The following is a 144,179-nucleotide window of genomic DNA, read 5'->3' on the forward strand; positions in this document are numbered from 1 at the left end:
ACATCCCATGGTGCTGTGAAAACCTAGTTGCACCCTTACATATTTCTTCTATTTGTCCTTTTTTTGTTACTCTGAAATGTTTAAGGTCAAAACAATTTTGCGTAAAGTCTATAATGTCTGCCCATGTACACCAGTCAGGAGTGTGAATTATTACCTACCAAATGTCCGATGGGCTTCAAATTTTCCCGTCGTTTAAAAAAATAACCAGTCAAATACGGAAAATATTTCATTAACGCAAGCTCTGGTCTGGAATGACAATCCCACAGGCTTAGAAATTCCAGAAAACTACCCTGAGTTTCCTTATTTGCAATCTGAGAAAACACGGAGTAATGGCGACCCTTGCCAGTGGCCAGTCCACCAAATGACTCCATTAAATGGTAAATGGACTGAACTTATATAGCACTTTTCCAGTCATTTTAACCACTCAAAGCGCTTTACACTAGAGTCACATTCACCCAGTCGCACTCACAAACACACACACATTTATACACCGATACGCAGATCGGTAGGCAATTTGACATTACTTCATCAATTACTCATGCAGAAGTTCACAAAGGAACACAGAGCTACCTAAAGCACTACAAGTCTCATTTGCCTCAATTAAGGTATCCATAGCAAAGTTCCAAGCAAAAAAACCTCTAGTGACCAAAAAAAGCCTATCAAACATCCCCAATAGAGGAGCAGCCCATTAGCCAAGACAAAAGCCTGGAACCAGCTGAACAACCCTGGCTCAGACCCCACCTCTATCAGGCCAAAAAAAACTAACAAAAAAAACAGCCAACTAGATCAGCCACAGGACAAAACAGCTCCAATCCTAACTTAATTTAGGGTGTGTAATTGACTTTACCAGACAGAGTGAAGACATTAGACCCCTAAATAATCTGCGATGGGAATTACTAAGGGAAATAGAACCAAGAGTAGGGTGTCAGATAAAATTGAAAAACACAGATTAATAATCCGGCCCAGAACAGACCAGGAATTTCAGACAGAGCAATATGGCTTCTTTGTTGAGGGCATGTCAGGACAAATTGCTCTGTTGTCCAGCTGTTACATTGTAGCACAAAGCCGACAACATGAAAGAAATGTTTTTGATCACAATGCTGGCAGAGCAGCTTGTCTTGTGAATACAATGACCACAGTGCTGTATATGAAAAAAGCATAAATCTGTCTCTTTATGAATAAAAAAAAGTGACAATAAAAAAGCTCTAGACAAAAAATGTCACTGAACAGAGGACAGAATATTCTTGAGCTCAAACTGCTACCAATACAACATCACTGTTGATAAGATAATTATGTGTTCGTGTCAGTGTAAGCTTTGGTTACTGTTGCCAGAATTTACAAGAACATTTTTAGAACATTTGAGAGTTTAGAAAGGTCGATTGACAGCACAGACCCGTATATGTATTACCCAGCTTCTACAAAGTGCTTTAATGTGAATGTTGATAATACTGAGGGCCAGGAGGAGATTCTCCTGCAATGGCACTCGCCTTTCAGAGTCTGACCCCTAACATACAAATTCAAATATTTACTAAATTAAAAAACTTGTTAACCTGACACATTTTGAACATGATTATGTAAACAATGTTTTGTTTTTTGTTTTTTAAACTTTTACATTCTAAATGAACTGAACCACAAGCTAATTTGAAAACATTAAAAGGTGGTCATAAAATTTACACAATTACAACACCATTCAAATGCACAAAAAAAACATGCAATAAGTCAGTTTTTTAACTGGATTAAGCTTTGTGAATATGCTTCAACAATATTCTAATTTATTGAGATACAACTATATTTTGAATTTTTAACTATACACTTCTTGGGTTAGTGTGAATGTCGAACTAGGCTGTGCTAACTGCTCAGCAGGTAAAAGACTAACATCTTGTGTGACCAAACTTGTTCTCCAGAGTGAACTAAAGTTCACCACAACTCATGGTTATTAAAAATAATTACTCAATATGTTTTAACATCTTACTACTTTTAATTCACCCAACGGCAGAGATTCTGTGAACTCTGATCTGCTTGCTTTATGGTTTAAAATGACATTCTGTGAAGAATAATGAGGATCCTTCTTGATTCATCTAAAATAAAACTGAGTCACAACTGATTTACTTTTTTCCCAGAAGCATAAGGAAAACAAGAGCTTTTAAAGTGAAACCAGGGTCTAATTATGTCTGTTAAGATGGGAGAACTCTTTGTTCAGCATAAGCCTGCCAACTTCTTAAACTTTCCCCAAAATAAGAACTTCGTGTAAATTTAGCCCAAACCAATGGTATTTGTTAATTAAGCCCTCGTATATGGATAACATCCAAAGAAGATTTTAATTATTAAAAAAATGTTCTTTCATAAATCCAAGTTCTTAAAATAAAATGTTTTTAATTTCCTTTTTCTGCTTTGAAAAGCCTGAGGAAAAACAACTATATTTTTAGGCCTTAGGCAAGATACCAAAATGTTGATGGTCTTGTTATAATCATCCAGCATACTTCACACGCTTGCTGTAAGAGGTGTGGAAAAATCCTGGGCCCTCTGGGATCTGTTATACCTTTATACCTTTCTAATCTAATCTAAATATGAAAGTTTTCATCCCTGCCAACAGGTTTCTTACAAATATGAAGAAGGTAAACTCAAATATTACTCTCTATTGACAGAGAGGAAAAGTCCCAAAAAGCCAATTCTCCAAATGTAGACAGCTATTTAGGATTTGATTTTAAGTCATTTTAAACAGTCATGTCATATATCTACTTATGTATGTTCACACTACCCAGAATATGAGATCAAATCGACATAAGACAGATGCACAAAGCCTGTGTTCATCCAAGATTCACAATTTCTTTCCATCTTTCTGTCTTCTTGTTTTTCCTTCAGCTCTTTCATTTCTCAAGTCTCTCACTTGAGAAAACAAAAAGACAAGAAATCAAGGTCAGGCACCAGACCATGTGAAGCTATATAAGAATAAATGTACCAATTCTTGTCCTTTTTGACCCATTGACAGTTTCGAGGAATGTAACCTACTGTATATGACCAAGTTATATATGAGTAGTGAAGATGTCCACTTCCTTTCCTCTGTCCGTTTCCTCCCTATCCTTATGCATGAAACACAAAACACCACAAAAAGTGATGGGTAGGTAGGTGCTTAATTTACGAGACACAACCCAGTCCACATTGTCGGTATTTGAGTGGAGGGGAATCTAATTAAAAGTGGCAAATGGAAAGAAGAGAGAGTGAGTAAGAGAGGCAGAAAGTGAGTGAATCAGCATAATTACAGCTTAATGCAAACAACTCCACATTGTCTTTATTCCAATGAGTTAATGAGGTTACAGACTGAAAAAAAACAATTCCATCACAGCTATTGTCTACTGCTGGCCACCAAGGAAAATGAGCTGTCACCCGATCTTAATGGCGACAGGGTTTTCACCCAAGCCAGAATTAATATCTGACTCCCAGGCGTAATGAGCAAAGGCCTGGCTAACAGACTGAACTTTTTGTACTGGAAGTTTGGGGGGAAAAAAGGCAGAACAAAAAAAAGAAAGAAAAGAAAACACAAAATAGAAATGGATGTTGCTTGGGAGTAAGCCTGGACTATGCTTCAGAGGTACTGTTTTAGTTCAAAGAGTCTTATTGGGAGTGGTGTGGTGACATATTCCAATAAAATGTGTCATATAGTTTTTACAAGTTATTTATTGTAACAGCTATGTTCTTATAGTTGTGGCTGAAAAAAAAGCTTTAGTCATAACCTGTAGGTTATGGTTAATTACATTGCTAATTTGTACCCTTATTTCATACATGTTGCATTTCCGGTATTCCTACTTCCATTTGCACACAAACCATTCCATGTGCTTCAACAATAGCATTTTATTTCCTTACTAATCTCTATACTTAAGTATTTTATTAGTAATGAATAAATATAAAAAAAACACTTCAGCCATGTGTATTTTAATTTATTTTAATTTACTGTGTATTGCACGTTATTTGCAGTTTTAATTATGATCTCTTATTTACCTGGAAGCATCGTACCCTCAAGCTTTGACTTTTTGTCCCTTACCTATAAGAAACCACTTTTCATGGCATGCCTGCCTTTTTTTCTTGACTTATTTACTGTTTTACATATAATCCATTCATCAACAGACTAAAATGAAGACGTAAAACCTCACCAAATGTACAGTACAGACCAAATGTTTGGACGCACCTTCTAATTCAATGGGTTTTCTTTATTTTCATGACTATTTATAAGGCAAGAAATCCCACTTATTAACCTGACAGGGCAGGTTGACCTATGAAGTGAAAACCATTTCAGGTGACTACCTCTTGAAGCTCATCAAGAAAATGCAGAGTGTGTGCAAAGCAGTAATCACAGCAAAATGTTGCTACTTTGAAGAAACTAGAATATAAGGGGTATTTTCAGTTGTTTTACACTTTTTTGTTTAGTGCATATTTCCACATGTGTTATTCATAGTTTTGATGCCTTCAGTGTGAATCCACAATGTCAGTAGTCATGAAAATAAAGGAAACTCATTGAATTAAAAGGTGCGTCCAAACTTTTGGTCTGTACTGTAATACAAAAATAACCAAAGTAAAAACAGAAATGCAAAATGCAATGGAGAAAATGAAAAGAAAAAACAATAGCAGGCAATTAGGTTCAGTCATGCACAACTGCATGACTGAATATTAGGAGGATCAAATACAAATAGAGAAGAAGAGAACCACAGGGTGATGTAAAAAAAAAAAGTTAGAAGCACACATCTGAACAAATCCTCAAATAAGATGTAACTCAACTAGAATGAGATTTATGATTACGTAGCAGATCTGTAAGACACCCAATTAGAGACAGAAAGCCAGCAGGAAATTTACATGCCTGGTTTTGTTTGCTTTGCTCATTTTTAATTTGGGTGCATTGCTCCTCAGTAAGACACAGTCCAAGAGGGTGCCTCTTTCATGTCGGTACCCAGGAAGCCATTATTATTCTATAAACAGTCCATAGCTCTTTGTCTGTCAGGATTTCTATTGCTATTGCTTTAGGAAAAAAAATACATGGTTTGATTATAACGGTTTAGTGAAACAAATATACCTACGTTACAATCATATTTTTTATGAAGTGACAATGATGCACCTGTATGTTTGTTTACTGAATATACAGAAAGATAAACAATTTCTTTGTCATGTTAGGAACTTTCTTGCCAACACATTTTTTTTTCTAATTTTGTCTTTTTGTCAGGCTGAGGCGGCAATTATAATAATAAAAAAAAAAACATCCAAAACAATCCATAAGAATACATTTTCCCTTCTCTGTTGAAAGTCAAATTGATTTTGATTATTAAATACTTTTGGGTTGGGGTTAATTAAAGTGTCCACACTCTAGTTAGTGGATAACCTCTTGAATATTAACTAAAGTAAAATTAATTAGAACCTGTCTAACCCAATGAAGTAGGCTAAAGAAAATGTAAATATTTATTTTTTCAAAACTATACGAGGGCAAATAGTATTTTACAGTATTGTATAACTCACATTCTAACAACTAATAAAACTATGCCTTGTTTTTTTTTTTTTTTTTTACATATTATAGAAAGGCTTATATTTTACAAAAACCTTTTGTGCTGCTAAACCAATAGGGATTCCCTCCCTGATTAGGATTTTGTTTTACTTTTTATACATATTTTCCCCTTTTAATTAATCAAAACATTTCTTTATCAGACTCCATCTGCTTCTGGTTTAGGCAAAAGCTAAAAAAGCAATATGGCCTAAAGTGACAAATGAAGCTATACTTATACTTATACTATACTTATGGGCCAACACCGGCCAAATGCAGCGGAGAACTTTACGAAAGCATATGCCAGCGCCATTTTTGAATATTTCTGTAATTCTGAACCTCATAGGAGACACGGGGGAAGATCATTCAAGAAGAAATATGGATATGCCACAGGATGAGTTAGTGTAGAAGGCCTCCAGGACCTTTGACATAATCACAAATTAAATTTCATGTTCAACTTGCTCATTCTGTAATATAAACTGAGTAAAATCCTTAGCTTTTATTCATAAACTGTGATTAATATTGAGCCAGTTGCAGTTCCTGTAGCAGCAGGATACAACTAACTTCCCCATTACCAAAGGAAGTCATTTATGCCCCTGCTCTCCTTTTGATCTGTCAGACTTATGATGAAAAGAATGGTAGAGCTCCAGCCTATAGGGATCCGTTGCCTTTGAGACTCAACAGCTTGACTCATTTCATTACTGTCATGAATTAAAGATCCTCAATCTTATTTTTTTTTTTACTTCACATGGCAATGATCTGCTGTTAGTTAATTTATAGTTGCTTATTGTGGAAGGTGTCCTTTTCACTTGCTCCCTCATGTCTTTGTGATATATAACAGCAAAATGAGAGGAGTATTTATAAGCTTGTTATTTAATGTTCTAGAGGAAGTAATCAGGTGTCATGCACCCATAAACTTCCTGGCCTTTGGAAGTATCTTAGCATATAATTATCCTTCTTATATATATTTAGGAGTGATTATTGTCCGAGAACGTCGCGTTGTAATAATGTAGAAGTAACAACGTTGCTTTGACTTAATTAGGATCCTTTTTGCATGCAAGGCTTATTCTTATTCTGTCGACAGCAGTTTCTGTTTGAAGAGTTGGTTATCACTTAATATGCCTCCAGAACTGGGTTACTCTGGTACTGTATTGTCTGTTGGTCTGTGCAAGACAAAGGTGTTAAAAAACGTGCTACTAATAATGTTAAGTAAGGAAAGTACACAGGTGTTTGATGTCTGTTTCTTTACACATGGTTTTATTTCCATCTCTTTACCTGAACTAAGCTGTCTCTGCTTCAAAAGCAAAGCTATACAACAACGTGACAGGATGACACTCATGCATGTGTTTACCCAGCCAGACGTATTTGGATAAAGTAGGAGAGACAAAGACAATCACGAAAGGTGACACCATTTTCTTTTGTGTGGGGTGACCTCGTTCTCAGCAGGTTGCCGTGGCGGCTTTGGCCCACGTCTCTACAGGCCATCTGGCTCTGCTCATCCCCACTGAGAGCAAATACCAGGCGAGCAGCTCGTTGACATATTCTGATGGTGTGATTCAACATTGGTGGTGGTTGTAAGCTTGGGATTAGCCTATTCCTGTTTCACTGGTCTAAACCGTCCACCTGACAGTGGCTTCCATTCACCTGCTCACTGTGGTAATCTTTCGGTTATTATCTGTCTCAAACTACAAAGTGTACTGTAATTATTGTAGGCATTAATATTGTGCCAGGCATACAGAGACTTAAAAACATTTTATAAGCCTTGATTGTTCCATGTTTTGCCATATTTCAACCACAAATTTTAATGTATAAATTGAGATTTTATCTGCTAGACCACCACAAATTTTCTCTCTTTTGATGGTCTCTCAAATCTATAAAAAAATTATAAAAAAATAAACAAGCACCAAAATAACATATCTTCTTATTCCAACTGATCAGTTTGATTCTTTTACATCGTGTGATGTCATCAGCTCAAATACATATAAAGCAGAGTAAAGTTTTCCTGCAGTGGAAATAAATACTTACCTGCTGTAGTTGTAGCTGGTCTACATTTGTTAATCATGATGGAAGTAATACACAGTGAGGTAGTATCCTTAAGGAAGTAAGACACAGTAAGTTACCAATGTGACGTCTAATATTAATCTACAGGAGTACCTTGGATATCACCAGAGATTCTCTGTTCCTCAGATAAAAAATAATGTTCTTTTAATGTTCGCCGGTAGGGGGCGTGTAACACCTAAAGATAACGTTCTTGTGTGGAGACCCCCAATTCTCATGGGTCTGAGCAAGGCTCGGCAGTACATGCAGACCCGATGAGCGCCGCTGAATTAGTGGTACTATCAGCAGTGACTATTTAACATCTAGTCACTTAGTAAATGTCATCACTAATATGTGCAAAATAAATGAAAGGTTCTGTGCATCTAACACGTCGTGCATATCAGGGAATTGTTTGAGTTGCCTATTATACACAAGTACTTTCGTAAAATAAAGTTTATTCTAACCAGACAGGATGAAAATCTTTTTTTTTTTTTTCCAGGTGGTGTATGAGAACTTGACGAAGACATAAAAGCAGGAGTTTCTCTGGAGAAAACTCGGGTCCCAGGATTAGGCTTGGCTCTGTGCCTCTATTTTAGAGCTTATTTTTCTATGCATGTTGTGCGCCTTGAGTCCGATACAAATAGATTCGCCGCACGTCATCGTCCTACACAGCCACACCACCAACCCTGAGCCCCTGCACATAAAACATTCATCAGAGCGCAGGCACGGCGCTACAAGAAATGGCATTAGGTCTGCGAGTCACTCTGTAAAATCTGGAAATTTCACCACTTTCTATTAATAGCTTTAATGCGGGTATCATAAAACGCTGGCAGGAAATAGCCTGGAGACATTTTTTTGCCATTATAAATATTCCAACTTTTCTTTTTGAATAAAAGGGGGGATATTTTTTTTGTACCCTGACACATAGCCATAAAAGATTCATCCTTTGAATTTTCTCTCCCCCTCTCTTTCTGTCTCTTTTTTCCGCCAGACGCACCTCGCCGCCCCGCCCTCATCTCCTCCCCGCCGGGTGAAAGCACACGGATGCGCACCAGTGCGGCCGTCGTCCACGCTCATGCCACACACTTTCCTCTCTGTGCACTTGGAAAATATACTGTGACAAACACGAACAGTTGATCGTTGATCGAACTGGATGTGTTCTGCGATTACAACCTTTGGATTCAGCGCTGGCTTCTTTTTTCTGTTATTATTTTGTTAATTTTCAACAACTGCAATAACACTTTGAGCTCTTTTTCTTTTATTGTTGTTATTCCAGAGCTGTCTGCTCGTCCCACATTTTTCGGGGAGGTGTCGAGTCTGCTGATCTAAATTTGGATATTTACTACTGACTTTTTCCTGAAATCCTCATCCACATGACTGAGCCAGGGTACGAGCGGAGACGTGGCTCCCCACCTGGGAAGACCTACGGCTAAAGTTTGAAGGGTGCAAAGCTGTTCGTTTCCCCCACCTTTACTTGCTGGGATTTGCATACACCCCACAAATTTCACTAAATAACGGATATCTCACCTATCTCTGCGCACGACCGGGAGTCGTTCGACTTGGATTTATAGCGCTCCAGGATTTCACCCCCATCTAAACCATGAGGACCGTCGTTTTTGATGGTAAGTAGAGAATAAGTTTTTATTATAATTATAATAATAATAATTAATTATTAGTATTATTATTATTAAATTGGATGATTTCGATGGGTTTGTGCACAGTGGTTAAATCCACGTCGGTGCGTTGTGACAGAACAGTGGGAGAAATAATCCAGCTGCTCTTATTGGAGTTTACTCCGCAGGCTCTAATGTGTTTTAGAGAAACTGATGCATAAGCCATGACGAATAATACGACAAAACGACCTTTAATTTGCATTGTGACAATATGTGTTTTATATTAGGCTATAGGACAATGGCCAACATTAGTTGGTAATGCAAACGACCTTGACTAATTGAGTTATAGTTCAGAATAATTATTAGATTCTCCGCTGTTTCTCTATATAAATGAGCCAGAGTATTCTGTTTATGGTGACCAATTTCGCAACTTAACCGAGGCATCCGCTCTGACTTTTTTTTTTTTTTTTTTTTTTTTTTGATGGAGTCTGCAGATGGTCCGCTTGGCGGCTCACTAACACCACATCCCTCTCCAGCTTCTTGGCTTATAATTAGTGTTTTTTTGTGGCATCGCCGCTCGCAGGGTGCCGCCGCCAAAGTGAGGGGAAACTGGGCCGCGTCGCTTTTGGACTGTGTCTGGAGGTGCAATAATGAGAGCGCGGACGCGATCCCATTCCCGCCAGAAATGGTTAAGAATTTAATTCCCTGGCGGGGGGGGAGAAGGGAAGAGCATGTTGTTGGCAAGCCAAGGGTATTTTTTGTGCGTGTGTGCGTGCGTGAGAGCGCGCACGTTTGCGCGCGGAGGGAGGAGAAATCTAAGAGGAAGGATGGAGAAGCACCTGGCATGCTTGTCTTCCTGCACCTGCATGTACCCGAGCCTACTTTTATGTGCAAAAAGCTTATGTTTAATGCAGTGCAGAGATAATAATATGGACACGGTGAGTGCTGCTTGACAAGCAGCACTATGAGATAACTCTCTCTCTGTGTCTATCTCCCTCTCTCTCTCTGCGTGTGTGTGCGTGCCCGTGCGCTATGTAGCCTCTTTAGAACCTTTCCAAGGACAATCACCTACCTTCTCTTGACTGATGGTCATAATGGGGATTAAAACCCAATCCTAATGTGTTGGAACATACGTTTGTGGTGTAGAGGTGGGGGTTAGGGTTAGGGCTACAGTAAATCTAGTCAGAGATGGTCACAGATACTACTGGACTGAATGGAAGGAAATATAGTGTCCCAATAGAGATAGAAATACAAACTTTTATATGTGTACTTGTTTAAGTTGCCCTTTCAAAAATAGTTACTGGTCACTACATCCTTCATCTCTTTCTGTTTTTTGGTTGTTTTGTATTGGCTTCTTCAGGTACAAAATGGAAGAGTCTAATAGGCTACAGGATGTTTTTTCAGCAAAGCTGCAAAGAGCATAACCACCACTTTAAAAGTTATTTTCTATAATCTTTGGGCAGTCTGCCAAGACAGTGTGGCCAAATGAATCCAATAAATAATATCTACAAACCAGAGGCCTCTTAGTCACTTGAGTCAGATCATATTTAGACATATTTTATAAGAGCCAGGAGACCTAAATGAGGACTAATACCAAAATAAGAGAACATAATGCAATACTAAATGTACAGACACTACATATTCAAATTACATTAACAAACATTTTTGTGTTACTTGAACTCCACAAATCTTGTAAGTACTCCACTGCAACAACAAAGTAATGTCATGCATTAGGTAAATGGATACAAAATAGTCTGTATGCAAGTTTGAAATGGAATAATGAAGGAATGAAAAGAATGCAAGTGGGTTATGGGTTGATGAAAGGGAAAACAGACCAAGAGCTGACAACTGACAATTTAAGTTGTTATTCTGTAAGGAAATGTGGTTATGTAATGCTCACATGTAATATTGCAATCAGGAGCTTATTCATAGTTATTTTGGTTTGATCACTGTTTTGTCACATTTCATAAGAGCCAGTTGGCAGAAATGAGAATAAGAACCAAAATAAAAAGAAGTATGATGTTATTTAAAGTCCACCCCCAAATAAAACATACATTTTGAACTTTTTTCTAGTATGTATATGTATAAGTCATATAGAAATAATTATTTAACAAAAAGCATAACCTCATATGCAATGATGTATGAAGATGAGAACAAAATGGCAGAGCAATAGTCTACAATAGTGTAAGATGCAAACTCGCCAAGAGCCTGCTTAGATATGTTCCTTTCAGGGACCAAAGTTATGATTTGTGTTAGCGCTAATCATGGAGTTATTCAAATAATTAGTAGTCAATACAATATCTTAAAAACAATCTAAATATAAATTAATTTGTAGATTTGTGCTTGCGCTTGTCTGTGTTCCTCTTTAGACCATTTTCTAGTAAAAACTTATGATGTTAAAGCCAGTAGATCTTATTTGGACTAAACTCTAGTTTAAATGTGGTGTACTATATTTTTCGGGATTAATGGCTTTAGTAAGGATATTAACTAAGTTTAGGCTAAGCTCAAGGTTATAGGGTTTAGTATGTACCAATAATGGTTAAGGTCCGGGATAGCGCCGAAGCTTATTTTTTGGACCCATTAAACCACAACATTCCACTCAGAGATAAACAGGATTTTACTAAATATAGTCCAATATGGGGAAATACCAGGCTTGTTTGCACATATTCTACTCAGAGCAGATGCAGAAGAAAGTAATCTAAAATGAAGGCTAAAGTTTTTCCATTTACAAAAAAAAAAAAATCATCAGATGGTATTTCTTATACACAAGTGTCCCCTGTTGTGTTTCTTCTTCGGTTGAGAAGATCCTACTTGTGGTTTTGTTTAACAGTTGTCTGTTTGAGGCAACCCTTTAAATTGGTTCCATTATTCTTACTGTTAGCATTCAGTCAGAGTGCTCACAAAGTCTTGGCTGCAGATACATGTCCATGGAAAGTTGTGACAAACCCCAGTGGGCAGATGCAAATTGTGAAATTCACCTCAGACTGTAGATCAGACTTGGAGGTTTGAATTCAGACCTAGGTCAGGGATAGAGTTAGTTAAGTGAATGGTACTCAATATAACATCTTGTTAAGAATAAAGTGTTTTTGTATTTACGTGTGTGTATCTGTACTGTCTAGTTTGTTACATTAGCATGTGCTATAATCCAGTTGCTACCCAAAGTCGTAAGAACACGCAGTTTCTCCCTCTCTCCAAACACACACATAAACACACAAACAGAGATATGTAGAGCTTATACAACATGCTGTACACACTTTATCTTCCTCACGATGTTCATTACTTGGCTAAAACTGGAGGATTATGGTAAGAAAGCCGCAGATTATTGTGGACCCACAAAATAACTCTGCATCTCACAACTAGGAAAATCAAAGAGGCACATCTGCTTGTGTATTCTCTTTGATATGTCACAGAATGATGCAAATTCAAGTGCACATTCCATCACTCTGCAAAGAATGGCTCTGGGTTCCTCAAACCCTCCAGGCACGTTTTCATCATCCAACTGGTGCTGTTGTGATTTAGCACCAGGCTACTGACACACACCTATGTCTGATTTCTTTTTTTTTTTTATTTCTGCTGCAATTATAATTGGTATCCATCTCTTGGGCTCCTGATTTGGCTGAGAAAATATGGCCTGTCGTGTCTCGTGTTTAAAGTGTCAGGGTGAGGAGGGACTTTAATTTACACTCTTTTTCACCCAGTCAGCATATGATCAAATGCCTCTGTGGGAAAGCTGTTGCTCGGGGGTGCCGTTGCTCCCTGTCTACTGCCAAGCAAAGCCAATAAAGTGCAAATGAATGGATAAAACCATTATGGTGGAACTGAAACCTTTTTCTTCAAGGGTCTTAAACCACAAAACAATGAGGGGTTTTTTTTATGTCAAATTAGTACATTCCCCCCCCCCATCCACAAAAACGTTCAGCTTTGTTAAAAGCGGGCCACAAGATGGATGCAGAGAACATTAAGCTTTTAATGGATAGAGTATTTCTTAAAAAAAGATGAGAACAAACACCAAGTCATAACTTCCCAATGAGACAAGACATCTCAAGCCTCTTAAAAGGGAATGTAAAATTGATCCATCTTACAGTAATGCTTGTATGGATGTTTACACAAGCCCAGGATGAGAGCTACCTGGATCGTGTGTGTGTGTGTGTGTGTGTGGGTGTGTGTGTGTGTGTGTGTGTGTGTGTGTGTGTAGTGTCCTGTGAGTTATGGGGAGGTCTGAAGAAGGTGCAGGTAGTAAAACGGAATAAAGACAGAAATATATTTTCCTGCTGAAGTGTCTATTATCAGGATGCTCCAGGATGCTGCAACAATGCGCTGGAAAGATTAGCTGCTACTTTGGGAATGCAGCTTACATTAATTTTTCACAATTGTTCATAATCAGCCAATATGACCAATGAGTGCACCATAGTTCAGCACAATGGGCTCTTTGCACGTCAGCTTCCGCGTTCGGGGAATAGCGGCTCGATCGTTTCCGATCTACTGAAAATGGCACTTTACACTGGGTGTTTGCAGGGCTTGTCCAAGGCAACAATTAATGATGTACATTGATCCGAAGCCCCAACAAGTAAGCTGGAGAAAGGTTTTAAGATGTACGCCTCGTTATACACAAATACAAAGGTGAGTTTTAATTTCTTTAAACTTTGTGGCTAACATTAGCTTTAGCTTATGCTAGTAGGCAATATTCTCTGACATTTGTCTTGTAAAAATGTGCTATTAAAGTATCTAAACATTTTTCATCCATTCTAACGGACAATGTTTTTACCTTATTTTCAAGTATATTACGTGCGTTTATTGTCGTTAGTGTCAGAGACCAAGTAATGGGGATTTTACGGTTCAGGCTTTTTGCTCATGAAGCCTGAGGAACAACAAGCCCATAGCTTAACAGTAGAGCAGCTCTGGTGTCAGAGGTCTAGTTCAGCTGATTGTTCATGTTCAAAGTTGTTGCTTTGAGTTGTTGCTCATGTTCCTTAAGGTCTCCGTGTTATTTTGTTTTATTAGTTTTGCATGCTTCTTGTGAAGCAGGACGGTGTTTACAGCAGTGTGTACAGGTAGATCAGTAGCTCAGCTGTCTGGCTCTGGTCTGCTCTCTCGTTCCCATACACTTGCTCTTTCAGTGTGAATACAGAAGTGATTCCATGGAAATAACACAGGAGGCTCCTTTACCTTCTTCTTTAGGTTGAAGAAGCTGATCCAGAGTGAAGTGAAGGCTGTAAACTTTGCTGTGCGGTGTTAGTTTTAACTGGTAGCGACAAATATTTACAAGCCACCGTCTTCTTAATTCAGGACCGCTTGGAAATCAATGAAAACTTAGAAGCCCATTATATTAGGAAGGCAACAAAGTGCATAGTATTGTTTTATTTGCGTCTGAAATACTACTTTGTCTTTTCTAGCTGTCATGGTAACTCAAAGCAGAAAAAAAGAGAGCCGCATTTGCGCATGCGGTTGTGACGTCAGCGCGGCAGGTGCAAAGAGCCCATAGGAGCAGTCTGCACCGGTCACTGAATTGTAATGTAACAGCACACACGACCAGAATTTGGGAAGAATAGTGACCAGTGCTGCAGACACAGTGATTGTTCCTGCTAAACTACAAGATTTCCAGCATTTATTCTCAACTCTCCAGCCTGATTGTCCCTTTCGGTTTTGTTGGATTTAAAAGTTATAGAGGGGGCGTGGGGCGGACTGTTGAAACAGCAGCAATACTGCACCTGTATTTGCAAGCTGTATTTGCAACTTGTTGAAAGATCAAGATTCTGAAACACCAGATGTGATGAAAGTTTTTGGCTGATGGACAACAGTGGACTCTCAAAAGTAAGCATTGAGTTCAAATCAGTTTAGTCAACAGTATTCATTTATTTATTTATTTATTCACAAAGAAAATTCGAACAACAGAAGTGTAAGATCGAAAAAATCTAATCCTATTTAGATAATTTACATCCAATTACTTACAAAAACTTGAAGTTTAATAATTTAAACCTTTAATCCATAATATAGAACCATTATATATGACTACTGTACATATTATGGTTATAGTAGTATATAACCATATATTACAACTATAATAATATTACAGTTGTAATATATTAGTTAAAGTCTGAGTTCATAAAGGTAATTGCAGCAGTAGCTCAGTCAATCACTCTGTGTAGAAAGTAAAGGCAGTTAAAGAGTAACAGGATGGCAAAAAGTACGTATAGTTAGTCACATCAATATCTTTCTCAATGGCTCTGTTCAATGAGATACAATTAAGACAGTTATCGGGGTAATTTTTCATGCTTTTTAATTAAAATAACGTTTCCAAGGTGAAATAGAATTTTAATGTGCAGGAAGTTTACGAACACAATCCACTGTACAAACAAGTACTTAAAAAATTATGTAATGCAGTATTTATAGCTCCCCCATTAAAAAAAGTCACTACCTCCTTCTTTTCTCACATGTAAACATCTATCCAAAGTGTAATTGCTTTGTAATTCTCATATAACGTCTCATAGAAGTGTTGACATTTTAAGTTTTAATATGTCTAATAAGAAAATAAGACACACAATTACAACAGGGGCATAACACGTCAGTCCTCAAGGATCGGTATCCTGTATGTTTTGATTCTCTCCCTGATGATGGTTACTACCTCCTCAATATAAAGATGTTTGAAAGAGATCTGCTAACAAGCCATCATTTATCCAAGTGCATTGAACCAGGGATAGAACCAAAATATACTGGATGCCAGCCCTTGAGGACCGTCTTTGGAAATCCTGAGTTAACAACTTTTGCTTTCATCCTGAATATGGACTTGGGAAGCCACATAAATGTGCAGAAATAAGCACTCTGTTGTTTGCCCATTTTTACAATACTTAAAAATAGATGCTCTTTTTATAGAACACCGGTTAATGGGATCAGCAACACATTTTAATTTACCTAAAATCTGTGCTGTTGTATAGCACAACCAGTACATGCAAGAAAGCTTTTTTGCAAACATTTATGTCAGATTGTATCCATCTTCCTATGGATTTCTCAGTGTTTACAGGATAAGGATGTCAATACTATATGCTGCAAAGCTAGGGGGTATTAATGCCTCAGTTCCAGTGACAGACTGCTGTGAGCTATCCAGGAGTGGATCAGCTATGTTCACTGCATCCTGATGAGCACACTGCTTTGGGAGCTTCTTTAATTGGCCGCACCCTTGAAGTAGCACTTATACCGCACAATCACACATACACATGTATATCCTCAGCAACACACACACACACACACGTAGATACACAGATGCATGCTGGCCCCAGATATCCTTGGAACCCACTACTCTAGGTTATCCAATTCTTCCAGCCCTACACCGCTAATCAGCAAGACAGAGGAACTAAGTGGATAAACGAGCGAAATTCCATTTGTTTATACACAGGAAGCTGAGGGGTGAAATGTAAAGCAGTCGAAACAGAATATGCTATTCCCCCAGATTGCCAGTCCTTAATCCTCTCTGTGGGTTATTATTGTGCTGTTAGAAAATTTGGAGAGACAACCTACTGAGAACATGTTGCACCCCCACCCCCACCAGAACACAAACACACACATACACCCTCAACTTGTTTCTTAATATGATAAAAGGAAAATAAATGTTAGCTCTCATCTTGAGTAGGCTGTTAAATAGGGCCAACTAGATGGGTTAGTGCAATGAATGCAATTTCAGGATGACGCAAGTGGACTCACTTGGGGGCATGTATTTTTATTTTCATAAAAATCCGCTGGATCATAATCCTTCAAAGCCTTTAGTGGCTTTACCCCCAAACAGTAAATATATTAAAAAATGGCCTGACAATACTGAGACATAAATTAAATAAACCACAAATTCAAAGATAAAAGCTGCCCATCTGAGTGAATGTGCTTCTGAAAAGGATTCTGTAATGGCAAAGACATTATGTGGTGTGAGTTCCTAATGTGCACAAAGAGAGATGGTTAATTTGTCAAACGCACTTCATCTAGTTCTGTAGTGGAGGGAACATCTTTCAGTTCAGTCTGTTCTTTCATGAAATTCTCTGACAATCCTTGAACCAGTGGCCTCTTTTCTATTTGTGCATCCTTAAAAGTTGAATGTCATTTCTAATCTTGTTGCAGATATGGAGGTGTGCAAATAGCTACTTGAACACCGGTGACGCTGATTATACCACAGTGGAAAGTGACTGATGGCCTAGTAAATTGTTAATTAGGCAGAGCAGAAGCTGCTCTTAAATTAGATGTGTGAATGGATACATTGTCAGCCTTATAAGTCAACCCGTCTTGGCTCTTCCTTATACAGGCTGCACTGCCATTCAGATGAAGTAGCTCACTGATCCAGGATGTGAGCAGCGTCAGAGTGAAGCCAGGATTATGGATAAATACCAAGAGATGGAAAAAAATGCCTTTTACATGAGAGTTTAAATTTTTAATAGCCATCAAAATTATACTACAGGTACATTTTAAAATGTATGTCTGTGGCTCAATACAAAGCTATAAATGGCTCCATCTAAATTTGCCTCTTTACTTATTTATGCTTCATTTCATACCTATGCGTCATAACTTTGGCCCATCCTTTGTACCTGTAAACAACCCATTTTGTTGCCTTGTTCTCAAACGATTGTGCATAAATTTGTATGTGGTTTTAAAGTACTTTCATAAATTCCGGAAAAAAAACAAACACACCTATTTTTTTTCAGGTTTCCATATTCGGGGAGATTTAAAAGAAGTCAATTTGTTTCAAAGGTATTTTATAAAAGTTAACTATAACTGTACTTTGGTAAAAGGATAAGTCACCATTGCAATTAATCAGCTACATACTACCTTGGTTTTATCCAAATATCCATCGCTGTTTTTTTTCTTTTCTTTTTAAAATCTTTTGGCACAGTGGTCTGTATTCTGTAATATTAATATGTTGAACATTTTTAGTCAATCGCATTTATTAAGGGGTTAATGTTGACGGCTGTATACTAGATTTTAAAATTTTCATCAGGTGATACCTTTTGTTCATACACCAATGAATGAGGTGAGTTGCAGGTGGGAGCAAAGGATTTGTAAAGCAGGAAAGACATAATCCTACAACAGCTAGAGGGAAGTAAGACACTAAACATTCTCGGAAGCATAACAGTGCAATCAGAGGAAATCCCACTTGTCTCATAGTAAGAACAGCCTATAACCTTCACTTTGCAAGAACACTTAGGTTTATCTACATGTAGCCTCCACAAAGCAAAACATTCCACAAAGGAAAAGAGCTCCTTTTAAGCTGGTAAGTCTTGTGTCCAGGTGAATCAGGTTTTGCTCACAGTCATCTAGGGGCTCAAAGTAGGCTATTCTTATTTAAATGCAAATCTGACAACCCTGCTTCATCTTTGCTCTCCTCTGTCCCTGTGGACTGTGTGCTAAATGCATATTCTTCCATATTCTGTATATTGCTCTCTTACTATTGCTTTCTCCAACTCAGCTTACGCTGTGTTGATCAATCTTCTTTTTATAATTCTATTACCGTTTCACCCTGGAACACCTTGTTGCTGTTTCTGTCATCACTCTCAGGTGTAAATGCTGATTATCTTGTGTAGATATCAGGCCATGGCAAATTAAATGTGACCACAACTAGCCTGCCAGGACGTCCATTATAATGATATCTGTAATCTGCTGGGCTCAGGGGAGGTAGTGAGGATGGTTGGAAAGATAGAGGGAGGGTAATGTGAGGGGATTTATTACGGATCTGGAGGCTGGCAGGAAAGAGGCAAGCATGGACTTCAGCCACTTAGCCCACAATGGGTTTCACATCGACCATATGTTATGCATGGCTTCAGAATTATGTGAACTAAAGTTCCTTCCAAGATTGTCACATCATCAGTAGATGAAATTAGAAAATTGTCTGTCATGAGTTAGTTTTCCCCTCCTTTGTCTGTTTTTGTTTGACTGTTTCAGACAGTCAAAAGGTTGGACTGTTTCAGACATGTTTCTTATTCATGTGTTCTGAATCATAATTGAAGGAATTCAGATATTTGCAAGTCATTCAGAACCCAATATAAACTTGAAAACACAGCACCTTTAAAGTGCTGTTATGTAAAATACTATATTTCATCAGTATTGCATGGTCTACAATAGTAATTTGATTGTGTTCCACTTACAGCAGTCATGTTATTCATAAGATTTCAGAACTTATTATCTGTCAGTTCTTTTTAAAACTGACAATCTGTCTTAACCAAACTTTTCACATTTTTGTCCATTTGCCATTTCAAAATCAGATGAAACTTTTGCTAGTTCTAGCTAGAGATTATGCCACTCAGTTTTCATTTTTTACTGTTATTTTTGGTTATTCATTTATCCCTCACCCCTTTTAAATTTTTTTCTACACCTGCACCCTCATAAAACCACAATGATTTCTCTGTTTCTGACATGCAACAAATCTCCCTCTGCTGATGAAATTTCTGTATAATCGTGACTGCTTTTTGAGTTAACCAAAAACCATAGCTCTTACACACTTAAACTCCATTACAACTGTTCTTCTGAACCTTGCTGAAAATCAATTCCATGCTGATACAATTTGTCATTTGGTTGGTTTTTCCTGGATTGCTGCATTTCCCCCTGAAAGCTAGATTTCCAATAACATTTTGAGATTGCAATACCCTGAAATTTTATAGTTTGTAAGTGGTTTAATTCCACATTTCCAGAGATACCAAAACAAGAGACTACAAAGTTTGAAAGTGAGTCAAAACCCAAAATAATGTGTAATATAAGGAAAAATAAGCTATGATGTTTAAAAACTGATTGTATGTCTTAAAAGTAACAAACAGTAGTTCTAAAGTCAATCTTAAGTGGATTGATGACAACAAGTGATATCTGATGAAGCTCAGAAGAATGACAGACTGATGTACATTGGTTTGACTTTGTCTTGACGCCCCCATATCTTGAGGTCTGTGGGAGCAAACATTTTTTTCCACTCCTGCAGATCTCACATGCTTGTTCTCATGCCTGTTCATGTTTTCAGCAAAGCCCATCATCACAGCAATTATCCCAGGGAGAGAAATGAGCCCAGCCACCTCTCCATTTCTGAGCTGTAAACAAATTATGCTGAGGGGGTCTCAATGATATCTGTATGAAAAACAAAGTAGTCTGAAGTCAATTCAGCCCCACTGTGCCATCTTAGGTCCTTGACCAGCAAATTCTTGTGAGAGTAAAAATTGCCAACAAGGAATGAAATTGGCTGTAATATCAATACTTTTTGATGTAGTCTGTATTTTTAGTCACTTTTTTGCTGTTTTTCCATTTTGCATCTGTCTTCTAAAGTGCACCCTCATCCATTTGTTTGGGTAATGAGTGTTGACAGATCAGCATTTCCTCTGTTAGCATAAATCAAAGCCAGAAATTTACACCTGGCACTTTAATTAAGCACTTGATGAAGTTACTACTGGCATATACCTCTTTAAACTTAATGCAATTCAACGTGATCCCAATAAGTCAGAAAAGGTTAATTTTTCTGACATTATTTGTAATTAACAGCACAACTTGCAGCATGAATTTAAGCTCATTTGTATTGTGGAGATTCCAGGTGGTTTAGCAATTGTATTCCGGGTAATTGACAGGTTATGTTTTCTTCTGTTCTGTAGCCACGCTAAAAGGCATTAGCATATTGAATTTGTGCCTAGCTGTTAAGTATTTCCTACCTGGCATTTAAAAGGCATTACAAGAACAAGTGTCTATTGAAACGGTGAAATATGAGTCAGAACAGTCTTCAGCCCCTTTTTGTCTGGACTCACACACATAATTTAGAAGTACCAACCTAACATTGAAGTAAATATATATGAAAGTAAAAGAAACGGGACTGCCTAAATCTGCTGTTGTTTGCTTGCTTACTTACACAAGGCTTAGCAGGTGAACAATATTTTTAGTAGTGGTAAAGGGTTCATGTTACTCCCCTACAATTTAGGAGAGTAACATGGTGAAACAGACCAGAAATTGCTTTGAATTCACCTCTAGGTTAATGACATTTGTGACTCCACAAAGCCCCCTGAATCCTATTTAGTGTTTCTGAATCATGTCAAATCAAAATGGAGAACTTAAATCTGATCTTCACTTGGAAGGGGCTACAATCACAACAAAACAGACTTTGAAATAAAAGAAACAGCACAATAGAAACACCTTTCACATCCTTTGATGCCCAGGTAAGAAGAAAATATATCTTAGAAATCTGTGTGACCCTTTGATCAGCATTGTCTCTGAATAAAGGTTGTGCCCATGTCCCCATAGTAACAAATTGCCATGTGACAATTTCAGGTTTTAGCTTACACATAAAAACCTCTTCCAATAAGTAAGTCACCCTTTCAGTAACAGTGGGAATCATTAACTGCATGTTATGGAGTGACAATGTCCATCAAAAGCTTCCTTGAATTTCACTACAGATTTGAAAAGTATCCATGGACAAATTGGAGAAGTATACATTTTACATCAAAAACAGATTTTTACACTTTGGCATTCTATGAAAGTCTTGATACATATGCCTTCCGAACTTTCCAGCTTTTATTCTGCCCATATCACCAAAGCGCCACTCATCTACAACCTGTGATTTATGGTCTGTGTTTCAAATACATGTTGTCTAGCTCAGATGATCTTCTGTGAAATTACTTGTGTATGTGAATCTACAAGATAGTTCTCACTTGTGATTTGTTAGATGTCAAATTGCACCAGTTGGAGAAAATGGTTGGGCAATGAGGGTAATTTCCATGTTCGCTTTTGCTCACTTGATAACTTGAACTGGTGTGTTTGAAAAACACGATCTTTATGAAAACATTTTGAATCACTCAACAGGAGTTCATACCAGGTTCCAGTTATTTTGTTCTATTATTGGTCAAGATTTTTTTTCTCAATTGTTCAGTAATGTCTTTGCTTTTGCTGTAATCTGCTAAAAGCTGTTAGAAGTAAAAGTAAATAATGCCGCAGATGTTAAAAATAAAATTTTTACAATATGTTAATATGTACTTCTGAACGAATAAAGCCCCAAATTATAGAACATTATTTCCTGTTAGAAATTTAATACCAAGATTGGTACATATGAGTTATTGTGTTTCTTACAGTAATGTTATTAAATAGATAGCGACACTATGGGGAAATTCAAGTGTCACAGCAGCAAACAACAAAATTGCTAAATATTGGCCATCTGTGTGTCATCTGTTTTCAGAAATGTATATATATATATATATATATATATATATATATGCTGTATATATATTGTTGTTGATTTTCAATATATTCGAAAGTAGATTAAAACACTAGGGAACTAATTCCTCTCTGTTCCATCCAAGTAATGATGTGAAAGATGTGAAGAAGAAGTGGATCTGGGTCAACCCCTTTGCCAATTTGTCCACAAGTTACTCTTTTGTCTCAATCTAGCTCCATTTTAAAATTTTAACCCCAATAAGTCAGTTGCTCTCTACTGCTGGTCAATAATTTTTGAAAAGAAAATGTTCACAGTACTTACGGAGCTTGTAGACTCTCGATCAAACTAAAATGAACACAGCACTGCTATTAGATATTATTAAATTTCCATTAGCAGATTAGACATGAATCTAATCTGATAAGATTACCTAAGGAAAACCCAATCTCCTGGGTTTTCCTAGATAGAAACATTTTAGACTAATTTGAATAATTATTCAAGCTTATTATACTGTTTGATAAATATAAATTAGAATTTATGTATGATTGAATTGAAACAAAAAATTCATACAATGCCTCAAGATGATATTTGTTGTAAATTGGTGTTATTCAAAAATAAAACATTATATAGCAAAGTGAATCTTGTAGCAACAATTAATAAAAGGCAACACTTTTAGCTAGACTTAACTGAAAATGTCTATCACACGCTAGGTTGAGCTGTTAATGGAAGCACTTTGGTGGGGAAGTATTTGGACTCATTTAGAGTTTCACTTCAATTCCCATCAGTTCTATCCATACTTTATTCTGTAATGGAGATAGGCTGAGTCAAAACCCTTAGCATCATGAATAAGAAAGTATAAACAACCATTAGGTATTTCTGTTATGGGAGCACTGTGCATCAGTGCTCTCTATATACAGCAATTGGCCGGAAACAGAAGGACAGGAGACTGGAAACTTTATTACAGATGGGAATAAGCGACGAGACATAGGCCTTCTCTACACCCATCTGGACATTTTACGAGATTTTCTACTTTTCTTCCACCTTACATTCACTTGCAAATAGAGTTTTGGTATCAAAGTCAATGATATTTTAACCATATTCACAATATCACTCTTATGTTTTTAAATTTTACAAAACACATCTGCTCCATTTTCACCTTCTGTCTTAAAAGTGTTTTTTAAAATGTCTGCCTGTGGTCTGTACATGTCGACTGGCTGTCCAGAGGGTATTGAAGGCAATGAAATTAAGGCTCACTTGGCACATGCCCACACAGGTTTTCTGGACTAGAAACCACAACGTTGGTAATGTTTTTTTACTATTATCAAACAGAGTCAGCACATTATCCTGACTCTGCTTTCCTTAAACGTCAAAAGTAAGATGAAAATGTTAAGGACTGAGAGGAAAAGGAAATAGCATGAAGGAAAACAAGAATTAGAGCTGGTTCTGAGTATCTCTAGCCATAACCAACTTATGTTGTCTTTTGGAAGCTGCATTTTCTGTATTTTTGTCAATAGTGCGAAAATATAGCATTGAAGTTGAAATTTTGATTTCAGTTTGCAATGTGGCTCCAAAGTATTATTAAGTATTAATATTTATGGACCTACTACCATGCCGTATGTCTTACAGCATTTTTTCTGAAATCCTAGACTGTAAAGATTTTTTTCTTTCAGAAGAGAACTTATCTGTCGTATGTCTATATATTGACATATCTATGGATATTACTCGCTCTTAAAAGTGTGTGTGTTTTTGTTTCCAGTTCCATACTTATTGGCAAACAGTCAGACACCTAGCAGTCAAAGCAGAAATTATTTCAATTTGTTTTATGTTTCTTGTTTTTTCTACTCATAACAGCAAAAAACAAACGTTTTCTACTTTAGTGGAATACAGCTCTTCTCTTTCAGTAATCTCAAGCATGTTTTCATTTATATTGACTAGAAGATGACTCCTTTTTTGTCTCCTGATAATGGGCCCTGCTGATACCTCATCTTCTCCGGTGGAAACTTTTTCCATATTATGTAACTGCCACTGAAACAGCCTTACTGTAACGATCCCTCTGTCAGTTAATCATCAAACTAATTATGTTTTTTTTTTTTTTCATATCAGCAGCGAGTGAGTGCTGCCTGTATGTAATTCCTTCTTTATCACAGAGTGGGTTTATCGGCTCTCCACTGTTGCTGTGAGAGCTATCCTCTTGTGTGCCACCTTCTCAATGAGATAGAGTTGGAGCCGAGCATATTGGGACCGTATTACAGTATCGACTCCTCATCCACTTAAATGGAGAATAAGCTCCTCTTACAACTAATTAGGGCCATTAAGAGAAGGAGGGGGGAGAAATGGTGCATACGCTAATGCAGTTTTGCACAGATAACAGAAACATTGGCTCATTTTAGCGGCAGGTCAAGACAGGAGTAATTAACTGCTTATTAAATTCGCAGTGTGACTTGTTCGTGACTCGTCAGGATGGTGGCCTGGGCATAGAGTGCTGATATGGGTGTCATCGAAACTGTGACTGATTGCTTCCCAGACTTCCCACTAGTTGGCTCAGACACTTTGCTAGAGATTCACCTTTTAAATAAAATCCATGGCAATATGAAAACAGAATAACTTCAGATGTTTTGCCTTCAATAGAATTTAATGAGTGGATGTGCTTTTAGCTTCACTAGTGAGTAAATGTTTGAGTCTATGTGATAGGTATCTATGCATTAAATTCATATGAAAAAAGAGAGTAATGTAGGGATGGAAGCAAATCTCTTATTAAATAAAAGATGAAATGTGATTTCTGTGTTAGTAAATGTGTTCTTCTACTGCTGATTTTAGAAGGAACATGTCTCTGCACATACAAGTGCCTTTGCTGAAAGTTGATTTGGAACAACAGTCTAATGTAACCGTTGGGAAATTACATGTTACATCACCAAAATTAACATACAAAATTGTCTATCCAGTTTTGACCTACAATGTTCCAAGTTGTTTGTACTTTTTCCCCATTACCATAATCTGCCACTCTAATGGAGGATTATGCAGGTTAAATGCATGAAGGACTTGCATAATAGCTACTATGGTAGAAAAATGTTATTTCGGAGGAGCCATTAACAGGCTGCAGGCTAAAAGCATAAAGTGTTTTGTTTGCACTTCTTTACGTAAACATATGCTTATCACACAAACCATAATATTAATTTATATTTCTGAATATCCATCGAGACAGGTGCAGCCTGTTTCTCTCTGCAGGGTAGGATGTACAGATAAGCAGAAATTACACATAAATAAATATTCATTGTCCAGATGTCGATTAAAAAGACAAAACAAAGCCTAGCTTCTGCCACAAGAAGCAAGATGAAACAAGATTGCTTTAAGAGTTCCTCCACCTTAGGTAAGCTGTTGTTAAGCTGAGTATGCGGTTATCTCTCATCTACTGTGCTGCATACAGGAAGACAGGAAAGGGAAGGGAAATAAGGCCAAGGCATTCTCCTGGCATATCGACTCCTTCTTCAAAGAGATTTTAACAGAGCACCAGTTTTTCTTTTATCTTCCTTTAATTCCAAGGATGCCATCCCAAATTAAAGTGTAATGTGACCAAAATAAACCCAAAACACAAAGAACTAAAAATAATAATAAAAAAAGGAGTGTGCACAAATAATTAAACTGAAATAATTCAGGTCATATTTTCCACTGCTCCATTCTAGCATTTCTTGGGTTCTATGATAATAAGCCAAAACAACTCTTAGGTTTATACAAAAAAAATCAGGTTGTAATAGATGAATCGTCATTCGTGGCACAAGAATGTCCAATAATAAAACATCATGATATCAAAATGAAGTCTGTTTCATTGCTGTTATCACATGGTTTTGTCAACACCACAGTAAGAAAAAAAAGAAGCTTTTGGCAGTTAAAAGCCAAGTCTCATCGCCTAGCCTACATGTAGTAGTTGTCTCGGACATTGCAGCAAAATAAATAACACATTGACAAAAGATAAAAGAAAAGCATATTAGTATGCCTCTTGGTCATTTTATCTCAAGGAACGTCCTGGTGAGGTTAAATGAATTAAAGTAAATAATCTCCTCAAAGTGTTTAGAACTATGAATCTTATTTTGATGTTTTCCATCTAAAAGTCAATATGTAGTCTGCAAGAACACAAAAATTGGTTTTCTCTTCATTTTGGCAAAGACATTTCATACAGTACAAAAGAACAAGTTCAGAATGCCTGGGGAATCTGTTAAGGTCTCTCCCACTGCAGAACACCCACTTCATTTATGTGGAGGAAAATAATTATGATTTTTTTAAAATTCAACACAAGTCAAAGAAAATTTGGAACATTTTTAGCTGTAACATTTTATTTTCCCACAATCTACATCACAGTGTGCCTAAATGGATCATGTGGGCAGCTGTTCACCTTTCAACTACTGCACTTTGTTCAGACAATAGGGACAATCATTGTTTCAACAAATTTTTCTCAGGTGGATTTAACACCTACACTTTGTTGACTCTTTTCCAAATACCTTTTTTATTTCCTCTGGTTAAATTTAAAATTCTTTCTACTTTTTCTATACTTTTTCATACTTGTTCAATACTTTTTTTAGTTTAAGTCTATAGGGGATATGAAATAGTTTATTCTGGATCAACTACACCAAACTGCAAAACATACAGTATGACTGCAAGACAAAAATCCTCCTTCTCTCTGCCACTCTGTGCATGTTTATGTATTTCAAAAAGCTGTCATTTCTTTGAAAGTTTTTTTTTGTTGAAAATTTCTTTTTGCCCCTCTTTGTATCTTAAAACAAATCCTATCTTTCAAACACATCCCCTTGGTGAAGTATACATCCCCTGCATTGCCATGCAGCAGGAAAGGATGGAGTGTCACCACAGTTTCATAAGTTTCTCAAAGAAACATTTCAGCTGCCTCTTCCCCGTACGACATTGCTGTCACCAACATGGCATGTTTTAGATAAAACAGGGGAAAAGAGACCTTGGAAAATGATCTAGCGGGATTGGTGATGGCGCTGAAGATCAGACAGCAGCGGAGAACCCAGGGAACTGAGAAAGGCAGTTTAAAAAAGGGAATAAAAGCATGCATACTAATGCCACTCTCTGCACTATGGTCTATCTTTTTTTCTTGCTACTTTGCATAGTGATCTTTTCTCAAGATTTAGATTTCACTTTCTGTACCTCCTTCTCAATTTTCCCACTGTTTCAAGCTGAGGTTAGCGCCTTTCAGTTGTGTCAATCGATCATCCTTATTTCTCATCCAGCTGCCTTTACCTTGGTGTCAACCTGATAAAGGCGACCAAACTGCACGGAATTAATTTTCCTGTGATATAATGTGTTTAATAACTTTTCCAGCATATTGATTTGGCTAATTGACTTAGAAATAACAGTACTAAGAAGATAAATGACTTGGTGCCTTTATTATATTTACGCCATTAGCTGTGTACTGTACCGGAGTGACTAGTGGAAGAGCTGCTCAGATGGGTTATCTATCTGAGAGGAGTTGATGAAAACAGATGAATGTGACTGACGCTGACTATCAGCTTTTAGAAAAAGGGTGAGATCATTTGTAACAAATGACTATGGGAGACCCATGTGGCTATACATCAGTGACGTGCGGTGAGGGGAGGCAGGTGAGGCATAGAAATTGTGACTCCACAACTGCAGAGTAAGAGACAGTAACAGCGAGCTAGCCATACACTAAAGTCAAGTGCAGTGATATATGTATAGTTTTCTCCTCTTACCACAGCAATCACTTATAAATAATCGCAAAATAAACATCAAGCATAAAACCATATTACTGCAACAGGCTGAATGTTCTGCTCTTTGTGTGGGAAATATTTGAGTGGGTTTTTTTGTGGCGTTGTTGTCAATTGGTATGGCAACTAATCTACGCGTAGCTGAACTGATACAGAGAGCGAGAAAGACTAGGTTTTTATTTGTACTTTTAACAGTTTTTCCCTGTGCTGTGGAGCACAGCACGAAATTAATAATATCTACATCTCAGAAGTTTGACTGAGTTAACGGAATTATTCTACGGCAGCAGCGCGGCTATGCATGATATGTAAAAGAATTATCTTTTTGCCCTCCAGCGTTGCACGCATGCGCAAAATTCCCTTATGTAAACAATAACATGCAGGGGGTCTATATTTGTAAATCTGATTATGATTAAGTCAGCCTCACCAGCTATGAACTTCACCGCACATCACTGATATACATAATGTTATGCTCTGCAGTTGTGCCTATTTATTATGTCTTAAAAACATATTCATTTTATTAAATCAGATATAGAATTGTCTAAAAAAACAAACAGTATCTAATTTTCCTTTTCCTTGCATTAGGTATTCTGCTTTATCAAGCATATTGGCAAAATAAAACACCTTAAGGATAGGCTTTTCTGAAAGTATTATGCATCTGGGTAACAGTCTTAAGCATAACTTAGATAACTAGATTATATAATCATAAAAGCTTATTTGTCTTTGGCCCACTTGTTTAGGGCTGTCATATGCCAGAAGTCAACAAATTGCTCCCTTTAAAATTCATTGGCTTTTTGAACTTGCAAAGTATACCTCTAAGCATTCAGGAGGTATTTTTAAAATAAGTGCAATGTGAAAAAGATTTGACTTGACTTGCGTTGGGGAAAAGAAACGAAAAGCAGTGTTGAACTGCAGGGTTGGAGGTTGGACAGAGAATGTCAAAACACAGCTCCATAAAAGAAAGCATGTCAGATGCTGGCATGTGTAAAAAGTCGGCATTCCCACCAGCAACAAAATGCTTCTGAACAAGGTCCATAATTCCCCAGAAGCAAATAAAAAAAAAAAAAAAAGGATTCAAAGAAGCTCCAGGATAGTAAATGGATGCAATAACATAACACCTGCTGCTTTGACTGCCCTATTCATAAGTTAGCCTGAGGAGCTGAATGTCTTCGCTGCACTTAATGGGCAAAAATGGTCTACTAGTTTTATTTTTTTATGAAAAATATTCACATATCATCTCTGTCTTAAAGTTATGAACAGTTGTTGCTTAAAGTAAAATTGGCTATCTGAAATATTTACCTTCTTGAAAACATTTTAAATTGTGCAGAATTTTCACTTGTGTTTGGATTCAAAATGTCGGAAATGTGTGGAAAAATAATTTACAGACTGATACACATCTGCAGAGAAGTAAACCTTTTCAGCTTCTGATTTAAATTGTAATTATCAGATGAAGTTGAGGAAAGGCTCTCTCATGGAATTAGGTTAAAGAGTATTCCACAACGTTACCTTACAACAAAGTTACTTAGCAACTTTGTTGCAATAATTAGTATTCAGACCTCAGTGATAGCTTGGCTCTTTTAATAAAATCGCTGTGAACAGCAAATTTAGTGACTTTTTGTGGAGCTTTTAGAGACTTTTGGAGACTCGTAAAAGAATGTGTTGTTTTACTTTATTCAATGTGCATCAGGTGCAAAACGACAGGTGGCCTTGTTGTTTTGCAGCACTCCCTCTGAGCTGCTTTTGAATTTTTTCCCTCTGTATCTAGACTGCAATTAAAAATGAGCATAACCAAATCCTCTATTACAAAGCACTTGATGTAAATGGTAAATGTTCTTTATTTAAGATAATTATTTGCTCTAAGATAAATCACAGAATTTCTATTGTCAAAAAGAAATTAACAATAATCCTGTATAAGTAAAAACCAAAAAGAAAACAAAACAGAAAATTTTAAAAAAGAGAAAAAAAGCAGATAATCATAAATAAATGAGTGAGTTATGTCTCTTTATGGATAATTGAGGGAGGAAAGTATGAAACTAACACATTACAAAAAATTTCAAACTTGGTGACTTTTAGGGCAGTTTGCTAGTACTCAGGATATTTCAGCAGGCCGCCATCATTGTTACCATATGGCATTTTACAACTGACATTATCCATCAGCTAACAGCTATCAAATATGTCCAGTCTCATGTTGCAATCAGTATTTAGTCTGTTACTGTTACATTTTATATTTTAATCAACATAAAAACTCAGAGTTAAAGCTAAAGGGGAAAAAAATGTAGCAAGAGTGACTTGCTGTGAATTGAAGAAAGCTAACTTTTTAATCTGATGTCTTTAGTCCTTTAGATTATGGTCATTCATCCCCTGTCATTCCTTGCTCACTTTGCATGGCCTGGAATAAAGTAGGATGGTCTTTAAATAGAAATATTCCTCATAAAATGTAGCTTAGTAATAAGCACTAGCTCGTGAATGTAAATTTATGCGATGAGCTTGTCTACTTCTTTTACTCAAAATCCTACATATACTGTAAGTGGTCAGCTTTGAATCAGTTCAGCATGTTCTTTAAAGTTCAGCCTCACTTATCAGTCCTTCTTTCCCAAACAACATGGTCACCAAAAGTAGGATAACAGAAAAAAAATGACAGTCCAAAAAAAAGGTCTTACCTGATTTTTTATTTGAAGTTTAATTTGTCAGGTGCAAACACAAGGACTTTTTCTCCATTACTTGCAATGCATCCTTCTTAAATGGTCCAACTGCAGAAATAAATGTACCTGTAAACACATAATTTTTCTTTTGTCAGTGAAGAATTCAACTGTAAATGCAATTTACACTAACATGCAAGTCAGGTATGAATTTATTCTTGACATCAGTGCAAAAGCTCATGAGCAACTTAAGAATACTTGACATAAGAGAAATGGTCTGTATTCTTTGCATTTGGTGTCTATTTAAAGCACAGTCCATCCATGATCCCTACTTTTTCTGAGCCACAGAACTGGAGTCCACATGATTGAGGTGATCTTGTCTCTCTGACTGACAGAATCTCCTGATGAGCAGATATTTTATCGACTTTGTTTGGGGGAGCGTGTCAAGTCGCAATGTTCCCAAGAACATCTACATTTCTTTAGGGAATAGACTCCAAATGGTGACCCCAAGTCTGATCTTTAAAATGTCAATTTAAATGTAAGCTCCCATCAGATAAGTTCTCCCACTAGGATATTAGTCCTGAGAATATGCCAGAAACCAACTGTTAATTTCTAAGTGGAGAGTCTTATTGACAGAAAAGCCTTTTGGATAAATGACATTTGTAAAGGTGACAATTATCCAGTGATATTTTGATTTTCTTTTCACTTTTGGGTTCATTCTGCTTGCAACATTTCAACTGGCCCACTATTAGTGAGCATCAAACGTGAAAGCTTCTCAAAAAAATATGTCCCTTGTGTAACCACACACATAGAACAGGGAAGTATTTTCAATGCAAACAGGCCTGATAGTACATTTAAGTATTCAAGCGGATTTCCTGCTGTGGCTCGCTTATCCCTTCTTTGTGCCTCATTTTAAGGGGGGGAAAAAAACATGAAAAACTAGTAATCCACGAGCCTGTTTCTCTTTCCAATAAGGTGAAGGCTTTGCATTTTTATTCACGCCTGCATCAGAAGGCAGTTGGTAGAGAGAAATTTGTGTTACCCAACTTAATGGGTCTCTCCAGTTCTAATGGGCAGTTGTTTATCTTGCCTGTGTAATATCCTTGTGGTCTCAAGACTATACTGCACTGTAGGTCATAACGCTCCTGTCCTGCTCTGTGTCAACCAGTTATCTCTGGTAGGGAACAAGCTCTTTAGTGAAAAACACAGCAGGCAACATTGTAAAAAGCTGCATAATGGAAAGCTTCACTTTGAAGCAAATATGTTTTACGGTTGTGTAAAAGTACCACGACTAAGACGAGCATTTTGTCCAGTTGAGGTAAGCAACACAAATCAAATAACACGTCATGAGGTTGCATATATTGATTGCCTATGCCATGTAAATCATAATAAACAGAAAAAAAACAAAAGACAAACATGAGAGGGCTGAGGTACAGTAAATATATTAGTCTTATGAAGTCGTTCTTCATGTCTTGCTTCAAAATAGTCAAATTTTCAGTGCTACAGGCTTCTATGATTTGATTAAAGACTCAATTTTTTAAAGACTGTTAAAGACTCAACAGTTGGTACTGTTGCCTTGCAGCAAGAAGGTCCTGAGTTTGAATCTTGATTTGGGCTCTTTCTGTCTGTAGTTTGCATGTTCTCCCCATGTATATGAGCATTTCACTTGGATATTCTAGTTCTAAATGAGTCAATGCACTCATGGTTGTTTTTTCCAATGTGTTTCTGTGATGCCCTGTAATGAACTGCTTGCCTGTCCAGGGTGTACCCCGCCTGTCGCCCAGTGACCATTGGACATAGGTACCAGCCCAACTCACTAGTTGACTCAGTGTTGTGTCAGGCAAAATTACTTTTGACTCCATGTTATCTTAGCTCCAAATCATTTTGCTCCTTTGTCAGTTTGTAGCCCCCACTTCTTCATTTCTAGTTTTCATATATATCTTAAGACTTTTGGTTTTAATAAACATAAGAAAAATGCGTATTATTGTTCTTTTAACATTTATTAGCTCTTAAGAGATATGAAAAGTTATGACTTATGTAATGACATAGGTATTGCCTTGTATTCACTTTGTATTGCCTTGTTGCTGAAAATGTGCTGTATAAATAAAATTACCTTTACCTTTTACCTTTATGATAAAAAGAAAATATTTATGAACCACCTCCTGCTGGTAGGTGTTAAGTGTTGAAGTCACATGACACTGTTATCATACAGTACACTATAATTAGATTTTGGAAAATAAAATCATTGGCTGTCAAAGCTAGCACAAAATGTCCCCAGTGCAAATGAACTTTATGAACGAAATGTGCAGTGCTAGATGATTGGGGTTATTTTGTACCAGAAAAACGTCAGGCACAAAACCACCAAAACTGCAAATAACAGTGGCAAATTGTTTTTCCACTAACAAAAGCAGTTGTCAAAGAGTTTTTACCAGAGAACTCAACTTGCATAGTTGACATTTAGCTAAAAGAAATTGTGCATCTGTTGGATGTTGTGTCAGCTCTTCTGTGCATTATTCAAAATATGCAATTCTCAAAGATTGTCTATTTGGTGTGGGTATTTTATTAAACTCAAAGACTACTGATTATGTCCAAATATTTGGGGGCTTGGATCACTGTTGACCTGTTCTGTGTTTGAATCTCTTCTCCCTTTGAGTGAATCCCATCTATATCAAGTTTGCAAACTCTCCCAGTGAATGTATGGGTTCTTTCTGAGTATTTGGACTATTGAAAAACATGCATTCTACATAGCTTTTGGTTGTGAGTTTGTACATGCTTGGCTCTCTGACCTGATCTGGGTGTGCTCTACCATACAATACCCACTGAAGATCATCAGCTGACCTACATTCCTGTGAGGAGGAAGGATGTTTGGTTGGATGTATCAGAATAACCAAAGCTATTTTTAAGACTTTGAAACTCTTGATTCCTTGAAAATAAGAAGATTAATAAAAAAAAAAAACAGTTACCATCCATCCAAAGGCTTTTTTACAGTAGCCATTACATAATAACAACTGATGAATGGAGATGGGCTTTTGTTACTTTACATGTTCAAGGCTGTGTGTTTTATCCTGTTAACATTTGATGCTGTAATCCTAATAGTTGTGTTCATGCTTCTAAAAGTCAGCTTTTTCAGACATGCAATTTATTCTGTCTATATAAATAAATGAAGAGTTTTAATTTGTGATCATTATTTTAAACTGTCCAGCTTAATTGCAAAATGTCTTGCAATTAAATGGAAGTGACATTGCACCCTCCATGACCAAGAGTAAAGTGTAAGGACAGAAATTACTTGTTACAAACTATGAGCTTTTAAAACACCTGCAAACGGCTGTACAAATGGAAAGAGCACTGCAGATATTTCTCTGCCCTCACTGGTCAAAGTTTATGATGACAGGATGATATACTGTGCTTATAATGCTGGTGTTTGTTCAATTAAACTTCAGGGTTTTTTAACGGGATTGTTGGCCCATTAAACTTCATCCCTCATGCAATTGGGTCACATTAATTTTGCACCATCTCTTTTCATTTTCATTGTCATTAAACAACTTTATGTTATTTCCATAGTCCAAAACAAGTTGAATGTGAAAGCGTTCTGTGTTTGTTTTGCTGTTCTCACCTTAGCCCTTCAATGTTAAATCTTCACACAATATTTAATCACACTGGCAGTACACAATGGAAGATTTTAAAAGCTGAGTTGAAGAAAGTCTTGTTTGTGGACTGTATTCTTTTTTCCATCTCTTTCAAAATATAAATCTCTATTATAGAACTGAATTTAGTCCTGATTCATTGAAATAAAAGTACACATACATTTGAAATGTATTCACATATAGTATCTATCTATCTATCTATCTATCTATCTATCTATCTATCTTTCTTAACCTGTTCTCACTTTCTCATAATTACTGGCATGCACTGTATTGTCTTGTTAGGAAAAAGGAATGAACACTAGGGGGCAAGCTTAACCCTGTCTCACATGTTCCATGGTGTCTTTTAGTGTTTTCTTTTTCCTCTTCTTAGCTCATAACACTTCTTTTTGTTTTGTTTGCACCCATCACCAGGCTATATGCTTGTTGCAGGGTGTGAATTCTCACGTTTTATGTGATGAGCCGACTTCATAAGTTTTATTCCTAAAAATTTATCAAAGTGTTTAAGAGTTTATAATGTTCTGTTTGGTGGGTTGTTTACATTTCTGGTGGTTTAGAATAAAAATGAATTTCATCTCCAGATCTTTTCCTCTGCTTGCAGATATTGTAATGTCTGTTTTTGCAGATCAACTCTTTAAATGCACCAGCCTTCCCTTGGCCATTTCCTTGTTAAATTCTTTCTACATCCTTCATCGTTCTCTTTCCCACTTGTGTTCTGCCTCACGCCATGGGTTACAGCTCTTCCAACCTCTCTAGATAGAGTGCCACTTCTTGCAGGTGTCTCCTTTGCAGTGTCTGACTCAATTTGCATCATTTATCTCTGTGCAGTCTCATCCCTGACCTCCTGATCAAATCCCAGCAGCTGATGAGAGCTTTCATCCCATATTTAGCTTACTCGTGTTTCATGCGGCAGCCGCCTTGCTTCCCACAATTCTTTGCTGGTGTAGGAATAGTGACCGCCTGTGTCTGCTGGTCTCTGTGTCTGCTGTGTCGGTGTGTTCGTTGTTTGTTAGTAGGGATTGAAGAACAGATGGTGTGCTGTGCTTCCCCCTGCAGAGGGTGAGTGATTCAAAGTGCAGCATCATACAGGATGGGCTTTGTACTGCAGAAATCGCTTCTGCTAATGCATCTACATGTGACTATATACCAATATAAGTGTTACTGTATTTTGCTCTGCAGAGTAATCCTCTGTGGACATTTTTTAGTGTTGTTTATCATACATGTACTTATAGATTTCTTAAACATATTTCATGTAAAATAAAAAAATCTAATTTTCTCACAGTAAAAACATCCAGATTTCTAAATTATTTCTGATTCACAGTCTTAAGAGGTATAGGGTTTGGTTTCAGTATTTTCATGAATGCGCAACAGAGTCCCCCATGATGGTCAGGAGGAAAGAGAACCTCAAGTTCAGTGTTGATCTAACTTTTGTATTTTGTGTCACGCAACAATACAACAACTGAAAATATTGTGTAGAGTATGCCGAGTTTACTCCTGTCCTTCTTTTCTTCCTGGGGCTGCTTCTTTTATCCTTGTATCCTCCATTCTATTCCCAGACCCCTTCCTGCTTTTATTCTCTCTGTCTGTGCAGAGTTTATATATAAAGCATGAAATATCTGCTAAGACATGACAAACTTTATCATTTTAAAATTCAGATTTGATGTATAAAATTGAGAACTCTGGGAAGTTAAGTCTGAAAAGGTCTGTCATTTACACATGAGATTTCTGTAGGAATGATTGTAAATATAGGGTTCATTTATACAGTACACATACAGTTTAGTAAATGTGCCAGTTAGTCTAAAGGCTATTTATCTAAAACAAATTTTAAACAATCTGTGCTATTCACTATAAATCTATAGAAGGTACAGTATTTCTGCCATAGTCTGAAACCTGTGAAAAAGAAGAAAGGAAGAAAAGAAAGAAAAATGGGACACGAATTGATGGATGGACAAACAGATGGATGCAAGGGTGGATGGAAATGGACAACATTTAAAGAGTTGAAATGGAAATATTTAGTTCTAGTCATATACTTTCCCAAACTGTGTGGAACTCTTCATATATTGAAAAATATATCCTGAACACTACTTTTACACATTAGTTCTGCATAATACTTTCTTTCCAGATTAAAATTGAACTCTTTCCAACACACAACTGACCAATTCTCAGGAGCTATCCTTAAAAATACCTCATATCTTATAAGATGTGATTTATTTTCAAAATTTTCAGTTCACTGTGGGCATTCCTGCTTTAATTAAAATTACATTTGTTGGCATCCTGGACCCACACAGACTTCCAGCCACGCCCAGCAGGATGGCCGGGGTTTCTGTGAAGGCTCCTTCTCTGGAGACACCTCTTGGCAAAATATTAACAAGGTGGATGGATTCATATTACTCTGATGACTTAATGCAATTTACTGCCCATGAATGTTGCCACTGATATAACCAAAACACACGAGTGCCACAGACTTGTTTGCTGAGTAATCTAACCAAAACACACGAGTGCCACAGACTTGTTTGCTGAGTAATCTAACCAAAACACACCAGTGCCACAGACTTGTTTGCTGAGTAATCTACCATTTATATCGCCCCTATTATGCAGTGCAGATTCATATCTCCTGCAGCAGGAGTGCATTTTTTAAGTGCTAATGGCCAGCTTGTGTTTTGGCCAATGTCAGCCATTCAAAAATCAAGATTAAAACTCTGCTCGAGATAATCATAACAAAAGCCATGGGATTAGTCATTGGAGATAGAGTCAAGGTCCTTGCCCACACAGCTAATTGAGCTCTTATCTCAGCCCAGGCAATAATGCTATTAATCATAAATGAAGGTCCATACTCATGAGGAAGCTGTGCAAGTGTGGAGTGTCGTGATTTTAAAGGTTCATTTACAGCTGTGTGGAGACTGTGAGGATTCTCAAAGGTATTCTGTGAGGTATTTTACAAAAAAAGGCTAATTAAAGCAAGATGCGATTTGTTATTTTTCTTCATGTGTTGGATTAGTTCCAGCATGAGATTCTTGTCTCATATTGGTGGCTAGTGAGGCTAATGATAATCTGTGGGAGGAAGATTTGTTGTTCAGAGCAGATGAAAAGCTTCACTTTTCTTGTTTACCCCTCTTTTCCGTAGGCGGTTTACCATAGATGCAGACAGCAAGAAATGGAAATGCAAACATAATCTATTGTTAAGCACTGGAGTCTTTCCACAGCTGCTATTTTTTGATGCCCTGTAGAAATGCACTTGCATACCTGTGAACTTTCAGCAGCTCTCTCTGCTGTCTGTTTTCTATGACTCTGAGCTATTTTCCTCGCTCAGAAGCATGTTTACAAACACGCCTTGTTCTCTTATGAACTTTTCTTCAGCAGATTTTCCTCACAATAGAGCAAACGTATTGTCTTTGGTGCAGCAGATTCAAATCATGCTAACTTTTATTTTACAGTTGATAATAGAGTCTGTCAGAGAGCTCTGAAATTTGTGTGCTCGCATTGGCGTGCACTCGTAAATTAGCATAGTAGAGGCAGTTGGCCGCGTTGGGAGTAAAGAGGAGAGGTGGTGCAGGAGACAGAGATACGAGCTCAGCACAATGATTGAAATCCCTGCCCTTAGGTGATGGCTGCTAAGGTGATCTGGCAGAAAGTGAGAGCCTCTCTAAGCAGAATCTGAACAGATGGAGAGAAGACTGTAAAGGTTTTCGTTTGAGAAAGGATCAGGAGGGATTTCATCCAGTGGCGTCTCTTTTTTGTCTTTCATCAGGGCTGTGAGTTACGTAGTGCACAAACATTTAGGCATAATGTGAAGAGGCATGTGTAAAAGCCAGTAGCTAATACAAATCCTTCACAAGAACATAAGAGCACCTCCTGCTGTATATGTAACAGAGTCATGGGAGGTTGTTTAGAAAAGCGGATTAAGTTAAAAGACTTAACGTTTTGTATGTCTATATGCCAAGCAGTATGTTAAAGGTGTCAGCTTACATCGACAAGGATATGAGAATAATTGTAATAACTTGTTTTCTCAGTTTCCATTTAAACTCATCTTAACATTTGTTTTATTTAACAATTAGCATCTAATGTCTTTAGATATTAAGTGTAGTGATTTGGGCTGATGTGAATATCTAATATTAATATTGCTCGGGATGAAATAGTATTTGCATTTCTGTTCTACAGAACAGGTATTAAAATAATCTGTGTCACACCATGAAGCATCAACTGCAGACAAGATGTTGCCAGTGTTCATTGCTATGTCATAGTAAATAAAAGGTGTATTTTTGACATGGATCTGATGGTCCATCTGTGTGCATTACCCTTTCAAGTTCTTAGAGTACTAGTACGGCTTTAGCTATGGCTAACTTTCTTGGCTCTTTTGGTCTTTTTGTTGTTACATTGAAATAAAATATTTTCCTGCAGGTATCTGTGTAATTTCAGTCCAAACTTCTTCCTATAAATACTCTTGTGTTGTTGCTAGACAGAAGTGGCAGGGATTTATTCTAATGACTAAGCTAAACAGCAATTTCTTCTTTTTTACAATTCATAGCACATCAGTTTTATAACCTGAAAAGCAGCAGACTACTGGTTGAGCTAATTTATATAGGATACTTTGTTGCCTTGTACAGAGCATTAAGTATAAATCAGTGAAGCATGGATGGCCAGAGAGTACCATTAAAAGCTTTGTAATGCATTTATATTATTCACACATATAAAGCACATTAGCATTAGGTGTAGAAATGGCTTTCATATTACAAGCCACCAAGAGCTTACAAGCTGGAGCTCCGGGGAGAAAAGAACAGCTGAAGGATGCAGTTTAAAAATACCAGATTGTTTTTCTCCAGGGCTGGAATGACTCATTACCCAGGCAGCAAAGCAGGAAGTCTTGTCAGTTGAGTCGTCCCACAGTACAGTGGCACTCAAATTGAGCCAGCGCATCATTTACAGTCCTGCAGTCATTTTGGGAATGATGACAACAGTAACACACACACACGGTTTTACACACACAAACACCTCAGTCAGAATTCAACGAAAAATTCTGTGCAAATTGTGTTTTTTGTTTTTTTTCTCTGAGGGAGAAAAACTGTCTCAGGTGGCTGCCATATGCTGGCCTGCGCCTCACATTACACTCATCTCCTGACTCACTTATTCACACGAGAGGGGTATTTCGAGATGGCCTAACCAACCCATCACTCAGACACGGTGACATTTCCACTAGCATATCTAGCGCAGCGCTTATTTGATGTCCACTCTGCCAAAAAGGTGTTGGCCTTGGTCAGGGATGGGCCTAAGCAGACATGAAAGATATGCTGAAGGGGTTATAGGGCATACAGAGGGCACACTGATATGACTCTAAGACTCGTATCATCCCTCACCTGAGAGATAAAGAGGAGGAACGATGACTTCCCTGTGGGAATTGAACATGGTGTCAGCATTTGACCTTTCAAATGAAAGAAAAAGTGACAGATCCAAACAGGTCATGGAAGTAAAGAGTCCCATATCTGGGCAAATTGACAGAAATATTAGCTGATAATATTGCAATTCCTAAAATGTTACTTATTTGCACTTGGCTGCTTTTTGTTATCTGATTCGCAACAGTTTTTTATCCTCTCTTGTCTCTACACTTCATATTTCTCACCAGACAAACTCATCTTTCTGCAGCAAGTTGCTTTGTCTGCTGATGATGTGACCATATTGAGACAGTGGTAAATAATTCACAAGTCTTTCTCTTTATTCTTCCAAAGAAGGAAGTGAATGCTTAAATGGTTCTCTCCTGGGTGCTAGAGTGGTTTGCCATAACTCTGGCACATCTTTAAAACAAAATGTAGAATTCAAAAGGAAGATGTGACTAATCTCACCTTTGCAAGAGTCCACAGTGATGATCCGGTTAGTTTGTACATGAACCGTGACAAAACTGGAAAGATGGCAGGCTAAAGTCCTATTAGCATGGAATAAAGATTATTTGGTGACCCCATGTAATAAATAAATTACTCCCTAACATTTTTTTTTTTTTATGTGATTAAGTGATATTTGCACGAAATAAACAAAGCCTGAGATTTTGCTAAAATTTAAGAACAGCTCCTGGATATGATGTGAACTCGCTGTTTTGCGTCAACATAACAAATGTCGTATGTTGGTATTAACACTAGTGCCAGCACTAGCCATGTGTACAACAGGAGGCTACAAACAGAAGAAAATGACTGTTGACTCATTTACAGTACAGACCAAAATAATGTCTGTACTCAACACAGACCAAAAGTTTGGACACACCTTCTCATTGAATTGAATGAGAAGGTGTGTCCAAACTTTTGCTTTGCCCCTGTGCCACCACAGCACCCCCAATGACTGTTGACTCTTACCGCACACTGCAACATATGATGTGAGCCAACATTTGCATCTGGTTTTCCTCCTGATCTTCAGCCTTTTCTTTTTGATGCTGGACTCAAAAGGTTTTCAATGCTAGAGTCAGAATGTTGCATAAACAACATGAAAGCATGCATTCATCCAACCTTTTATATTGGTTCAGGCTGCTGTTGTAGTGATATATAGTGATAGTTTGTTAAAGTTTTCTTGACCAATTTTGGACCTCTTAATTCCAAATGAGGACTAAAGGGCCAAAGCCTTTCTGAGTATTATTGCTAAAAATGTCCATGCCCACAGTGTATCCACATTGTGATGGCTACAGCCAGCTGAATAATGCATCATGACACAAAGCGTAAATCATCAGAAACTGGTTCTCAAACATGACAAAGAGTTCACTGTACTCCAGTGGCTTCCACAGTCACCTGATCTCAACCCAACTAGCCACATGTCAACCCTAGAGATGTGGTGGAATAGAAGATGTTCAGCATTGATGTGCATGAATTTACTGCAACTTTGTGATGTTGTCATGTCAATATGGAACACAATTTAAGAAATGCTTCTGACACCTTGTTGAGTCTATGTCACAAAGATTTGCAACCCAATACTAACAAGGTGAACCTCATAAAATGGGCAGTGAGTTTATGTTACATGGAAATGTTGTCATTGTCATTACATTTTTGTCTCAAACAAATAATTTTAATTTGAAAAGGATTATGTTTTTTTTCAGTTATTTTCATTTTTGGCAACATGTTTGTAATCTGTCAATAATATTATGTCTGTTCTCAGTGTCAGAGAATAATTAATCTAATTGATACTTAGACTTAGACTTAGGCTTAGACTGACTTTATTGTCATTTTGCATGCACAGGGTGTATACAGAACAAAATTTCGTTGCATACGGCTCAGGACAATGTTTTGAGCTTTCAATGTTGTGAGGTTACTCCAGAATAAAAATAAAATACAGTATAAAATATGAATATAAATATAAAATATAAAGTGCAGGACTGACAGTAAAAAGGAAGTTGCTTAGCTCTGTACATGTGCAAGGTATAAAGTGGAGACCAGATTTTAAGTGCAGAGAATTACCTGAGAGATTATTTGACACACACTCGTACATACAAAAACATATGACAGTCCTTATAATGTTTTCTCCTGTGTTCTTCATAACTGTTCTCACCGTTTCCACAACAGTATTTTACTAGTCATTGTCGTGGTTGTACTTCAAATGTGGAGCACTTTAGAACATAAGGAAGTGTGTGTTTAAATGCCTCTTTTCTTCACTTTCACTTTAATGTATACAGCTAACATCAACTCAACAGAAGCAGGCCATATTCAATTCACTTTGAAAGCTCTAATTTTTACAAGCTTTGGTTTAAGTAGAAGGTCTGGGATAAAGAATGAATCAGATGTTTGCGCGGAGGCAGGCAAGTATATGAGATCCTATACATCACCAATGTCAAAAATCCACCCACACATGTTCACAGAGTATTGCAGCCTTCGCAAATATTTGCTGGATTCTCAATAGTTTTCACCGTGCAACAAAATCCCAGTGCGTTACTTCAACAAACCCTATTTTGGAAAGACCTGTGAAAAAAAAAACCTAATGCAAAGCACTGCTGAGAACATAGCTCTTATTGTAGGGCAGAGCGGCATAAATAGGGCTCATGGTATTGGCCCCATCACATTTGTTTGCAGGAACTGATTCTGAAGATGAAAGGAAGGAGGAGGTTTGTCTTTTTCAGGTCAACATGCCTCCAGGGCTGCCTGAACATCTGAAATAGATGGATATACGAGAAAGCTGAGCAGAATTAGTGAACGCTTGTGCAATAATCCACTAAAATTATTTATTATTCCTTTAATTTTATGCACATAGCAAAAGCTTTTTCTTCCTCTGGCGTTTTCTTATACCGTACATGCTTGTATTACTTCCAATGTGGTCATGGTGAGTCATACACTGGCACTATGAGGAAATTTAAACAGCTGCTCAATGTGATAATGACAGCTGCTGTTCACATTATTTAGCCAAACACATATACACTTTAGGACAGGGGTGTCCAAACTTTTTGCAAAGAGGGCCAGATTTGATAAAGTGAAGATGCCCGGGGGCCAATAGTTTGTTCGGGCATTTTTTAACTACAAAAGTTTCATGCAAATACACACCGTTATAAAACAATTTTCATTGTCACAATTATCTTTATTTTTCAAATGACAAAATAACCAAATATAAGCCACTCAGGCAGACGAGAACAACTCTAAAAACCCAAATTCTGCCTTTCATTCATATCTGGAGATTCAGATAACATTGAACAAACTGTATGAAATACCTTAAATTTACATGAGTTTAAAAATATCTTTGCCTCAAGAACATTTTAAACAGGAGTTATAAGTAATGCAAAGTTGTCTATTATTATTAAATCTTAAAACAAGTGAATTTTGCTCTTGTCATTTACAATATCTTTCAGAAAGTATAGTTTGTCACATCTACAGGTTCATAACATCAACAGTAATAACCAAATCTTACTCAAGAGTTTAATAAAAATAAGTGCCATAAATGTTCGATTCGCTCTTCACTGCTGATAGTGACAGACGTTACCGTTCAAAATACTCAATTTCATGTCCTCAACTCTCAGTGCCACACTGTTACATGCCAGGCAAACATTCGCAAATTCTTGCTTCTTCTCAGGGCAAAATGTTCTCCACCATTTTCATAACACAGTCTTTGACAAATGTATCTTCAGTAAAAGGTTTGCCATGTTTAGCTATTAACATTAACATCGTAGCTTGCTTTGGTGGTATTTTCTTTTGACTCACAGGCCCGCGTGAAGAATCGCTGTTGTGATGCCAGTGCAGCTTGGAGCTGCTTTAGTTTTTCAGCACGGTCACTTCCTGTTAGCTTGTTGTATGTGTTAGCATGTTTACTCTGGTAGTGTCTCTTTACGTTGAAATCCTTAAACAAGGCAACCGTCTCATTACAAATTAGACAAGCACAATTGCCTTGATTTTCAGTGAAGAAGTATTATAATTCCCATCTCTCTTGAAAGCGGCGGCCCTCACTGTAAACTTGTTTTCTTTGCAGTAGCCATGGCAGAAATGAGTGGAGAGCGGTTCGCTGCACGGAGGCAGAGACCGATAGTATTAAAGTGGTGCTGCCACCATTTGGTGAAAGGAGGAATTACAGTTTCAAGTTTTATGATTTATTTATTCTGTTTGACAGTGCAGGCGGGCCATAAATAATACATTATAAGACCGAAGCTGCGGGCCGTATGAAATCTGACCGCGGGCCGTGATTGGCCCTCGGGCCGGACTTTGGACATGCCTGCTTTAGGAGATATGATTATTGAATCGGTTGAATAGGACATTTGAAAGACTGAACTAATATGTTTATTTGACAAAGTATGTACATTATCATTTTAAGGTATCGAAGACAGAAGTCACTCTGTTGTACATGCATAATTAAAAAATATAAAGCATTTTAAATGACATCAACTTTAGTCTAATTTGCATGTGTGACCACTGTCGGGTGAATTGGCAAACAGCAATTCGTATTCCTTCATCTACCAGTGGGACTGACATGCATTACTTCTTGCAGAAAAACCTTAAAATAAAGTTATTTTCTATTCCAATAGCAGAATCTAACTTAGAAACATTTTGTAAAGTCACACTTTAGTTGAATGAAGCGGATTTATTCTAAGTCTCCATAACCCCTACACTCAATGATCTGTAATGAGGTGGGCCTTTGAATTTGTTTTAACTTTTCTGTGGAGGATATTACTGGAGTTTAAGATAAGTATGACTTTGCCAGGGGTTCCGATCCCATGCATTTGGCAATTCGTGGTCATTTCTACCTTGAAGTTTTTACTGTTATGTTCGCATTGACATACAGCCCTAGATTTAATTGATAAAATAATCCTACATTATTTAGGAGTTTCTAATCATAAGCCATGTCTCTAAATATCTTGTAACTTTGATATCAGGCTTGTTTTGCCTGTAGTGTGCAATCTGATAAAATTTGAGGGGAACAAGCATTTTCTGTGGCTCCGTGCCCTGGTCTTTTATCCTAGTTTCCTGCTGTTGGATGGAAACTGTCCTGATGAGAGATATGAGCCTCAACAAAATGTAGTAAAATGCTTTATAGTGTTAAGAAAAACTGTGGAATTGGCTGATAGTACGTTAACAATGTGCACAGTTTAGAAATATTGATTTTTGTTCTTTCAAATAGCTAGCTGACTTGTGTGGTGACAGCCCATCTGTTCTACTTTCAGCATGTTAAGACAGCGGTGATGTTTTCCACTGTGATGAATAAAGAATCTCTGCATAGTGTTGTGGTTATGGGTATGGGATGAAATATGCTGTTTGCGTCTGATTCTTTTCGGCAGTATAAATGTGTTTGCATTGGCATGTTTAGTTGCATTCAGAGATTTATTCTGAGTTTAAAAAGAAAAAAAAAACTGGTTACAGCTTTTTTTTTGTTTTTTTTGCCAGTTCTCAGACAAGTTGAGGTGACTGCAGATGACACATCTGCAGCCAGTCTGCACAGTCAGCTGGACGATTTAACAGACTCCAATATTGGAAAACAGGAGAAGAGTGAAAAAGGCTGAGAAACCCATCACTGCATGAAAAGTGTCTCAATAATGGTTTGTCTTGTGGAATATTTTCAGGCTAATTTTTACCATCTTGCCTTCAGGCACTGAACAATATGTGTCATTTACTGCATTTTCACATGAGTGTAACTCAGTTTGCTTCTCTATGCTATGCATTACATCCGCCTTTGCATTTCCCTAAAGTGACAAACGGGACTTTTTTTATACTCAGAGTGAGCATATAACAGTAAGATTGAGTGTCTATGTCAAGAGGAAGGCAGAAAACGTTGAACTCATTTTTAAAATCACATCAACATCTAGTATTTTATTTTATTTCTATTCTTGGTAATAATTTTTCCATTTCTACAATGCTCTCCATAATACCTCTGGTAAAGTAAAAAAAAGACTTAAGCAAATTACTTTTTTCTTGCAGTAACAATGTCAGAGTGAAATGTTTAACCACATATCTAAGTGTGGCAGTGAGATTGGGGAAACCCTTCTTTAAGAACCAATTGTTTTATTGGAATTAACCTGTGACCCACTAAAAACTAGAAAACAAATGTTTTATTTGTGCTTTTTTATTTTGATAAGAGCCACTTTTAAATTCAAATGAGTAATTATAGAGTAGCACTTAGCCCTATTTACCTGGGATATAAAGATAATGTCACACAGAGGCCTATTTTCTAAGATTATCTTCAGAATGAGGAATAAGAAAGAACAGTAAAAGAGAAACTCTGTATTTTCCTGCATTAGACTGTATGTCCACTGCAGAAATGAGACTGAATGAACTGCAGCTGAGTAAAAGAAGTTGTGTGATTTGCTTCCATATTACTTAGATTAATGTATATGTGGCACAACATGACCAAATTTACAAACCATTGAAATGTGAAATGGGAAACATGTGCAGGCCCTGTTAAGACATTACTATGATTAATATTTTCCACCTAGATTTTCACATATCTACTGTGTTACTAAAGCTATAAAGAAAAAGTTTAAAATAACTCAAACTTTCAAGGCAAGGATGGACCCAAGTGTATTTTAATACAATAGAGAGTGAGGAGGATGGTGGGGAGGCTGAAAGAATAACCAAAGCTATAAGAAAACTAAGACAGGCATCTAGAAAGTATCAAACCAACAACGTATTTAAAGTTTTATATGGCAATTCAAATATTCATCATAAGTAAAAGACAAAGAAAGGTTCAAAAAGTAAGGAAATAGTTGGATGGAAGGTAATAGCAAAGAATATTTTATAAATTATCAGCATTTTTTCCAACCCTGTTCCTCAAGGCGCACACCCCTGCATGCACATCTGACTTTAATTGATGTTAATGGAGGAAAACACCTAAAACATGCAGGACAGTGTGCCTTGAAGGCCAGGGTTGGGAACCACTCTCGTACACAATGACCATGATGCATTAGGAACAGCTGAATAACAGAATTTGATGTAAAATCAGAAATTCCAAGCAGCTCAGTCCTTCACAAACAAAGACGTGGAGTGCCTTCAACACAAACCGAGAAAATACCATTCCCTGCCATGTCCAAGATGGCTATCTTCTGATGGATAATTCTATCAGCATAATGCACCATGTCACAAAAATCAAAGCACCTCCAATTATTCCTTATAAAGCCTTATGTGGAACTTCAGTTTTTAGTTGTTGCATAGGATGAAGGGCAGAGAAAGAAGGGGAAAATGTGCAGTAAATGGCTTGGGGACAGGAATCGAATCAGGGACAACTGTATTTTGGAGCCTCTACTGCCTGCTCTACCACTGAGCCATGTGAGACCCTGAACTACTTCCTTTAATACGATATGAGTTAACTGTATTTCAGTGACCACCACAGTCATCCACTCTCAATCCAATAAAGTACCTTTGGGATGTGGTGAAACCGGAAAGTCACATTATAGCTATAACTAACAAACCAGCTACTCTGTTAGGATTTCATACCCATATGGAGCAAAATCTCTGGGGAATGTTTCTGGCAAGTTGTTGAATTTATCCCAATAAAGAATCTGGGCATCTCTAAAGGGCCAACCCAGAAGTAACAGAATGCACCTATAGGGAGGCCAAAGAGTGCAGTGCAAGGCATATTTAAATGTTAACTTTTAAGTCACCAGAATTTTTTAGGTATAAAAAAAGTAATCTCTTCAGAATAGGCCCAAAGCAGAACACTGACATCGAGTCTGATGTGGAAATCAACTCTTGCAGTTGATTTGCAGAGGTTCTAGCTCTATAAAAAACGCATAAAAAAATTAAAACACTCCAACACTTCCTATTGGATCAAATTTTTAGTACATAAATAACAGAAATTTGCACAGACCTAGTCAGTCTTTCAGGAAACAGTAGTGAAACCTCTTTACTTCTTCATACTGAGCAACTCAGCAACTGAACAACTCAATCAATTCCTCATGGAACAACTTTGGTTTACTCTAGACTAGTCAGATTCAATATGACATACTGTTTGTTTTATACAACTTTTTCACTTACTTCTTGCACAAACAGCAATTCATCTACAGCCAATATTTCTTCAATAAGCAACAGTGCAAATTCTAAGAGGGTTGTTCCCGAACATAGGACTTTTAGAGTAATGAAACTGTCAGAAAAAAAAAAAAATCAACTTAAGTCGCACATGTTTGTACCCACTCTACTTTGAGGGCTGCAAGTGTAACAAAGTGAATTATTCTTAGGGAGTTTAAGTATGCCAAGAAACACAGACGAATTGAAATGAATTGAAAATGACATCAAGATCTTTGACATCTGTATTCAGTCATTTCAGCATGCCTTGTGGCCAGGGCATTTCTGTGTGCTTTCTCATCTTCAGATGTGCAAACATGCAGGGCATCCTGCGGGTGCTGTCACTCCTCACTAGCTCTGTGAGCTCACTCTAAACATGAGGAGGTGTTAACATTATTCGAAGCTGTCATCCAATATTTACTAAGGCCATTATCGTTTTCAAATACTACGCCAATGATTCATTTGGCCTTATTCACTCACATTTCAGTGAAGTAAATAAACTGAGGGCCTCACAGCCTACCCAGTTTCTCTCAAATCATTTTTTTGAGAACTTGACATGTAATCTTGCAAAAACATAATTCAAGGATTAAAATAACATTTTGACTCTAAAATATTGTATTTTTTTTATTTCAAAACAAAAAGTGTTGATGTACACATCGGTACATGTAAGAGAAACCATTCAGTAGCCTAGCTGAGATATTTTGAGCATGTTAGAACCCCAAAAAGGGGTGAATACAAATGTTGTTACTTGAATGAAAACCTTTTTCTATATCCACTCTGCAGTCTTTCAAAGATCTTAATCAAGAAGAAGACTATCATTCATTACTCACTTTTTATTACAACTTTCTCTTGTGGTTACCAAAACGGAATTTAAAAAAAAATTGGTGCCTTTTAACTTGAGTTCTGTAGCAGACATGGTGACTTAAATTTTGGTTTTAAGTCACTTAATAGTACTCTTAACGGTCTTTACTTATACTCTTGGTCTTAGACTGTAGAATTTTTATCTCATATATTCAGAATATAAATATATAAGCAACATAAAAGCTAAGACCACAACTCTGACAGATGCTGTTGAACATGTTTTCCTATTAAAGTGCGTGGTACATGTATTAGCCAGTTAAGTTTGTGGAGTGTTAGTGCACAGTTTTCAGCTGAGTCCCCAGATCTACTCCTCGAGAGCCACTCTCTTTCAACTTTTAGATGCATCCTTGTTTCTTCATACTTGAACTTTGTACCACACTGGAGAGTCAGCAATTGTATTTGAATGTGGTGGTGCATTTACGTATCTTCAGTTTGTAGGTCAGGAGCTGCAAAACTTCAGCCGGGCCTAGTTGAGTGCTAGATGTCTTTAGCACCATATAGGAATTCCATACTTGTTTTCTCAGAGCATTTGGCCAACTATAAAATAATTTCACAAGCAATCCAGGCAATAAAAAAGTCTCATGAGGATTAGCCTGAGGACTTCAGGCAAGTCTTAACATTTTGTTGTGAAGAACTATTGGCAGAATTTTGTTGGAGCACACAGGATATTTAGAATACTATGTAGAAGTTCAAATCTAAACTGACATAATTTCTTTCCCACCTGGTTTTTTGGATATGGATTTCTGCTTAAATCCATCCAATATCCACTTTTCCATGTAGGGCCCAAGGGAGTTGGTGTCTATTTCCAGCGGTTATCGGCAAGAGGCAGGACACACCCTAGATAACTCTGATCAAATCCTAGAAAGTAATTTGTGTTTAAGTGAAAACAAGAATGTTGTAACACAAGTGGTAGTCTGCCTAAGAGACAGCACCAAGATGGCAAAGACATATACTTTAACAGACACCTTCATTTATTTTCTTTCTAGCCTTGTGTAGATAAGATAATGCCTTTTGCCCTCTTTTAAGCAAAAATCTTTTGGCTGCACTAAGAACAGCGCAAAATTTATAATAGGGCATTGTGAATTGTTTGCCTTCTTTCACTCGAGGAGAGCATTTCAACACCCCCGCACGCTTATGCTTGGGAGATGCTTACATTATTTTCTGCTTATATTACTTATCTTCTGAATTTTACATGGCTTCACATGAGAAAATTGCCCATGACTGTGACACTCGGGGGCGGGCATGAAGCTGGATTTCATCCATTCTGCATAACCTCTCGGGCAGACTTGATTCCCGATGCCCTCCATGGAACATTTCATAGTGAGCTGTAGCAGAAATGTGGGAAACCACTTTGGTTTCCTGCCAGCACTATAATAGAGTTGTAAGTAAAACACCATTTTTTTCTTCCTAATCCAGTGGAACTTTGCCACATCACATTAATTAATCCACTTTTGTGGTACTTAAGTAGACCTGACTCTATTTTAGCCATGACTAGTGTATGAGAAGAAAAAAACACTTTTTTTACCTTTGCTGATTAAAATTTCACAAAGTGTGAGACAGATAATTGTTGATGTGAATAGTATCTTTGATCTGCTTTGCTCTTTTATACAATACTCAGTCATTATACAATCACTGTTTAATTCAGGTGGTGTTCTGTTTTCAGTAATACCGACTCAGTGTAGGGGGTCATTAGGTCAAAGAAATTGTAATAATATATTTTCGTATCATTTCATAGCAGTAAAACAAGGCATTTGTCTGATACACATTGTGACAATTATATTAGTGGTGCATTCTTACAACTAGAGACCTAAATTTCAAAGTTTACAAGTCAGCTAAGTAGGTTAAATAGGCAGTGCATTGAATGAGCAGGGGGTTTGCGGGGCTCTAATCACTAGTATAGTAATACGATTTTGGTCATTAAGGAATGGATGTCATCTTAAACTAGTGTGACTTTTCTTCAGCATGAACGGGACATGTTTATGAATGTTTTCTCTTTTTCTGCAAACTAGTGCAAACCAGTCAATCAGGAGTTTCTGAAACACTCAGACCATCTAGCACCAATGCCCATGCCTCATTCAAAATCTCTTAAACCTTCTTTTTAGCCTCTTTTTGATTCACTTTGAACTTTAGCGCATCATCCTATTCTGTCAACCCTAAATGTATTGAGTTGCTGCAGTGTGACTGATTCGCTACTATGTCAGGAGTCACTTGAACAGATGAACTTAAAGTGGGAGAGTACATAATTATGCAAAATCCATACCAAATCCAAGTGAACCAATGTATGAGATAGCAAAGAGCTCCTTAAAAAAGTGCAGTTAATGCTTGACTGCATTTATTTATGGGCTTAGTTTTCAGCACACTATATACTGTTGGCAGTTTGCAAATGTTGAGCACAACACAGTGCTGACTGATATCCTGCTGAGTAGTGATGAGCATCTGGGAGGTCAGTGCATCATTGAAGGGTCGATGGTAATTTGATGGCTGTTGTTGAAAGGGAGAACTCCTCACCTCCACTCTCCCTTCCAATTGCTTGCCAGTTGAGAAGGGATTCGATCTGACACCCCTCTGATTGCAAGCTCATTTTATCACTGTCAGGATATTGCCAGTCAACTGCCTATTGTTACTGCTGTCACTTCCCAGTAGTTTGACATCACCATCTCTCTGCGGAGCTAGAAAAAAATGCTGTGTATTGATTTCATCTTTCAGAAAAGGAGGATTCCATGTATGTGGAGGCTGATAATGTACATCTATTCTGACTGTTTTTAACATAGGAGTCTGTTGCTGGGCTGGGCTTTCCTTCTGCCTGCAGACCTCCGGTTCCTTCGGTTATTCATGAGCCATCTGCTTGGGCAAGAGCTGCGTCAGATGTGTGTCAAACAGGACCTCGTCTGTCCCTCCCGTTCATCTTCTAATTGTGTCATAGTGTGCAATCTGAGGCTGACACTAATGCCCCTGCAAGACACCCTGATTAGCTAAGGGACTACTGCCTAAGTCTCTGGTCTGTCATGTCCTAAATAACCTGTTTCATCTGATGACTGCATCTATATTTAAGATCACAGCATCTGGTTCATTAATGTTGTAAGAACAAGACCTTTTAATTGTACAATTGTCAGTTTTTTTTATCATCTGGAGAGACAAAAAGGGATATAGTTTAAAATGTTTCAGTCAATACTGAAGCAAAGAAACATTGCCAACTATCTAGAGAAACAATAAAAAAAAATCATATAAATAAACCTATATTTAGGTAAGTATTACCAGGTGCAATAAGGCAGATATGAAGAGTCCAATCACATCACTTGGTTTAAAATCTGTCTTAAGCAACAAAAATAGCTATTTTGGACTTGAAGTTGAAATCAGTGCATAAAATGTCTGGGCTAAAAATTATGATAGGAGAGAAAACAAAAGTCAATTCCATTAGATTTTTATAGCAAAGGCATTGCAATTTTCATCCATACATTGTGAGCAATTTGATAATTTAGTGAAGAATCGTACAAATGTGCATAATTTCACACTGCAACTGATAAAACTCTTCTCAAGCACATCGCATAGAGCTCTGTGTGAGAGGGTATGGCATATCTTGACTTCAGTGTACCATAGCTATGCACATTTGTAGTGTTCCCAAAGTGCTTGATCTTCATTTTACAAACCTTTCACATAAGTGCATGTCAATTCCAGTCTTCCCTGGCACTCATTGAAAACCAAAATGAGCCCAAATGTTTCCCTACAACGTAGAAGGGGTTGGTAGACTATCTCTTTCCTCAATTTCTCTAGTTTTCTCGTTGTCTTGGAGCTTCCTGCACATGCATATGTTTCAGGACTAACTGCATGATAATGGCAGGACATCCCACATATTTACAAAATGGAATATTTACAAAAGCCGACACCCAGCTAATTTTTTTTGGGTGGGGATATTTTATATTAATTCTGAATCATAATAAAAGACAAAAATCATAATTGGGGATTTGCATGTCTTTTTTGCAACTTGACTCATAACTTCAGTGGAAAGACTTAAGACTTGCACTTTGACTTGCAAGATACTGACTTATACCCTCCCCTGCATTCAGGCAACTTTTACATTACAAAGTGCTAAACTCAGTGATTTTTAACTCTAGAAATAACATTTACTTCACAAAAAGAAATATGAAGAAGGAAAAGTAAGGTATTTGAAAACTTTACTTCCAGTAACAGATGCAATAAAAAGGTCAGCGTAGTCCTTTTCAACTCAGCCTTATTCATATGAATATGCCCTACCAACCAATTCCTTTGCTACTCAGTGGTCCTCTTGAAAATGAAGACCATTTTCCCCATATAATAAAACTTTTCACAGGCTTATGAAGGGAAAAGAGGTTCAAAGCAAACTTTAATAGAATATTCTCCTGGTTTGCTGTGACCGTGTGACTGTAGGCTACTCTGTAATTCTCACATTTTTCCCCAAAGAAGCAAGAAACTCCACATGGGCAAAAGTAGAAGCACATGATTAGAATGTGCTTCAAAAGTTTGAAGCAGAACAAAAAGCACTGATTTACTGTAAGAAAACTACTTCTTAACTTTTAAAAGTTTTAAGTGGTAAAAATAACTATATGCATTTTTAATTATTTACAACTGCAGTGGTACAGTTAAAGAAGACTTGATTTCTCAGATTTTCATCTAATACAGTTATGATGAGAAGTTTACATATACCCATGAGCGTTAAAGTAGGTTTACTGGTTTTACTGACCTGCCTATTTGTCCATAAAGAAATATTTGTATGTCTTTAATATTTTTACAACAGAAGTGACTTAATGAATGTTACTTTAACTTCAACTATCAAAGGCAATAAATTCTAGTTAGATATTATGCGTGACTGAAGTTGATCAATCCCAGCATTAAAAAATGTTAGTTTGACAGCACTAATTGGATCAGTAGAGGATCAGGAAATTTGAATTAGATATAAATTGAATTGTGAATTTACACAAGCAGTGTAAATGTCAAATTTTAAATAAAGTAGAGGAGAGTGTTTTTAACCAGATTTTCATAAGTTAAGTTATTGTGCTTCAAATTTGTACTCATAAAAAACAATGTAAAAATAAGTATTCAAAACCTATTAAAATCAGTAATCAACACAAAGTGTAACTTTTTATAAAGTTAATCTCTTTTCTTCAGTTCTTTAATTCTACCTTTTTATTGGTGAAATTCTTGATAGCTTTTAGCTTGTGATAGTGTTTTACCCTTTCCAATCTTGTCTTCATCTTATCTGCATCAATTTTCCTTGACTGGTTTTCATACAGCTATCATTACATCTGCATTTCCTCCAAGTTTCCCATTTGGGCATGATATAAAAACAATGCATGTATGAATGGACTTGCATATGATATATAACACAGCTGAAAGAAATTATAAGTATATTAAATGACAGCCTGCCTTGCAGCAACACAATAATGTATAATTTCAGATAGAGGCCAGGAGGTCCCTCTGGAGAATGATGTGATTCATCTCTGACAGAGACATCACTTCCACTCTAAGCAAAGGGATAAGACATGTTAGCTGTCGCTTCTCGTTCCCTGTCCCTTCAAAGTAAAGCTACCGTGATGAATCAGAGGCCGGCTGAATGTGCTGTTCCAGCATGCCCTCTGTCTACTTTGTGCATTTTGGTGCATGGAAAAATGTCGGAACGAATGTTGCATTTTAACTGTAAGACAAAGGAGCAGTGAGCATTTGTGTAAAGCTGCAAACATGCCAGGGACATATGCAAATGAGTGAGGAATCTGGATATGTGATGCCCCGATGAGTAAACAAAGCTGTCTGCACCCACTCATTCCACTCATGTTGACATCTTTATGCTTTTTCCAACAGAATGTGATGTACTCTGGCTTCTGCTGGGGCACTGGCAAAACAACATTTAAACTGAAGCCACGGTTTATTGATTTTATTTATCCACTCCACTGGCTTTTAGCTTTTTGGCATCTGAAACCAAATTTGTGAAACTGGGAAAACATGTCAAAGGCCATCAAAGTACACAAAAGTTTCTGTAAAACATACACTTTTCCTTGGTTGTACTTAAGTCTGACCTTTAATTTGTAATGCTATTTGAGCATAGGCCTGATTTTGGCCTAATCCCCCTTTAAACAAACACCTCAACACTTTCCTCCTCGTCATTATATTTAGTGCTAGCTAAGTCCTATCTCACCATTGTATCCAAAAGCACGAAGCCACGAACTCTTACAAATCTGAAGAATGTACAAATCTCTGAATGATTATTAATCTACTGTAAGTTGAGAACAGAATAAAACAAATCTGGAGAATGTGCTCCCAGATGTAGTGACTTTCCACTAATTCAGAGTTGATAGCAGCATTGATTGGTTATCTTAAGTAACTGAAGACCTTTGCTAGAAAGAACCCAGGTGGCTTCTAAATTAAATTGTGTAGAATCTATACTACTTGACACAATTTGACTCTCTTCTTGTTTTTTTATGTTTTTTGCTTTTAGATACCAGGATATTCCTCATGCTTAATCAAACAATACAGAGCCATTTTTACTACAAATAACAATCTAAAAATGGTTCAGACCACTGATTGGTAAAAACAACCATCATCTGTGGTTTCCTAAATGAGCCTTGAAGTCCTAAACATACCAACACTTTACAATATTCTTTGAGAAAAGAAAATGTAAATCTGGGCTCTAAGTCTTTGTTTCTCTGCTGATACATAAAAGATAAATAACCCAAAAACAAAGATTTGATACGAGTCATTTCACCACTTAATTACAATTAGGTCTGATTTAGTTCTTAATTTGTTACAATTTTATTCATAGCAACATGATGCAGTAAATTGGGAAAAGGCAATAATGTGACGATTTGCTGCTGAATGAGAATAAGTATTAAATTGTTTTAAAAAATTATTTGATTATTTAGCTTCACATCATGATTGCTACTGAATGAGCCTAAAATATGTGATGCTACAAAATATATGTATCACTCATTCAGTACTGAATAGCAATAAAAGAATTTTTACAGTTGAGCCCTGCTTATTCATCATTGTGGATTCACCTATTCACAGATTTTTCTTTGAAGCATAACTCCAAGTCTTTCGTAGAAAATGTGCCTATTCACAAATGTTTTTGTGAAGCATACCTAAAATATTTGAAAGAAAATGCAGCCTGGGAAGCTGAAATACCGTAGTGCAAGATTATGTCACACATTAGAGCCCCAATGATTTTTCTTGTGGCTGATTGACTGTACACCCAATGGCACTAGTTAGCTTCTCAACTAGTGCCATGACGGTTTCCACTTTGCGTATTAATGTAAACTGAGTTATATCTGGTTACAGGTGTTTCAATAGGAGGTCTCAAGTATGGTAGATTTCTGCCAGTTGTGTGTGGTGGTGTCCGTATCCCCTGCAATTACCAGGAGTCAACTGTATTCCATTGTTTAAAGAATAGGTGTACCTTTGAAATATATCAACAGAGTGCCGATTAGAGCACCATATATTAAAGCTGCAGAGTATTTTTTGTCTAAATTGAGTCTTTGAAAGTACTATCTAGTTGCTGTCGGTATGTGTCTTTGTTTGAAGTTAATACATTATTTGAAGTCCCATATTATTCTCCTGGCAGGAAGTAGTCTTGATTTGCTTGATTTTGTTGATAAAACCGGTTAACCCTCTTATTACGATCCTGATTGCTGCGACTGGGTTTGATATTATATAGTTACGGACATAAAGACTGTCTGACAACACAAAAGCAATAAGGAAGTCCCCTGCCAACTTCTAAATCATTTGGGTACTTAGAAAAATAAATGGTAAGACAATGAAAGACTAAATCACAATGTGTATTTCTGTGACTGTTAATTGTTGTAGTATTTGTGCCTTTTCAATGTGCCTTTAATTTCTCAATCAGGGGCAAATAAAACTTTATTGCAATAACTGGAATAAAACTGAAAACTGTGAGAAGAGTGAAAGCTACTGCAACTAGCTTACAGTTAATTGCTAATAAGACCAAAGTCTACATTTGGTTTGGAGCTTCCTACTAGTTCCCATGAAAAGGGCCATTTCACAGTTTTTCATAGTTAGTAGTTCAAATCCCCAACTGCTTAGAGTGATTAGTAAAAAATAAAGTATGCTTATAAGGATTATATAAAATAAAATGTGATATTTCTGAAACCTTGAATCTATTTGTGAAGATATAAAAAGCAATATACTCTGTGCATTTTTGGCATTAGAACCATCTCTTAATGTAGACGAAAAAATACATTAAGAGATACAATATACAATACAATATATAATATATAATATTGCCCAAATCATGTTAGTCTTGTAAGATGGATGTATTGTTACATCCCTCTCTAAGAAAAATGGCTTACGCAGTGCTTTTTTTCTGCATATTAAAAGTTAGCTTCCTTGTGCGTAATTGTTTTACTCAATGTGAACACATAAGATATGTGAGTACTTAGAAATCAACTAAGATACACATGTAGTACCAGCAACTAATCTATAGACACACAAGAAAGTGTTGTCTTTATTAAGTTGTTACCAAAGCTTGAATCTGTGCAGCAGTAATAAGTAGTTTATCCAACTCTAAAGTGAAACTATCTCAAATGGAAAATGAAGCAAAGAATAGCCAAGATCAAACCATTTCATGCAATAGAAAATTTTCAAGAGTATTTCCATCATACAATTTGTTTAACATACTTAAAGGAATGAAACATATAATACTTAATGCTTGAGTCGGTTGCAGGGCTGTATAAATCTGTATTTAATGTGAAATATTGTATTAAAACGTTGTAAACTTGTTGGTATTGTCCTTCACATGAAGTCCTCCCCTGTTCTCATGCAAATAGAAACCCGTCAAGTAATTGCAATGCTGCTCTCTGTCACTACGGTGGGCTAATCTGAATGAAGCTGTGAGGCACAATAGGCCGCCAGCAACAGGATGCAGTGATTTCAGCAGTGATTAACAACACCTTGTAAGATGCAACATGATTTACTTGAAGATGAAAAGATTAGAATTGTGACTTAGTAAGAAAAAAATATATTTTTCTGCTTCTAATCAAAGTGACATTGCTGTAATACAATTGTGTGTCTTGAAGAAAAGAGGCTGATGGTAGAGTGGGAAGGATCTACTTTCAGCTGTACTTTGACAAAAGAGAAGATTTGAAAGCAGTCAGCAGCAATCAATTCTGCTAATGTTAAAATAAATATATTTATTTTCCGCATAATGTAAGTTGAGACAAGGAAACTTAATAGTGATGAAATCAATCAGTACCATATTGCTAATTAGTAGCCTAAGCAGTTTACCTGCACCATTGTGAAGCTATGTTGAACTTTGTGAAAATATCACACTGTTAACACAAAGAAGCTACTTTTCATCATTAAAAGCAGAAAATGTCAACTATTCCATGCCAAAAAACACATACAGCAATGTTATGTATAACAAATAACTATGTTTTTATTTGATACATTGACACATGACCTGAGACTTGGAACCCCATTTTGTTTGTTGATAGTGTTAACACTCACTCAGTCACAAGTCAAGATAATTTAATGTACACATGTCAGTTTCTTTCAACTAAACATATTCCTAAAAATCCAGAATTTCATTCTGTTTCAAAAATACAAGGAAATAATGTCTAGGTTTAGCAGACAGAGCACTGACACAGGTGAGGGAGAGTCAGCCCAGAGAAACTCTATACAGCCAGACAACACATGGGTCACTCAGAGACTTTTGCTAGCATTGAATTAGAAGAACTTAAGACTCAATAAATGATTAAAAAACATTATAGTTGTTTTAGAACTAGAAACTTTTTAAATCCTTGGTGTACCTTAATCCTGGTAACTGGGCTATGCCTACTTTATGTACTCCTAAATCTGTCATCTTATGAGTACCACCACAGTAAAAAGTTGTCTCCAAATATCACCACATTGATATTGTATTTTCAAACAGCTTCATGGCAGCGACCTATTTAATTCCTTCAGATTTTCTTTTAAATAAAATCAAACATGTTGCATGTTTGGTGGAAGAACGTTGTTCAGTAATGAATTTCAGTTTTACATGCCACTCGAAGTCAGAATTACATGTGAGAAAATTGGATGTGTTTCACATGAACCATTACCACCAAATCCAATATCGATGCCAAGCAACAAAAAGTTGTCTATAATTGGAACCAAAAAAAGCTTCCTTTGTTGAATATGTTACAGCAAAATAGTATAAGAATTAACATGGACAATACATTTTTCACGCTATAGATTATGATCTGTCTTTGTGTTAAAACATACTTTGTTTTGTTGTTTTGTGTGTGTCTATAACCACTGGATCACTTTGTTCATATTTGCCATCAAAATATCATAGATACAAACATCTCTTCAGATTACCACAGAAGGCAGCCCCAAAACCACCTGTGCAACAGTTTGAAAACCATTACTGCAGATTGAACCATACAGGATCTAATCTTAATATTATATAAAGGCTTCTGTTTGGATAATAGAATTTTATTCAAAAAATACCGCAATATCATCAGTAGAATTATTGGGGGTTTGACGACAGTTAGGGATTATTTCTTTCATTTGACAGTTTCTAACAAAAACAAGACATATTTTGCTTCGTTCTGTGGAATCCATGCAATGACAGGTGAAATAAACTGCTAATGAACAGGCAGAAAAGAGAGAGGAGAAAAAAGTGAAGACGACAGAGGAGATACACGAAGCGTGCTGTGAGGTAAAATAGCGCTATTGTTAGTCAGTGCTGAGGGAAAAGTGCTGCGGTGCAGAAAGAGTGGAAAGTCTTGACAGCTTTCTGGTGGCAGTCTGACGGCTGAGCAGGGAGGCTGGAAGGAAAGTGCAGCAGAGGGTTGCTGTCAGGCCACACCAGAGCCCCGTTTAACAAGGTCCAGAGATAAGCTGCACCACAACACTTTGCAGGCGAATGAGAGGGGGGTGAGTAGTGCGATGTAAGGAGGGATGAGTAGAGCTCATGCATTTTTCCCCACTCTCACCACCTGTCATGCCTGCCATCCCTCGAATTCCTTACATGTGTATTGGAGCGAAGATTGGAAATTTTGAGGAAGGACCGGAGTTGAACGGGATTCAGAGAATTGGAGGAGTATCTCCCGTTGTATGATTATCACAGTTTGTGACATGTTGACATCTTCATCTGTACATGAAGGATGCGTAAATGGTTGTAGATAATGTTCATTTTTTACTGAGCTGGACAGCAGTGTAATATCAGAGCGGATCGTTGTATGCTGTTTAATAGCGAAGTCTGATCATTTATATTGTGCTCAGAAAGGAAAACTGATGAGTCGCATTTTTATGAAGATAAAAGTTGGAACAATTTAGTATAAAGGAGCAGTGGATTTGATAAATTGCAAAAACAGTCTATTACATCTTTATTGTGAGAAAATGAACATCTATGATCTGCTTATATTTCTAATGTCACAGATTAAACATTATTGATGTCTTTATATACCCCCATAAGAGGTGATCTGCACAGTATATCAAGAGTGTAAGTTTAAGCCACCTTAGTGGAACTTTTTTTTTTTTTTACAACAGAGCTACTTCCATCTTCCACATAATCTGCTGAGGATAAACTAAGTTACATTGACTTCTAGCATGACCTTTCTAAACCTATTTGATATTCTGTTTAAAAAATTTCAAGATACTCCCTTTATGTGGTAAGAATTTATGGTCATTCCTGAATATAAACCCTAACACTGAGACTTTATGTAATAAATAAAGGGTAATGGTGGCATAATTTAGCTCCCTCCAAAATAATTTATTGGTTCTGGCTACCTGGTACCACTATCAAATTTTCATTTTTTTTTCTGCTTGGCATGGTGATTTTTCTCCCACAATCAGGCACAATGTCAGCGTCAGGAACACTAAAACACCATTAGTTATGTCTGCCTTATTAGATCAAGCTAATTCCATACAGCAGCCACCCACCCAATTCAAAATGAGTCAACAGTTGAGAGGACTCCTGCTGCTTTCAATCCAAACAACATCAAAGCTAAAACATCCAGTGAATCAATTTTTAAACTGGATTAACTGTTCTGTTTTTTCGTGTTAAACATCAAGCTCATTTCAAAAGAATATTTGGAATTTTGTTTGATTTTTATTACATTTCAGCTGACACTTATTCAAAAGAGACAAATAGCACATTTATTGTCTAGGGAGCACTGAAAGGTTGCCTGTTTTATTATTTTGTGTGTGCACTTGCCAAGATTCTCTTTTTTCTACAGATTTCCAGGTTATATTTATTTAATATTTACTGATCCACTTGTGTCTTTTCTTAATGTCTCCACAGGGGGGCGACTCCTTTTCCTGGTGATGTGGCTGAACCTATTGCCTCAAACTGACAGCTGCCCTGCCAAGTGTGTGTGCTACAGTGAGCCCAGGCCCACTGTGGCTTGCCAACAACAAGGACTGTTTTCGATTCCTACAGTGATTCCTGTACGGAGCCAACGGATATTCCTCCAGAGTAACAAGCTGACAGTGGTGAGGTCCACTAGCTTCAGTTCTTGCCACAATCTTACTGTTCTCTGGCTCTACTCAAACAACATAACCTACATCGAGGCTGGAGCCTTTTTTGGTCTGGAAAAACTGGAGGAACTGGATATTGGAGATAACAGCAACCTCCGCACCATTAACCCAACGGCCTTTCGGGGTTTAACTAAGCTGCACACCCTCCACCTTCACAGGTGTGGCCTGTCAGAGCTCCCTGTTGGGGTTTTCAGAGGAATGTTCTCTCTCCAGTATCTTTACTTGCAGGATAATAACATCAGCACTCTGCATGATGACACCTTTGTGGACCTTGCCAATCTCACTTATCTCTACCTGCATAATAACAAGATCAAGATAGTAACAGACAACATGTTTCGTGGCGTAATAAATCTGGACAGGCTACTGCTACACCAGAACCAGGTAATTTTTGTACAACCCAGGGCTTTTAGTGATCTCGGAAAACTAAAATCCTTGTTCCTGTTCTTCAACAACATTACTGTCTTGACTGGGGAGACAATGGATCCTCTGGTTTCCCTTCAGTATTTGCGCTTAAATGGGAATCAGTGGATTTGTGACTGCCGTGCGAGGACCTTGTGGGATTGGTTCAAACGTTTCAAAGGCTCCAGTTCAGAATTGGAGTGCTATGTCCCAGAGTTCCTGGCAGGAAAGGATCTGAAACAACTGAAAAGTGAAGAATTGGAGGGATGTGTTGAGACATCACAAATCCAGACAACTCTCTTTAACTCCAAGGCACAGTCTGGGAAATTTTCCTCAACTGAAAGCCCTTTAGGCGACAACATTCCCAAGTGTTGTCTTGGAGATAATGACAAATCCTCCATCCTTTCTGGAAAGAGTCGCCAGATCACTAATAATCCCCCTAAGGAAAAGGAGAACATGTCCAAGACCAAATACAAGCAGCAAGAAAGAACAAAAAATGAGACCCAGAATAAGCAAAATGATGGGCCACTGGGGACCTTATCCAACAACCTGGACAAGACGTTGGAAAACCTAAACCCTGAATTCATAGAGAATCCAGAATCATCTACAGCATCAAACAAAAAGAAAAAGAAGTGTTCCAGAAAAACAAAATTGGATTCCCACTGCAGTAAAAGCCAAAGCTCTACTTTGCAAGTGCTGCATTTTCTCATCATTCCCATGATTTGGATATCTCTAGCCATGTCTTAGGACTCCTGATAACACTCTGCACAAAGGACTCAAGAATGTTTATGCTAATGACAATGATACAGAAGATCCAGTGACGCCTACAACAGACAGTGACTGAGAAGCAAGGAGTCATGTTGATCCAACGTTGCTGGAGACAAACAATAATGAAAAGAGTACAATAAAAGAAACGGATGCCTTTACAGAACACTACAGATCTAATGTAAATATTGATTTGGTGCCCAAAATTGTTTGTTCTCTATGTACTCAACTGTACTGTGTCTAAGATACACTTCGGAGAATCCTCCTTTTTCCCCCTTAAAAGCTTTTACTGCTTAGACAGACCACAGGAAGACAAAATGAAGGACAAAAAAAGGTGGGGAAAAAAGCTTCATACAGGAAATCAGAGACAGAATGCACACAAAGAATGTTTGGTCTGTTTAAAGAAGAAAAAAAAACAATCCCCTCTCATTATTTATTCAAAGTCATACATTTGTTGTAATGTTCTTTTTTATGTTTATAAAAACAAATGTTTTGCCTCCCCTGAATTTTAGTTCTATATTTTCATGACAGAAAGGATATATGGGGAGCATTTATGAAATGAATGATGTCCTTTTATTCACTGGGGATTGCAATGGAATCATAGATATGCATTTTATTTTACTTGTGTACAAGTATGAATATATTATGAATAAAAGTTCTTATTTCATAGATGTTTATTTGTGTGGTATTTTTCTGAAATACCAAAAACACTTGATATATGTTGTTCTGTTTTCTGTGATTTTTTTCAGCCATTGGCCTAGTAAACCATTCGATGGCCCTTTGGCCATTTTTGTCAGTACAGCCATTTTTATATGTATGACTTGCAAAACTGTATCATTGGAGATGCATTTTACTTTGTTAATCGTACTCCTCTGAGTTTTTCCTCTAACAATTTAAATATTTTTACCTTCTGCAAAAATGTTGATAGTGAAAGGCAGACTTCTTCAGTCTACCTCTGTCTGTCACATGTGACATGCTGCATGAACTTTGTTCAGATATCCCCTGCCATCCTGGGAGAGCTGTTGGAACATTATTCACTACATTCGTTGACCTGTAAAACAGAGCATCATGGTTAGGAAGCAGGATAGGAATATTCTTTAAGCTTTGTCTAAAGAAAATTATTGGCACTATAATTAGACCTGAAAAAAATAACACCTTGAAAAATCTAATATTTAATCACATAGTAGTATGATAATTCATTTATTTCTAGGAAAAACTGATGCATACACTCTTTCTCTGAGACCATCATTGGCAAGGGTGAGTTCAGCTTTGTTAGAGCAACAAAATAATGTGCAAAATACTGTATATATTACAGTTTTCCAAGCCATGCACACAAACATAGGTTTGAATATATATTTTTTTCTATTTTCTTGCTCATTACTTGCAATGCTAATATACAAATCATTGACAGTACTAACACCTGCTTGGATGTCAGTGGATTAGTGAAATGTTCTATATTTTACTGATACAGTAAGGACATTTTGAGGAGGTCGTCTAAAAGTTATCTTGGTTTGATCAGGGGTCAATATGTCAAATTATACAAGAGTCAACTGGCAAAAAGGGAATGAGAAACGGAATTTTAAAAAAAATGTATACAACAATGTTTTTTCCAAAAACTAATTACATAAAATTATATATGAGCAAAGGTATGACTATATTTTGATAATTCATGGAAGTACCTATGAAAATAATATTGGTTATTGTACTGTGGTGAGAAACAACTTGCTTGTGAGTTCATAGTGCCAGTTCAAATTTATGAAGCAGTAGGACAAATAGGTGGAAGGGTAAAATAATTTATTGTTTGAAATAAAAAGGTTTGGGAGCAGATTAACACATTGTAACTTTGTTTTTAGATTTCTGGAGTCATATTTTCCAAATTACTGTATTATGGGAAAAAAAGCTGGTCTTGTTAGAATTAGAGTAACAGTCCTCTCTGATCCCTCTCATCTCTAGGTTGTGTTCTTGCTCTCTTGATATTGATGTTGCTATAAACTGCAGAAAAAAAAATACTATAATCACTGATGTTTCAAAAAAGTTCAATGTCAGCAACGACCCAGCCACTATGTTTACTAGTTTTAAATAGGTGCTGCACATGAAATGTGATGACACAGAATGATTTGCCCCAGGAAGTTTAAATAAAATTCAGAATATGATTAGAGGTTTATACATTGCAAATGCAGTGCATCCTATGTAAGTGTGCATGAAAATTACATAGAAATATTTTTAAAATGACATCTTACATCAAAACATTGACTATCGGAGCAGCAGAGACCCTCAAGGCATTGCATAAAAAACAAGTATGAGATATTAGAACATAATGCTTCATATGAAACATCCCTTCCGGGACAAATCGCCTGAAACACATCCATGCTGGGCTGTCCACTGGCTGAGACAATGTAGTTACAGTGTGCTTTAATCTATGCTGAGAACTTGTCAACAATGCTCAGTTTATCTCGCTGTATGAGAAATCTTTAGAAGACTGGGTCCACACAAAGAACTGAAGCTTTTTTTGATGTTGTCAATTAGGGGTATAAAGTAATAGAACCTGCGAAAATTGATTTTGGGGAGAAAACAACAGGGAAAAATAACACAGTCCCAACCCCCAGCAAAAATAGCTTCATTGGGGTTTGTATCCATATATGAGCTGCATCCTTCAAAGATACCAGTAGTTGCACATGACTCATTCAAGCATCTTCTGTATATCTACATAGAGTTTCATAAAAAAAAATAGGGGCTGGGAAGATCCTTAGCCAAGTCCCGCAGCAACCATATGTTAAAATGGCTACATGAACAATACAGCCTGCAACTCAGCTAGACTTAACTTCATCTATCCAGCTGTTTTAAGCAGTAGTCGTTTTATACAGACTGAAAGCAAACTTAAATAAGTAATAGATTTTTATTTCATATATATTTAAAAAAATACAATGAAATAAAATTGTTTCTATTGTTGAGAGTATATCAATGAAGTAGAGTTTTCCATCAGATCTAGGAAATCAAGTGACACTTTGGAAGGGAACAACATTTGAAATCTTTCAGTAACCAATAGGCGTGGAGGGAGCACCCAAAGAAATCACTGCAACTTCTCAGTCAGAATAATATTCATCTACTAGTCAACCAGCTGTTAGTCTCCAAAACTCCCATTACTGCACTGCATTTTTTTTTTTTGTTATTCTGATAAAACCAAGCCTGGCTTTAAGACTTTGAAGAGGAGACTCATACTAAGAATAATACTAATAATAACAAAACAATAAACCACAAAACAACTCAAGATCCTAACTTATTTTCACTTAGAACCAAGATAGTTAGGAAATACTTTTTCCTTAATACATTACATGATATTACTTTAGAATATGAATGTCTTGTTTGGTATGTGGTATGGGTAATGATCTGTAAGACCTGAAAAAATCAAAAACTGAAGAAATACATAAGAAGGTAAACAGGACTGTACCTAAAAAGGGCTTTTATACTGGTTACCATGCTAGCTATCTTGTGACATCAGTATTTAAAAAGTTTGATAAATACAAACATGACATAGCAGTATAGATAAAGTTATACATTAAAAAGACAATTAAATTCATACATTCTTTGTCAAAACATACTTATTCAATTGGCCTGGAATCAAAGGACAATTTAAATGAGTTAATTAAGGATCTTATTTATTATAGACCTTATATTTTTGATAACATCAAATATTTTACAAATATTTACATCTGTTTTTTTTGTTGTTTTTTTGCTGTCACTCATCACATGAGTGAAAGACCACAATTTCACCTTATATGTAATATATTTATTCTTTTGTCCTTAATTTATACAGCTACCCTTTGGCCACGTTGATTGGTTCCTAAAACATAATTTAGATAATCATGGAAAAAAGCATTAGTAAACATGCAACATGTACAACTGCAAATGTTCAATGGTAATTTGTATTGTTGCTAATGGGAAAAAGATTTGCAGAGCACAATAAAAAAAAACACATGCATAACATAACACCTATATTATATAGGATTTATCAGTTTGATAAATCAACATCAAGTACAGTAAATACATATTTGTAAATTATCAGATCATAAACAGAGACTTTTATTATGTTTTACATTTATTATTTCCTTTTCAAACAAAATTCAATAAATAGGCTGTTTATACAATACCTCTGGGAAATTACAAAGGGGTTAGCTAAATACATAAAAACAAACAAGATGAAAATCACTTATTGTGATTTATCAACAGCCTTACAAACAATTCTTACCCTGATAGAATATGAATATTTCCTTCTCTCAACCTCTCAGCATTATATCACCTTGGTGGTGCCACTACCAAAGTTACATGTAAAAAAGGTTACACAGTGAAACTTTGTGCTTTGTCATGTCAGAAAGGAGACCTTTCCCACTTTCAGAACCTTTCCCACTGCCAATGTATAAGATTCAATATGCATTTCAATATAAAAACAATGTATAAAGGAAGAATAAAATAAACTGTTTGTATGTGTCCCAACATGTCAACTAATACTTGAAAGCACCTCTTAATTCAAGTTGAACATTTAGTATTCTTCAATAGGAAGATGTTAATTTTTCGGAAAACTTCTCCAAATCTGTCAGATTGTGATTTCTTGTGCACTGCTGTTTTCCTGTGATCCCACATACTTTCTATTTATTTTAGCTCTGGACTATGGTTGGGTGACTCCAAAACTTTATTTTTGCTGCTATTAAAGCCCACTCCACACATCAGCTCACTGCCAGATTGCTAAAGGCGCCTCAATGAATGTTTTGTTCAGAAATCATTAGAATCTGGATTTGAGAACTTACTTCTCCTCTACAAATCCCTCCTGACTTTTGGCAGCTCACACACTTTTAATCTCCGCTGGATTGACTAAAGCAAATTGCTTCATCTACTGTCTTCCACATCTGCAAAGCATAAACTCGTATATAGACTCACCTGCTTGCCCACTTCTCGCTGTTCCTTCATGTTACAGGTCCCAAGTGTCAGGACTGTGATGTACACAATCTGAAGAATAGTAAAACAATATTCAGCAATTATGAAAAAAGCATTGCCTTTAGCGTCCAGATATACTAATTTACTTGTTAGCCAACAAACCTTTTATAGTATACAATATCAATATTTTACATTACCTATTTTTTTTATAAACCTTGTTTACTGTTTACCCATTTTCACATCATCATCCTTCACTTAGACGAAGAACCAAAGTATAGTGTATTAAACAGGATAAATCAACTATTTATAAAGTTTTACTGCACTAAGCTGCTGATTAACTGGTCAAACTTATTTAATACTGATCAAAACATAATTACAAGACTTACAAACATTATATACAGAATTTAACATGGCATTATTTCAACTTTAACCTCTGAATTCCCACGCTTCATGAACAAAGAATAGTTTCTCTAAATTTAAAGTCAGCTAGACTCAGTTTACTCTCAGACTCTTAGCTACTTTATAAGACACCAAGCACCATTCATTGAATATTATTCTAACACAAGCAAAATAAAACTCTTAAAACCCGGAGTTAGTAAGATATCGCGGTCTTTCAATCATTTCACCCCGTGAGACTTCCCCGGTGCAGATTGGCTTCCTGTCAATCTAAACCTCGGCTGATAAAAACCTACAACCATTAGCAACTATTATCACAGTGCTATCAAATGATCAAATGAAAGGCAAACATCTTAAAGAGCAGTTTTTGTGAGAGGACCTGAAGAATAGTAAAACGGGATTCAGCGAAGACCACGGAAACTCTGCCTTCAGATTGTGCCTGAGGTAAACAGGAAGTCCGCCACAAAACCAACCCGGAAGCAACGATCCCTATATAAAGGTTCCGCTTCGCCGCTACTGCCCACATCTCAACCCCAGTAAAGCAATGCAAATACAGGCAGAATAATAACATTACAAAAAATTCTAACAAAATATAATTTATTCATTTTTTGAAAAAATTAAATAAATAGTATATGAAAATATTTCAAAATTATATAACAACCAAAAATAATGTGGGGGCATTTTTAGGTGCACCACATTCCTCTGAATTACCTTGATTCAACTGGACCTTTGCAATATCTCACCACACTATCTAAAAAGAAATGGTTCATAAATCTTATTATTAAACTTCTGCAAATTTCATGGGAACTTTCCTCGTACTGACTCTTCTCACTTCCCCAGAATTATGCTGGAGTATCTAGCAAAAATGTTTTCACTTCCAAACCTTTAAAAAGTCAGTATAATGTATTTTCCATGTATGTAGAGCCATTTTATAACACAATTGATAAGCCAACTTCAGTTTTGAAAATGCTCTATATATCATACATGATTTAAAAGAAATTTGAAATTGGGCCTCTGTCTCTTTAAGAATCTCCTACTCTTTCTGACACACCACAACAATGCTTCTTATTATGTTGTCAACTGTTCTCAGGAGAACTGGACTGAGAAGCAGTCTGTATGATACGGCCAGCAGATGCATAGTTCACCAGGAAGGAGACCGCAGCTCAAAGGAGGAGTTTTGTGAAAACAGGAGGCAAATGGCTGTCACGGGAGATTCAAGGATTCCTCAAGCATGCATAAAAGGATCAAAGCAACACTCCAAGTATGTTTTCAATGAGGGAATAACATTTTAAAATGATATAAGGCTCAAAAAGTTGCTTTTAAATATTACATTTTCTTCAAAAAATATTTAATCCTACTACTTGCAAATTTCTTGGTAAGCACTTTGAGTGTGCTTCAGCACCCAATGTGACATTGTGACATCTCCATCCCTTTATGACAACAGTGTACCCATTTTTAGATAGCAACTCCCACAATGTCACAAAGCTCAAATCATCTCAAACTGGTTCCTTGAAGTGAACAATGAGTTCACTGTACTGTAGTGACTTTCACAGTCACCACATTGCAATCCAATAGAGCACCCATGGGATCAGTCCAAATGGGATATTTTTTTTATGATTGTACAAGCAACTAATATGTAGCATGTGAGATACTATCATGTCACTATGGACCAAACTGTCAGAGGGATGTTTTGATACCCTTTTGAACTTTGAGCCATTGAGAATTGAGGCAGTTCTAAAGGGAAAAAGTGTACCTTATAAAACTGTTGGTTCATATGTTTTCATGGAGAGACTGAATGACAAATAGCGGATGGGTGTGAAGATAAGCCATTAGGGAAGAGCAAAAAAAACAACATCTACAGTATTTATACTGCTTGAGCTAAAAAGTTTTTTTTTCCTTTTAACTTGGTAATCCTCATTAACTGGGTAAAACAAGATTTTTCACATTTAGATTTTTCATCCACAACATTTTCCCATTTAACTCTTCTTAAAAGTAAAATATCTTAAAATGCAGCAAGAACAACATGATCATGCCTGTTTCTCAATGGCTATTTGTTCACTGAAAATGACCTGCCTTCAACTTTAATGCAAATTCTGGCAGACGCACGATGTCTCTTCCAGAAAACAGCCACCTTTGATCATGAGTAATAAGACATTTTTTTTTAGCTTCAGTGAATGTGACTGAAATATTTGATATTATGGCTAAAGGCGAAGGCTTATAAGTGAAAGTTTAGACTGCTCACTGCTGAGTACTTCGACAGAGGGTCTAAAAAAGTTTGCTTGCTGGTCTGCATACTAAATTCTCAAAGTGTATCAGTCTTTGTTTCAATCAAATCTCTCCACAATTCTCCATCTGTTGCTATTTTGCATTCTATTTCTGTTACTATCATCAAATGTTTGCCTGTTAGAGTTTATGATTGTAATATCACCGATATATATCTAAAGCTTTAGAAGTAAAAATGACTGATGTGTTTAGGTCTTTTCAAAATAGATGGGTTTATCAACACAGCTTTAAAATGAGCAAAAGATCATAAGACCTTAGAAATGCTCATTATCTTCTTTATGCAAATTTAGATGCCTCAGGTAAAACACAAGGCAGACCAAAATGGATATACTTATATAAATATGTATATCAATGTAATACAACATTATGAAGAAGCTCTGACAGTTCTTATATACACTTTTGATATTAAAAATCTTTTAAGAAAAATAAATAGAGTGTTGTTATGTCAAGGATGTAGTATTTTGTTTTTTTCATATCCCTCTTACCAAAATAGACGCAAATTTTATAAATGGAACAGGACTTGATGCTTCACAAAATACTCTATATTTTCACAATTATAAACCACATAACATGTGATACTAGATACAAGACAATGGTTATAGCAGCTAAAAAATATCCCCAAAGAAAAACATGCTATATTGTTTTTCTATTTAAAATTAAAACCAGATGTTCTGCATAAAAAAGACAGAACTCTTTTTTTCTCACTGAACTCTGCTTAGTAAAGTTCAGACTGATTCAAAAAATTTTATTTAAATGTCCTAAGGCAAAATGTCTCCAGAATGTTATAGGATGTATAATATTGTTTTTACACATCTTAGCTGTACTCAGAAATATACAGTCTGACCAACAGCTGTATATTTAGCATTGCTTTATGGAGCATAAGTGCTTACATAAGTATTATGAAGTATTATGGCTTTTCACAAAGATGTTGCGTTATTTTGCACTACCTTAACAGTGAAACGTTAAAAGCCGAACATCATTAGGGAATTGAATCTTGTAATTCAACCACACTAGATCTGCTTAAGTGGTCTCATGAGTCGACTTCACAACTGTCACCATACTGGCATCAACCCCCAGAGCGCACTCAAAAGGTCATATCAGCAGGACCTCCTTCCTGATCCTCTTTTAAATGATGGGGATCATGCTTCTATTTTTGTCAGGACTGGACTGCATTTCACGCGACAAAATGCAGCTGAGAAATAATCTTTGAGCATTTCAGACTGACATGGCCTTAAAGTAAGGCATTCATCCTCTGAGAAAGGTTAGATTCATTTCAAACTAACAGGACATAGACTGCAAAGGTAAAAAAAAACAAAAAACAAAAAAAAAAACAGCTAAGTGTTACAATGTTCATTTTTATTATGGAGATAATTTTAATGGTATAACCACTGGACTATATAAAGACATTTTCTAAATTTCCAATAGTACAAATTTGATCATTTTGAAACCATGTGAGCTTTTTCTGAAGAAAGAGATTAGCTGTATTGTTCACGCTGAAAATCTAACCATTTGTGTGTTTATGATTTTTCAGTAACCATTAGGACATAGAATGGTTTTATTGCTAATTTTAATACAGAAAAATAAATGTTAGATGTTCACATCCTGGCGTCAGCGGAGGGAGATACACTCTCCAACAAAGCTGCAGCTACCCACTGTGGAGCTTTTGCAGTAGATTAGGCTGATATCCAATAGGATTTGGTCCTACACACCTCATGAAAAGCACTGTGTAAATGGGTCTATCTAATGATCCAACTTAATATGATTAAAAAGAATAAAGCTCTCCACATACACATCCTCACCACCCCTCATACACACAGACACAAATACACACTCTTTTTCCCATTAGCCATTTTATGCCAGTTCATGTGGAGATCTGTGCTGATGTGGGGTTATCATCTGAAGACTAGCATACTGTCCAGTAATCTGCTCCAAACCAAATGTCCCCGTCTGTCAACAGAACTCACACAAGGGCCACTAAATAAAACACTCACCAGCATTCTGAGTGGTTAATCCACTATGGACTAAAATAGAGTCCAAACTAAAAATAACAAGTATAATAATCCACAAATGCTTATGTGAATCTTTATCAATTCAGTGTTCTTTTAAGGATTCCCCAAAGCTTATCTTAGGCAATATAAAAAAAAAATGTGTTTGACATGGAAAAAGAAACCATTATGCTGAGGAGTTAAATCAGTGCTGGTGTACACTTTCATGTAATTAGTGACATACTGACTAATTGGCTCAGGCTCTAAATTGAAAACAACTTTCTTATAATAAAAACAGTGGATTGGTCCCTCCTGGTTGGGGGTCCATTTATCATTTACCTCCTAACAATAGCAAATATTTTTGCTGCTGACTATAGCCACTTTTAATACATTTTCTTAAACATTTTGCCCTTCAAAAACCCACAGACCTGCAAAACTATTTTTTGAAGCATTGCTATGTGCTGAGGACCATTGTGGGGCCAAAATCCCACCTTTTACAACCTGCATTCAGATTTTGCAGCTCTGAAAAATGTGACTATGCACATTAAAGAATCACACTTTTATTATGAAACTATCAGTCTTATAAACAAGACTACAACTACTAGCAGTTTGTCATTAAATTGGCTCTACAGTTCAGCAATGGCTTCATGCATAAAATAATCAATGAACAGACAACCCTTCATTGTCATAGAGCATTTATTTTTAGGTGAAAACCTCAAAATTACACAAATGTTTTTTCATTGCAACATTCCAACATCCTGTCCCATTGATTACAGAATAAAATGCAGAACTGCAGGACAGGACAGAGTTACATCTTGCATTAATGCACTCTCTACTGCTAAGCCATCTTCACAGTCAGAACATGCTCTTAACAGGAAGAGCCGGGCAAACCAACATTTCTTGATGTACCTCTGGGGCTTAGGGGGGACTGATGTACAATTCTTTACCCTTGCATGGCTCCAATTTTCACTCTCTAATGGAGTGAAACATGCTTCTGTACTGAGGAGTTGAAAAAAATGTATCTTGTGCACCACACTGCAGGCTAGAGAATAATAAAACATTAGAAAATGTGATTAGATTTATTATATTTTCTATAATAAAACATTAGAAAATGTGATTAGATTGATTTCCTTGTTGAGCAAATTTGATTTTGTGATTTAAGTACAATCTGATTTTAATGGCCTACAACCAATGTATTATTTTTGATTTGGTCACAGCTAAATCTTTCACCCCTTTCATAATATTTCACAGAAAGGGGCCTTTGGTTTGGCCTTGCTACATTTGTATTTTAATACAAAGTGAATTAGTTTATTGTTATACAATCTTGTCATCTCTGTCTGTCCTCACATTTATTCCACAAACCTTTTGAATTATGTTTGATAGCAAAGAAAACAAGACACAAAATGAAAACACATGAAAAACGATGGAGCAAGACAGTGAAGGAGCAACCAGTGTTGCTGATTATTGCTGAATAACTCCAGCTCATCCCATCTCATTAGTCTGCTCGTGATTAAGAACTACTCTCAAGATGATGCCATTAACCTGCCCACACAACCATACGCTCTCAATGGGGCTCTACAAACTAGGCAAAAGAAAATTGCTGGCACTTTCTTTTTGACTTTATTGGGCATTGTATAGATGGTGAAAAATAAATGTCTGTCTGTCCGTCCGTCAGTCCAGACGTTTACAGTCTGATACTAAATTAGACTAAATATATGAAAAGCTAACAGTGAGTAGGCAAGACTTTCATTGGCTTATTATTAATTTCTTCAAAGTTAGGAGTTTGTACACATTTTCTCCATATTTTATATTTGGTCGTATTGCCTTTGCCAAGTATTGCCTTTATGACCTGGGTAAAAATGTTTGTCGTATCCTTCCACATGTTCCTCACAATAGCTTACTAAAATTTTGGCCCATTTTCTTGGACAGAATTGGTGTAACTGAACATGTTCAATACTGACATCGCTGTCAGTACTGTCACATATACCACATCTATATATATACACGACTGACAGTGATGTCCGAGATATATGTGGTGGTATTTCTGCTAAAGTTGATGTTTAGGGAGCCGTATCTGATCTGATCATAGTGAAAGAGGGGTTCTGCAATATATCCGCTCTTACAGTGGAATATATAGCCTTTTCCTTACTTTCGCTGTTCATAATCCCTGCCTATGTGTCCTTATCTGATTGTGACCCCAGCTATGAGCTTCTCGGTGTGAGATTACAAACATCTGGCGGGTCATCTAGTCTCAAGCTGTTATGTTAAACCCAGCAAACAGAGAGGGCTTCTGGACAGCCATGGGGAATTTTAGTGATGGAATATCCAATCCAATTCAAGTCCTAATGTAATGCTTTGTCATTGCAAAGTGATCCACCACATAATGCCCTGCTGGTGTGGGTATGTGATTAAAAAGCGTAATCTGAGTGCTCTGTATAGACTGATATGCAGTATATCACTTCACAGCCCAAGTTTCTCCTCTTAGCTCCATTTTGCTCTTGTTCTCTATTCAATTCGGAGGAATGTGTAAAACAGAGTATTAGTGAAAACAATGAAAGTGAGGGAGAAAAATAAAAATATTTGAGGAAGGTAAGGCTAACAGGAAAGAGTTATTTTTGAATTAATCATTTTTTTCCATGCTTTCATCTGAAGTGTAATGGTGTTGTGTTTAATTAGCAAAACTATCCCATGGTTTAGCTTGGTTGTGATTTTTTGAAGGTATTTCCATTATTAAGCAGATTTTATCCCCTAAACAGAGAATTACAATGACACAAGTACAGTATATCACCCCCCTCAGCCATCCCAACACAAACATTCTCAATCACACTGCAGAGAAAAACTGCTTTAGGTGACATTTGCCTTCCAACTTAAAATACATCTTCCATATTTCTGGGAAGTGCTTCAGAAAGAAGTGCCTAAACTTTGGAGTGGCTAAACTAGAATCCAAACTTTGATCCTGTCAAGAATCTGCTAAGGGATGTACAGCCCAGAGTGATGGCGTTGGAGCTTTTTGATGAGGCTTTTCCAACATCAAAGACCTGGAGATGGACACTTGCAGAACGTGTGCAAAAATCCCAATGGGTTACACAATGAGAAGTCTTACAACCAAAGGGGAAATAAAAGCTTTGACATAATTTGACATAATTACGTAGAATATTGAAAGCTACTTCCAGGAATAGAATATGTACTGGAGAAAGCAATGTCAGTATTATTCACTGTTATTTATTGATTTTAAGTTTTACGAAGAAAAATACATTTAAAAGAAATGTTTTTTAAATTCAGGTATTTTGAAGAAAACGTTTTAGATATATAAGAAGATAATTTTATGAGCTGGATTTTTGAGAGGAAGAAATGTTGGACAATCAGAAACACCTTCATGTAAAAACATGCATAATGATTAGCTTCAATATACAACCAACAAAAAATGCAGCAACGTAGGAACAAGAAGATTATTGTTCCTAATCTTTATTCAGAAAGATTTTGTTCTTTTCGAATAGAGAACAAAATCTTTATTTCAAGCATGTGAGCAGTACATGCTTAATGAACATCAAAATACGTTTTAAGTAAAACTATTGATGTGGCAAGAAAATCAAAATATATACACTGAAATTTCATAAAAATTACCTTAAAATTTCACCATTTCCTGTTTGTAAAGGAGTAGGAGGAGAGAAAAGATCGAATCCTGTCCTCTGTTACTAGAGTTAGCAAGTACATTTAGTGTTAAAACAAAAGTATTTTTCTTAGAATATTTTACAGAAATATTCATATATTTTGTCTTACTATCATGAGTCACCTAGAAATTGTGATAATTTAACAACTGGAAAATGAGACAAAAGAAAAATAAGATATGCAACATTTTCACAACCATCCCCAAGTCTAAGAGAAGTGGTTTTGCATACCTAATCATCTATCATCTTAATTAGAGACAACAACAAGTAAGCAGATGTTCAAACAGCAACTGTGTTTTTCTCAGCAATTGATGCACAATCTGACTCTTCCAATTACATTTTCAATCCACTCTCATTCAAGTTGAAAAATGTCAGCTGGACCATAAACTGATGTTTTGCATTTTCAGCAAAGCTGTGGATCCTATCAAGTGACTGTACTTCAAAAAACACAAGTTGCACATTATGCAGTATCCTCCTGCACAATACGTCCTCCCTTTACTTAACCCATCCATCCATCCATCCATTGTCTGTTCACCCTTGTCCCTAATGGGGTCGGGAGGGTTGCTGGTGCCTATCTCCAGCTACGTTCCAGGCGGGAGGCGGGGTACGCCCTGGACAGGTCGCCAGTCTGTCGCAGGGCAACACAAAGACATACAGGACAAACAACCATACACACACACACACACCTAGGGAGAATTTAGAGAGACCAAGTAACCTAACAGTCATGTTTTTGGACTGTGGGAGGAAGCCGGAGTACCCGGAGAGAACCCACGCATGCACAGGGAGAACATGCAAACTCCATGCAGAAAGACCCCGGCCGGGAATCGAACCCAGGACCTTCTTGCTGCAAGGCAACAGTGCTACCAACTGCGCCACTGTGCAGCCCTTAACTTAACCCATGTTCTAGAATTTGAAGTTCAGTAAAATGAGGTATAATTCCTGAGTGAAGTTTGACTTGACCAAAAATAAGTACCATTGAATTGTAGGCAGTAAAAATAAAAAGTTGTGTGATGTAAATATCTTTCAGAAGAAGAGAAATAAAGAAGATGGAGTAAGACACTAGGAAAGAATAAAAATGAACTATTAAACAAATTGTGAATGCTCCACGTTGCTATCATCCAGCCGCTTTTCCGCTGCTATTCACACAAAGAACTAACAGCTGGTGGCAGAAAAAGGGAGAGTTTGTTTTCATGTTTGTGGAGAGTTGAGGCAATTTATTGGACTGGGATTTGGCAAATCAGAATTCATTGCTGAAACTTTCTGATCCTGGAGGTTCAAGGGCTCTGAATAAACAAGACTGATTGTTTCAGAGGCATGCATATATTACGTCTGTTTGAGCCAGCACTATTACGCACAGACAACTATGGGAGTTTAAGCCAGACGTATTGAGGAGATTTTGAAGAAAAACATAGCAAAATCAGTTAATATAGTTTTCTGTGCAAGGCAAAAATAAAAAAACAGAGAATTTTTTAACAAAGTGCTCAAGTCTTAAGATGTGAAACATCTGATTTAGAATGTACTGAAACCTGCACAAATAATATGGATTATAAGGTTTGTCAGGAGCAAAATAAAAAGATCTGTTTAGTTCCGTTTTTATTGTAAGCATAACAACCAGCAGAGGAAATGTGGAAAAGAATAAACTTAAAATGTCAGAGTCCAAATGTTCAATTTAAGATGAAGAACAAAAACCACATTGACCAGAAAGTAATCATGGGCTCAATTCCTAATGTAAACCAGAAAATGTACTTCATACATAACACATAATACACATAATGGAGTTGCTTTTCTATATTTCTGCTCAGCCTTTTCTCAATTTTAGCGTTTGCCATTATTTTACTGCGGTTATTTAGTTTGAAAGCTTTGTCACGTATTACAGTTTGTAGAACTCTACAAAGCAGAACTTTTATAGTCTCATTGCAGCAATTGTTATTTTATATTTTAAATGTAGAGCACTTCTGGATAGATGCAAACTACATCTCGTTGCTTGTACTTGTGACAGTGCAATGACAATAAAGTTGAATTCTATTCTATTCTAAATTCAAGAAAGTGGTATTAAAGAGTGACTAATCAATACAAATGACTCAACAATTGTCCAGGTTGTTATTTTCAAGAGTTCAAAGTTAACCCCTGGGAGAATTTTCAACGATCTTTATGGCTTTTATCTAATTTGCTACAAGCCTTAGAACTTTTGTGTAGGTCAGTTATCTGATTACTATCTGAGTGTACAGCTCAAGATCCTTACAATTGCCTTTACTTTCTTATAAAAGCATGGGGATCACTGGACATTTTACTTCCAATCAAGACATTAAGATAACAATATTTTGTTATCATTCTGTAGAGAGTGAGAAATACTGAAAATAATAGTCAAGTTTTTACAAACTTAAATATTTAAGGCATAAACTGAAAAATGCTTAAAACCTAGCTTTCTTTTAAATCACTGAACTAATTGATTTCCTAACCACAGTTGCTAAGAACTGCAACACTGATGCTTTAGTTCAGTGTTGCCTATGACTCATTACTGGGATCTGTAAGTTGGATTATTGTACAACATTTCACAAGTCTTACCACTTCTCTGTTTCATCACAACTTTAACTTTCATCAATCCAGCATTTAGTGGTGAAAACTAGAGGGATATGTTAAGTTACCACCAAAGGCATCACTGTATTTAGCAGCTTAAAAATAGTAATCCATATTTAAAAGGTGTTGATACTTTTTTCTTTCATGTAGAGCCATACAATTTCAAGTTTAACAAATGTTTAACTTTCACAAAAGAAGAGAGACAAAATGTCAAAGCCAAAAAGGCCTGCCTTTTCAGAGGACCAGAGCTGATGAGGAGAAATGTTAATTTTATCCAAGATACAGTTATTATACAGGCTTATATAAAAGTTTCAATGTGTTAATGTGAGCCTCACACAATAAAGCTTTTGAACTGTTCAACCTACTTGTATTCTACTGAATGTGGAAGTATATTGTGCAGCATAAGCATTTTTTCATCTCTTTTCAGCAAAGTACATATAGTTTTTGCTACACTGCTAATTAATGGGTTGGGAGCAGAATGCCACTGTTAATAGCACCAGAAAGATTTCAGCCAAGGGAATAAGGATTAAAGTGAAAGTTTCACCACTCTATGCCAAGCTCCATCTGCCTTCTCCTTACACTCATAAAAAACAAACCATATGGATGTATGCCCCACCTCTGGCATCAGACATTCAGACATGCTCTGTTCGTCTGGCCAAATTTTCTCTGAGAGCAACTGACTGTGGTATGCTCCTACCGAGCATTTCAAAATTCAGTTAAATTCAAGGGCTATTTATTAATCTGGAAGGAAAATTAAAATGTACTTGTAACTCATATTTTACAAGTTATTGTCTATAGTGATGGCATAGAACAGGAAGTGTTGTCCTGTAGTGGTCAGTATCACAGTGGATCTGAAGAGTCCCTCATTCACAGTCCAAATATGTTTATCTGTATTATAGCTAGCATGGGCTACATTGTTATAATACCCTTGCAGAAAGTTAACTTTTTACACATAGTCTGATTTTACACTTACATAGACTTCAGCTCTAAGGTTTCTGCAACTTATGAGCTAAAGCTTAGCTACAGAAAATGCTGTAAGTACCCAGCATTTTCTGGTGTCTCATGCACCAGAAAATGGTGCATGAGACACTCATTATTATTATTATTAAATGGCTGTTTCATTTAAAAGGCTATAATAATAATAATATAATTTATATATTACTTATGCCAGGGGTGTCCAAACTTTTTGCAAAGAGGGCCAGATTTGATAAAGTGAAGATGCCCGGGGGCCAATAGTTTGTTCGGGCATTTTTTAACTACAAAAGTTTCATGCAAATACACACCGTTATAAAACAATTTTTATTGTCACAATTATCTTTATTTTTCAAATGACAAAATAACCAAATATAAGCCACTCAGGCAGACGAGAACAACTCTAAAAACCCAAATTCTGCCTTTCATTCATATCTGGAAACTCAGATAACATTGAACAAACTGTATGAAATACCTTAAATTTACATGAGTTTAAAAATATCTTTGCCTCAAGAACATTTTAAACAGGAGTTATAAGTAATGCAAAGTTGTCTATTATTATTAAATCTTAAAACAAGTGAATTTTGCTCTTGTCATTTACAATATCTTTCAGAAAGTATAGTTTGTCACATCTACAGGTTCATAACATCAACAGTAATAACCAAATCTTACTCAAGAGTTTAATAAAAATAAGTGCCATAAATGTTCGATTCGCTCTTCACTGCTGATAGTGACAGACGTTACCGTTCAAAATACTCAATTTCATGTCCTCAACTCTCAGTGCCACACTGTTACATGCCAGGCAAACATTCGCAAATTCTTGCTTCTTCTCAGGGCAAAATGTTCTCCACCATTTTCATAACACAGTCTTTGACAAATGTATCTTCAGTAAAAGGTTTGCCATGTTTAGCTATTAACATTAACATCGTAGCTTGCTTTGGTGGTATTTTCTTTTGACTCACAGGCCCGCGTGAAGAATCGCTGTTGTGATGCCAGTGCAGCTTGGAGCTGCTTTAGTTTTTCAGCACGGTCACTTCCTGTTAGCTTGTTGTATGTGTTAGCATGTTTACTCTGGTAGTGTCTCTTTACGTTGAAATCCTTAAACAAGGCAACCGTCTCATTACAAATTAGACAAGCACAATTGCCTTGATTTTCAGTGAAGAAGTATTATAATTCCCATCTCTCTTGAAAGCGGCGGCCCTCACTGTAAACTTGTTTTCTTTGCAGTGGCCATGGCAGAAATGAGTGGAGAGCGGTTCGCTGCACGGAGGCAGAGACCGATAGTATTAAAGTGGTGCTGCCACCATTTGGTGAAAGGAGGAATTACAGTTTCAAGTTTTATGATTTATTTATTCTGTTTGACAGTGCAGGCGGGCCATAAATAATACATTATAAGACCGAAGCTGCGGGCCGTATGAAATCTGACCGCGGGCCGTGATTGGCCCTCGGGCCGGACTTTGGACATGCCTGACTTATGCATTTATATTGTATAAAGTCCCCAGCCTACTCCCTCAATAAGCCACAGCTTCCTCCTCTCTTCCCCAGTTAAATTCCTCTGGAGCCGGGTCTTCAATAAGGTATGTTACCATGATCTGTCTGATGTGCCTCCAGCGATTTCTGTTGTTGGCACAGCTAAGAATGAACTGACTACACTTTCTCTAGAGTCCCAATTGAGTTCCATCATACGCTGATTTATTCAGGTGAAATTTCTTTTAGCACCGGCTGCATCTCCACTGTTTTTTAAATTGTCCATTTTACCAACGAGTTGTTAATGGTTTCCATTTTTGCAGGTGTTCCGCATATTTTATTTATTCCTATCATTTTTTCATGAATGAAAAGCCACATTTTTTTGTATCTAAATGGCTGCATTGTTGTGCCAGATGAAGACTCTCTTTGAAAACCAATAGGTAGAAGAGTAGTGATGTCAGACTAACACTCAGTGAAGAAAAAAACTGATGTGGTAAGAAGCTGCTAAAACAGAATCATAGGTGGAAACAGCATTTACTGTTTAGAAAATATAACTAGACACTGTTATTAATTCATAATGATTTGACAACATTTCTTTGGTGTTGTCCCCTTCAATATGATGACCATTTCATACTTAATTCAATGTGTTACACTGGCCTCTAACAGTCCCTGATGATTAAGTTTAAAAAGCTTCTTTACATTGTACATCCTCAGAAAATTAGAAGATTATTGGTCCTTAAAAGCAAACTTAGTGTGAAGAAATTGACTTAATTTCCATATTCTTTGTGTGCTGTCTTGCAAGACTGCACAGCACATTGCTGGAAATGTAAGCGAGCAATACATTATTATGGCTAAAAGCTGCCAGGTGCTGTCTTACTGAACCTTTGAATAAGGAAATGTCTCTAACCTGGATTTATCTTCTTCAACATGCTGGTTCTCATGTCCTCCTACACCTCCCTGCATGTTCTGGATAATTTGAGCATTAAATGAAATGCCAGACGTAAAGTGTTCTCCCTCATGACAGACTTGTGTGAAACAGATAAATATGCAATCAAAAACAGAACATTAGTACTATGTTATTAAAGTCACAACAAAATAAACTTAAAGCGTCACAGTCACATTAACCAGTTCATTGGAGAAACCCAGAAAACAAGCTGAAAAACAACTTTAGAAATCCTAAAGTTTCCTGAAAATGTTGCAACTCTAACTTCCTCAATGAGAAAGGAAAAATGAATGATGGTTTAAATAAAAATGGAATTGTCTTAATACTAGTTTGATGAAAGTGAGTAAAAGTAATTGTGGTGGGATTAAAAAAATGAGAGGAATTTACTAAACCTGTCAAGTATAAAAAATATCATGCAATATCTGATGCGCTGTGCAGCACCAGGAGGGTTAAATCCTTTCTATCAGCTTCTAAAAATCAAGGCACTAAATTATTGGAGCACAGTGGCCCTGCATACTTCTGCTGAGCAAAACATGGAATTTGGTTATATCATTACAGTTATACTCCAAATTTTACACATTTGAAAAGATTCACTGTAAAGATAAATATAACCAGTTTAGGAAGAGCATTTTTTTTGTATCAATCTCTATCTCTGTGTCGCCCTGGTAGAAGAAAAGTGATTAAAAATGGTTTTGTATCTCTGTCGTGATGTTTTACTTTTTATTTTTATTCTTTTACCCACCAGTTAAATGACCATATGGCAGGATTTATTTCCTAACAAAATCAAAACAACAACAAAAACAGTTCCAAAGTTCAGAATTATGTCAAGACCATGTCTTAAAAATAAGTAAATCTCAGTGTGAGAGTTTGATATTTGCTTAATACTCATTTTTTGTACAGTTTTTAAAATTTACACTGCCCTATTTATAGTTTTTCAACACATTTGCCCTCTGACATCTGTTCACTTCTTTAAATATTTGTCCTCTCCTTTCTTTTTTCTAAAAATATGTTTAATTTATACTCAATCTTCTGCTATTGTAGAATTTTAAACCTTGTCGTTTAATAAATCTTTCATGGTTGGATCATTTCAATATGAAACAGTTAAAATTCTTACAGCTTTCTTTTGTAGCACACAAATTGGTTTAGTGTTGGTTTTATCTGTACCCCTTTCTTTCTCACAGAGTCATTAGGGAGCAGTAAAGCATGTATAGACTTTTATGCTCTAGAATGTCTTTGGTTTTATATGATATTGCAGAGGTTTTAGACATTTACTTTATTACATCATTTATATGAAGCTTGCAGCACAATTTATGATCAGTTATCATCCCAGAAATCTGCTTTCATACACTCTTTCAACTGGAACATTGGTCATCATGAGATGGACCTTCTTTTTATTTGCCTGTGGCTAAATTTTACAAATTTTGTTTAGTGAAATTTAAGTATTACTTTATGTTCAAGTGCTTATGTTGTGCTCCTCTGTGCACTAGATACCTTTATCTCCTATGTGTCTTCACAGATTACTGCCTACAACTATGCACTCATCCAAAACAGCACTCATTAGAGGAATCCTCTGCTGTGTTTCTCGTCACGCAGCCATCCACCTCCACCTCATCTATCTATAGGTCCTCGATCAGCCACAATCAGCAGCCTCATACTCGACCATTCTTTAGTCATCTCACTCACTTTCCAACTCTCTGGGTTTTGCAATACTCCTCCGCACCTCCAATCATTCACCAATCAAGCAGGATTGTGTACATTATTACCATGATTTATGTGAATATAGTTTACCAACAAACTTCTAACTCACATCTCTTCTCTGGCAGAACTCCCAGCAAACATTTGCCATTCATTGCAACTAATATTTCATAATGTAATACTTAATACTAAACACATAGTACTGGAATATAAACACAGTACAAGTCAAAAGATCTGCGTACACTGAAAACAAATGTCCCTGTAATTTAAGTTTTGGTACAGTGTGTACAACACTTCATAAATATTTTAAACCCAAATAAAAAGCTCATATAAACATTCGATTAATGCTCCCGAAACAAACAATATTTGTTTCACACAGCACAACCTAGTGCATATCTTAAAGTCCAGAAGTATAAACACAACATTATAAGCTGCAAGCCACATGATAAAGTCTATTTTCATAAATATATGTGTAAACCCAAATAAAATAATAAAGAATTCAAAGTCAAGCTTTGGGACAGTCTTTGATTTGACACTATGCTTTAACTAGCAATAAAGACAAAAAGTCATCTCTATGGATCAGCTGCAAGTTGCTCAAGACAAATCCCATTTAAATTCAAAGATTTAAATGGGATCTTTGTGGTCCCCCTGCCAACAGCTGTAATTGATATGCAATATTAGAATAACACTATTATCTTTAGGTGGATGAACACACCATGCATTGATTTATTCAAAGTGAGTTTCATTTTTCATACTACTATTTACCTGGCTGGTTGTAATGACTCAAACATTTTTCAGTAGTTCAGGACTTATAATTTATCACAATCATTTTCCATGCTTTGGATGCTGCATGTTTAAATCTCTAAATCATTTCCCAGTGGCACCAGAGAAAGCTTCTCCTTGTAAATTCATACTTTTACTAATACAGAATACTAATATGAAACCAAGGGTTAGAGTACAATACATAGTTTGTACAATAGAAATAAAGGTGAAATTTAACAGAAGATTAGGATTATGTAGGTTTGTGCAAAAAAATGTGTTGGATAAGACAGAGAGCGTAACGATGGTAGTTAATCCCCATCGTGAGACTGCAGGTTAACCTGCAGTCTCTACTATCACCTTTTTTCCAGTCAACACCAGTAAATATTCATTAAACATATTTTCCCAAGTCCAAGCAGTAAAACATGTCAAGTTATTAATTACAGCCTAAAAAACAGGTATGTTGTTGAGGCCAAGAGAATGTTTACAACAAGACTTTAAGATGGACATGCATGGAAAATGATCAAATGAAACACTTTCAAGAGGAATATTTATGTATTGTTGCCAGTTTCATTTCTGGGATGATCAATGTGGTTAAGGTCGTTTGCTTGGATTGTAAGGGTTATATTGTGATTTAGACATATAAAGTGGAGTTTCTTGCAGCTGAAGATGTGAGTCCTTATTACAATTTGGTGAAAGTCAGTCATCCATATTTACTTACCAAAAGAAATCCCCTTGAAACCTCCATGTTTTAATACTCATCATTCCGTATTATTCTCAAAATCTAGCGTCAGTTCTTACAACCTTTTCTTTTTATGAAATCCGGTTTTTGAAGTTCATACTTTTTTATTCTGCCTTTCATGATAATTGGTATAGTGCTGAAAAGGAAACATACCTCTTGGCTTCTTGGTTTAAAAGGTAGCACATAAAACAATACCACATGAAAGATCATGAAAAATACAGACAATCACAGCTCCCCCGCAATTAGTTGACTGTTGGTGAACTTTACAAAGAGTCAGTCAACTACAGATTTATATTGGATCCTTCAACAGTAATAAAGTTTGTACACATAGCTTCACTATATATTCAACCCTTCATTTGAAACCAGCCAAAGTGGCAAATTAATTCTACTAATGCCTTTGAATGAATGTTTTACACACACCAATGATTGGATTTGAAAGTCTTTGCTGCCTTCAAGTGGTCAGAGTTTTTTTTTTTTATTATTATTATTATTATTATTATTATTTACCCAACCATCCTCCCATCATCATGTTGCTCAGGATGTCTTGTTGCTCAAACACCACCCTTGACAATAGCCCTTAACAAAGTTGATCAAAATTATTAAAATCCTTCAGCCACATTGCCCTCATCCTCACCTGGATCCCCACTCTTATTCACCCGTGTTTCCCCTTTTCATAGCATCTATTCTTGTAGCCACATTCATTACTACATATTTTGATTCATGTTCACTATTCTTAAATAGAGCTCTGATTCAGACTCTCTTTTTCTTCAAAGGGAAATAGAATGATGTTAATATGTTGATGTTGATATTTAACAAAAGGAAATTTGTAAAATTGCAAAACAAAAAAAATCTGAATGGCATACCTAGAAAACATCCATTTATCTAACCACATATCAAGAACATTTTTTGTTATCATCGTGATACCATAATGGTTCACTGTTGCTTCAAAGCAACAAGCAAAATGTTGCATAATTGTTGAATTTTAACTAGTTAATTAAGAAGTCCATTATTTAATTAGCAAATAAATAGCATTACATTATCAGAAATTAAGGTTTACTCACATGTTACAGTGATTTATTTTTTTGCCAGGTAGAAAAGGAACAGGAAGTGACTGTTTGTGCAGCAAGTAGCAAAGCTATAATTTCCTTTTACAAAGTCTACAAAGTTTGGGTTTAGAAATCACTTTCTAAAAGTCACTTATGACTTTCTAAAAGTCGTAAGTTAAAGCACTTTAATTGTTTCTTTATGGCCTTCTCGCTATTTAAAAGTATTGAATCATTTACAAGGACGCATTGCAGAGATGTGACAGGGCAAAAATGTTTGTTTTTTTTGCCAAAGGGTAACATTATTTCATGAAGGATTCATTCTCCCCTGCTATTTTTTCTCATCTCTTGTTTTAGAACGCATGAATGCAGTATTTTCTCAAATCTTCTAGCTTAAAGTGCCTTTTTTCTGTTATCTTTCAGATGGAGCAGATTTGTCCAGCTTTTATCAGTTTCTTTAACCTCAAAAATAGTTCCCATGACCCCTACCTTTGTCAGCCGTATTCCCTTTATCTTTTCTACCAGCAAGTCTGCCAAGAGAAGCACTGATAAAACATGTTGCCCTCGCTTGTGAAAATGACTGTGCAGCATGATTTTAACCAGAGTAACTGTGATAATCAGCGGACAGTGAGGCGAGAACGCTGCAGTTTCCAGAAAAGGTCACCCCTCTAATGAGGAACATTAACCTAGTCTTTAGTCACGAAGAACCATTTTGTGACACACGAGCCAGAGGGGACTGGCAGCCAGGGAGCATTTAGGAGATTTTGAGGAGATGCCTTTCTGTGGGTTAAACACAGCCTAAACTGACCTCAGGAAAAGAACCCAGATGAGAAATGAAGGCTTTTTAAAGTTGTCTCCATGATCTGTTAGGCAACAGGCACTACAACAGGACAATAATACTGTCTGATTACTGTCTTTGTATAGTCTATCAGAAAATTTGACAAAAAACTGATTATTCCAAAATGAAACTTTTGCAAAAAAAAAAAAAGAAAAAGAAAAAAAACATTCAAGAGTTTGAATTTGCTAGTTCAGTTTACAACTACAAAAAAATATTGACTGAAGAGCATGTTTATCTTGAAAGCATCAATAACTCTCAGATCGCCTGTATATTGTTTATTCTCTGTCATATCATAGACAATGTGTGGGATGCTGTCTGTTATGGTACATTAACAGACAGCATCAGATAACAGGATGTAAATCTTTCACTCATCACTGTGATTTATATTCTCAGGTGAGTTGGACATCATTACCAATTTGTAGACTGGGTACATTTTTGTCTATAAAACTATCCTTGGATTGTTCCCATCCTACTTGTCCTCATGCCTTTCACTTAGACAGTCTCATGACTTGGTCTCCTTGAGTTTTCCATTAGTATAGTCAGAACGTTTTGGTTTGTTTTATCAATGTAGGTCTCTCTTGTAAATAAGATCTTGGATCTCAATATGCACTGAGATCCAAGATCCATGTCTTGTATTAATAAAGATCAAATAAATATCAAATATCAAATATATCAAACAGGCTCAAAGAGGAGTGGATAGCAATGATAAATTAAAGAGCATTACAGAATGCAAAGTACTAATTTCTCTTTTTAATCCCAAATCTTAATACTTCACAAAAATCCAATCAGAAACAGGTCTTACAGTTAATTGTAGAGAAGTTGCTGATAACCAGTTTAAAACTCATTGTCAGGTCATTGGTGTTTAGGGCCCAATGTCAAAGTAAATCACAAATTACATTAGTCACTGAGTAATTTATCTTGATTTAACACATTCTTTGTTGTTGTTAATGAAAATAAATGACCGTGTAGTCTTTGTCTTTTTGATTGTTATTAAATATTTCTCAATAGATCTCAACGGTGTTTACCTGATTAAATAAAGGAATATGAAAATATTTCTATATTATTGTCATGTTCTGAGGAGGTTTTTTAATCCACTTGCGGAATAGATCATGCAACGTAGGTTTCAAATAATAAGGAAATTTGCTTAATATAAGTACAACAAAGTCTGAAGGGGAGATTGAATTTAGACTTGAGCAGATCAAGAGGTTAGACTTCCTTGTACTTAAATAGAGAGACGTTTTACTGGTTTAGAGGCAGAGTTAATGGTTTTGGGGGAAGCAAGACCATGAAGGTGGTGTGCCTGGGAAGATTGTTTAAATAGATCCAGAATACATCCTGTGGTCAGATTTGTGAGTCATGGGGTGACACAAACCTTTTGATTGACAGCAGGCACTAAGGTGAGTACTGAGAGTCAGAGCTGCATTGAGCAACTGAGATAAATCCAGATCTTTGCAGCCAAGAGGAGGGTAGTGGTAATTTTAATCAGCTGGGAAGAAACAGCCAACTTGTTGTTTTGAGAAATGTATTTACATTGGGTTCAGTTAAACACATTGCTCTTTCTCAGTTGCTAGATTATTTAACACATTTAACATACGTTTTACAGTGTCATCAAATTACAACATTTTTTTTAAGCAAATAAAATCTAACTTTCTTGATGCAGACAAACTATGATATGATGTGAATAATCAGATTTTCAAGGGTCCTGTTGAAGGATTTACTCTTACTAGTGCATTGAATCATCCAATCTTCTGCTCCCAAAACTCACCTCTCGCCCTAAATCAATAGCAGTCTGATTCAACAAGTTAAGGCTCCTGTTGAAGGATTTAGTAGGTAATGGGAACACTAACTCCTGACAGATTCTCCTTTGTGCTGCTCTTCAGTATAATGAATCCAGGGAATAGAGCAGAAGGGCAAGGTATTTACCCCGGCTGCAAAGCAACTGCTGTCCATCGTCCAAACAGCTTCGCTGCCACACTGAGGCCCCAGTAATGAGCTGACAGGTGCAATGTTTACACTCCGATTGCCACTCACATTTGAGGGGCTGATTCTTGGTTTAGTCTATTTTGACATTAATGATGCCATCCAAAGTGCCTCACTTTTCTGTCATATCTATGAAAGATATTGTATAGCCTTGAAAAGAATAAATAAAAATATGCCTTAGTCATTTACAAACTTTTTTCTACTTTTGGAGCCCCTTTTTGTGTATTTTTGATGTGCTTAATGTCCATGTCAGAGCCAAATGAAACATAATTTAAAAATACATCTTAATCACAACAGTGACAGATGTTGCTAGGTTATATTGTTGCTTTTCCTACCTTGAAATTTGGAATCTGGCAAATAACACATGATGGATAACTCTTAAAAACCAAATATTAATTTGTCACTGCTGCTATGTTTCCACATATAAGGGAAAAAACTATTTTTATTGTGGGACTTTTTAGTTATTTAGTTGATAGTGGTGGTGATATATTGAACATTTTGCCCTAAACGTTATGTTGGAAGTAGAAAAAATGTGAATTAGTATGGATTTGTGTGGGTTTCAAAAAGACCAAAATCTAATGAAAAAGGATGACTCGGTAAAATAATCTACAATAATTGAACATTGTGGTTGTTGCCTCATTTATTTGGGGAATGTATGACACTACAAAGGTTGGTAGGAAGAGAAGCTCTAGGAAGCAGTGTAATACTCTTGAAGATGATCTGCTGGGAAACCATGGGTCCTGTCAGAGATGTGGATATTACTTTGCCAACAACCACCCACCTAATGTTGCAGATCAAGGACAAAATACCATTCACACGTTTTAATGGAAATATATTCCCTGATGGCAACGGAAGAGTGTGCCCTGACAAAAAGCAAAATTGCTTCAGGAAAGATTTAGGTAGCACGACAAGTTTGAAGTGTTGATCCAGACTGCAAACATCTCCACTCTCAGTTCAGTCAAGCATCTGTGGGATGTGCTGAACAAATAGGTTCAACACTGCAGTGTTTTTGCAGTGTTGCAAAACACTAACTAAACACTAACTCTTACTAAGTATTCCTGGTCTAATTTCTAGTTCAAATGTATCAGTACACTTGAAATAAGACAAAACTAACTCATAGTTAACTTTTCAGCAAGATGTAAGAGCTTGTTTTTTTTAATATTGATAGAAAAGTAACGGTTCCATCGGCAGATAATTTTAATGATAAAACATTTTTCCCATGTTATCAGTGAAATTATCTGCCAAGGGAACTAGTTCTTTTTCATCAAACTTAATGAGTTATTTACTTAAAACAATCCCCTACATCTTCCGGGGAAGTTACTTGCAAGTTAGTTTTGTCCTATTTCAAGTGCACTAAGATATTTGCACTAGAAACTACACCAAAATTACTTGATAAAATTTTGTATTTTTGCAATTAATCCACTCAGGCCTCACCTACAAACTGTTTAGACCCATAGAATGAGTGTCTTGCTCCAGTTCTCAAGGGCCAGAGTCCTGTCAGTTTTTGAATCTCTTCCAGGAGAGATGATTCAATTAGTCCAACTACCTCCTCGGTATGCCATGAAGTGCTGCAGAGGTCTGCAAATGAACCATCATTTGATTCAGGTATGTTTAACCAGATAATATGCACGACAGTAGGTCTTGAGACCTGACTTTGGACACTGCTCATCTGCTGCTAACATCTCATTGCCAGATACCACAGCACACCTGCAGGGCTCTACAAGGGGGACAGTATGATGGTGCTTCAGACAGTCAGAGATGCTTAGGCAGGAAAAGACGGATACAAATTTTGATAGAAACATGGTCAAGATGTTATGCCTGTTATGTGTTAAAGCCAGTTCAGAATCATTGGCAAATGCACAGCTTTGTAATACAGGAGAGAATAACACCCTCAGGATTACAATATACATTTCTTAATGTTAAAAACCATAACTACTGTTGCACAGATGTTACAAAAATAACTAAATCCTTTGTTCGTGCACTTGAACAAAATGTTTTGATGTAGTTTGCTCATGTATGTGTGAAAAGTGCAGCAAACATAACCAAACTAAAATTGCTGTTGTGTACTAAATAGAATTTGTATATTTATAGTTTTCAAATAATAAAAGTAATCAAACAAAAAGTTGTGCAATTTTTTGTATTAATGACAAAGGGACTTTAGTTACAAAGGTCATATGATAAGTCTCTTTTTCATATGAATTCATATTTACATAAACATTATGCAATTTCCTTTTTTCTTCAGTGTGGGAGAGATGTTCAGTGGGTGTATTTTGCCCCCCTAGAGGCATCTCTTTAAATCACTTACAAGCAATTTTCCATTCTAGTGTATGAGTCTCCCCAGGGAAAACGAAAACCCTTTGTCTACCTGTGATTGATGATTACACATCCTGACTTGAGGGAAATGTGACCAAATATTCAGTAATTGAACTAAATGATGGTTTTGTATACTTTAAATTGATCATATCTACCCATGTAATGTCAGCAGTGTTTTCCACAATAAGGTGTGCTTATGTTCATGCAAGAAAAGCTAATCTCTGCTTCAGACTAAGAGAGTAACTGTCTATGTCCAGTTAATGAAGACTCAGATGCTATTTTAGCATAATTTACTGACACGTTAATTGACTTAAGGCAAATCTTAACAAGTGTTGAAAAACAGCCATAAAAATTCAGGTTTTAACTCAGCGTAGCACATTTAATCACATTTATTTTTCACAGGGATAATTTACGCGTGTACAATCAAAGAACGTCTGGAAGACTGCCCTTAAAAGGCTCAATTCTGATTAAGAAATGATAGATACCACAGCAGAAATGGTCTTTTTGCTACAGCTTATTAGTTGACCATCTTAGAGCACACCAACGCTGCCAAGACGTGACTTTGAATCCATCACTCTTGCCCTTCCAAATGACTACCTCTTTGCACCTCTAGTCTTTCTCCGTGTAAATGCACAACGAAGCATGTGGTAAGCAAAAGCTCATGGGATACTTTCAAAAACAGCCCATTCACGTCCTTTTCAATGGAACAAACATTTTATGCTATCTCTGACAGGCATATCAGGTGCTTTTAGGGGAAGGATATCACATTCCTGCCATACACCAAAGGACGCACTGTTCTCTGACAAGGAACTGCATCAAAATGATAATCACGCTTCACCTCTTGTGACATTAAGAAAACACAGTTAAAGCCAGAAGGAAAAAAAGATTTAAATTCATTGATGTTGTAATAATTAAGTACATTTTAGTACATGGTCACGTATCACTTACTCTGCAAATTATATCCTTTATCACAGCTGGATACTGAGACATGTGGAGTTTAGAGGTGGGAAACGGCCTTTGTTTTGGAGAACAAAAGCAGCAGCAGTGTTGGGAGCACAGACATGCACTGATCAGTGAAACTATGAAATTTATTTTCTTAGAAGATCACCCAGAAGCAGCTACCAGTTGTACGGCAAATGTAGTACTGAATCTTAATGGCTAATCATGCCTTTGGGTTGGCTAAAGTGTCCCAGATTTGCAGAGACTCGAGCTGACAGATCAATTTGACATTTTATTAGAGAAGGACTCACAGGACTCGGAAAGTAGCCTTTAATCCAATGTGTTACATGGATGGAAATTGCATTGAGACTTGCAGCAAAAAGGTTTCACACCAAGGGGACAAGAGGCTAGCCAATAATTCAAGTTTGTCTTTTAAAAAGACGTAAGAAAGAAAGTGCTTTTTTTCATATCCAGGTGTGTGGCAAAGGTTGTTTATTTTCTTTCAAATGTCATGCCATTCCTTATATGTATGTTTCAAAAACCAAAACCAAATTTAACACTTAAAAATATCTATGGTTTTGTAGTTTATATCTATGCAAATGTTAATTTGTCCACAATATGCATTTTTGGAGTTTGTCAAAATTTTATATGCACATCTTAAACATTGTAAAACAGTAGATTGTATGAATTGCAATAAGGCTGTAATTGCAATTTATGTTTAATGTTTTCATGTTTTTTATGATGTGAACCCCAGGAAGAGTAGCCATTGCCAAGGCAACAGGTAATGGAGACCCAGATAAAACTAAATAAAATATAAATTCTTTAAAGGATACTGTTAAAACCCAACATACCAGATTCTGAAATTGCACCAATTATTTACATAATTTGTTTCCTAAATGAGGGTACTGTATATAACAAACAATACTGATACCATAGAGACACATGATCTTTCTAATTAGAGCCATAAAAATCATGTTTTTAGAGAAACCAAAAGACATGGAAAGAAAATAAACCACATATTAGCTTTAATATCATAACATTTTAATGTCAAATAGGATACAAGATTTTCACATGAATTCAAATCTGCAATCTCAGAACCTCTAACTTTATGGAACAAATAAAGAGTGGTTGAGAATGTCACCTGCAACTTTCTGACAATCTGGGTACCTTTGTATCTGTTTGGAAGAGCTCCAAGGTTGGCTAGCCCACAGTTTTTCACAACTGCACAGAAAATAAAATTATCATGGTACTCTTCATTGAAATGTTTATGGCTGTTTATGCAACAAGTCTAGTCCTATGTTCAATTTATAAAAGTATGGCTGAAAAAGAAAAAAAATATTGCTTGTCTGCAGCTTTGACCTCTGTTAACAAGAAAATATATCAAAAACATTTATGTAAAACAGCTGAGCAAGAAATTCCAGAATAGCATTTTTAATATGTTTTATTCTATTTACAATAACAAAATGGGATATATTTTGAGGTCAAGGGCTCTGGTGTGATTCTGGGGAAGAGAGGAGAATCAATACCATGTGAAGCAAATGTTTCAGGAAAAGTTCATAAGAGAACCTAAAAGGAGACTTGTTGATCTGGGTCTTTGGAGGTTCCTGCAGAGGTCCAGGAGGTCCAGAGGAGTGGAGCCATAAGGATGGAGGAGAGTGTGTAAGCAGGTTGGTCTGGGTGGGAAAATATCCTACAGCAGGTGCAAGCCAATAAAGTCATATGTATTCCAGTTCATATTGTTAACGGGGCCTGCGGATGGATTGTAAAGGTGCAGGATAATAACCACTCCAGGAGGGAATAATGTTAATCCTTCTTTAATGAAGATAACCGAACAGGAGTACAGCTGGGTGGTTTAGGTGCTCTAACGCCGATGCAGACGAACTTTATACGTCCACACCAGAGTCAGCGAGCATCCAACAGCAAAACAGTCCCACCACCAAAAACATTCCCCTGGAACACACACCCGTTAACCCAGAGTTCCGTTAACGAGATAAATGCACAGTAACGGACCTAAACTCAGATCGACTTAGCAAGCATGGAAAATAGTGCTGGCATAAGCAGAAACATACAAGTACTACAATATGTAGGATGAGGTGGAGCGTGGGCTGCAAAATTCCTGGAGGGAACTGCAGAATAGAATAATAGGTAAATTATCAAACTATGTTTTGTTGAGAATAAATAATTATGTGTGTAGCCCCTGGTTGAAAACCATGCACTTAAGGCCCTTTAATATTTACAAAATATTTACAAGGATGGTTTTATGTAAAAAAAGAAAAAAAAAGGATGAGTGAGAAATGTGTATTATTGCTTTTGTACATTTTTAATCCGAGTGATTATATAAATGATGGGAAAAACAGAAATCCAAAACTTCTCTGGAGGTGACTTGTGTACTTACATAAGTGTATTCTTGTTTGATCAATTATTTGTTTTAAAAACTGTATTGAATTTCCTATCTATGTAAGGTAGTTTAGGTTAACGAGGGACAAGTGAACTCAACAGAGAGAAAAAAACGGGACAATGGAATGATGGGAAGAAGAAGAAGCTAGAAGAAAGCGGGAGAGAGGACAAGGAGGAAGCTAATCGAGACCGCTGCTAATGTTTGCAGAGGTTGAGGTGTGAGAAGAAACTGGATTTTTCGGGCGTGTTCTGCACAAGTAACCCTGCACACGGTGTGTGGGATATCTGCGCAAGTCAAAAGCACCGAGGAAAAACTGCGGCCGATCCGAGGTGGCGAGAGGAACACGTCAACATGGCGACACTGATTTCAGCGCGACGGAGGAGTAGTCCTGCAACTCCCGTGGTGGCGTTTTAAGAAATTGGACTCGCGAAGCCTCCTTGACGGAGAGGACGTCGGCTGAGCGAGCAGGTTTGATTTGGTTCATTGTTTAAACGGGGAGAAGAGGATTGTTGTAGCGACATCTTAGCTTCATCAGGCCTGCAACGAAAACCAGAACCGGTACCGGACAGTGTGTGTGTGTGAGAGTATGGGCCCATGTGTGATATTGTGTTTAGAACAGTAAATTCTCGGTAAATGTATGGAGTTCTGTTAGTGACAAAATTTGAATTCTGGTTATAGTAAAACCAACAGTTAAACGAAAGGGTTTTTCTTAAAAAACACAAGTTAAAGTTAAAATGGAAAATTGTTCTGGGTGCCATTTTGTCTTGCTAGCTCTTAAAGGTGGCATGTGAAATGGACCAGTTGTATTTTGGTATTAATAAATGGAATTCATGAATTCAACTCACTGGCTCTTCTGTAACCTCATACATCAAGAACTCCGCATGGAGAACGGATGATTATCCACAGTTTTCAAAGAAGATTCATGTACTTAATGAGCCTAATGTTCACCAAGGCCAACAGCCAGGTGTTGAGCTGATCTCTGAAGAGATCATGGGACCATATGGGGCCCTCACAAAAAATGCAACAACTCTGATCTCTGTGTAATTTTGTCTACCTTAGGTAGTGCCAGAGGGAAGAAAAGGACATAAAATCACATTTATGCTAATATGTGCTCATTGAGGTGCAGTAATGCAAGGGAATTCCCAAGAAGAAATAATTAAAGAAGATGTATTTTGAAGATTTAGACAGCAGTGAAAATAAATATGAATAAACCTATTTTGGTGGATGGATGGATGGATGGAAGTATTGGAGCAAAACAATGTTTTGAGATACATATTTACTTTTTCTTCATGCATATATGTATATGTGTAAAGCTCTATAAATAGTTGTTTGCTGTGCTTGCTGCATGTTTGTTATATACGCTGCAAACTTTAATCATTGGAAATTTGGAAGCAACTTTAATGAAAGCTATAATAAAGATGAATGGTGCAAATGATTTTCTGTAACCTTGTGATGCTTCCCTTTTCTTTTGATGTTTTTTATTTGAATATTTCCCAAGTGCAGTGGGACACACTGTTTTGTGGCATTCCTTTAGAAGGTTAAAAAATACTTTTGACAATCTGGGTCTTTACAATATGCTGCAAGGGATTATGAAGTCATGCTGTCACTTTTCTAGCTCTCTCTGTAAAGTATGACAATCGTGACACCCCAGCGCTATTCCCCAAACACTCCAGAGATGTGACAAAAGTATTCTGAAAGTGCTCTGTTTAATAAGTTTATTTACTTCAACTCAGACATGTTTGAGACTTATTTTGAAAGTTTTGTCTGAATTTTCAAACTAAGGAGGTGAGCAGGTGATGCCTAATAGCTCTACTCAAAGAGCCATTAGGCAAAATGATTTGATAAGGTGCCTTCTTTGTTCAAGTAAAATAAGATAAGTAAATTAGGTTGGTTCGCTGTGTGATCAATGTGACTTTATTGAGTCAAAAGAGAACATATTTAAGGTTCTGAACATTTTCTACTGGTTTAATATTGAGAATGTATAAACAATGCTATTCTAGTAGGTCTAAAAATAGAATTGAATGAATTGGTTGTGTTCTAAGTTAGTATGTGTATCAGTGTTCTGGTTATGCTAATACTGCATTAACACAACAAAACAAAAAATACAATTCAAATGTATAGCACAGTCTGTCTACTTCAATTTAAAATTGAAAGAGAATTGGAATATTATACCATGTGGTCATTCTGCTTGTCAATATTAGGACTTGGAGAACAACTAGTTGAAAAGTTGGTTAGGCTGTCTGCTTGGGAGCAATTTATCTGCAGACTGATTAAAAGAGTGCCACTTTAAAGACAGCCTCTTAAAAAAGACAGCCATTCTTATTGCCGAATGTAAATTTCAAAGTGTCAAGCTGTAATTTTACTATTTGTTGTAGCTTGCTATATATGTGGGTATAAGCATAAAAAATATATATATATGTACATTTTATGAAATTCAGCATTTATGTTTTGGTCCATCTATCAACTGTTTCACAAATCATGACATCGATTTTCCTAATATTTTCTATTGAATAAAGTACTGATCATTGAAACATCACATAAAACCTATGAAAGGTCAACTCATAAATGAGAACGCAAATGCAACCAAGACTGTTCTGCGTGCTTATTTTCAGCTTGTAGTTTAATCAGTCTGAAATATATTCCAAAAATGTCATATGCTGACTTACTTTGAAAAGATGGTGATAAGGAAAACAATCTTGAGTGTATGTGAGACCAAACATCAATACATGTCCTTCCTAACAACCACCCAATAAAAACCCCACTCACTGCAATTAGATAGTGACTATATATCAACACTTGCAGACAAGATCAATAAAAATGACGTCCACGTATATTTATAGTTAAGCCTGAGAGATAGCATCACCTCTTTACTTTTTAAGCTACTAATGAGGTATTTTCCAAAGTATCTACTTATTAATGGTTACAAAGGTGATGTTTGTTCAGACATAGAGGATGATTTCCCACATCCAGACTCCCTGCTGTGAGAGCGATTTAACACATCTGAATAAACCAGATGGTAAAAAGAAACTGCTTCTGCACTGAACTATTTAATTCCACGTTTATGTCAAAAGAGGGAAATACATAGTGTAGACTCTGTGGCCGAATCTTAAGAGAAAATTGAAAAGGAGTTTTTCACAGACATTAAAATTACTGTGTGAAATTGGAAAGGCATCACATACAGAGCTATGAACCTTAACTTCTTTTATTAATCTTAAAAAGGATAAAGCTTCTAACATGCCAGTGTGTTCATTTGACAATGACTGTAAAAAATTATGCTAGAAAGCCCGTTATGCATGATTAACTGTGGAAATTGAATTGCATGTAATAGTTACCATTTTCTTTCATTTGAACAAGACACAGAAGGTGAGGCAACCATCACTGTATGCAAGACAAGGTACAGAAAAAGAGACAAGATGAAGAGACTGTAACCGCCTGGCATTCATCAACAGAAACAGAGACAAGCTGCCCGACACTACTGACATTCAATCCATAGAGCACCTGATGGGGCGAAAACATCGAACAGAATGCTCTGAACCTTAACTGTATTGAACATGGAACAAAGTTTGGGTATTAGAGAAGAGAAGACAAAGAGGTACAATTGATTGTATATCTACAGAGATGAGGTAGAGGCCACGCTTCCTAAATGCCAAGAAACCACAAAGCTGCACAGGGGTTAGTGCATCGGTGGATTTGAGTGCTGCTCAGTTGATTGAGGAAAATGGCATGTCAATGAATAGAGTTGTGACTGTAGCCCTGCAGTTAATGGCAAGGGAAGTTGTGCATTGCAGAAATTCTGAGGTAACCAGCTATTAGAATGGATGCAGTTTGACCACCTAATTTGGAGAAAATACTGTATCTCTCTTTGAATTCAAGCAAAAGAAGTGTATGTTTTTTGAAAATTATACCAAGTTATTTTTAATCAGATCATGGCCAAACTGACCTCACATCTAACAGTTTCTGTAAGAGAAAAACAAAACAAAAGGAGGAGCAAGGCATGAAGTCAATGCCATGATTTATCTTTGGCATTAAAAGACAAATAACCTATGCAGTTGTATATGACAGCCCAGCACCTGCTCACAGTGTGCAACAGCATTGCAACTTCCTTTTTGGCATCATGCATATTGTATGTTATTTCATTCTCTTCCATTCTTGCACAGATGGGAGGACATTCAGTGTTTTTTTGTACTGACGCGACTGAATCCTTAATATTTTATGCATGCTTTAAGTTGCTCAAACAAACTTTGTACAGATCCTACATCACGTTTTTTATTGTCAGCTCTACTTGGAAATAGATAGAAAAGTTGTACATTAAGATTTTCTATAATATTTTATCATTATGGGAGCATTAATAATTACATTTTTGTATCCCTAGAGTTCAGCAGGTCTTGTATTTGCATTGGGATTGCTGTACATTGAGAAATAATGAGGTTCAATATTTTTTCATCAATTCATTAAACCTCCAAGCAACTTTGTTAATCGTTAAATATGCATTTACAGTGAAATGTAGCCTAATTAGGTACTGCAAAATCTATACATAAAAATGAGCAGTGTGATTTATGGATAAAGTTTAAACATTTTTCTCCCCGGATCGACGAGTTTATGATGTAAGTTTGTGAAATTCCTGTTTACTATAACAGAGTTTTCTGTTTCAAGAAGAATTCATGACTGTATTGATCACAAAGAGCTCAGACAACAGGGCCCAAAGATCCTGACAGGGTTGACACAGGAGCGGCAAAATGTTTGATCTTGAAGATTTGCAAAATGTTTGAGAATTGCAGTAACTATTGCAGAATACCTAGTGTCATATTTATATTCAACAGAACTTGCTTTGGATTGTCAGTTGCCGGAGAGCTGACAGGGGACTGTTTTGTAATTTCTGTTGCCAATTCCTTTATGTGACAGGAACAATGGTTATAGATAGTGGACCAAACAATTATCAAGCAGGATTTTGGAAGGATTATGGAGAGATATTACAGGTCATTGCTGACACAGAAATAATTGTACATTTTGACAAATGTCAAATAACCTACTTTGCTTTTTGTTCTTGTGCAGAATAGCAATTCTTACTTTTTCATTATTTGCTTCCATAAAGGTAAATAAAATGTGTTACATCATTCATCCAACTGGGCTACTTTTCCTTCTGGTAAAATGCTGCAGCTATTGACACTGATGACAAGCTCAATCTAAACATCCCTGGTTATCAGTTTTATTCCAGGTGCTGGCTGGACCCACATACAACCTGGGTAATTGTTCTCTGGCACACAAAGTTGAAACCACATGCTTTTATCAATCAATCAATCAATCAATCAATCAAATTTTATTTGTATAGCACATTTCAGCAGCAAGACATTTCAAAGTGCTTTACATCATTACAAACACAGAATCACAATGCAACATAGAATCAATCATTAAGTCAAGTTACATCAATAAATTTGTAATTGATTACATTTCAAATACAATTCTAAACAGGTGGGTTTTTAGTTGAGATTTAAAAGAAGTCAGTGTTTCAGCTGTTTTACAGTTTTCTGAAAGTTTGTTCCAAATTTGTGGTGCATAGATGCTGAAAGCTGATTCTCCTCGTTTGGTTCTGGTTCTGGGGATGCAGAGCAGACCAGAACCGGAAGACCTGAAAGGTCTGGAAGGTTGATACAATAAAAGCAGATCTTTAATGTATTGTGGTGCTAAGCCGTTCAGTGATTTATAAACTAACAACAGTATTTTAAAGTCTATTCTTTGAGCTACAGGGAGCCATGTGCTCTATCTTCCTGGTTTTAGTGAGAACGCGAGCAGCAGCATTCTGGATCAGCTGCAGCTGTTTGATTGATTTGTTGGACAGACCTGTGAAGACGCTGTTGCAATAATCAATACGACTGAAGATGAACGCATGGATGAGTTTCTCTAGATCTGGCTGGGACATTAGTCCTTTAATCCTGGAAATGTTCTTCAGGTGAAATAAGGCCGACTTTGTAACTGTCTTTATGTGGCTCTGGAGGTTCAGGTCAGAGTCCATCACTACTCCCAGGTTTCGGGCCTGATCGCTGGTTTTCAGTTGTAATAACTGAAGCTGTGCATTGACTCTAGATCGTTCCTCTTTAGGTCCAAAAATAATAACTTCAGTTTTGTTTCTGTTCAGCTGGAGAAGGTTTTGGCACATCCACACATTTATCTGTTCAAAGCATCTGTTCAGTGATTGGATTTATGCATGTAATCATTTCTCATTTTCTAAGTTTAATCTAGACCTGACTTCTCTGGTTTTAAGTCATTTGCAATAGTTTGTTTGTTGTCATTAAGCCACTAGCCTAACACTTAAAGTCACTGCATCCAAGTTCTAGTTTCGTGTCTGGTGTCATGAGATGTTGCTTATGTTTATTCACTCACAATGCATTTAGTTTTGTTGTTTTCATTGCAGTAGTGAGATTTTCTACCAGCTTCAGCCGGCATTTTCACAAGGTCTTTTGATTTTATTGTGGTGCCAGCAGCTTTGACTTTTTTCCTCTAACATCAACTGAGAATTTCCTTGCCTGTATGTTTGCTATTTTTTGGTGTTTTATCTTTTTGAAAAATCCCCTAACTTTATATCCCTGGATTCATATCAAAAATGTTTTGGTACATTTCTACATTCATTCAACCTTCCTTCAGTTTTAGGAAGTGTACCAGTACCATTTGCTGAAATAATCCCCACACTACTGTGATCTTAGGTCATATTTTAATTGTTTGTACAAGTTTTTCAAACATATTGTCCAATGACATTAAAAGAGTTGGATTTGGTCTCATCTGACCAGACTATGCTCTCCAAGTTTTTCTTCAGAGGAAAACCTATGGTGGTAAAACATATTGATAAAGTGATTATGCTTAGCTTTACTGAAAAATGTTGAAGCTAAAAGAATTGCATTAATTTTCCTAACTTTCAAAAAAGAAATCCCAACCTTCACATGTTTTCTGTCAATATATGACATTATAAACCATACCAAACCACAAAGAAATTCCGTGTATATTTTGGTTTTATTTAAAAAAATAGACAAATTGCTCATATAAAAGAAAATTCCTCAAAAATATTGTTCAATTGTCCTTTACATGCAACATTATACAGGTTGTATTTAGCAGTTGTGACAGTTTATCTTCCATCTTTCTTGTTGACTATTTAATCTTTATTTTGTCAAGAAATATGCTTACAATAGTGAACAGTGACTGAATATTTTTTTTTTTCTCATCACCACCTTTAAATTCACCTGCCACAAGTTGACCATATGTGCAACATATTACAGAGATTGGTGAACAAAAAAGAGGACTGGTGCAAACCAGCACTGTTATCATCAAAACAGAAGCATTAGAGTTATAGCCAACTCACGTAGAGAGCCTATGGAATGATCCGCTATAATCCAACCAGTCAATACAGAGGATAAGGGATTCTGTTTGGCCTTTTGACGGCACTTGATTGATTAGCCCAGTCTTGCCATTTGCCAAAGTGGATGATGAGCAAAAAGAGCTTCAGTCAAGGGTATCAGTTTCCTTTGAGAAGCTGACCTTCAAGGCCGTGAGACTGCCAGAGGCCAGACAGTTTTGACTCTAGAGGATCTCTATGGCATTTTACGGTAAGCAGTGCACATTTGCTTTTAATTTAGTATACTTTGTTGCCATATGTTTGCCAACTTTTTTATGAAATCAACACATTTACTCAAATTAATCAAAGGTTTAGCTTTCAAATTGCTAAACCAAAGACTGAAATAATGTATAGCTTCTCTCCGATTTATACTACAGAGTAGTGATAATTAAAATATCCCCCTAAGGAATTGAGAGACTCTGTATTTTCTGGTTTTATGTCTTGCTGAAACAAACAAGATATTCTCATCTAAATCTTCTGTTGAATTCCTTTATTTTGAACCAAGCAATTCTAATATCAAATGCTTCAGTGTGCGGTGAACAAAAACATCCAATGTTTTATTTTCTGAGGATGTTTGATGATACTGTAAAGCAGGATATTAGGCCCTTGTTGAATTGAAAATTTCTTTCTATGTCCTCTAATGAAGCAAGGCTGGGTATAATGTTAGAGACTTTTGAGTACCCAAAGAAAAGCTTTGGGTACTCAATTTTAAGAAACTTGAAGAAGTGTTTAGCTTGAATGTCAAAATTTTTGCTTCAAATGATCAAAACTCATCATAATGCAAAAAAATCTGAAACTTTGCATATACCACCATGTTTTAAAACACATATCTTTTCTTTCTGGTTCAAATGTCATATTGCCCCAAATGGCAGAAAATTAGGCTAAAGTTAACACCTGGCACACAGAATTTGCTACATGTGGACAGTCCACCATCAGTTACAAGACTAATTTTCTGCTTAGTTTGAGATCCCATTTTTCTGCTTCATTTGTAGACTGAGGAGTCAAACATAAAGAATTATTCCTGTTTTGAAACCAGACAACTGCACATTTGGCAATAGCCACTCTCTCAGGTGTAAGGGGCTTTGAGGTTTTGAACATCTTCTGCAATGCATCCATTAAGATATGCTAGCAGCTGCACGATATAAGTCCTTTTTGTGCAAGCAGTAGCAGAGTAAGAAGTGAAAAGATCAATTCCAGGCTTCTCTCTCTCTCTGGTGTATACATTTAGAAGCTTGGCGCAACACAAACATGTCCACAAAGAAGAAGAGTCGATCCTAAAGTAGACAGTTTTCAGACAAAATGAGAATAAAATGTCTCTGTTCTGAAATTTAGAAGCGAATTAATGCTTAAAGTTGTTGTTTGTTTCTGTTTACTTTAAGACACCATCCCCATGGAATCTGGACAAAACTTTAGACATAGTTTGATATTCATTATTTTCAGGAATACAAAAGTCAAGCTTTTTTTGCTCTTCTCTTTTTTCTTTTGCGATCCATTGGATATCTTTTTCTAAAAGGGTGCACCAGTGACTTTGAGTTTAATGGTGAGTGTCGGCTCAATACTCCAGTAACGTAATCCCAGATTGACCACATTTTTAGTGGGTGGGAGACATCTTAATGGATTCCCCAGCAATTAAACACAGCACTTGTTTCATTATTGAGCCATTAATTACAACAGAATCCAACATTAATGGTGACTTACAAAGGTTGAAGAAGCAACACTTTTTCTTTTATTACTAAAGAAGTACTGGATTAGTTTGCACTCAGTGTCAAATGTGCAGGTCTCTGATCATTTCAAAGCATCTCTGGGATTCTAATGAATTATCTCTGTCACATGTAAACGACAATTAATCTAGCAGTGATGCCTGCAGGCTAGACTTATGGTAGCTAAGATACCATTTTAATTCTACCAAATAGTTAAATTATTTCTTTCTTGTTTTCTTTTTCTGGTCATTAGAGCTCTTAAAAAGCTCTAATGCCAATGCTCTAAATCTAATGCTTTTTAAATTTCCATTCAACAAAACTCAACTGTTTGATTTCATTGCTGCCATTTAAGCAATGTCGATTTTCTTTCCAAGTGTGCAACACCAAGGTATTTTTTTCAGAATTTTAAAATTAAGGTTCTAATCAAAATCATACACAGTAAATATCTTACCTGCAGAAGTTATTCTATCTGCACTAAAGGCTTTCACTCTGTGCTTATATTTAGGAATAACTCCAAAGGGGTTGGTGCTAGAAGGAGAAGATAACGCGTATCCCAAGATGCCTATGCTACCTGTAAAGGTTGTACTATTTTAAAACAACTCTGACCCCAAAAACTTAATTGCAAAGATTATTTCATGAACCTTTAAACAATTGTGAGGTTTGCATTGTCTGGTTATTAATGCAGTGATATAAAAATGATATACTGATGGAAATGAAGAAAGGAGGCTGTGCACCTCAAGTTGTCTTCCTGTTTGAAAAATGTACAGAGAATGAAGCACTTACAAATAGAGTAACTGACATAAAAGCTACATGGCACAAAAATTAGTGTTGTAATTTAAGTTAAAACTTTTGCATTTAATTTTACACTGGCTAATACCAGATTTATGTTTGATGTGACAGAGGCTACTCTGCAACATGCTGTTGTTTCAGTTAGTGTGGACATGACTTAATTTGAATAAATATGTAATTTGACTTTTATATGTGTCCTGTCCAGCAGTGTAGCATTCAGAATTGCTGCCTGAGCATCAGGGAGATGCTCCGAAATTTTGTTTCACAACTGTCCAAAGAAATGCGATAATATCTTAACCACTGCAATCTTTTTAAGATTGTGGTTACTTTAAAACGGTGAAAGCCTATTTTTGTCTTGGCCTCAGTCAGGAGTAAGCTTCAGCCTCTAGGACTAACCAATGGGAATACATACTAAATGAAGATTCTAGGAGAGACACCTACCTTTGGTAAGAAATTAACTACTTGCAATATTTCTCAGAATTTTTTGTTTTTGTTAAAATATGCAACTGTTCAATTAGTTGAACGTTAGCATTAGGTCATACTCAGAGGTATGCACCTCCACTGCAGCTGCTCTTTTCCTACACAAGTGCAGTTTTGTGATTATGTGATCAGACAGAAGGGGTCCAATCTTTGCAGCATGCTTTGGTGGATGTCTCTGCTCGTTCATCCTTTGGGATTAGTGTTTTAAGCATGGCCTTTGACTCAGGGCTGATGAGGACACTCTTTCAATCTCCTCCTGGTCCGAACAGCAATCCTCAGCTTGGATGGAAAAAATGTCCATCCTCTTGACTTCTTCGCTCTATCCCCTCCATCTCAAATGAATTTTGAGATTTTTTTTTTTTATCTCAGACATCTAAAGCCATGCAACAGTCCAAAGCCAAGATGCACCAATAATCTTAATCTGAGAGGGGATATATATATATATATATATATATATATATATATATATATATAGTACAGACCAAATGTTTGGACACATCTTTTAATTCAATGAGTTTCCTTTATTTTCATGACTATTAACATTGTAGATTCACACTGAAGGCATCAAAATTATGAATAACACATGTGGAAATATGCACTAAACAAAAAAGTGTAAAACAACTGAAAATACCCCTTATATTCTAGTTTCTTCAAAGTAGCAACCTTTTGCTGTGATTACTGCTTTGCACACACTCTGCATTTTCTTGATGAGCTTCAAGAGGTCGTCACCTGAAATGGTTTTCACTTCATAGGTGTGTCCTGTCAGGTCAATAAGTGGGATTTTTTGCCTTATAAATAGTGATGAAAATAAAGAAAACCCATTGAATTAGAGGGTGTGTCCAAACTGTTGGTCTGTACTGTATATATACTGTATATAATATCAATACAGGGCTATAATATTAGTGACAATGAGCACAGCACAGTGACAATTTAAATTTACTTTACACAGAGAAGCTTTGGCTTTCACCACTCAGCCCTTTGGTTTTACACTCAGATATACTCAGAAATTAGCATAACAAGCCTCGGTCTTGTTATGGGGAGAAGCCCTGCCCTCCTGTCAGCGGCAGCTAAGCGGGTTACAACTCACTTCACATTCTCTGTGCTTTTCCCTTCATCTTCTTTCTCTGCATAACTCTGCTTCTGTCTGTTACTGCAGAGGTGTGTCATTAAAATAGGTAATTATGGCATCTGTATTATTTTCAGCAGCAAGATTATTCATGAGATTCACATCCTCCTTTGTTTAGGGGTAAGTTAAAGTGGCATAGAAAAGAAAGATCTTAAATTTCTCTTTGAAATTAATTAAAGAGCTCTTGATCAGATAGAGTAAAAAGAGGGTTGTAATGGGGAGGCATGAATCTTATAATGTAGGAGAAAGATCAATGGTTTGGACCAATCTAAAACATGAGTCTGCAGTGCAAAATCCCTGCATTAATCCTCCAAGGAACTTTTTGCAAAAAATAAATAAATACAAATATGAAAATATTTGTATTTATTTGGCATGAAATTGTGGCTTTTATAAGCCATCCTGTCCAGTATAATTCTTTCTATGTACTGCCTCAGTGATGTGATATGAACATGAGCATAACTTGGGAAAAATCATTTAACCAAACATGCAGGCAACTACATTTAGTATCATAAAGTAAAAAGGGAAATACATTTTTAAGTAACTCTTTAAATAAGAAATGAATGCCCCAAAAATACAGTATCCTCTGGTATTGGCGACACTGGTGAAACTTTAAAATAAATACCTTACCAAGTAATTTTGTTATAATTTTTTTTTATCTACTTTTGTTTGCCATAGTTTCAAATGTCAGATCTGTACCTCCTGGTTGTCACTAAAATGTTCCTGTTTTTTGTCTATCATGAGATTCCAAGTCTTTTTTTGTCAACAGCCTAATGTCTTTGTGCAACAAGCTAACTTCCAAGACTGATGCCTTTTTTGTAGGTAAAACCAGGTATTAAAGACATAAATCTTTTAACTACAAGTGCTATTCCGAGAATTTAAAATCTTTTATCTACATTTTACATCAACAGTTGGATAAAACTGACTTATTTCTATTTTTTGTAATTTCTTTACAAAAAAAGAAGTTACAGCACTTCTTTGGAGGTGCTGAAATGTGTTAGGATGCTCTCATCCTAAAACACATTTTAATTATTTAAGCTGCTGACATATTGTTCATTATCTTGTCACATACAGTACCTTTCCCAACAAATGCCTAATGAAGCCAATGAAAGCTATTTGTTTATTTGACTTTTGGCTATTTATAAAACTAGTGAGCGATATCATTTTCCCTCCTTGAATCTAGAGCCCTGTCTTTGCTGATGTCCCTTGTTTAACCTTTGCTGGAAGACTTGGTCAGCCCAGCTGGTCGGGGTTCAGAGGCAGACACAGCTGTGCTGGAGTGGACCTAGAAGGCACTTGTTCAGAGGCCTGAATGCTATTAGCCCATCAGCTTGCACTCCATGTATCAAGGCTATCATCCAAGACCCCATGCGATAGGGTGTTAAGACTGTAGAGCTTTCTGTGTAAGCTGCAGGTTTTTTCGCCCAGAGCAGTGGAGAGAATAAAACCCTGTACCAATAAGAAACAAGGAGGATGTGCTTCAGAAAGCAATGAGTATCACTTTTATATCTGTTTCTCTGCTTGTGTTTAAAATTATAAAAAGTTTAGTCTGTGGAAGTTTCATAACATGCTTTTCTTAAGGGTCCAGTAATAATACACCAAGTGACTGGGAAGAGGGAAGTCTTGCCCTCTCTGCTTAGGCTGCTGACCTCTCGGCCTAACCCTGGATGAGCAGAAGATAATGGACGGATGAATGAAATATGCTAAGATAAATAGACTAATAGTGAAAAACCCATTAAGACTCCAAAAGCTGGAGTCCAATAAAATAAAACTGTATGAATGTATATAAAACAAAAAAGTTCATTGAGGTTGTAGAGCTAGATTCAGCCCATCTTTTTTGTGGCATGACTATGCCTTTTTTAACAAAGTGGTACAATGACTAGATGGAGAGATAGAAAGACAGATCACTCTTTCAAAGGAATGCACAAAACTCTATGAATGTCTTATAGCACTCCTTTGAAACGAGTCTCACTGTCATCTCAGCAAGATTTCAAAAAACCTTTAATTGAGTGCTATCAAAAGAGCTGTCAGTACTGGTCACTGTATATTCTGCTAAGTGGGAGAAAAAAAGTTCCATGTCCAGAAACCCTGAAAAAAGTGTATTTCTTTCATTTTATCCACAATGAAGTGAACACAAGGGAGATGAGGAGAGGGAAAGAGGGAAGGTGGGCAGCAAACCAGAGGATGAAAAAGAAAGCAAAGATTCTCTCCTAATGAGTATATAGAAGGTGTTATCCTAGAATCGTGACTTGTATGTTCTACCATTTGTTCAGCTTTGCTATCTCTGCATCCCTTTTGAAGAAAAAAACCCACAGTAAAAAAAAAAGAAAAACATGTCGCTACAGAGTTTGGTTTGTCATGGCCTACTGTCAGAGATGGCTAATTGGATCCAGTTGGACTTACCCCGGATTCTTTTCCATCTCGACTGTGACCAAACCCTTCTAAGTTGCCCCCTTTGACATTTTTTTAAAACATTTGGTCTTTATGATTTAAAACATGACTTGCTAAGATTTCAGATACCGTTTCTGATTTATTCTCTGACGGGAGAGAAAGTAAGGAATGCCATGATCAAAATACTTTCCTTTGTACATTTAAACAGTTACCTTCTTTCCATAAGAGCCATGCAGTTCATATTTTATTCTATTTTCCGTACTTTAGGCTTATTATTTTTCCTCTTTCTGCTTTCCCTTACTGTCCATTAAAATTAACTCTTTGAACTTCAAGAGAAATCTGTCTGACCCATTTTCACTCTCAATTATCTGCTCCACTAATAAAAGGGCTGAATTTAGGTATCTAAGAAACCGGAAAAAAGGCAAGAGAACTTGGTGTGAGCAAACAGCATCATCTCACCTAATTAGCAGGCAGCAGATAAAAGACTGTCATTCATAATTGAAGCTAGCGGAGGAACCCTGTCATCCCTGGATTTGCAAGTGAGAATGTAGAAGCTGCATGATTTCTGCCCTGCTTTCATCTAACCAACTGCTCAGAAAAGAAAATCTAAAAGGGTGATATGAGAGTTTTTCGGGGACCGCATAAAATGGAAATATAATCATTGTGCTTTATTTAAAATAAATCGTGACTCACCCCCACACACACAAACACACGCCGGCCTGCTTCTGTTCCTCCCTCTAACACTGCTGTACATTTTTTATTGCATTGTTTTGTTGCTGTGGGCCAGCAAACATTCAGAGTCTCCAATGATTCCATTTGGTGCATAGCAGGTGAGATGGTTCTGTGGAGTTATGCAGTGTGTCAACACTTTGAGAGAAAGATGATCAATAACTGTTCAAGAAGGGCTGGCTTCACGCTACCCACCACCCAGTTGTGGGAAGCAGATTTCCAACTTCTTTTTTTTTTTTTTGGTCTGAGTCACGATCAGACTTTAGTGATTCTCAATCTGCAGCAAAATTATTAAACTGCAGAGGCACACAACAGTGAACATTACTGAGTGAATGGAACATGAAAAAGGTTAACCTGTTCATCACCCTCTTTTTTATGTTAATTCCAGGAATACAATTTCTCAATTCAGTTCTAGAACTGCACCGTTAATAGTGGCAAATCACAGAGGAGTTGAAATGGAGGCTTCATGGCTGTGGAGTGGGATCAAAGAGCAGAGAGAGAAGGACGAAGTTCAAACCAAAACCTGCAGCTTTTCAACCAATCAGAACACCAGAATTTGACAAACATTCTGCCAGCCAAGCAGTTTCTCAATTATTGCTTCATTCATTCAGAAAAAGCTAACATTGTTCCCCACATTGTATATAATGCTTTATGTGTGTCCTTTATCTGACTGCTTAATCTTTGCAACTATCTTTGGCACTTTTTAACCTCTCTGAAAATCATGGTTTTAGCACAAGGTAGCAAAGATTTTACCAGGCAGTAGCTTTGTTTTTGGTAAATCAAATTCACTAAAACAGTTTTCAGGAGTGTACCAAGTAAGACTGTGAATGTGGGTATTGAAACAAATGGAGCTTTCATTTATTTATATATTTATTTATTGTCATTGTTTGTGTTTACTCTCTTATGAGATTTTTGCTTTGTGTTTCAGCTGAATATAATAAATGTCAAATATGTGGAACGAGTTTTTCCCAAGTATTCTCCAATTGCCTTTCGGAGAATACTGTGCTTGGGGATTTGTCAGGTCTGGCAGGACTTGTCTTCCAGTGTGCCAAGAAACATTTGTAAAATGCAGCAGATGTTGCAATGGATTAATATGAATCCAACAGATCTCCTGACCTACAATTATGAATATAACTAACAGCGAACCCTGCTGCTTCATAAAGGACACATTTTTATCTGTTAGCAGAAGTGATTGATTTCACAACAATGTCATCAAACTCAAATTCCTCTGCACATAATTTATGTACATAAACAAGAAAAAAAAAACTTTAACATATCATTTCTTAACTGTTTGTCAGATTTTTCTCTAACAGAAATTAATAATGAACAACAGCAAATCTTTGACTTTCCTGTCTCTTTGTGATGGTAAAAGCTGTAGAAAAAATGCCATGGAGTGGCAAACATCATCCAGGAGGAGTTTTTATGAACAGTAATCTTTGTACATGAATTCAGACGGTTCCTAATGAAACATTGCAATGCAATTGTTGCAGTCGATAACAGTTGAAGCAATGACTTGTGCTCCCACACCACTGAAAAATCTACAATTTTCTACAACCTCAGATTTGTGAGATTCAGATTGATCTTCCATCGTATTCCAGCCATAGTAGGTGAATCCATATGAAAACCACTGTAGTAAACGTTATTAGCACACATCCATTACTTTTTATCATCTTATTCATTTTACAATAAAATTTATGAAACCAAAGGACAGTTATGCAGGTGCTTTGCTTGTTGATAGTGGAAAATTACATAAAATACATTCTAACCATATTACAATTTGAATGATATTATTGAATTGTAATTATGCTTCTCTAAAATCTTTAAAAAGGTAACTCACTGTTAATGCACATTGAAAATTCTGAAATATGAGTGAGAGTTGCCAGAGATTTCTCTAATTAAAAGAACTATTTTAAAATCTCATTGTTCTTATCCATTGCTGGTTAATTTCAGAAAAGTCACGTTACATCATATGGACTAGCTTTAATGAAGAGCACACTGGAAATAATTCCCAAAAGCTGTTTAAAGTTAAATAAATGCCTGAAAGGAAGGACATGTAATTTTTAAAAAAAATATCTGAACTTTCAAACCTACTTTCTTTTGATCATAGTAGCCATTTGTAGCTACATATTCATACATATGATTCCATTTTGATGGATTATTAAATTTTTTAAATGATTCTCTTTCAGATGTTGAGCTATTGCTCCTATTACTGATCTTTGAGCCACATTTAGTTTCAGCTTCTCTTTTTAGCATCCATCAACACTGTTTCAATTTTCGTCACTTTCCCTGATGTCTAATGGTGCAGGATCTAAGAAAGGGTTTAATAACATACATCTATGGCCGATTCCATCTCTCTGTCAGTCTGTGACCACAGAGAGCCTTGTGCTGTTAATGATAGGTTCAGAAATGAAAAAAATGCTACGTCTTGGGACTAAAAGGCATTTTATGTATGGTGGAGGAGGCCGGGGGCGGCTAGAACTTAAGCAGGCTTTGGTGTTTGCTTCTTCTGAGAAAATATAAACAGGCACAGAAAGAGGGTGGAGAAAAAGCCTTCTTTTGATGCTCAGGTAATGATGTCAACAGTTTTATATAACCTTTGGAATTGAGTGCTCATCAAGTCCACATAAATTAACAGCAACAATTAAATTATTTCTACGTTCAGCAGAGATGATACAGCATAATTTCCAAAAATGTGAGGAAGCAAAGAGGTAAAGCATCGATCAAAATCTTTCTCTTGTTCAGTCATTAAAGATTAATGTGGAACTGAGTACTGGGGTCTAGGAAGTTAAGGTTTTTTTCTCTCAAGGCAAAGAAAGCTGCACTATGTCGTCAGGTTAGTCTGTGCTACTATAAAACTGACTTTGAAAATAAATCACAAATGAATCTAATTGTATTTGAGCAATATTCCGTAGCTATGTTTGACGAAAATTGATAAAAGTGATTGAGGTAAAAAGCATTTAATATAAATCAACTGAAAAAGTACAAGGAATGAACCAGGAAGAAATCAGCAATAAACAATGACAGGGTGGATGATGACGTTGGACAGAAGTGAGATGATCAGAGGGATTTGGAACAGCTGCGGAGAAGAGCAATACAGAGAGACGTAGCAAAAATGAAAAATGAACACAGAGAGAATAAGCTAGACACAGAGGAAATTACTAATCAGGGAGGTAGGGAATACTAACACTGATCTAACTTAAAATACACAGAGAATAGAACACCAGAAATAAGCAAACCTAGAGGAACACCTTTTTAACAATAACAAATACAGAGGAATGAATGAATGATCGAAACACAAAATCAAAACCAAAATCCTGAGATTCTTTATAAAATGAACTTGAAAATATATATGCTGCAAGATACATCAGAAAATTGTAACCTAATATGTATGGTAATTGTAAATATACAAATAGGTATAGCAAAAATCAAATTGTGCAGAACCAAAACTTTATCTTTTGCATCCTGTACAACTCATGACTAAGCACATTAAAATCTTTGTAATTCCATATTTGACACTCTAAGATGAAAAACACAGAGTTGTCCACATAGAAGTTTAGATCCCAAAATAGATAGCATGTGTAATGGCCTATACTGAGGCAAAAGTTCACATGAAGAAAAAAGCAAAAAGAGAGCGTATAACTCATCACCTCTGATTTGGTATGGTTTTAGAAATGTCAAATCTCTATGCCATTTTCTTTAAAAAATCTTCTCCCTAACTTGTTATGGAGATGTCTGCACAGGGTTCTTAAGAAAGAATGTAATTGCTTTTTGCATTTTTCTGGAGAAGGTTATTACTGTTTTTCATCAGACTTTTTTTTTCCATTCTAAAAGGATCAACTCTGAATACTATAAACTATTATCCGCCCATCCGTTTTTCTCTACCTGCTTTAATCTTGGCAGTGCTGCAGCCTTGCTGATGCTTCTCTCCAATGGCTAATGGATTAGAGAAGGGATATGCCTTGGTCAGGCTACTGGGGTATAACAGGTGCACACCTACAACCTACCTGATGCATAAGTTTCACTCGCTTTATTATTAGAGTGTGATTAAAGTTCTTCACAGGACACTGCACTGAAAACAACAAACTCCTAAACTTCTAGTTTTGATTTCCTGAAAGCTCTTGACCACTGATGACCTATTGAAACGTTCATGAGATATTTAATAAATATCTTCAAAACAAAGCAGCACAAACAAACAAAAAATTAGCAGCACAAACTGCTGCTAAACAGCACACATTTGTGCTGTTACAGCTCAAATGTAAAAGAGTTGATTGGTATCAATTTTGTTTGATTTGAAGAAGGAAGCTGTGTGGCTGGGGGCAACTTCACTCAGGTCATAAACTGTTATAAATTAGTCAGATGTAAACACATTATAGTGCTATTTGTGTGCTAATTTGTGGTACTGTAACACAACCCTTTCGAACCATTAATTTATACCTTTACTGTCCTGTGCAGAATAGAGCCAGAATGCCCCTTTTTTGGTATTTCTCTAGATTAACTGTGATTAGAGCATTTATAAACTAAGCAATCCACTTTCACCCACTGAAAAAGAAAAGTTTTATGGTTTCACTTACATGAGGGGTATTGTTAAAAGCTTTTCAGAAAGCCCTTTGGTGCAGGAACAGCACTGCTCTGTGTGACATTTTCACATAAACCCGACAAATGGAGCTCCATCACTAGACTTTGTTCCCAACCCAAGCCAGTCCATTTCCAGCTAAGTGGTTATCTGCAGTCTGTTTGCTCTGATTGCCTTTGAATGGTTCCCATGGTCAGCTGTGGTGTAACGGCCACCTCCCAGTGGGACAAACAGCCTCTCAGGAATGTAGGGAGGACAATTACTAATCAATGTACACAGGTCCCAAAGCACCTAAAGAGGTGTTGAAATGCTTAAAAATTTCAGTCAAACTCCTACAGAAGGAATTGGTCCTCTTTGACAAGTGGAGAGATTTTTTACAGATTTCTGTACTGTTGCTGTTCTGCAATGGGACATTTGACATGTTTAGTGTTAAAATAAAAACAGTGCAATGTAGTTATGTCATGATCTGTGTCTTTCTGTGTTTATTTAGAGTTTTCTGTCCCCTTAAGTCTCTTCGTTGTCCTGTCCTCCCCTTGATTGTTCCCAGGTGTGTCTCGTTTCTATGATTACCCCCAGTGTATTTAGTGTCACCTGTGTGTCTGTTCTTTGTCGGGTCCTTGTCGTTACTTGCCGCCCTTGGCGTTTGTCGTGCCGTTCCTGTGTGCCCTGTCTACCTTTCGTCCCTCGTTAACCGTTTGCTACCGGCGTCGAGCCCTGGCTTTAGCTCGGCCGTGCTGCCCGGCTTTGGGACTGTTTTTGGACTGTGTGTTGCCTTATTAAATTCCTTATTCATCATACCTGGGTCTACAGCGTCTGCCTCACCACCATCCACACCACTTTCATGACAGAAGGACCCGACCAAAAGTACGGTGAGGCACGCTAATTACATCATGGACCCAGGGGGCTTGCGAAAAACCATAAAGGACTATGTCGAAGAGGTGGCAAGGCCATACTCTGCCCGTCACCGCCTGAATATAGCCACACGCTTGGTGATTATGCTGGACGAATGGATCCCGCGACTTCCGCATCTGGGGCTGGCGGAGTTGCAACAGGAGGCAGAGAGGGAGTGCCTGACGGCGGCTGCCGTGCTGAGAGGTAACCCTCTGCCTCCCAATCCGCACAGTTTCTCCGCCAGCCCAGATCCAGCTCCAGCTCCGGGACCAGCACCCGCAGCCGGCGCACCCGAGGCCGTTTCAGCCGGCGTTCCAGCCGGCGCACCCGAGGCCGTTTCAGCCGGCGTTCCAGCCGGCGCACCCGAGGCCGTTTCAGCCGGCGTTCCAGCCGGCGCACCGGAGGCCGAATCAGCCGGCGTTCCTGCCGGCGCACCGGAGGCCGAATCAGCCGGCGTTCCTGCCGGCGCACCGGAGGCCGAATCAGCCGGCGTTCCTGCCGGCGCACCGGAGGCCGAATCAGCCGGCGTTCCTGCCGGCGCACCGGAGACCGAATCAGCCGGCGTTCCTGCCGGCGCACCGGAGGCCGAATCAGCCGGCGTTCCTGCCGGCGCACCGGAGGCCGAATCAGCCGGCGTTCCTGCCGGCGCACCGGAGGCCGAATCAGCCGGCGTTCCTGCCGGCGCACCGGAGGCCGAATCAGCCGGCGTTCCTGCCGGCGCACCGGAGGCCGAATCAGCCGGCGTTCCTGCCGGCGCACCGGAGGCCGAATCAGCCGGCGTTCCGGCCGGCGCACCGGAGGCCGAATCAGCCGGCGTTCCGGCCGGCGCACCGGAGGCCGAATCAGCCGGCGTTCCGGCCGGCGCACCGGAGGCCGAATCAGCCGGCGTTCCGGCCGGCGCACCGGAGGCCGAATCAGCCGGCGTTCCGGCCGGCGCACCGGAGGCCGAATCAGCCGGCGTTCCGGCCGGCGCACCGGAGGCCGAATCAGCCGGCGTTCCGGCCGGCGCACCGGAGGCCGAATCAGCCGGCGTTCCGGCCGGCGCACCCGCCGGCGCACCGGAGGCCGTTCCAGCCGGCGCACCCGCCGGCGCACCGGAGGCCGTTCCAGCCGGCGTTCCTGCCGGCGCACCGGAGGCCGTTCCAGCCGGCGTTCCACCCGAGACCCTGACCTCCAGCGTTCCACCCGAGACCCTGACCTCCAGCGTTCCACCCGAGACCCTGACCTCCAGCGTTCCACCCGAGACCCTGACCTCCAGCAATCCACCCGAGACCCTGACCTCCAGCGTTCCACCCGAGACCGAGACCCTCAGCGTTCCTCCCGAGACCCCGACTCCCGAGACCCTCTGCGTTCCTCCAGAGACCCAGACCCCCTACGATCCTCCTGAGACCCCGACCTTCTGTGTTCCCACTGAGACCCCCTGTGCTCCACCAGAGACCCTGCCTCGGGGGGCTCGTCGTCGCCGTCTGTGGGCGGCCCCCGGGACTCCCCGTTGCCACCTCCGGCGCCGCGGACGGCCGCTAGACCACCTCCGGGGTTCCCGCCTCCAGCGCCGCGGGCGACCGCCGGACCGCCTCCGTGGTTCCCGTCTCCAGCGCCACGGACGGCCGCCGGACCGCCTCCGTGGTTCCCGTCTCCAGCGCCACGGACGGCCGCTGGACCGCCTCCGTGGTTCCCGCCTCCAGCGCCGCGGACGACCGCCGGACCACCTCCGTAGTTCCCGCTGCCGCGGACGACCGCCAGACCACCTCAGTGGTTCCCGCCTCCTTTGCCTCCGCCCACCCTGTGGGTAGTTTTTTTTTTTTTGTTGTTTATGGACTCTTGGCCCTTCTTGTTTTTCCGCCCACGACTGTGGGTTGTTTTTTTTTGTTCGTTTGGACTCTGGCCCGCCGTCCGGCACCCCTCCACCCACCCTTGTTGGGTTTTTTGGGTTTTTTTTTTTTTTTTTTTTTTCTTGGGCGTCTGGTAGCCGCCCTTGAGGGGGGGGTACTGTCATGATCTGTGTCTTTCTGTGTTTATTTAGAGTTTTCTGTCCCCTTAAGTCTCTTCGTTGTCCTGTCCTCCCCTTGATTGTTCCCAGGTGTGTCTCGTTTCTATGATTACCCCCAGTGTATTTAGTGTCACCTGTGTGTCTGTTCTTTGTCGGGTCCTTGTCGTTACTTGCCGCCCTTGGCGTTTGTCGTGCCGTTCCTGTGTGCCCTGTCTACCTTTCGTCCCTCGTTAACCGTTTGCTACCGGCGTCGAGCCCTGGCTTTAGCTCGGCCGTGCTGCCCGGCTTTGGGACTGTTTTTGGACTGTGTGTTGCCTTATTAAATTCCTTATTCATCATACCTGGGTCTACAGCGTCTGCCTCACCACCATCCACACCACTTTCATGACAAGTTAGTTGTGCTACCCACCTTCAGCCACCTGTCTTTAAGCAGGGTGCTTGTGCAGCACTGAAAAGTCTGGAATTTTGTTTTGCCATATTCCAATGTAGAAAAGCATGAGAAGAAAATTGCATTTTGACTTTTTTTTCCTGTCTTCAATTTTTGTAGGATTGAAAAAGGTCTTAACTCTTAATTATATTTATAGATAAGAAATAATACTCAGAGACGAGTCCTTTTGCTGCAGGCCACGGCGGGTGGAGATTTATTACACTGTTCCACAGATCATCTTACAGCTTCGTCAGTACAAAGTCAAATCTCCCCAAAATCTCTTCAAATTCCTAGAATCTAATTTTCACTGGTGTATGTTGGTAAGTTTTGACCAATAGCATTACTGCCCGTGTTTGACTTGTGTCCTTACGTAAGAATTCCATCAGCTTTTAAATGAGTGTGTATTGGAGTTTCTTTGGGAATATTCAGACCTATTGACCCCCAACATCTGCTCCGTTTCAAAAGTGCTATTCAAGCCAATTATTATTCTTATCTATCCAAACAGTTTATTTCCCAGACATTCTTTCAGTCCCACTTCGGCTTCGCACGCCAGGGAAAGTTGGGAGACTAAGTCAAATTGACGTTTTGGCGCCAGATTTCTTCAGTAAAAAACAACTCCATAAGAAGTATCTCTGCTCTTACATTTTCTAGAGAGAAAAAAATATATCAATGCTTAATAAATACAATGCTTTTAACATTCAGTACAGTGCAGAGTGTGCTCTGCATAGATATGATATTGTTTATCTTTTTATGCGACATAAGTTTTATTATTCTACCCATCAGTAGTTCAAAGTAAGTTTCAGCATTGTGTTGGGTTATGATTTCTTGAACCTACAGACAAGACTGCTACAGAAGCAGTTTACTTTTGTACTTAAATAAATGTCTGAAAAGTGCTGAAAACTGATCTAGAAATGCAAGTCTAGAAAAAGAATGAAAATTTGAAAAAATATGTGCATGCAAGCTAATGTGTAGGGACCTTCATAAATAATGGAACATGTGAACTGACTTGGTATCCATCTTCTTAACACAGACTTGTCATTTTATTATTACTATTTGTGACTGGCAATTACAATTTGTTGAAATGTGTCATTTCAATCAGAAAGCTTGGATTGCAGCATTATTTACATTGCAACGTTTGTCTATCGATGCGAGAAAATTAGATAGACGTGCATGTAGTTGCTTTCTGATGATAATTTCAAAGGTTTCAAAATGTATGAGCCAAACATTGGCATGTAATATTATTTTTATTTGAAAAACAAAAAGCCTTTAGGAAAGAAACCATTGAAGAAATAACTAAATACAATTATTAATGACGTAACACAAAAGCAAGTAGTACATTTGTGGTGTCTTTAAAATAAAAATATTTTTAACAGACCGTCTTTTCTTGTGAGGTACCAGAATGCAAGAAACCAGTGGAGAAAAGAAAACTCGCTCACTGCACCTGGCAGCTCCTGTCAGCTACAGGCTGCTGGACACCAGGCAGCCAGGGAAGCCTGTTGCCAAGTCAGACTGTGCTGCTACACCAGGGCAACATAAACACTTCCTGGGCAACACTATTCTCAGCAGCAGGCTGAAACACTGTTGTTCTCTTCATGGGCTGTGGCCACTGACTCATATGAATTTGAGAACATTTTATTGTTGATTTCCCTTGTGTGAGCTTTGTAGATATATATATATAAAATAAATAAAATTTCTGTGGCAGTGGGCAAACAGGCTGCTTTCACTGCCTAACAAACAATGGCAAGCATACAAACAAAAATAGAGCAAGGCTTACACAGGTTCAGATCAAACAATGTTAAACTAAAATTTCACTCTTAGGAGGTTCTATTAGTTTTTACCCTGAAAATTGTTGTTTTTCTTAACAATAGCCTGTCAGTGTAGCTCTCCCCATTGTCCTCAGTAAGAATGGCTTAATAATAAAGTGCAATCCTTTCACTTAATTAGTTTTAAATGGCCATTTTGTCAGTGGAATAATATGGATTGAAAACTGGTATCCTGTGGATGCAGACAAACAATGAAAGTTTGCTTTTTTATTCTTAATTCAAACTACTGCTCTTTGAAGCTGAAATCACCAGAAAAGAATTGCCATAAACGGTGGTATGCTAATTTAACCTCCAACAATATTAAATATAGTCACCAATATTTTAAATTTATTGAGCTGAATACCAATAAATTGTGTCTTGTAAATGCACTTGGTTGCTAGGCACCATCTGTACATTCTTTATAGCTTGAGGTTAACGTTTAAACACAAATGTAAAGCAATACAGCACTTAATGAGGCATTAATATCGGACTTTATGACTTTAGGGTACTCATATCAATAGATTGTAAGTCTGTGAGTTGGAGGCCACATGTCTGTTCCTAACCATTTCTCCTCTTTCTTTCAGTGAGAATAATGGAAGACTAATTCTATGCCACTTTTCAGCAGATGGCAGCTCCACGTGGGGCTTAACTAATCATAAACATGTAAATAATGCAAGGCACCCTGGCTTAGAGCGGTTGTTGAAGTGAGGTAGACAGAAAGAGACCGAAAGGAGACACAATCGACGTAGAGGCTATTCTCATATGGTATCAATCAAGACTTGTATTTGCTTTTGCTGTCATAAATGCTGACTAATGGATCTAGATAATGAGTAAAAGCATAAAGTCATGACAGATCAGTGCAGAGTGATCCTGGACAAATGAGGCATATGATCACGGCTTAATAGTTACTTCATTCTTTTATCAGTTGGGGTGTGTGTGTGCGTGCGAGTTGGGGTGTATACTCCACAGAAAGACTTCTCCACACACATAGCTCAGGTTGAGTAGCCCTCCTACTAACAAAAAAAATGGTGACAGTAGTGATGCTCAGAACATTATCTGAGACATTTGGTGAGGTATTTTTGTTTTATCAGCCAATATTATGGCAAACAAGATAGAATAAACTAGGATAGATGTTTCATATGAGACAGAAAAGGAACTTTGAGGAGAGTCTTTTCATTTGTTTTATCTTCAATATTACTTTGGCTACGTGATGAGTTTCTGGTCTCTGGTGACTGTTAATATTCATTTTTATTTGTCAACTATCATGGCACAATATTAACACTTGACAGTGTTTAAACATTTTTTCTGATTGCTTTTCACCAAATCTCTATGATCACTGCACATTTGTGATGATAAACTCCAACAACTTTGTCCAAGATAAAGTGGGTTCAGTTTCTCCAGATAAGGGTGTGTGACTTCCAAACAAATTGAGTCTGCTTATCAGCCAGTTACTGACAAACCCATTGGACAGATTGACAAGTAGAGTCATGTCATCTGGAAGAGGGGATCCCTTGTGTTTTGCACAGTGTAGGCACTGTGCGTAAAGATGGCCAAACTATGGCTAGTGGTTAAAAATACTAAAGTTGATATCTCATTCTCAACTTTTGATTCAGAGCTAAATGAGTTGACTTTCAGAGTGATTCCGTGTGAGTCCCGTAGCATTAGAAACGGCTCTGTAACGCTTTACAAACTAATAGAACTAAAAATTTTTCTCATCTGTTGCAGAATTGAGTTGAATCTAATTGATTTTATTGATCTGGCAGTAAACACGCCTCGGTGTGGCAGAGAAAGTTTAACTCAGCTTTCCAAAAATGTGATATCTCACACCTAATTCTTTATTTAACAAGAAGGGCATTTTACTTTTTCTCACAGAGCCAAGTGTGAAAAAAGGAAATGGATAATCTGTAAAAGGAAAAACATTGTTTCCCCGCACTGTGTGTAGCCAGAAGAAAACTACCAGTCCCTGAATAAATAACCAAACCATGCAGCAGGGTTGACAGCTTCGCTGGCCCATCGTAATTAAATTTAGACTCATGTGGAACTTTTAAATGAGCCTAAAGCCTCATTTAAAACACAAACAATACAATAAAACACTTAATATACCATTTTATATGTCCAATTACTTTATTCAATGACATTAATAAAAGGAAGTGAGCATATTTAATCTATTTTTATATACATGATGAAGACCTAAATTACATTCCTCTCCACACAAATTGCTTCAAATTTGTCACATTGGTAGAGCAATCCCTTAAATTAATTCAAGGCAGCTTTTGAAACAAGGGCACAGGTCAAATATAATCTGTCTACAGTTATGAGGAAAAAGTGTCAGAATATCTCACATTTTGCTCTGTTATGCTTTAAAGAAGCTACAATTGAGTCACCTCCAGTTTTATCTCTAGGCTTCCAGTAGATCTGAAACTTTAACTACTTTGTTTCTTTTTCAGGCCAGTTCTTGTACCAAGCCACTTTTTTAGCTTCTTTACGCTGATCTATGAATTATTCAAGGATAATACATTTCAGAGAACTTATTAAAGCACTTATGACAAAAACAGAATGATGACAGCAGCTTTTGGATGTGTTCAGTCTTAATATAGGGTTGGATGACAAATGAATAGAAAACTCAAACCCCCACAGTGGAGGGATTTGGTTACTCCTTTATGCAGTGCTGGACGTTTCACTCTTTCATTGTGCATTGGATGAAAAGTGATATATTTTTTAAGATGTAAAATCACATTGCAAAACAGAATATGACAGCATCCTTTCATCTTAATCAATTACCTATCAGAGCACCAGATGAAGTGTCTTGTCTAGACTTTTTCAGTGCCGAGGGACTCTGGCCAGGAAATAGAGCATGAATGTTTGATGAGACACAGCTAGATGGTGATGGTATTATGTGGTTGCAAGGACATGCACTTCAAACTAGGAAACTAGTTCATGTGATCTATCTTGTTTCAAGGTGTCACACAGATATTAAAGACTTGACCCCAGATCACACAGTTTAATGGGTAAGAAGTTGGAAACTGGGATTTCTTGTAACTTTATAAACAACCTGAAATGCTGTCTTGATTTTGTGTTGGCTGGAAGAAGAAACTGCAAGACATGATGACTGTCTGGCAAGTAAAATTGTTGGACTAGACAGACAGGGGAACTTGGTGTGTCCGAGCATAAAATCTCAAGGGGTTAATACAGTGTTTTGTGTACTCCAGCTGGGACTTTATGTTACCCAGCTGGCAATGACAACAACTTGGCAAAAAGCAGAGCAATGCCCCGAGAAAATACTGAACAGGAGATGAGCAACAGCTGGGTCAGTTAAGCTGCTAGTCACACCCACATAAAGACGAAGAAAAGGAGTCGAACATGAAAAATGGTGAGAAGGGTAGAAGGGTGACAAAGGAGTGGTAACTCCCTCTGCAACCTAGGGAGGGATATTTAGATATTTTTTCCCATGTACTTTGAAAGAATAATAGGTGGGGACAACCAGGACTTGCCTTTACCAAACTAAAACTGTTATGTGTCTGCAACAGCTCTTAGGATATGTTTTATAACTTATCGGAAGTTGATAACAAAAGTATACATTCAGAGTAAATGTTAAGATAAAAACAGCATCTCTGGCAAAGAAACATGAATATTGCATGAAGTGGATGAAACTATGTTAAGCTTGTGTAGATCCTGATCCACACTGCTTGTTTTCTGACACTCGTGGTAACTGACTGCAGGATTGCTCACTGTTGAAACAAAAAGAATCTGAGATGCAGGAAGAATACATTTGGTTTAGTTTTTTTTGTTCTTTTTTTAAAGCAAGTAATGATTTAGGGTAAAAAAAAAAATTCTACACCACGCAATGCGTGAACGTTTTCGGACATTTTTCAAACCGGAGCTGAAGCCTGGAATCTACATGCTGTGAAAACTGTGACACATCTACAAGGGATTCCTCTCTCTGTGTCTTGCATGCTCTCTCTTTGTCTCTTTATTTATTTCTTTTGTAACAAACTATTGTTAAATGATGGAAAAACAATTTGCAGCAGATAAATAAGTCCACATTACCCACTTTTTTTAGCTTTTCATATTTCGCCTTCATTTACATTAGTGAGAAAAACACAAAGACACAAATGTTGAACAAGAATTAAAATGTGGTGCTCTGAGTATCTAATTTATTTTGTCAAAGGAATTTTCTTGATTTTGTTTTGATAAAAGTTCAAGGTAGTTTTTTCTGGTCATGATAACGGACACTTCACTCTCAAAGAGTTTGTGAAGCATGATTGTTTTAAAATTACACAAATTAAACTTTTGGTAAAACAGAGGTCTGATAATTTTGAGTAATTTAAGTCTCATTTTGCAAGATTTTACAAGTTTTCATCAAGCCAATAGGGATTTACCTTTCATTCAGCCATTGCCAACAAACAGCTTTCTGGTGACATGAAGTGTTTAGAATTCCTTATTGAAATCCATCCTGAGGCACCAATCCCAGGAATTTAAGGAATACAAAAACGTTATAAATGCAGCAGATTAAAGACCAGTACTGCTCTGTAGCGTATCTGCTCACAGACCATAACACACTCTGGCCTTGTTACTTTTGCCTCTCACAAGGAAAAAAAAAAAGTAATTCTTATAACGACACATCAATACTGCTTTGTTACTGAGTTTATAAACCACTTCTCTGACTGATTCACCCACAAGTGGTCTTTGCCACATATGAAGTGGAAATATATTATGCGTGGGCAATTAGCCCTTTCATCATAAACCAACAAAGAATACTGATTGCTGACTCTGGATGAACATCAAGGACAAGTACGCAAACTAAAGAGAAGCATTTAGCTTTTGCAAATCCCATCGCCCCTCTTTTATCCATTATAAAATCCCCACCTTGTCTGAAGAGTAATTAGCAGAGGCTACAGATACACTATGATTAATAAAGAGTGTAACCAAACTAACAATTACCCAGATAATGTTGGGACTTTTGGTGTTAATGGGTCTGAAACAGAATAATGCACTGAGGAGCACGACACAGTTACATCCTGTGCCATATCTCAGAGATAATTATCTCAGTCTCATTATCCAACCTGTTTATGAGTGTCCTAAGTGCTTTGGTGTTTTGAGCTCTGGATGCAGCCATGATGCATGCAGAAAAATAACCAGATATTCAATGAGATCTCTTGCAATAACCGAGACCTGTGGTGCAATAGTGAATAAATGGCATTTCAACTCTGCTGAAACCTTTTTAAACCACACTTCATATTCTACAGAGCTGCGAAAAAGTGTTTGCTTCTTTGCATAATTCTTCTGTTTTTGCATTTTATTACACTTAGGTGATTCAGATCATCAATTTAATTTTGATAATATGAATAAAGGGAAGGGGTGGGAGGCGTATTAAGAGTACAAACCAACCTGGCCTTATATTTTATTATCTCATGAATTAACTGTGACTAATCACAATTTTTGGAAAGCTAAATTAAATTTCAGTTTTCACACCTATGCATAATTAATATCATACGCACAGAATCAAAAAATCACTAAAACAGTAGCTTTTAGACAACATGCATGAAGTACATAATAAGCACTGAAGTAACAACACTGATTTAAAGTTATTCAAGGACAGATAAGAAATAAAGTTAGGGCTACAGACTAACTTTTTTATTAGATGCACCAACTCAAAAGTTAAGTGTACCACATTTAAAATTGCATTTTTACCAGTTTTTTTCTTTAATATAAGCAATGTTAGGTTGTAAATGATTTGAAGCAGAAATGTACAAAACAGGTAACTTAATTTATTGTTTAAAGAGCTTCAATGTCATTAAATTAAACTTAAAAATATCTCGAGATAAAATAAATTAATACAATTAAAATAAACGATGAAATAGAAAATCTAATGTATTAGTGTGAATGTTCTAACTTTGCTGAGCAGCTCAAAAACATCTCAAACTGAACATTTCATTACATTTAAGTCATTTTTGTCAGATAATTAATTTGGATTTTAATTTAGTGAAGAGAAGTTGTGCTTCTGCAGGTGCAGGCAACATTAAGCCGGATGACCATCTTGGCCTCATCTGATGATGTGTGGAGCTGCTGCCTGGAGCTGAAAGGGGGTGGTACCTGGGCAGAATATTCATCGCTGCAAGTAATGTGTTTTATTGATGCTTTGAGCTTCTTGTTTCAATCCAAAGTGGGATTGGAAGGGGGTTATGAGTAGTTCATTTACATATACTCTGTTACATTGCAAGTAGTCAATGTGAGATGCGCGCATGAGCAGAAAGAGATTCAGGGAGGAGCGCGTGCCAGAATAAGACGCGTGTGTGCATTTTGAAATTTAAACACACACACACCACAAATTATTTTGTTTAAATAAATATATATTTACACCAGTCTCAGTTTGGGGCCAAAAAATTCCTGGTGTATGCTCTCTGTTTATGCGATTAAACTAGCCTACTTGACTGCAGTACACAATGAACAGCTGGACCACAAGCAATCAGCGGGGAGATTTCCCTCATTCACTCTTTTTGATTGATTTAGACCACGACCTGATTTAATGTGTCTGTTACTGAACCATAGAGAGATCTCCAGTATGGTAGACCTCTTTGTTTTCAAGGAATGAATAGGTACACTTGTTCGACTTCAAGACTTCACATTTGTGACCAAATTGGTCACTCTCTGAAGCCCTGAAAGTCACTCGCATCTATTACACTGAAAATTATTAAAAAGCCCTTTCCAGGACTCCGGGATTCCAGTGAATCACATAACTTTTATCCAGAAATGGAGAGATAAAGGAATCCTTCAAATAGGTCACCTGAATTTCATTCACATGTGGTTAATCCTGAAGGAAAAGCAGTCTGTGATATTAAACTGAAACACACTTTATACAAAAATCCAGAGCACACCAAGCCGGTCAACAACACAAAACAAAAGAAAGGGAAATTTAAAAAATTGAAGATTTTGGAGTGGTCTAGTCAAAGTCTGGACTTTAATCCAATTGAAATGCTGTGGCATGACCTCAAGCAGACCACCCATAGTGAATAAAATCAACTCAGCAGGCAAAACTTCCTCTACATTGTAGTAAACACATTATTGACAGCTAGTGTTGTAATGTGTAGAGGAAATTATTTTATCATCCTTTTTCTCTTAGTAAATCAAATCCTCATTTGAGAACTGCATTTTGTAATTACTTTGGGGATTTTGGTCACCATGGAAATTGTCAATTTATTTTGAGTGACACTGAATGTATACACATCGTGAACTTTCACATCTGTTTTTGAAATTACATTTTCAACTTGAATGAAATGTTCTCATTATACCTAAATGAAACTTAATGCTAAAGCTCTAAAACCATAATTACACTGGCTAAGAAAGTTTTCCTGCCTGTAGAATCTAATCCCTGCAAGTCATTTTATTTTATGGAGTGAACTTGTCCTTTTTTTTTATGTGCACTTTAATAATGCACCATATATAATACCCACCACATATGTTTCTTAGGCTGAGTAGTAACTTGCAATTTCAACAAGTTGTTATAAGTGAGCGCTGTTGGAAATGGGATCATCCTTCATTCTGAGTCACATCTCGAATCTTTGGGTACAGTCTCAGTTGCTGCAGCGATGCGGATTTCCTCCTTGTCAGCATCTCAGATAATCAGATCATCTCTAAATTCATACTGCATACCATGGAAGCTTTACTCAGAATGTTAATTTCTGAGCTGTTTCTGTGAAGACGACAGAGGACGTACTGAAATCATCTAGCTCTTCTGACCCTCTTTGAAGCCTCTAGGTCTTTCTATTTCCAGAGAGTAATTGCTTGAACTTTTGTTGAAAAAGGTCAGTGTTTGTACAGCATAGTAGATCAGTGTACAAGGAAAAACTGACATACTATCAACAATGCATTCTATCATGTTGCTTGGATCGAATATACAGTGAAGCTGAGCTGTTTGTCAGTAATACCAGACATAATAAATTGTGCATCATTCAGGTATAATAATAAACAAATATATTTCACATTCCAAATGCATGCAAAGAAGAGGGTTCCCTTTACATCAAACTGGGTACAACAGTGAAACTACAGAAAGTCTTCAGTATGAATACCATATTATTATCAATAGTGGGCCATCACTCCTTTTGTTTATCATGGACTTTGAACATGTAAACTATTTGAACTTAAAAGTCAATGAATAGAGCTTTAAATTATTCTTCAACTGAGTGGAATTTACATCAATGTCATATATTTAACCTGGTTGAAAAATACTTTGTGGAGTCGTCCTTAAATTTATTTGCCAATAAACATAAACATGTTTTGTTTTGCAACTAATTTTCTGTGTCCAAGCATTTCCTCAATCTAGGAAATGATTGACAACCAAAGTAAATCAGCAGGGAAGAGCATGCAGCCAATAATCACAGCATGTGCAACCTTTCTCACCTAACTGCCTCATTTGGATGTCTTGCAACAGCTATAAAGAACTCTGTAAAATTATTGCCACTCTTTATGACCTCCTGTCGAAGAAAGTTCACAGAAATGACTCTCTCACCTATTGGCCAAAGGTATTCTATCTCCACCAGCATTGCTGAAAATTAATATAAAAAATGAATGACAGAAGACAAGTCAGAAAGTTGTGTGGAGACAAAAAGAGAGCCAGAGAGAGACCAAGCGAAATGGGGAGTAAGAGAACATTGGAAAGAAAATAACTTGGCAGTCACCCAAGTGGATCATTACCTTCTGCTCCACAAATGTGATGTAGTAGAGGAGGTGAAACTGATAGTTTGGAAATGAGCGGAGCGCGCTGGACTGATACTTAATCATTACCACCACTGCACCATGGCAGATAGCAGCTTTGGGCTTCAAGGTGTTCTCTCCTGATGTTTGCTGGAACAGATCGACAAGCTTGTTCTCCTTCTCTGAAGGGAGGACTGTGTCCATGAAGCGATTAAAAACACACTGCCCACTTTATAACTGTCCGCTAAATGCTTAAGGCCCAGCAGGAAAATGTTCCCTCTGTTTGTCAGCATTAGTTTGATTTATTGACACTGCAGTGTGAACACCATGAGTGGACATTCCACTTGTCTTTTTCACATTTGTGTCTGATTTCTTTGCTTACTGTTTCCATTTCTGTGTAATCAACTATTGATGTACAGAAAGTTTGAATGCAGCTTTCTTTCTGTTATCAGCCAAAACGAAACATCAGCTCCTGTAAACACCTGATGCAATGACAGAGTTGAAATTGATCTAATCTGGCAAGTTAAGCAAGTAAGCAAAGTGAGGGGTTAATCCAACAGCTTGTAAAAGGAATCATCTTCCAAAAGACTGGCACCTTAACATGGTGAAGGGGTTTGAGAACCCCTTTGATCTTGGGGTCAATATTATTCTGCACTTTTCTTAGTTGCACAGTCTCCCATGTCAATTTGCCTCAGAGGCTAGGCCATGCAGAGAATAGTTCTTACTGGATTGCTTCCTCCTGGATAGAGGTCAGTCTCTGCATCAGACGAATAAGTTGCAGTATTTTGGTGGTGATTACCTCTCTTGCGGTCTTAGCACAAAGATCGGTAGAAGTACTGAAAGTATCATGGTCAGACAGCAAGGAATCGGGAGGGTTGTCCCACCAGACCGTCAATTTCTGAAACCACACACACAAGGAAAAAACTTGTTAAGGCGCACATGGGGTCAGTGCGACCCCGCTAGACCACAGATAAGATAAAATAACATGTGGAGTCTAAATGAGACCACTAGGGTCTAAATACTGTGAGAGGGTTAAGTAGAGCTGCTGGTGGTACAGCCATTTGATCTAGATGCATCCTGGATACAGCTCATTAAATGCTTTCCAAGTATCTAACACTAGGGGGAGAACCTGGGAGCACCTTGAGATACCTTTGAATATGCTGGAAGTGTCAAGGAAAAGTGGAATTTCTGTGTACCCTCCTGGACCTTTTGGGCCTTTGATCTCAGTCATTAAGATCACAATGGATTGAAGAACAAATGCTAGATAATGTTAAAAAAAATCAAGAAACTGTAGTCTGGATACAGAAAAACGTGATACCTTTTTCAATTTCTATTCAACTGCAGAAGTACAAAGTAATATCAATCAGAAGTGTATATTGTCAAACAATTTAGAATTCTGGATGATCTACCCCAAGGCTGCTTTGTTTTGTTTTTTTAGTTTTCATTGTCTCTCTAGAAGGATATATTTTGAATTTAGCATTTTTAAATTACCAACTCTCAAAGATGTCAAAGATAATGAGAAAAGACACCAGCACTCATGCCATTGTGGAGAAACGGACACCAGTTGACTGTCCTGTAAATGACTTTTTCCTCTGATGTAATGATTTGATGTGAATAATAGTCAAATAGCTGCCATGGAGTCACTCATTCTGTTGGACACTTGGAAACTGGAACTCAGGTCAATGAACAGAGCAGACCCATTAAAAACAAATTTAGACTTCTGAGAAATGGAGCATGTAATACTTCAATATTCAGCTGATGGTTTAATGTGTCTGATATACAACTCTTGATATTGAGATAGCTCTTTTTTCATAACAAAAATTGATAGAAAGCTTCAGATCTTTTTTCTATGTTCGTGTGCTACATACTGCAAATACCCTTCTCTATGGTATTTGAGCTATCCATCGTGTCTGACAGTCACAGCGAGCTCGTAGTTTCGAATACTAAAAAATATTCTCGGAAGAGGTTTTGTATTTGAATATACCTTTGTCTGATCACAGTTTCTGTTCCTCATGTTCTAAACTAGAGAAAGACATAGATAAATAGGTAGAGGGAAGAGGGAATGAGAAAAAGAATTAGGGAGAGACTTTATTTCCCATTATATGTACAGAGCTGTCAGAAAGAAAGAGAAGGAAAAAGAAAGAACTTGCTCCATTGTTACTTAGTTTAAAAATAAAAATAAGCTTTGCTACTTTATTCCAAATCTAAGCTGTATAACATTATCAGTTTTAAAGCTGGTGCTGCTCAGGACAGGTTGGCTGATGGATGCTGGTTATTGCAGATTATTTCAGTTATCTACTCTGTTAACCAAGGTCGAACATTTAGGTCTCAGCAAAATAAACAAGAGAAAAACAAACAGAAAAAAAACCTCTAGAGTAGTTGCAGATTTTTTGTGAATATCCCTGCACACAAAAAGTGAACATTTTCCAGCCACAGTTAAAATAGCCTATTACAATTATTCATTACTCTGAAGCAAAGCAATTAGTGTTGCAAGGAACTGCTTTGACTGTGGACTTTGATTTTGTTTGCACACCTTATTTAATTGTTGTATTAAATAAAGCTCAATCAAATGAACACCTGCCACTGGTCTGTGTGGGGGGAAAAGAAAGCATTATTAACAGAGTGGCAGCTGCCAAAGCCAAAGCATGACAGTTTCCTTACATACCTGGCAGTTAGGTTAAAAAACAAATAACAACCCTGTGGTAGTATTTTTTTGTAACCATACTGTCACTGCTAGACAAATTCCAATCTAAAACAAAGCAATGATTGACTTACCTGTAGTGAAAAAGTGTTGACAGGAATCAGATCATATCTGCCTTCAAAGCATCAAGGATTACTAATTCAATTCAGCTTTCTATCTATCTATCTATCTATCTATCTATCTATCTATCTATCTATCTATCTATCTATCTATCTATCTATCTATCTATCTATCTATCTATCTATCTATCTATCCATCTATCCATTATTGAGGCACCATCTATCCATCTATCTATCTATCTGGTTCCTTATTCTTTGGTCATACTTTACTTTCTGCTGTACCCATACATTACTGAATAATTTATAAAATGTAAATTTTAAATATTAACTTAGACATCCACCATGTGAAGCATCTCTTTGAAATGAAATAGAATTGCTTCAATTAGTTTCCACAGTCAAATATCCATGAAGACATGTTGAGGTTGATGATGTGCATGATGGTCCGGGGGGATAACGCTGACAGATAAGACGGATGGATATTATTTCCTTTAATAAAACAGATGTGCATTTTAATTGGCTTTGGGATATTTTTCACGCAATAAGATAGCTTGCTCATTTAAAAAAAAAAGGAAACTAATATTACTTCATCAGAATTCGTCTTCTATTAGAGAGATGAAGTGACATGCAGCCAAGCTGTGAGAGCTACTTCCATCCGATCTACATTTGCCGATGTACAGAATTTGTATTGCGTGGTGCATAGACCCTAACAAAGTATTCAATCTTTGGAGAAAATGTAGCTTCACTTCTTTGGAATAATTCAGCATCTAGTGTAGAAGTATTTTGCAAGACATATTTATTCAAATAATCCTTTTTAAAAATCGTTTCAGGAATAGACAAATAATTGTTTCTTCTTAATAATCAGATTTTACCATCAAAAATCCAGTAGTAAACTTCAACATCATTTAAGAGATTTAAAAAAAAAAACATCCTCTCCTCTCTGTCAGTGTACAAATTGCAGAACAAATCCCCAGCCAGTTATGCTATCTTATTTATGTAATCTGACTGGAAAGTGAAACAGAACATGACACCAGTTTGAAGTGTGAGCACCGTTACCAACTTAGCAACATCATCGGCATATTTAGTGACTTTTCAGACCCATCTAGCAACCTTTTCTTTCTGAAAAGAGACTAGAGACAAATTTAGCAACTTTCTCTGGTTTTTTGGAGTCTTGGCAACAAAATGAGAAAGCATTGATAGTACTCAAAATCAAAGGACCTGAAAAAAACTTGATCAGTGGCATCCATAATAATTATAATATGTATATATTTATAATTGACTAAATGTTCAGTATGAGTGTGGCAATCATGTAAGTGTATGACCAGGGGCTCTTGAGATTTTATTTGTTGATGTAAGGTTTATGTGTACATTTAATATCCGTGAGTGTGTGTCTCCACATCAGTATCAACTCTCAGATTATGGAGCTTTTTATTTTTCATGATTCAAGGTCATTGACAAACTGATTAGATGTTTTCTGACAACTTGTGTGGTAATTCATGTCATTCATTTGAATTCCACTTAGATTTTCCTGGGGAACACACAGTCATGCCTAGGGTTTAAGCATCAAGAAACTTCCCCACTATTGCTGATAGATCCTGTGGAACTGAAGTTTCTATGGAACTCAATCTTCTTGGTTTCAAGTTTATGAATTAGTAGCTCCAAAGGTGTCAGCTATGAAAGCCTCTGTATTCCAAGGCAAGTTCTTTCCAATCAATATCCGCCTCTTCTCTGAAGGTTAGTTTTTCTCCTCACTGGGACATTGGTCTTTGAGTGACACTTCATCAAGGAACACTCTGAATTTATCTTTTACTTCACATATTGTCTTAAATCAGTCCTCCAACAGACTGAATACTACAGTCCTCTACGACATTGAAAAATGTGTTTCCACTCTTTCCACTGCAGTGGTAACTATCCTGTCATCTGCCTCACAGGAACACTTTTCCTTTGCAGTATTTTTCTTGCTAGCTTTCATTTTATGTCTGGGCCATTGTCTTCTTTGGACTTTAAGTTTAAACCAATGCTTTACTCTTATGCATAAGTTACACTGTATCCAGTTGGCCACCTGAAAGGGATAGATAATTTTTAAATGGTTTTGAGCACTGTAATTTTTAATGGCCACTGTTTTATCATTAGTATATTGTGGTAAAATCTTGTAACATGGGTAGACTAAACTAGTGTTTCCCAACCCTGGTCCTCATGGCACACTGCATGTTTCCTGTTTCCCTGCCTCAGCACACCTGATTTCACTTGATGGCTGATTAACAGGCTTTTATTGAATTATAATCAACTGAAGCAGGTGTGTTAAAGCAGGCCCATCTTTCTACCAAATACTTACATTGTGAGGATCCACTTCTCCTTATGGGAGCCAAAGCCCTAACCCCATAAAATGAAGTGTTGTTGCTGGGCTAAGGGCTAGTTTGAGGACTAAAGCATAAATTGGGTTTATGTATGGTTTAGAGTAAGTGTCAGGATTATAGAAGTCAATGAAAAATTATTGAAAGTCAATGCAATGTACTTGTGAAGTTAGAAAGAGACTTGTGTGTGTGTTTATGTCAAGAACACACAAATGGGACCATTAGAAGAGAGTAATCTGTATGTGCTTACTTTTCTTCATTTGCCTTCAGCCAAGGATCGACAACGGAGAAACTCCCATCTAACCCAACTCGATATTCCCTACAGCCTCTCTTCCTTGCAGCAGCCAGTGTGGGGAGATCTGACTCATCCTGGGGTGAAGCCTCTTCCCTTGTTCCACCTCCCACTTTTCTCTTCTCTGTCTTGCTATTGCTCTGTGTGCACCAGTCATCTGTTTATGTGCCTGGATCTTTTGCCTTTTCAGGGCTGACTTGAGAGTCACAGTGGCACCAGTGCCCCCAGGCCAAAACAAGTCTTGATGAGAAAAGGCACACGTTTCTCTTTCCTTTCCTCCCAGATGAGTACCACCTCCCTGTATGTAGTCTATATGTGGCTTCCTATTGCTGAGGATCCTGATTAAGTTGCTTGTGTATTTAGGTAGATCAAACAAGCACACCTTAGTGCCATTTGAGACGTTTTTACTTTTTATTTTTTTATCTAAAGCCCAAAATACACACCTGAGACACTCTCCTTAGTTCAAAAAATGTCAATCTTTTAACAAAATTATCACCCCAGATGTATGATAAAGAACTTCTTTGTATTGAAATGTTGTATTTTAAACCTTTCTTAGACTAGACATTTAAACTCTGTGATTCATTGATGTATTTTTTCAGGATTCTTAAGTGTCTTTGCCATAGGCTTGTATATTGAGAAGTCTTTATCTTTTTATTTCTTGCCATTTAAATCAGAAATAAATTCAGGAAATACCTGAATAGTTTGAAAAGCTTCAACTTTGACAAGCATTTTAGCTTTTCTAATAATTAATGTCTCAGCTTAATCTAGTCTGTCATCTTTAAAACCCAGTTGATGTGACTGTGGTGGAAGCATTCCTTTGGAAAACGAGACTACTAAAATATGATGATCATCAGTTGTCGCTGATTGCATTTACATAAGTAGATGCAATGTAAACGGGTGATGTTTGCCCTTGTCCACAGCAAACAAGACAAAGAAAACAGGACTAAAAGCTACAGAAGTGGTTTGTGGTGGAGACAGTGGCTTAGGAGGAGGGGGTCCTTCCTGCAACAGGTGGGTTTCAGGTTCAAACCCCTGCTCTCCATCTTAGTCACTTTACTCTTGTGTCCTTGGGTAAGACACTTCACCTGCTTTGCCTGCTGATGGTGGTCAGGGGGGCTGGTGACACCAATTGAATGACAGCCTCACTTCTGGCATTCTGCCTCAGGGCAGTTGTGGATACAATGCAGCATTCAGCCATCAGAGTGTGAATATGTGTGGGAATGGGTGACTGACTGTAGTGTAAAGCGCTTTGGAGTCCTGAGACTTGAAAAAGTGCTAAACAAGTGAAAGCCATTTACCATTAGCATTTATGTCTGATAGACTGCAAACACATTTTGTGCGATTAGACACAGTCATCTAAGCATTCAATATCCAAATATTTTCAAATGAAATCCTGACAAGAGACACATATTTTTCTTGAAAACCTGGCCAGACTGCCTCATGTTGCTAACCAGCAGGAGGATGACCTAACCTTAAACCAAAGGAGGCTTCCAAGCAAATGTTGCAACATTTTAATGAGCCTTCAGACGGTCTGTGTTTTAGATACTTTGCTGACTCAAAGTTCATAATGATAGAGCAGTTTTGACTAGTGCACACTTATTAGACTTGTATTTTCCTAATAAATTAAACAAGCAGATTTATTTATGCTTGTCTTTTATTTACTATGAAATACAGTAACACTGGGTGTTTTCAAGTGGTTTTATTGTGTCATTCTGTTGAGCATACCTACAAATTAATTCATATAAAATCTCAACCCCTTACGGATGAAATTATATTTTGACTTAAATTATGATGTTCTACTCCAGGCTTTGCAAATGATTGGTATTAAATTCCCTGGCTAAACCTGACTTTGGAGAACTCTCTGTGATTTGGTGTCAGCCAACCTGACACCAAAAATCCATAAAATGCATGAAATATGCGCATTCATCTTTTTATTCCATCCGTAGCTCAAATGAGAAGGTCACAAAAGTCTGGACGGTGTCATAACTACATCTGTCACACCTTGTTTAATTAACCATGGTGAAACTGGAAAGGCAAGGAATTACATTTCAATGGACTATGAAATGCCAGGTTAGGTAATTGGACTTTAAGGACCGAGGAGTGACAGTTAATACTTTGATGGCAAACCAATGAGGCCACCAGCATGTTTGTATTCAGTCTGTTAATTCACAACATAAGTGAGGAGATGTTATCACGTTAAGGCCATACGGGAGCTTCTATGCATCAGTGTCTGTTGCTTGCTCTAAAAACCCCCACACAGCATGGTACTCTTCACAACTAATACCCTCTATTAGGAGCTTGCAGCACATTGCAGGTCTTTGTACACAAATCTCCTTTAATTATGGGATTTATATGCGAGCATAGTGCAAACATGAATAAATAAGTGCAGAGCTGGTGAGAAAAACACAGCCCGTTAATGCTTCCTTGGAGCGTGGGATTCTGCAAGGTCGCCACAGACAAGGTGCAGGGTTTATGACAAGCATCTCAAATAGAGCAAAGTGTTCCCTCGAAGAGTTAAGCAGAACATATTTCCTTTGCATGATAGCAAATAGAGCTGTTGAAATTGTTATTGATATTAAAGATAAGTATGCTGAATTTGATACAGCAAAGGTAGCATCATTTAAAATATATATGTTACGATCAATTAAAGTCCTAAGCTGCACAAGCAGAACCCAATAAATTAACCTCATTGTTATAGCTAACAATAGTGGCTTGTGGTAATCAGATGATGCAGGACACTGGCTGTACTGTACTGTATATAAGCCAAATAACTTGCTTGCCTGTGCATTGTGCCACTGGGGAGGGCTATTTAAGATTGAAGCAGTGTGTTAGACAGCGAATAGGAAAAGCCTTTTTGTGTCCATGAATACCCGGGCAATCAAGGCATCAATTATTCAAGCTGCATGCAGAGAGAAACCATTGCAAGCTGTCCATCGGCACTTCAGCCCAGGACTCCTAATGTTGTACAGGCAGCAGAAGAACACAAATGCAACAAAGCTATTAGACAAAAAGCAATGCATGGAGAAAGCTGTACAAATAGACAAAAGACGGTCTGGATATGTTGATGACTTATTCAAACAAAAGTTGCTTTAATTAAACTTTTCAATCAAGTAGCCTTTCAACAGACATGAAAGCATCTGTACCATGTGGAATATGGCGCAGCCATTACACAAATCTTTTCAAATCAATTATGAGAGAATATGTTGTAGTCCAATCAATTCTACCAGAAATATTACAAACCAAAACATTATGAATATAATGTAATTTTTTAGGAACATGCTTTTTTAATATGGTGGCTTAATGACAAAGTGTAAGCATGGCATTCAGCAAGCATTCTTACGACAAGTGTTGTACATTAGCGATGGACAACACAATGCCAGTGAGAGGGTATTTTCTGCTTTTAAATATGTGTACATCCCTAAAACCTATAGCCAAACAAACTTACAGTAGACTCATTTATCTGAGTTCTGTCCTTAATGTAGTTGAAGTTTTTTACTCCATAAACTGTGTCATCATGTTTTACAGTCTTAAAATCTGAAAAGGTTGAAAGAGTAAAACTTATATAAACACCCTTGGCCTTTCCAATGGTGTTGAAGCAGAGAAGTACTTTTAAAAACACTTTTCTGAAGCAAAAAGAACACCAAAACAACCAAAAGAATCCAACAACCAGAACACTAAGGAAACCATGGCCTTTAGGAGCATAACTTTTAACATGTGAGATAATGTTTTATGTTTTGTTTTTCTTCTGTTTGTGACTGTGTGAGTGCCAAAGGATCCTAAAGCAAGGGACAACCTTCGACTACAATGCCGTCTGCATCTTTAACTTTTTTTTCTAACCACAACACCCGTAGAAATAGCTTGGAGAAAGTTGGGGTGGCTGAAGCCATTTGGCATCAGTGCAAGAAGGCAAAGTAGAAACAAAATCTATCTGAATGCAATCAGAATTATAAAGTATTGAAATGTTTTTACCACAACCGTCATTGAATACTGTGGTGAATTACAAGCAAATAGGGCTCACCACAGGGTGCTAAAACACATTCATATAGTGCCGGTTTGCTAAGTCTCCAGCTTGCTGCCCTATGATACCTTCTCAGCTTATCATGTTCTTAAAAGATTTCAATTAGTCACTTTTTAAGTGACTAATTTGTTGGTTTATGCTCACTCTTGTTGTAGAAATGGTGATAAGGTTTGGAATGTATTCACTTCATTCAAGTGATTAATCCATTTTCAATCAATAACCAGTTTCTTAACTTTCTTTTATGTTCCACTTGAAAAATTTGACTTTTTGCTCATTTGTTTTATGCTTTTCAAAGTTCAATGTTTTCTATTCTCAATGGATGCAAAAGAAACAGTTTGAAAACAGGAAAACAGAACCTGGCAGCAGTTTCACAATGTCTCTGAATGTGAGAGAAGATTTGGACAGGCTGTGGCAGTAGCTGCCATGCTGTGAAAGACTGGAGGATGAATTGCGCTTGAGCTATGAGCATGGCACCTCAGGTGAGCAGAGATTGTCACTGGAGAGTGTGGCAGGCTAACGAGGAATAACTGGCAATTGAGACAGGAATATCTGCAGAGGCCAGATAGCCAACACGTAATTTCAGGGTTTTGGCCACACAGTATCAGCTCATTCTGAAGCCCAATCGGGTCACCTTGACATGCTGCGTAGGCTTGGGGTGGGAAGTTTTTGATGCACTTTTCATATGTTAATTTTTGTACATTTCTTCAGTGTAAACATAAGCAGGATCTTCCATAAGAATAGTACTAGAAAAAATTAAGAAATGCTTAAAATCTTAGCTATATGATAACATAAATATTTTCACAACTTTTAGACCTTTTCTTAAGTCGTTCTGCTAATGTTTTGAAACTTTTTCTCAAAGACGGAAGTTAACAAGTCAAGTTTGTGTCATGGAATAGATCTGTCAGTTTGCTTAGGGTTATTCTGAGGGAACAAGAACTGTAGAAATGTCCTAGGGAGATGACAGAGCATCTAATGATTTACTTGCCAGCAGTAATGACCCTGTGGCCATTACCTCTTTACAATGCAACTGGTAAATGCAAATAAAGGTGCATTATAAATGTATAAACAGCAAACACTCATTTGAAACAATTAGAAACATCATGTAACCAGTGACATGGGGTGAGGTGCAATGCTGGTGAGGCACTGACTTAATCATAATCAGATTTACAAATATAGACCCCCTGCATGTTATTGTTTACATAAGAAACTTTTGCGCATGTGGACAATGCTGGAGGGCAAAAAGACAATTTTTTTACATGTCGTGCATAGCCGCGCTGCGGCCGTATAATAATAATAATTAATATAATAATTCCGTTAACTCAATCAAACTTGGACATGTAGATATTGCTCGGCCCTGGTAGCAAGTGATGAGATAAAAAGGGAAGAAAGTGAGGGTATGAATTGGGAAACAATTGTTCTGACCTAACTGACCTGGCCCATAATGATGATATAATGTATTACTCATCTGACAATAAGGAATTAGTTAAAGGCAATTGAAGAAACGAATGCAGAAAAATACCACATTTAAAGTTTTCCCACCGGCAACAATTGTTGCATAGTATAAAACCTACATTTTCACTAACATAACCTACATAAAATGTAATAATTCATAAATATGTGTTAGGAAGGTCCAAGGATTGAAATGTATGCACTTATTTTGTAAGAAAAAAAATTGGGATTAAACGGGTTAAACAGTCTTTGATTTAATTTTATAAGTTCAAGTGATCTCAGTAATTTAGCTAAGTTGAATAAAACATTATTAGAGGAATGCATGATGAATCTGTCATTATCCAGTTCTATATATTTACAGTCACATGTGGTCTTAAACCTAACCATTCCTCAGAGCTGCACAACAATGTTGACCTTGTATGTTTCCCAAAATGTCTCTGTGTCCCACTCGGCTGCACGGATTTTGAACAAGCAAATTATTTATTTACAATGTTGCCTTTCTGTCACACGTTTGGTGCTTCTTCCAGGAGTCAAACACCATACAGCACTAAATAAGATCTCCAGGGATCCTCACACAGGCTCTTCCCCTTAACTTTTCATGTAGGGGAAAGGAAAAATGTTGACACAAATTTGTCCTCCTTGCCCTTAACAGGATGAAAAAAGGCTAGTAAAAATAGGTTAAGCCTCCTCTGACCACCTAAACGCCATTGACACTGTGAACTAAGTTCATATTCACAGCAAAACTGGAGCGCAAATGCCCCCCCCAAAAAACATTTCCTAGTCAGTATATTAACGCTGTAAGACAAATTATACTATATTTAATATTACATGTTCATAAAACCTTATAAAAACACAGAATAAATCTAATCTGAATACACATTTCCACAAAACCAGCAACAATATTTAGCTTTTGTTTATTTATCTTTTTCTGCATCCAGGTATCCACAAACAAACTGGCATGACCTGTCTTTTGTTCCTTTGATTCATACAAACCATAAACCAGAATTGGAAACTCTAAAAAATCATGGCATATTTTTTGTTTATTGATACTCATTACTGTAACCTGTTTTTAGCAATTAAACAAAGGGTCAACATTATTTGTAAAAGTATATCACAAGGAAACAGCATGTAAACCTATAATTAAGAGGATGTTTTGTTTAAATTTTTAAAAAGCCAGTGGGTCTGCTGCCCATTTCTAAATAACCCAGATCCATAGATGATGGAATCCATTATTACTTTCGTAAATAGTGCAATGTTGTGTGACGTCTATGTTCTTCTTCTCTGCATGCGGGTTGTTTTTGTATTGTAAATCCTTCAAACAGAAGTCTGTAATATGAATGACCACATAAAAAAATTGGATTTCAGCAAAAAATCTGAATTAAGCATCAAGACCTGCTGTGTGAACGTACTCTTATATATGAGCATTAAACCATATCTGTCAACGACTGCAAGACGTCCCACCAGTCCACTTGAGGGGGGCCTGGTGGGGAGGCGCCCTGTCGGACTGGGGAGCAATAACTAAATTTAATGGAAAAGTCTTTGTCAATGACAATAATCTAGAAGAGGCTGAACAAAATTTCTAGCATGTTTAAGATTATTGTTTATGCACAACTCATGTAAGAGTTAAAGCGAACTGCAGCTACAACAGCTCTAGGTGGTACATGAACACTTTACAGAGATACTGAAAGCTAGACTGCCTATTAACTTATAGATGCTTGCCTCTTCTCTTATACTCTCCAAGCTGTAACGTCTTCTAAACCACTAAACCATTTTTCCACATGCCTCGCCGTGTTTATGGCCCCTTTAATGCACCCCATTATACACATTAGTTGAGGACATCCTGTACTTTACTTCTAAGAGCCTCTAATAATGGTTCCAACCAAGGCCCAGATTAGAGTAATATTGAGTATTTTGCTACATCTTAGTGACCTAAAATGTGTATTTATAGTAGTTTGTGAATTTGTGGAGTGTTGGAGAAGTAGTGAAAACATCTACTGGAAGCTGTGTATGACCGATAGCTCAGTGTCGGGGTGTATGTGAGAGGATGCTCTTGTGTGGTTAGACTAATGAGGGTCTATATAGAGGATAGCTGTTGAATGGCAGCAATGATTTATGCCAGTAGGATGGACAGTGAGCTAGGAGGAAACATTCATCTTTCCATTGAGCTGCTGTCACAGACACACAGACAGGAAGCATTTACACATAGCAGACCCAAGCATTCGCACACGGAAAGATACTCATACACAGTGGTTAATTTAAAAAAAAAAAACATGTAGAATTTTACACTTCACAATCCTTGAGAACAAACTGACCACTGTTCAGTGGTTGTTAAGTGTTAGAATGGGTTTTACCATAACAACTGTGATCCTTTCTTCAGTGGCACTTCAACCACTCTGAGACATTACAGCGTCCTGGCCTGCATTATGTAAAGCACCTTTCATCCTCTAAAAGACTCCGGCTTCATGCAACAATACTCTGTATTTGTAGTTTGGGTCATTTGTCCTGTTTATCAGTACAATCACAGGTCAATCAAGAAATATCTTTTCAAAAGTCACTTGTATTGCCATAGAATTATTTTACTGGTATTATGCTTAGAGTCACACAGATGTAAGGTGTGATGTAAGGATGAAGTGTTGTCTATGTGCGTTGATCACCTTCAAACTGCAAATGTGAAAATGATCCAGGAAAAAGGCTCAGCCTTATTTGAACAGCTAAGGAATTTATTTCAAACCAAGTTTGTATTACAACTTACCAATTTACAAGTAAGTTTAGATGAATCTAAGCCAAATCATAGAATGATTTCTGACAAATTATAACAAAGCCTCCTTTTATAGATGGTTAAGATGATACATATGGTTTTTACATATTGTTCCAATTATCACACATGAACAGTTTGACATGAGGGGGTGTTCCATCTCATGTTCCCAGGGTGTGCTATCACCACAAAGAACCTCATAAAACAGAATGTTGTCAAACTCTAACATTGTGGCTCTACGATTCATTGTGTTATTATTAAGCATGCCTAGCATCGCAGGCTCTTTTTTTTTTGTTCAGTCTCCTTTTCTGCTAATAGGAATGAACTCTTGGTGAACCAATATAAGGATGTAAACATCTTATTCCATCATTTATGAACAAAGCGAGCACCATTCCAGCCTTGTTGAACTGAAACGCAGCATTATTCCACTGTATACAAACAAGATCTCACAAAGAATGAATAAACTGAAAGGAGCCCTTTGATGAAGTTGACAAAAGACAAGGTTAACCCTTTGATGCCTGAATTTTGAAAGGCTGTCTCAGCTTTTTCTTCAGAGTTTGTATTTCCGTCAAGTCAGAAATAATGAATTACTTTTGATGTGTCACACATGTCTCCCCCCGAGCTACATGCACCTGATCACTCAAGAAAAATAGTATGATGTTAGTGTAATAAATAAATGTTTTTTAATTGAAAATTCATGAATATCAATTTAAATTTATGCTTTGAAAAGTCCTTTGACATAATTTCATGTTTTTCCTATTAATGTCTATATGTCAGACATGAACAACACTATATTGAGTCCCCATTCGTCTTTTATGGATGCAGGATTCGAATTACCAGGTCCTTATATTAATTTCACTATACTTCAACCAGCAAAAGATGATTTAAATCCTTAGACTGCGGAGGAAGTTATGGCGTTTATAATCCCTATTTTGTTCTGGTGAATGTTAAATCTAAGTTGAGCTAAAAAATTAATAAATTAGAAACAGAAGCTTCTTTGTTTTTGCTTTTGCATGTCTTTTTGCACATTATATTTAGAAAGACCAAGGCAATATTTCTAAGACAGAGCTTTGAACGGAGAGTGCCCAACAGTGCATAAAGACGGTTGAAGTCACAGGTTAAGGAATGGTACAGATGGAAAGTCTGCTTCTGCACAGTAGACTGTGTTTATACAGTCCGTGAGTTTAGAGGGAGCAAAGCCTGATATGGGAAACTCAATATGTGCTGTCTGTACTTCTGTAAAGAGATTTAGCATTCAGAGATTTTTTTGAAATTCTTTCCACAATTTCTACAGTTTGACCCTTCTCCCCAGATCAGTGCACAGATTTGTAATATCGGTTCATTTAAAATGAACTCCTCCTGTGTTCAGATAAGGCTATGCTAGAAGAGTCTTCTCTGGAACATTCTCACATTTTTAAAGGTGACTAAACTCTCATTCACACTCAATAATTTTGAAGCTGAGCCTACAATCTGGTCATAAAACAGCTGTACAAAATGCACATACATAAGATTTTGATCAGGTAATATTAATTTGTATGTCTGGACACTTTTTAAATACAAACTGTTATATGCTATATGAAATTCAGTGAAACATCCATTTTCCTCTATGTTTCTGTTTTGTCAGTCGAGTGAGTTGTAAAATCTTTTTCCACCTAAATCCACCCTCTCATGTTTCCACTTTCCACTTTGCTTCCACAGTAAATCCTCACCTCTCATCTTTCTGTATCCACCTTTATCTGTCTCCTCTTCCATCCTGAACAGATTAGGTGTCCAAGACTGCTCTTCTTTCACTCCGAGACAATTCCCTATCCACCAGGGGTATAGTTGTGTTTGAATAATCTTTGAATTGAGTAGTAAATATCTTTCCATGACAAGCTGTTTGGATTAGTGCTCATATGCAATATGATGCTTTATGCATCCTGGCTCAGACTGGCCAGCCTGTAATGTTGCCAGGCTGGAGCTACTCTGTCAAGTTCCTCAGAAACACTGCAGAGAAAAATGGCCTTTCTGAGCAGGCTTGAAAATTCAAATGTCTCATTGACGCTAAATTCTTCTGATGAAGCGGTTCAGTGAGCTAATACATCTGATATAGTGAATGTGTATAAAAAAACCCATTTAGGGATATGGATCAATTTTGGGTGTAAGTTACTGGGAGATTAAAGGCAAGAGATTGGTATCATGTTAATCCTGCGAAATTGCATGCTCCAAATAACCCATCCACTAAGGTCAAATTTTACACCAAACTGACTCTGGATTATATTCAATTAATGTCACACAATGACCTTGCGTGGTATTTCAGCAAAAGTTGCTGGGGAGTTCATCAGGATTAATGAAATCAGCCTTCAGGCTTATCCCCTGATTCTTACCGTCATAATCCTACGCATTGTTTGCACTGAGACAGGCAAGAATCTGAATGTATTCATCATTCCCTTCAGCAGTTTCCCATATTTATCCAACACTAAAGCAATCACGCTGATCAGCAGAGGTAATCAACAGTGAAATCACATCACTCACCTCAGTGGAATATTGATAAGCATTCAACCATTAAACTATTTGCTCCAAAGGGCTTACGGTAAGGACATTCAAGAGGGCACCGTATGACAAAGACCTCATATTCCCCTCACATTTTATACGCACTCTCTTTAATGGAAGTCATCTGTACCTTATTGAGCTACTATAAAACAGCAGGTGTTAAAAGCAGCCACAAGCCCTGACAGTTAACTCCTTCCAGTGGGAGTACATTTTAGCTAGCTTAAATATGGTGAGCTGTGCACGAAGCGCCTACAAACTGTATAACCGCTTTTTCTCAAAATTATAGTCTAATGATTATGGGTCTCTACTGCATGAAAAGGATTTTAATATCTTGGACTTGGGAAACAGTCAGTGGGTAGGTTTGGGTATAATTCCTATACTTGTGTTTCATAAACTGAGCCACTTAGACATAACATTAAAATATACTTTTATAAAAACAAAATCTTGAATTTAATTTAATTTTCTTCAACCATTCAACTTAAAAGGCGAATGTAACTCAAGATCAGTCGTCTTCCTCGGTGTTTCTTGCATCAAGTTTTCTCTTTTATGTCTGAATTCAAAGCTTTGCCAGGACTCCCACGTACGTCTGATTCTTAAAGTCGCTGTCTGCCCTCATAAATAGATGTTAACCTTCTACTTCCTCAGCAGTACCTATCAATTTTTGAGTTTATAGATCAATAACAGTTTCTCCTGTTTTGCAATCAAAGCATCAATTAGGGAAACATTTGGCTGATTTCTTTATTTGAAGACAAAAGAGAAGACATTAAATTATTAATTAGGTAAATGCAAGTAGTGATGTGCAAAAACAATAATATCGTGGGGATGCAGATAACAGATATGTA

General features: G+C 37.1%; 1 protein-coding gene and 1 long non-coding RNA gene across 3 annotated transcripts; one reads left to right on the forward strand and one right to left on the reverse strand.

Moving 5' to 3' along the window:
- The first annotated feature begins 8,592 nt into the window (after window positions 1-8,592).
- rtn4r (reticulon 4 receptor) lies at window positions 8,593-62,957 on the forward strand. The gene is made up of 2 exons (XM_028034086.1): window positions 8,593-9,180; window positions 60,887-62,957. The coding sequence occupies exons 1-2, from the start codon at window positions 9,159-9,161 to the stop codon at window positions 62,266-62,268; spliced, it is 1,404 nt and encodes a 467-aa protein (XP_027889887.1). The 5' UTR covers window positions 8,593-9,158; the 3' UTR covers window positions 62,269-62,957.
- LOC114154735 (uncharacterized) lies at window positions 30,698-68,156 on the reverse strand. Of its 2 annotated transcripts, none has more exons than XR_003597609.1 (4): window positions 67,991-68,153; window positions 67,219-67,287; window positions 63,194-63,337; window positions 30,698-30,812 (listed from the first exon to the last, which is right to left on the reverse strand). It is a non-coding gene; the product is annotated as an uncharacterized LOC114154735 (long non-coding RNA). The 2 variants fall into 2 exon arrangements; XR_003597610.1 differs by lacking the exon at window positions 30,698-30,812 and adding an exon at window positions 54,007-54,112 and having other exon boundaries at window positions 67,991-68,156.
- Between the last annotated feature and the right edge of the window lie 76,023 nt (window positions 68,157-144,179).

Source organism: Xiphophorus couchianus, chromosome 12 (genome assembly GCF_001444195.1).
Source record: "Xiphophorus couchianus chromosome 12, X_couchianus-1.0, whole genome shotgun sequence".
Lineage (NCBI taxonomy): Eukaryota > Metazoa > Chordata > Actinopteri > Cyprinodontiformes > Poeciliidae > Xiphophorus > Xiphophorus couchianus.

Excerpts from the sequence above, each read along its gene's own strand:
- rtn4r (XM_028034086.1), top strand. The coding sequence starts at position 9,159 with ATGAGGACCGTCGTTTTTGATG. Across the intron at positions 9,181-60,886 it reads GAGGACCGTCGTTTTTGATG|GGGGGCGACTCCTTTTCCTG; the intron begins GTAAGTAGAGAA and ends ATGTCTCCACAG.